Below are 137,366 nucleotides of genomic sequence, written 5' to 3'. Positions count from 1 at the left end.
CTTACTCTTTGTTTCTGACAAAGTCATGGCTTTGGTATTTAGCCGAGTTTTTTTTTGGAGAACTTTCGTAGTCAATGATTTATCTAAACTTTGTATAATTTTCTAATGACTATAAGCAGGTACTGATTTAGTTAGATAAAGAAATTTAATATTAATTATTAAAAAAACAATGATAGTTGTTTATCGTATGCCATATTGCCATATATTATTATAATGTTCCTTTTGTATAAATTAAATATTTAATTAATAAAGGAAAATTGTTGTAAAGAAATTACGACCTATTCAAAATCAAAATGCATATTTAATGTTTTAATAATAGTAATAATTTGAATGGTGCATTGTTAACTCTTGTAGTCCACGCAATCCGGGGTAATAAATTACCAGTCGCGATGGTTGGAGGTAGGCTGTTAGATCCGATATAAATAGTGCACCATAAACTTTGTCAGTTAACTTATTTGTTTCCATTGAACAATGAATACAAATTGCAGATGATGATGGTTAGTTTTTAAAATTCAATTAAACCCTGCCTAACCCAAAGCACCATGGTAAAGGTAGGATGTGGAGACTCAACAAAAATAGTGTACACTTTGTGTCATACTTAATTGAATTAATAGTACAAATTGCAGATGGTGTTGGTTAGTTTTTTAAAATTCATGTTACCCAAGCCAAACCATAATAGATAAAAAATATTCTTCTATCACTTACAAAATCATGATTTAATGGCATACTTTTAGATATTGGTTAATTGAATTGTAAAAACTTACCAACACTATCTGCAATTTGTAGTTTTAGTTCTAAGAAAACAAATTCGTATAACTGACAATGTTTATTGATATCGGATCTTAACAGCCTGCCTCGACTCTTCGCCACTGGTTGTATGGGACATTTACACACACAGCATTCAGACTGTATCATGACAGTTACCTTAGGTGAAAAGGCAAATCTTTTAAGCGAATAGTCATAGTTTTGTTTTGAAAACATCACTTGATTTACAAAGACCCTATATGCTTAATTACTTACTGTAAGAAAAATTGTTGTGATTTTATAAAATAAATGTTTTGTATTGATGGCTTTTTATTGTAGTAGAGAAATCTAATTTGTTGTCAATTGTAGAAAATGAACACAGTTCTTCGTGAGCTCTTTTACCGGAGAGAGATGGGTGGATAGTATCGAGATTTAAAAAATGCAGACAGTAATGTTCCAATTTTATTAGATTCAATAAGAACATTAATTTGATATCGATTTGTATCAAATATATGATAATAATGCTGTCATTATTATCAATATTAGTACAAGTACGAATCGATTCATATGAGCACTTGCCAGAATTTTATATGAATTACCTACCTATTTTCTTCTGTCTTTCCCTTGTATTCCGTTGGATTTTGTTATGTATTTTGTAAGTGTGTTATTTAGTCATGAATTTGATCTCAATATTATACGGCCACATATTTCCGATACAACAGCTAACGATGAACTGTGATATGGCTACTGCATACCTACAAATTTCCGGATACGGAATAATTATGAAGTTCATGAGATATTCTCAATATGTTGAAATTTATAAACTGAAATAGGTATATAATGTTTGAGGCTTTCACGGTTGTTTTTTATTATAGTAGATTTTTGGGTTTCCACCGTGTGTCCTTCTTCCTTCTTTACACAACGTTTCGGGCTCGTTGCAGAGGCCATTATCAAGAGATGATATGTTTTATGATGAATTTTATGATGATGCTGTTGCAGAAGAAATACTACAAGACGCTAGCCGTATTCTCAGGAAATCAAAATCGCCACAAAGTAACATAACGCCTGCAGAACATCGAGCATTACGCGATTTGCGAAAAAAACGACCAACTGGTTCTTTTACCCGCTGATAAGGGAAACGCGACAGTCGTTATGGATGCAACGGACTATGTTACCAAAATGGAAGAGTTACTGAAAACCCCTGTGTATAAACATGTAAAGCGGAACCCCACCGACAAAATTGATAGAAAAACGAGGGAATTAGTTCGATCTTCTGGTATTCCTGGTGAAGAATACTGGAAAGTATTCACTAAAGCACCAAAAACTCCTGGGATATATGGGTTACCCCAAGATTCACAAGTCTGACTGCCCACTTCATCCAATAGTTAGCGCAATTGACTCTCCCACGTATAGACTTTCGAAATATCTGGCGTCACTTTTGCAACCACATACCAACGCCACCGCATCATGGGTTAAGGATTCAACACATTTTGTCAAGTTATTAGCTGATATGACTGTAAAGCCTACTGACCTCTTCGTAAGCTTTGACATACAAGCACTATTCACAAATGTCCCCCTAAAATTAATAGGTAAAGTTTTCTCCGCAGAAATGACTGGACTTTTCAAGCACTGTCTGACGTCAAGCTACTTTAGCTTTCAAGGTAAAGTGTTTGAACAAACCGAAGGTCGCTATGGGCACTCCTCTATCTCCCATGGTTGCGAATTTTTTCATGGAAAATTTTGAACAGACAGCTCTTGACACATGCTGGTTACGGTATGTCAATGATACCTTCTCAATATGGCCTCACGGTATAGAAGCTCTCTAAATGAGTTTTTGCCCCATTTAAACAATCCACATTCAATGATTGAATTCACAATGGAGATTGCACAAAATGGAGCTCTACCATTTCTTGACGTGGAAGTTATCAGAAAATTGGATGGTTCTCTAGGACACAGAGTGTACCGAAAACCAACCGATACCAATCGTTATTTACATGCTTCATCTCACCATCACCCTGCTCAAAAAATGGATTTGATTTCGAAATTGATGACAAGAGCTCGGCGAATCTGCGAATCATCGTATTTAAAATCCGAGATATCTCAAGTGTCAAAGGTTCTTCAAGCAAACGGATATTCTAACAAGATGATCCAAAAAGCCACCAAAAGCAAAATCAACCTTAACCCGGTTAGTCAGGAGGAAGAGATACAGTTCAAAGGCCGGGCCTATTTACCTTATATCAAAAACACCAACGATACCATTTCCAGGATACTTCGGAAACATTAAATCGAAACAATATTCTCAACATCAACAAAGGTCCGAAATATGTTAAGACCAGTAAAGGACTCACAACCTTTGGACTCGGCAGGTGTATACCAGTTAAGCTGTCGCGGATGCCCAAAAAAGTATATAGGCCAAACTTCTAGAACAGTAAAGAAGCGTGTGAGTGAACACAAGAGGGCATACCAACTTAAACATTACACGATGTCAGCAATTACCGAGCACTCGAATGGATACAGGACACAAATTTGACTTTGAAACCAAGATATTGGGTCAGAATAAAGGATATTTCGCACGATTGGTAAAGGAGGCCATTGAAATCCATAGAAACCCTGAAAATATTAATAGGGATGATGGATTATGGTTAAAAACGTCATGGCTTCCGGCACTATCAGCAAAATCCAATATTCGAGCCGGTATCTCTGGTCGTAACGATTGACAGATTACTCTGAGCAACGTTTGCTCTTAGCTAATCGGATTCCTTTTGACATTCTTAGGCAATGTTTACATTCATATACCTACACTACATTTTCATCATAAAACATATCATCTCTTGATAATGGCCTCTGCAACGAGCCCGATACGTCGAGTAAAGAAGGAAGAAGGACACGGTGGAAACCCAAAAATCTACTACGATGAAATAGGTATACCTTTTAAAGTGAATTATAATATTGTTGACTAGAAACTTTTGCTCGAAAGCCATTACATAATATATTACTTAATATAATCGTCCTTTTGATGCTAAGTACCTATATGATTTTTTGATACCTTATTGTTTTATTCGCGGATTTTCGCCATAATTTCAAATGATATGTTTCAGTACCACTAATGTCCACTTCATAGAACCTTATCTTATCTGGTGACCATACACTATAAACAAATTTTAGGTAGATATTTTTAATGGCAATGTCCCATCGAACAGAGGCACATGTGGTTGCCGTTCTTATGTGTGGATTGTGGATTAAAACTAAACTAGCTGGGTCAATAATGCTCTTTCTAATATGTTTTCTGCATCCAGGGTATAGGGCCCATTGGGGGAAACAGCCAATCTTAGTTAAACTAATTATTATGCTTTATCTTGCAGTGGAAATGCTTATTTATATAATCATACTTTATCAAAAACAAGTAAGCAACTCCAAACAGTATTTTTAACTATTGTTATAAATGTTAAATAACGTTAGATTAGCTATTTAAATTTATTGAACTTGTTGTTTGTGATAGAAATTAAATATTATTGTTAGTATTCTACTGCGGCGAAGGGTGGAGATAGACTGTGGAGATCCATCATAAATAATGCATACTAAACTTTGTCAGACATTAAATCATACATAATTTTAGATATTTTATAGATCGAAGAATATTTTTTAATTATTATGGTTTAGTTAGGAAGGGTTGAATTGAATTTTAAAATTTAACCAACACATCTACAATTATTTGTATTCTTAGTTCAATGAAAAGAAATAAGTTTAACTGACAACATTTAGTTGGTACTATTTATGTCAGATGTCCATAGCCTACCTCCATCCTTCACCACTGGTATTCTATGCTAATTTATTAATTCAGTTTAAATTGTAGACCAAATTTGTAACTTTGTGTTCAATAGATATTATATTTTTTTTTCTGTTTTGTGTTCAATCACTGAAAGTCGGAAGCCATATCATTTCAATCTCATGTCCCATCGGTATGTATAACAGTGTGGTTGGTTTCCTGTCCTTGTGGTTGTGGTTCTTCTGTAATTCTTAGGCCATAAAAGGGGCGGAAAAATCTATTACGATGGCTAGACGCAACCACAAGTCGCAGCAAGCAGTAGTCTAGGTGTAAGTACGGTCCAATGGACGGTTCGGACATAAGGATATTACGCATCGGGACGCAAAGGTGTTGCAAGCTCATCAATCCGCAGATAATAAATTCCCCATAGCTGCGCACCGTTCAGTCGCAGTATTTTTGATCACAACGTGGATTGATGAGGTGCGGCATCTCAGCTGGCCAAATGACAATCGGAATACAAGATGCAGTCCGAGAATTTGGTGAAGAAACCTCGATAGTAAAATCAGACCATCCATAAATACATTTAGAAAAAATAAAAAGTCCCCACATCAAAATATCCCCATGTTAGAACCATCCCCGAAATGTACACCTAGACTACTATATTTTTGTTTTTTTATCACCGTAAACAATGTATATTATAGATTTATTTCCAATATATTATAATAATCTTTGCTGGTATCATTTATAAATTTAATGTCACAATTTTCTAGCTAAAACTTAACTGTCACCTGTTTTAGCTTTATGTGTGGCTATTGATTAGCTACATTAAAAATATCAACTTTGCCATTCGATAGACGTGCCATTGGTTTTAGTTTTTAAAATGTTTTTATAAAATACATGCATATGTACTCGATAATTTATGTGCCAAAAAATTATTTGAGTTTTAACATTAATTTGAAACAAATAACATTGCATTTTTATTCTACAAGGAATAAATAATACATAGCTCTCTTAAAATTAAAACCAATATCTATATGATTATAGTAATTATTACGTAAATTTACAAAGTCGTATTTGGTCTGTGAAATGCATTATTATAGATGCGACAGTGTTTTTCAACCTTTGTACAGCGTGTGTCCTTCTGTGCGCCATTTTAGTATGGTTTACACAATATAACGAGTCGCAAGAGTTTCCATCACAATTTTATTTAAGTATAATTATTTATTGAATATATTAAAAAAATATATTCAAGACAGCATGAATTAATTGCTTACTCGATTTAATATTTTGTTTTCATTAATTCTGCAATAAATTCTAATTTAAAAAAGTGTTGTTTTTATTTCATAGATATCTAATAATATCCAAACCAGATACTTACTTTAAATCTAAAACATCTGTTCCTGAGAGTAACGGCTTATATTACGGTGGCGAAAGGTGGAGGTAGGCTGTGGAGATCCAACATAAATAGTACACACTAAACATTGTCAGTCATACTTAAGTATTTTCATTTACCCTCTATTACTCAATTAAACCCTGCGTAAACAAAGCCATAATAGATAATCAAAAAATATTATTACAAAATCTAAAATTATGCCATTAAATCATTCATAATTTTAGATATTTTATAGATTAAAGAATATTTTTTATCTATTACGGTTTGGTTAGGCAGGGGGTAACATGGATTAAAAAAAAAAAACAAACCATCGCCATCTACAGTGTGTACCTACTCTTAATTCAATTAAATCAATTAAGTATGACTGAGAAAGTGTACACTATATTTGTCGAGTCTCTACAGCCTACCTCCACTATGAAAGGGCTTAATTGAATTTTAAAAACTAACCAGCACCAACTACAATTTGTACTCTTAGTTAAATGAAAACAAATAAGTACCTATGACTAAGAAAGTTTAGTGTGCACTATTTATGTTGGACCTCCACAGCCTACCTCACCACTTCGCCACGGTTATATTATGAAAATATGATAATCTAGATACGTAGGATTCAATGGGATGTAGGATGAACAGTTCATCGATGCACGAAAAGGATTACATGTCACTGAAAGGTTATAAGCATATTCCTGACATTGGTTTATATCCCTTGCTGGGCCATAAAATATTGTTAAAAGATGTACTTTTCTGGGGTGTTCAAAACTCAACGAATAAAAAAATAGTTTAAGGGTCCGAGTACTGTGTCAAGGTCAAAAATTAAGAATTTGGGGCATCTTTGCGAGTTTAGCCTGTTTATTGGTCGAATGATACTGATACTTGCCTTCTTGGAATTTGGCTTGCCTTTCTGTCAGGATGTAATCGGTAATAGTAATTAGTACATGCAGAAATACAACAATATTATAGATACTATTAAATATTTGATCATCAAATTCTGACTTATTTTCGGAGCCCCTCTAAAATGTAGGTATCACTACCTTCATAGATACTTATAGTATGATGTTAACTCTTTAATTCACATGTCAAGACCAATAAAAGTTGACAAGGCCTTTATTCAGCAGTGGTTATTTGACAGCTGTATAAGATGATGATATTAATCTGTAAAAGTTTGAGCCTCTTTATATGATTTTCTTTCAAACAGGTATTCTCAATCTTGCCTTGTTACCTTTCTTGAAATGGGATGATTAGACTCTGAGGCAAGGTAACACTAACTAGTATGTATATATAGGCAAGTCTATTACAAAATCGGTGGACAACATCGCAAAATATAATTATTTATTTCTCGTTTGCCGAGTAGCAGAATTGTTAGGCTGGTTGCTTGCTTACATTGCATGTAGGTAAAACTGATGAATAAAGCTGTTATCATTGCCTCTCAAACTGTTTTCGTTGATGACTTCCATTCACATTGCGTAGATTCATATAGCTTACTTGATATACAATATACATATAATTGTCTACAGCGAATATACCTAGTTTAAATCTATAATTTGAAAACTTAAAATGAAATGATATAATCTCAGAATAAGTTGCTTGAAGATTAAATTAGAATACATCTCTCTCAATCTTTTGACAATTGAAACAAAAATATATTGTGATCTCACCAGTTCGAATCAGGAGCCCCCAGGTGAAAGGCCAGCGCCTCAGGCACTGGACTTCGATGGCCGCTACTAGCCTAGTGCTAAACCAACCCTCTTAGGTGATAATTTAATATTCGCGCCCCATCTAAAGGCCTCGCATTTTCTAGGGCCGGTTCTGCTGCTATGGCAATATTACAAGAAAGAACGAATATTACAACTTTTAAGAGCAGTGGCGATTTAGTGGCTTCGTCAGGAAGTGCCGACATCTCAGTTAAAACAATAACGGAAGCATACAAAACCATGAAAACATATCTTATTTTTGTATTGTACTCATAGTCAATGAGGGTTTATGGCATAGGTAAATTTTTCGCAGGAAGCCTCCAAACCTGTCAGCGCCTCTGACCTAAGCGTATCTAAAACATCGCTGTTTGAGAGTATGTTTCGCGAAAATGCTCTAATCATCAGTAGATGATACTTATGTAGGTACCTATGACATTTTTTAAAAAGATTTTTGTTGCACTTGTCTGTTTAAGATAGCCGAAAATAAATAACAAAATAGCTGTGTAGGTAGGTACGAGGTACATAACAAATTTGCATACTAACAATGTAACGGGACGGCATTCTAATTCTGCCAAGGGCAGTTTTCCAAGGGTAGCACTTTATCTAAGCCAAGGAAGGGGTTCTAAAACGATTCGGCGCTGGGACAACTGGGCGCTACGCAATCGAATGCAATTCGAAAATAAGTAGACATTCGTGAATTATAGATACTTTTAAAATATACATTTAATACTTATATATTATTATTTAATACTTGGTGAGAATTTAAATATGTACACGTAATTAATGATTTAACTGTGCATATATATGTTTAAGTTCGGACGAGAAGAGAGTTCTTTTATTTTTATATAAAGCCTCAGGCATACCTAATAATGTAATAATACTCAATCCGCAATAAAAACATTATGTTAAGAGCAAAATGAATAAAAACTATTAAGTAGTAGATAGAAACTGATTAAACTTCCTTGTCTACTTTATATATCAAGTCATAACGAACGTCTATTTATTTCATTCGACAGTGCGGTCCCCACTTGTCCTGGCGTCCAGTTGTCCCAGTTCCATTTAGGGATGTCACTGTTTATTATTTTATTACATTTACAATTACGTTTACAATGTAAAATAAAAAGTGATATTTGTACCTACCCAATATAACACGATTAAAATGTATTTAATTTCCACAAAGCTTTGCGAACCATAGTTGCTTAATCTCAGCGGAATGAATGTAAAGTAATTTGAAATCCTTGATCCACCTACGAAACAGAGGACACCAAATATGGTAGCGCCGCAGCAAACGTGGTCCCACCTGTTTAGTTTTTTTTTCTCTCCGTTCACACTGAGTCAGCAAACAGCCACATAATCTACCTAGACACGTCATGGCCGACTTTTGCGGAGGCTGACATATCGACACCAAGATGGTGTTAAGAACATCCCAAGGAAATGGAGCCCTGCTTGGATTATCACCACCTCACTCATTGATAACCTCGAAGTAATTAAAATTAGTGAAGGGTAATATTATGTAATGCCTGTAAATTTACAAGTTTTTATACCTGCAATTATTGTTTATATAACATTTTACACGTATGATGGAATGGATTCGTAATAAATTTAATATGGGGCCTCGAGACAGTCCAAACCAGTCAATTAATTGTACAAAATCTTTAAAATATGGGTATTTCCAATCATAATATAAGCCGTTAAACAAAAAAATAAACCATTAATATCATTATGACAATTGTGTCACCTTCAATAATAATTATTTTAATTTTAATTAGATTTTGGGAAAAGATGCATTGATATTTTTAGTACTTATGTACCTACGTTGAGACTTGGAATTTGTTGTTTTCATTTCATTTTTTCCGGGGGGTGCATCAAAATTAGTCAGTGTTAATAGTATGTAAGTATGTATATCTATTATTGGCCGATCGGATTAAGCGTCGGCCTATAACGTCGTGGATCCTAGATTCGAATCCTGCGTTTGGCAAACTGGCAAATGCACATATTGTTGTTTTTAATTGTGTTTTAGTATGGGTCTAATGAGTTAAGCAAGTGGCTAACATCAATTTCTCCTAAAAAAAAAAACTAAAATATGTTAATACAAATCTCCACTATATTGAGGCCTATATGATCGTATATGGATCGGACATGGTAAAAATATACGTAATATATATTGGAAAAAATATGAATTACCTACAGTAAGTAGATAGGTAGGTACTGCATTTTCATATATAAATTAATTCTTAAATTGTAAGGATGTGGCATTTTAATTCTGCTTAAGGGAGGCACTGACAGTCTCTTATCGCAATGCCGAAATAATGTTTGAGGGTCGGCTATTAATCATCATCTAAATCCGAAGAGAGTTGATAAAAAAGGGAGAGAATGAAACCTCGCAAACACTCTCAATTTATAAATTTACAAGCCTGAAAAAATATTGATTTAGCTGGGATGTGATCCCAGATCTTTCTACATTTGTTTGCTAGTCCGATGGTACTGTGACCTATGAATAAAATTATCATCATTACTTCTGTTTTATCTATTAAAAAAAACAAAACCGATCATGCAATTACTTTTTTTTAACTACCTATTGATCGGATTACAAAGTGTATAAAAATAATATGTTACGTGGGATTCAAAATTGATTCATTCGCCAAACAAATGCACATTGACTTCGTAAACAACCGACTTCCTGTTACACCCAACAATTAAATATTGAATAGATTTTTTTTATTACTTCAACAATTCTATGCAGGTCTCGTGACCATCTACAAATTTTGTCATCTTTTGATTGACCAATACTTTCCTACTCTTCCGTATCCTCTACTTCTCTCAGGGCAGAATGAAGGCTACCCCCAGTCGTCTTCTTCATTTAGTCATTCATAGCCAGCGCGCTGACGCTCTTCCTCTGCATCGCCTTCTCTGGAGATTATCCAAAATCACCAGTCTCTCCAGGTTATCCGGTCTGCGCCGAATAATAAGTCCAAAAAACTGCAGAATGAGTAGCAAACTTGTTGTCAAGATCCGCTCCTTTATCTGTAGTTTCTGATTGATTTACTGATTCGTCTTGTGCTCTGTCCGATAAATACGAGGCATTCGATGCTAATACCACATTTCGAGGGCATCAATTGCTTTCCGCTCCTTGCCCTCAGGGCCCATGACACACACCATACAAAAAATATGGAGAACACTAATATTTGCACAAGCATAATTTTCGTGACAATTGAAATTCCCCGATCCTTCCATATAGTGGTAAGACGCGCCTTCTTATCTCTGCTTCACATCCGCCTTTTCCACTAATGGTTGATCCCAGATATACAAACTCATCCAATCTTTAGGTTTTGGAGTGTCCTTGCTGCTGGTAAAATGGTAGTCCGATCGATAACTACTAACTTGGTCTTATTCCTATTAATAAGATGGCAGTATTTGCGTCTCTCTTCCTCCGTGTCCGGAAATTTGTACGTATGCAGTTCGCCGTATCACACTTCACCGTGTAATGTTGTTTCGAAAATATAAGGTCGTATATTAAAGACCGTCCAACCTCTTTGGGTCGTATAGTATTGAGATAAAATTCATGTCTAAATAAAACACGGTTCTTGTCGGTTTACAGGAAGCAAGCGATGAGCAAATTCCGAAAATAGCCGCTATACTGGATTATTAATTTGTCAGGTTAGGTTAGGTTTTCATTCATGAATTCATGAATTTTTAATGAAAATAGAGATGACCGAATAGTATACGCCATACGGTCATCTCTTTCCCGATAAGAAAGCTCACGGCGAAATGTAATACGTACAATTTACAATATGACGTAACCCTCTTCCTCTACCCGGTGTAGCAGTTCTGGGAGTTCTCTTTAATCAGCAGCGATTAGCGTGGTACCATCGTATTGAATGACCATTCTTTCCGTGATAGTATTTACTCTCAAATGATATTATGATATTAGAAATCTCTACCCATTCATATTTAATATAACAATTATTTCTTGTCAGCAACCGGTTTTTACGTGATGCAAAACATACAAATAACCAACGCCAATATTGCAAATAAAATTGTCAATAACAATCCGCAACACATATTGCCATTTATAATAATTATTAGGTACAAATATAGATCCACAGGACTAGCATAATTATTCTAGTTTACCAATTGTGTCATTCATGTAGAGAAAAATGGTTCTCAAACAGTGCCGTATGATGATTTTACAATGAAAAACTTTTACAGGAAGCAGACAAGTTACTAGCATTCTATACCGTATACTCGTGGGTTTACTGCCAAAAGTTGGTAAGTTTCGAAATTATGTTTTGAAGTAATTGTGATTTAAAGTTTGACACGTCCTCTGAAATCAAGCATAATGCTAATTTCTTTATACATTATGTGCATGTTCTATATGTGGATACTGCATACCTACTGGATGACCTTTTTTTTATAGCATACATGTTTATAATATACATAGGTATAATCCGTTGTTAATGCTAAATACCTACATTATCGACTTACCAACTTTTGGCAGCAACCCACGATATGTAAATGTAATAAAGAAAACTGCATGTTCGACAAGTAGGTGTAGTGCGTTTGAGACTTTCACGGTTGTTTTTATCGTAATAGATTTTTGGGTTTCCACCGTGTGTACTTCTTCCTTCTTTCCTCTACGGCTCGTTGCAGAGGCATATCATCTCTTGATAATGGTATCTGTGCAACGAGCCCGAAACGTCGAGGAAAGACGGAAGAAGTACACACGGTGGAAACCCAAAAATCTATTACGATAGATATAATGCGACTTTTATATAAAGTATTTTATGTCACCACGATTGTTTCTGGAACTAAAACCACCCCCCGGATTTACTTCCCCGCGCCCATAATTCAGTGTGTGTTCGATATCACGTGGAGTTTTATTGACATTAAAATACCCAAACCTTTGCGGAAGCAGTTGGAGGGCATTATTTTAAATGTAGAAATATTATGCAAGAGAGAAAGCTTTTAATTCCTCTCGATAGTACCAGAGATAGAGTAGCTAAGTACTATGAGCTAAGTCAACACACAAAGAGCACGTGACGTAACATGTATTATAAATTGATTGTCGATTTGGTCAACAAGACGGCACTTAGGTACTAATTCCACTAATACGTAATGAGCAATATAAATTATATAACACAATCTAACAAGGGCTTCAACTTATTTGGTACATTTCATGCATACAAACTATTACACACGCACACAATGTCAAAACCTGAGGCTATAGGTATACAAGCCTAACAATTTTACAATATATATATTGTGCTGGACTCGATGCGAAACGGTCGTCCTTCAACAAAACGTTGAACTACCAATATAGTAACATCTTATAGCCCGAGTTCAAATCGCAGTTCTTTTTTATATCTATTTTTAGTGCATTTTGTCTTATTTTTCATGAAATATCTATTATGTATAAGAAGGTAAAATTTTATATAATACGTTGTGAACAAAATTCTGTAAATATGGCATACTGTCCTGGAACTTTCTTTCAGTTACATGTAAATTGTACGGAAAACATTTCACCGTAGCACAGTTCGCCGTGAGCTTTCTTATCGGAAAGAGATGATCGTATACTATACGGTCTCTAATTTTATTAGATTCAATATGAACAATAATTCAATTTTCATTGCTGATTTTGGAAAAATTCATGAATTCAAGAATGAAAACCTAACAAATAATCCAGCGTATCGGCTATTTTCAAAATTTGTTTGCTGCTGGTTTCCTATAAAGTGTAAACCAACAAAAACCGTGTTTTATTTAGATATGATATACGGCCATATATTTCTTATACAACATTATTTCACGGTGAAGTGTGATACGGCGGACTGCATACGTACAAGTTTCCGGACACGATTTCTTTCAGTTACCTATCTACCACAGCCTATTTACCTTCAACAAGCACCCTTCACCACTGCGCTGTAGATGCTTTCTCTCTCTATGGTGGTAACCATGTCAAGAAAGTTTGTAAAGCACAGATTAGTCGCAAACCGTAAACCCACATCGAATTAAATCAAACACTTCACGAGGGGGCGATGCAAGAATAGGACAAAATCGTAATCGTCGACTGTTCATTGGTCTTTTACTCTACAACATATTAATATGTAGGTATCACTGTTACCTACTAACCTACCTTCTGCTAATACAATACTCACTGAAACTTACGATATTTTTACTTGTGATTGAGGTGTACTACACACTATCAGTTTGCCGTGGGTTTAAATTAACTCTTGTAACTACAGTAATGATAATTATAACCTTGCATTAAATGGGTCAAATTATAGAAACTCTGTTTATTATTACATCGATAAGATTTGTGAGTTGATGTATTATTGTAGTCGCAATTAATTGACAAAATCAGAACAAGTTTGATATTATTTGTTTGAAATTCACTCGCTTTTAGCAAGATACGCTGCACTCCGGTGCATGAGAAGTGACTAGTAGTTCTATAACCAAGCATGACGTATACCTACATTGGATTCAAAATGTAACTTCCGGGTTTATTTTTTTTCTGGAGCAAGATAACGTGTTGTAATCCCGAGCCCCTTTCAATAAGTTATAAATCAATTCCATAACTGTATATAATGTTTCCATGAAAATTCAGTCATAACACGTTTGAGTGCATGGTGAAATTCATGTCTTTTAGCAAGATACGCTGCCCTTCGGTGCATGCGAAGTGACCAGTAGCTCTATAGCCGAGCATGTATACATTTGATTCAAAATGTAACTTCACCAGGTTTAATTTTGTCTGGAGCAAGAGAACGTGTTATAATCTCGAGCCCTTTTCAATAAGTTATAAATCAATTCCATAACTTTATAAATAATGTTTCCATGTAAATTCAGTCAAAGCTCGTTTGAGTACATGGCGACTTCAGTTTTGGGTAACTGCTCCTGGGACATATACAGGCATATGAGATGATGTTTCACCCAAACGTACGGTCCTGTGATACGCCCGATTAAGATTGGGTGTGGTTTGGTGGGGCCGTTCACTTGAATGTCAAGAATTACGGATGGAGCTTACCTAGGATCCATAATATTCCGGATGTTCAGTTTATCGAGAAATCATCCTTGAACTTTCCAGGGAAAAATCGTAAAGAGCTCAAAAAAGCTCTCGACTCATATTCTAAATGTAATTTGGGGGAAATGTCTAGGAATTTTCTGAAAATAAATTGGCATCCCTACTTTCCGACAAGAAGATCTAGGCAATAACCGGAAGTCGCTGGAGTCTAAGTGCTATAAACTAAATAGGAGGGGCTTGTTAGCTGACAGTTTTAACACGTGGACAACTCGTCGATAACCGGAAGTCGTTACAGTCGAAGTGCGGTTAAAAACAGGAGGGGCTTATTAGTTCACAGTTTTAACACGTTGACAAGAATATCTTGTTCGACAGTACATACAACCAAGGCGGGTATGTAGGTACGCACCCCTGAAGGAGAGAGATCGACTCCGTCACAGGAGATTTAAGAATGTTCGGCCAAAGTAACTGGAGAGTGTCGGCGCTTGATCGTCCAGGATGGAAGAAGGGTTGTAGTGCCATACTTGATAATGTGTAGGTATAAGCCGCCATTGCATACTGTAATTGAGGTGTCTGGAAACAAAAACGGCAGTTTTTAAAAATTGATAAAAACAAAAATGGAATTGTTCACCAACTGCCACCAGAATATTGCCGTTTTTGTTTCCAGACACTTCAATTTTATACACATCTGATACGTTATACCTACTCACAGAAAGGATTAATAAATAGAATTCCATACACTACTTTTTGACGCAGGGTTTTGAATGTGTGAGTGTCCTACGAAAATGTACCACGCATTATAGACTTGCAATGGTGTGTGTTGCAATATTAAAATACATCAATATTGATTGAGCGTCAGTGCATAAAACGTGAGCGGTGTCAGAACGCAATAGAAGAGTGTTCTTGACACGTGTTTAAGTTAATCCCATATTCTCTCACACTCGAGATCGGTTACCGGTTTCTCCACACCCGTTAGGTATTTCAGTTCCCATTATTTCTTAGTTCCATGATTATACTTATAATCATGGCCCCCACATCCAGTCGCGGGCCCCCTATCTATCGCTAAAGGTAAAGTCAGCGTGACGCTTTACAGTAGTGTTTTCTAAATGGTGTACTCAGTAAAATTAATGTGTATTTCTAATACATCCAATTGAATTATGGAGTTATCGAATAACACACCCACATATTTTAATATAATAACACTATTGTAATAAAATAGCGCCGTGGGCGACTTTTTTCACTTTTAAAGCAAATTTGTGATTTGTGTTTATCTCACATATATGGTTGACTCGCCACGCCGGGCCCCTTCTGAGCCCGGGCTTCTTCTGAGCCCGGGCCTAAAGTGATATAAACACACATCACAAATTCTCTCTAATAGTAAAAAAAGTCGCATGCAGCGCTATTTTTATTCAATAATGACGTTATTATTTCAAATTATGGGGTTGTACGACAGTGGCGCACCCAGGATATAATATTGGGGGGGGGGCAAGGAGGAGAATGTAAATTAGTCCCATAGGCTCTTTTCTTCTTCACAGCCTAATTTCTCGTTTATCGGTCTTTTGTCTATTGCACTCGGTGTACCTACACCACGGTCCTAACATCCTGAAACGGGCCCTCAGGCTAGGATATTTGGCGGCCCCCCTACCTACCGCTAAGATTAAAGGCAGTGTGAAACAGTAAATTAACGTTTTCCAAATTGTGTTTTAGTTCAAATTAAGGGTACTTATACGGTGAATTATTGGCGATTTTTAATACATCTACTTTAATAATGGAGCTGTCGAGTATCGACACATAATAATCAAAAAAAATATTGCACAATTATATAAGTAATTGAAAATGGTCATGGCCATGAAGAATAATAGCAGGCGACTTTTTTTACTATTAAAGTTAATTTATGATGTGTGTTTATCTCACTTATCTGGTCAACCCGACACGCCGGGCCCCCCATAACCCGGGCCCCCAGGCTAGAGCCCTGTCAGCCCTCCCAAGCTATGACCTACACCACTCCGGAATTCGGGTGGACACGGAGAATTTTTTGACAGTTCCATTAGGGATTGGGTTTCTAAAAAAACCCCGACATTTTCGAAATTTTTGTGTTAGAAATTAAATCTAAGAAATATTTCTATAAATGTGCTGGTGAATTACATTCTGATAATTTTTATTTTGGGGGGTGCCAGGGCCCCCTGGCCCACCCCCTGGGTGCGCCACTGTTGTACGATACAATTTTTAATTGGATGTATTCATATATGTTCATTTTACCGCGTACAGTACACTATTTGGAAAACGCTACTATAGAGCGTCACACTGCCTTTATCTTTAGTAATAGGTAGGGGGGGCGCCAAAGATCCTAGCCTGGGGGCCCGCTTCAGGATGTGGGGGCCAGGCTTATAATACATGGGCATTTATGGAACCTTGGGTAAATCTTTATTCCTGATTTCTATGTTTATGTATCTTTACCACAAAACATTGACTCAGTACATAACAATCTACATAATTTACTAAAGAATAATTATTTTAACTGTCTGGAATGTTTGGTTGTGGGTTGTGGAAATAATCAGTGCATTCTGAATAAGGTCATCGTGAATAACTGTCACATGCCTTGTCAATTATTAATATATTTTTGTCAACATTCATGTTATTACAACAAGCAAATGTAATAATCGTATTAAAGCAGTTTTTTACGTCACGGGACATGACAATAATAATTATTTTATTACATTGATAAAAAATAACATTTTCTGATGTCAGAATTATTTTTGCATACGTAACCAACCACGTGATTGGCGATAAATTCAGTTACCTACATCTTTTTGAGGAAGTAATAATTTTGCGGTCGTAAAAAAATACAACATATTTATAATCCTGGGGCTCCTGATCTGTCAGGCGCTCCGCGAGATTTCGGAAAACCTTACCCAAAAGGCCAGGTAGTGGAAAAGTGGCATGATGAGACTTGCCATAAAAGAAAAACTATTACAATAAAATCATCAGCCGGATATTTTTTTTATATGTCACCAGTAATTAATTAACGTAATATGACGTTTGGTAGGGTGATGCAAGTTTTGAAAATACTACACGTTTTTTTATGTTTCTGGAGCTTGAAAGTATTTTTTAAGACTATTATAATTTCTAGTATAATATGATTAATTGTGGATATTCTGAATATAAATTTAATTTATAATGTGAGTAAATATATTTTGGTTCACAATTTATGAGAAAAATTTAATAATATCTTACAATTATTTTTTAATCGAAAAGATCTTAGTAGGTATTTTTATGAAGGGGACAGTTAGTATTCTTAGTGACGAAAGGGTGTAATTGCTTATCACTTATCACCTTCGGTCAAGATACTAAGTTTAGTTTAGAGAGCTATTTCTGGCTATAAAACCATCTTCGGAATGGCCTATAATTGATGGGTTTTATATAGTCGATCAGCTTAAGATGGCTGTCAAATTAAATAACTCGATTAAAGTAGAAGTAACAAAAATAACTTTGTTTCAAAAACCATTGTGTTTTGTTACTGTGGACTTATGTTTGTCATCCAAATAGTCGCTAGATTTCTAGCTAGCTTTCGCGAGATTTAAAAAACGTCTCAGTGGTTCCACCAAACACAAAAAAAGGTTAAGAATCACTGCCATAGATACGTCATATTTCTACATTAAATATTTTTTATACAATAATTTGAGGTGCTGGAGAGATTAATTAATGAATACATTATTTATAGTACATATAAATAAAAAAGAAAAATGATTGTGTAGTAGTAATCGTTTACCTATAATTTATATATTATTTTGTGTGCAGATTATAAAGTTGTCTAAGCAGTCAATGATACTCAAACATTTTATAATACCTGCCAACAAGTTTAGTATGCGCTGGTTTAATTAAACTGTAAGTCAGTGTAAGTAATTTGGTATTATAAGTTAAACATTCCTTCCAATAATGACACCAGGTGATAAGAATAAGACGTGTCAATTCTCTTACAAGTAAGCGGTAGGTACATCCTGTTTTGGACTTAGCCTATTATGGAAACGGGGTCAGATAGATATGGATCGGTTGATGCATCGAAATGTGACCTTTGTAAAAAAATGCATTTATGCAAGTGCCGAGAAAAAGATTTTATATATCAATATAACATGTAGGTATCTTTACAATATAAGTGTATAATTATTACAGTTTAAAAAAATGCTGTTTTACAGGAGAGCCATTTGAACTTTCAAATCTTCCTGATTTTTTCTATAAATACAGGAAAAGTCTGGATTTTCAATTAGTACTGATTTCTATATAAAAACATGATATCTTTTCAACTACATTTAATATTTTTTTAACATAAGAAAATCGAGATATTTCAATATTTTTGAGTTAAAATAGTTTTATTAGAAAATTTAACATTGTTTTAGTTAAACATACATATTAATTTGGAAACACCTCAAGAAACAGGAAACATACCTTGTAGAAAAATATCCTACCGGACAGGACTCGAACCTGCATCATTCGGATTCCAGCCAATGCAGGCTATCTAATTATGACGAAATTGATTAATAGTTATGCAATTGAAGCGCTTTTCAATTTTTGTTAATATTCATGGTTACCGGCTTATGAGATCTAAATCAAGCTACTGATATCAGGTAGCTACCGCAATTGCTAGCCGACGTCAGGATCTTGCCAAATTTTAGTCGTACATTTGTATGTTCAATAAATGAATGTTGCATTTTTTATTCTTGTGAATTATTCGGTGAATAAAAAAAATAGTTTATTAAATTATTAGCAAGTGCAAGTACATTATATTTGGAGTGATCCTGACACGGTTAGTAATTAATGTAATTGAATACTTTGATTTAAAATACAAAAGCCAATTACCAATAACTAACGCAATTTAGAAAGCGTTTTAGAGAAACATTAGTTCACTTCGTCACAATTATAATTGACACGTATAGTATAATGGTCACTGCACACGGGCTCGAATCCTGCCGGGTGTCGTATTTTTCGTATATTTCGCATAAGTGTTTTCAAATTATGTGTGTTTAATAATATACTATTATTTTTTTTATTCAATACTGAATATACATAATTGAGTAATTATTATGTTTTAAGAATTTTAAATTTATTATGGAAAAAATACAATTTTGAAAACCTCAGGAACATACTCATAGAAAAAAAATCGCGTGAGTCATAGAGGCGGATCGCTTGCTTACAGGTGAAAGCATTCACCCGGAAAGTGAAAGACGTGAGTTTGAGTCCTAATCGATTAAACTTTTTTCAGTATCTGTTTGAGCGTTTACATTATAGGCACCTTTGCTGTTAGTTACAACGATTTTGTTATGGTTTGGGTAATACTCGTATTTAATAAATTGAGTTAGAATTTACTTAGTAGAATTCCATTTCACAAAATGATAATTAATACTTTGGACGCTGAAGACGCACATGCGCGTAATGACCAGGCGGCCGATCGATGTAATTAACGTGCATTTTAAAGGTGCTAATTAAAATCTCATTATCTACTCAGCAGCGAATGCGTTAATATAAGATGATCCGTCTCTTGTAATTACAACGTTTTTCTTATCTCGTATTCTTATTTGTTCGGTGGTTCTTTGTCCGGTACAAATCTTGCAATCGATTTTTAACTAACTTCCCAACTAACTAGACATTTGAAACTTTTAGAATATATCAGAACACGATTCCAATGCATTTTTTAATACTTTTAGCCATCTTTAAGTAGAATTGAATTAATTTTCAGTTAATTCTGTTTTGTATGAAAAGTTATTTCGACACCATTATTGGTTGCTAGGGGTCTGGGGTCCTAGCAACAAAATTATTAATATATGCGTGCGTTACTATGGAAATCAATATGACATGTCAAGTACAAATTTTTTTGATCGTTTAAGCTAGTCAAGTCAAGTTTATATGGTCCAACAGAATTTAAAAACGTTGTATACAAAAAGTTCTTTTTATCTTGTAATTATTTTTATACTTAAGTGCAGACAAGTCGTTTATTTTTATAGTCTTGCACATGATAATGGTATTACAACCGAAATATCTGTCGGCAAACAAAAACAACACGTAAAAATTAATAAGAAACTTTTTAAGATTTTGGTACTTATAATTTTATTATTAGTTTGAACAAGGCCCCTATTAAATCTTTGACGTTTTCGTCAAAGAAAATGGCCCCTGATCTTTCCATCCATCGATTTTCGTGAAAACTCTTTTCAAATAAGTATACTTACATAGGTAGTTCACTAAAAACGATATTATTATGATCCATTCTGTCTGAGAGCGGATATTATGAAAAAAAATATTGCGTTACCAACACGACTAATAAATTAGCCTGTCAAAAGAAGTTAAAAATATCTTTGAAATTGGATATGAAAAATTTCTTAAGTGAAGTATAGTAGGGTTACCAGATGGTATTCAAGAGTAATAGGCCATCCATGGACTGAAACCGTATGCGGTTTCGAACCGTGTGCCATACTAAGCTTATCTTTTCTGTTCATGGAAACATATTTTCACAAAGTATATTATAAACATCTGATCGTATCCGTTTATAACATACACTTACACTTACAAATTTAGTGAAAATATATTTTCATGAACAAAAATCATAAGTATGGCATACGGATCTAAACCGCATACGGTTTCAGTCCATGGATGGCGTCTAATGCCGGGTCCACACCGAAAACAAGTCGCGCGACAACTCGTTAAATTTTACGATAAGCATGATAATTATCGTAAAATTTCTTAAGCAATTATGATAATTATCGTAAAATTTAACGAGTTGTCGCGCGACTTGTTGCCGGTGTGGCCGCACTTTAAGACTTGTTTACCGCTTTTAGAAACGCCCCCCCCCCCCCTATGTCTTCAATCTCTCCAAACACATTCACATTCTTTTACACTATTCATATAAATTTGTTTCCATATGTAAATTCGTCTGTGGCGCAATTTTTACTGAGTTGGTCACTGATATGTTTTGTAATCTTTTTTATTTCATAAGGGTATGGACGCTGAACCAGAAGATGCCACTGAGAGTTGAGGCTCGTCAGATATGATTGGTTGTACGCATACAATAATAATTATTGTTGATGTCCTCAAACGTAGAGTATATGCTTCATAACTTTGCACTCCGTCTCTAGGATGAAAATGATGTAATATATTCTAGAAATATTAATTAACATAATATATTATCTACTTATTTATATATTACGACATTTATACTAATACAAGTGGAAGTGAATATCATTGGATCTAATTTTATACGAGGTAATCAGGCAAAGAGGTGTAGTAGTGTAGTTAGAGTTGGGTTTCGGGAATTTCCCGACGGGAATTCTCGAGATATTTTCGAGATTTTCTATCCCGAATCTCGAGATTTGAAATTTTTAACATTTCGGGAAATCCCGGATCTCGAGAATCTTTTCTCGGGATTCGGGATTTCTTTATTATCAAATATTAATTGAAAAAACGATTTTCTATATGAAAAAAGTGGACAGAAACACAAAACGTTCAAAGACTGATCGGGACATTTGGCGGGTTGGCTTAATTGTGTTAAATGTCCCTAACACAATTAAGCCAACGTCGACTCCAAATGAGCGCAATGTTTGCAACATCACGGGACTTTGTGTCTTAAAAGCGTACGCGATTGTTAGACGCAGCGATTGACATTCTGTGTTTCTTAAAATTCTATTTTAATAAGTAATGTTTTGAATTATTTTTGTTTTCCTACTTCTATTTTGTTTGTCTTCTTACATAAATAAAAAAACATGGTTTTTTGGAATTTGTCTGTTTTTACACTGATTTTAGGATTTTTACAGGTTTTTTTTTTAAATTTCCCGATATCTCGAGAATTCTCGAGAATTCTTTTTTGGAAATCCCGAATCGTGAGATTGAGATTTTCTCGGGAAATACCCAACTCTAGGTGTAGTAAAAAGTGCAAAAAAGTGCAAAGTTATAAAACATATACTCTACAATCAGGGATAGTCAACCTGGCCCCTACCGCCCACTAGTGGGCGTTCCAGCTTTCATGGTGGGCGGTAGGGGTTTTAAAAACATTTTCATTATATTTTCATAAAATTCCCCGTGACAATTTAAATTCCAGAAAATATACTATTTGTATCGCTCTATAAAAGAATGCCTGTCTTATATCCAAATATGTGGAAAATGATATTCAGTTTATTGATACCTTTTTCTACCTCATATCTTGTGGAATCAGGCTTTTATGCTGTTAATCATATTATGACCAAACAAAGAAACCTCCTGAATATTTCCGAAAGAGGAGACCTTCGTTTGTTCTTCACAAAATTGAGCCAGATATCCATTATTTAGTTTCACAGCATCAGCCTCGGGGATCTCATTAATAATTTAATTAATTAAATGTAATTTCACCAGACTTCATGCTTCTATGTATGCAAAGTATACATAAAAATATAGATTTAACTACAGTAAGTTGTTTTATAAAGATTTATTCTGCCAAACTTAACGAAAGTCTGACATACAGTATTTGGTAAGTAATTATTATTATATGCTTTAACTTGCTGTAACCCTACTTTATAAATTTTATAAAGTAAAGTTACTTCCCTACTTTATAAATCACCATTACTGTGGAACCGGTGGGCTGTTAGAAAATTTTACTACAAAAGTGGGCGATAGGTATAAAAAGGTTGACTACGCCCTGCTCTACATGAAAGGATCGAGCAGTTTTCCGTAGTACAAAAACTAGAAAACTACAGTGCCTAGGCTACATTATGAGGGGACAAAGTTACAGCATCCCCCAACCCGTTATAGAGCGACGTCACGATTGTTACAAGTGCCCATCTATCGAACTACTACGAGTGAATTGAAAAGTAAAGATCGCCCTGATGGTAGCGGACTTCCGATAGAATAAGATAATTTATTTTTGATTTTCAATGTGTAAATCTGTTATATTTTTTTATCTGGTAACCCTAAGTGTAGCAAATTGTTAATAGAATAGTCTGTAAGTATGACTTTGTTATGAGAAATCTATGCTTCTAACATCTTCCAAATTAGGAGATGCTCTTGGCGTTACCAAGTCATCATTGTTATTGTGTCTGATGTATTGAAATTTATTGAAAAATACTCCTACGCCCTAGAGTCAGTTATAGCTCTGTTTATCAGTGATTAATAGCATATATTAATCTAATGAAACATTATATTATGTATCTACCTAGTTATAAACAAAACCACGAACTACAACCTTGTGGGTGTTCACCTGAATGCAATGAAGAATCCATGTGCAGTGCTAATGTCAAACAAGAATTTCTTGTCTATGTGTAAAAACTGTGAACTAACAACCCCATTCTGTTTAGTTAATCGCACTTCCGTTTTCAAATTAGGAACGCCCCTAAATTTATCCTTTCATTTTACGTTTTCGTGGTGTACGGATCTATAAATTTACGTATTTTTATGTTTTTTTATAATAAAAATATGTCTAAAACGATCAGGAGTGATATTCAAATAATTATTAGTAAACTTTTGGTGTATTGCGAAGAAGAAAAGGAGTCGCATCTACAAAGAGAGTCGATGCATTATTTAAATACGCGTTGCCGCCATGACAGGTACGTCACTGAAAAGTCTTCTATATGCGACTACAGCGACTTCCGGTTATCGACGAGATCTTGTTGTCAGACAGTACATGCATTGACGCCGACACTATACTTCTGGCTTCCGGAATTCCTGTCGAAGTAGTTTCAAGGGATAGATAATATCAAGACCTCATAAGCTATATCTACATTGTGATCACTTCATCTTCCACTTCACTTCAACGTTTAAATTCTAGTTTTAACACCGAGTAGTTTTGCGCATGCTTTACGTTTAAAGCGTGTTACGCACAATATCAACTGTCTACATTTTGTACATCAAATAGTTAATTATTATAATATATAAAGTTAATTAAATTTTTCACAGGAAGCAGTGCTGCCATATTTTTACCACGTTTTTATTAGCTCGTATTCTTGTTTGTCAGGTACAGATTTTTTGTTGTGTGTCCAGTATACATTTTTTCTTGTTTGTCTAAGATTTGTATTGGACGATTGAAGATTTTTAACTAACTTCCCGACTAGCTAGACATTTGAAACTTTTAGATTATATCAGAACACGACGACAATGCATTCTTTTAATACTTTTAGCCATTTTTAAGCAGAATTGAATTCATTTTCAGTTAATTCTGTTTTGTATGAAAAGTTATTATTATTGATTGCTAAGGGGGTCCTAGCAACTAAATTATTAATATATACGTGCGTTACTATGGAAAACAATATGAAATGTCAAAATGACATTTCATTATTCTATATTTATTCAGTATTTTTATCAAGTACAAAAAAAAGTATTTATTAATACATATAATTGTCAAGTTTATATGATTTGACAGAAAAATCAAAAACGTGGTATATAAAAAGTTATTTTTATCTTGTAATTATTTAATATCAAAGATGCAAAAATTATAGTATTTTGAAAAACAGAAGTTTTCTCGTTTTTAATCCTTCAAAAGTATAGTATATTTTGCTTATTTAGCGTAAAATTGTAGTACAATTATTAATATACTAGGTACTATACATTTCAAGTAAGTATAAATACTTTTCTAGATTTAGATGTGGCGACTTTACCACTGAATCGATGGGCGGGGATTCCCGCCTGATTGTCTTATCTCCAAACCAAACTTGCATTGAACGGCATATTATATCATTTAATACTTTTAACTATCTTTAAGCAGCATTGAATTCAAAGTTATTTCAGAAAAATCCGTAAAAAGTAAAAGACTATTATTGGTTGCTAAGGGGGTGGTACTAGCAACTAAATTATTAGTATATACGTGCGTTACTATGGAAATCAAAATGAAATGTCAAAATGACATTTCGGTATTCTATATTATTTGTTTGTTTATTTGTTTTTTATTTACTTCATATCAAGTACAAGTTTGAGCATATTGAGCACAATAATTCAACAGAAAATTTAGAAACGTTGTATATAAAAAGTTATTTTTATCTTGTAATTATTTATGTTTTGTCTTGTTAATTAATAGTTATTGTTATTATATTTTGTGAAAGTTATAATACTTTTTAAATTTAGTTGTATGCTAATAATAGTATAAACTCTCTCTATTGTCTTTGTGACAAGCTGAATAAAGGCGTCAAAACGGCTATAATTGGCAAGGGATTTAAATCCGCGTACGAGAAGGTATTAAATATTATAATATAATAATATTCGTAATCCAGTACCAATTGAAACAACAGTTACTAACGTATCCTTAATTCGGCAGAGCTTATCCAACTAGTTAGTTAGTTTAGATCCAACGATAACATATTATTAATTTCACTTATTTTTCTCATTCCGAAATAACACGAATATCGCTCCGGTTAATTCTATATAAATACAAGGCCGTTATCTAAATTGCAAGTTAACACCATATACGCATGCAAGTGGCGAAGTGTGGAGGAAGGCTGCTAAGATCCGCCATAAATAGTGCACATTAATCTTTGGTAGTCATACGTATTTGTTTTTATTGAATTAAGACTACAATTTGCAGATAATGTTGGTTAATTTTTAAAAATCAATTAATCCATGCAAAAATCAAACCATAATTCTAAATGGTTGTCTTAGTTCAATGAAAACAAATGCGTATGACTGACAAAGTTTAGTGTGCACTATTTATGGCGGATCTTAGCAGCCGACCTCTACCCTTCGCCACTGACGCATTCACCATGTTACTGACATAAAAAAGAGCAACCTAAGCAACGCAGGACCTGACCACTCTCACAGGACGTTACTAGCACGTAGATTTCACTCCTTTAAATTTTTGATGTTGTGCTTTGCTTTCTCTGATTTTAATTTAGATTTTACATTTTTGAATTCCTTAAAATATTATAGAATTCTAAGTTTATTCTGAGCTTCCATTAGTATAAAAAGCTGAATTTGTGCCGCAGGCTGTAGTCTATCGACCCCTGTTGTAAAGTATTACCCTACATGTGCTCTACTCTGGTCGAATACTAGGTATATATTATTAAATAAAATTCCTACGTATTTAATATATACATACCTAATATTAAGTTGAATATATTTTCTGACTGTCATAGATAGAGCAGTAAAGTCATAAAGCTCTTCCGGTCCTATTATTTTTTATGATGATTTATAATTTTACAAAACACCAAACATGAAGTGATGTTCAACGTTCACATGGATAACAATCTCGTTGGATGTGGAGGTGTTGCGCAAACACACACGCAAATTTAACAATAATTGGCAACAGGCAGGAAACAATAAAACACTCGATAGAAAGGAGACCAGAGGAACGGGATATTTTATTGACATAATAAGTAATAAAAATACACATTAAAGTCTGTACTGACTGTCCCTTAAAGAGACAAGGCACTAGTTTCGAATTTTCTATTTTATTCGAAATAATTAAATTAAATTAAAAAAATAAACTTAAACGACTTTACGACAAAACATTACTTACCTACTTTCCGTTCGTTTCCCCATAATTTGTTATTACCACGCTTTTCTTAGCTTGTATTCTTGTTTGTCCGGTGGTTGTTTATTCAGTACAAATCTTGCAATCGATTTTTAACTAACTTCCCGACTAGATAGACATTTGAAACTTTTAGAATATATCAGAACACGATGCCAATGCATTATTTTAATACTTTTAGCCATCTTTAAGTAGAATTGAATTCATTGTCAGTTAATTCTATTTTGTATGAAAAGTTATTTCGGAAGAAATCTGTAATCCAATCCACTATTATTGGTTGCTAAGGGGGTGGTTCTATCAAGTAAATTATTAATATATACGTGCGTTACTATGGAAATCAAAATGACATTTCAGTGTTCTATAATTGTTCGTTGCAAAATAGCAAAAAAAAAATGATTTGTTGACAATTGCCTTATTTGTCCTAAATTATGAATACATAGAATTGTCAAGTTTATATGATTAAAAAGAAAATTAAAAACGTGGTATATAAAAGGTTCTTTTTATCTTGTAATTATTTTGTGATGAAGTTTTCCGTTCATTTTTTTTATTTTTACACGTTCAACAAAACTTCACTTCTGCCTCGATCACATACCCCATGTTACGCCACTGCAGTGGACGATGTCTCATTGAAGCGGACGAAACCGGTCCTGATTATTATTAAATTAAATGGAATACAATATTACACAACTATTGTTTCATTTTATTACAATTAATAGTGTCTCTCCACTAACAATGAATCGACAGTTAACACCGTTAAAGAAAAAAAAAAGTTTATCTTTTTCTTGAAAAAATATTTATTTTTTCATATAACCTATGGTGCGATTATAATACATTATTTTATGAGTCTTTTTCCGTTATGTCAGTGCAAAAATAGGTTTCTAAACTAAAACTTTGAGCATGTTGCTGAGGGCTGTATTCCGCATGAAAAAAAATTGTCTTCAGAGACTTTCTGTCATCCACCAAGCTGATGAAAACACACTGGCATGCATTGAGGCTCTACCGGTGCCCCTCTAGTGTTTCTTGACAATCTAGTTTTGTGTCGGTAACTGTGTTTTTGTTTCTTTCGTTATTTATATGCTATCGCCTACACTCTAACGCCATACAAGAAAAAATGCTTGATATTTTAATAAAAATACTTGTCACAATGCTTAATATAATTTGTCAAAGAGAATTTACATATTGTATACACACGACTCTCGTACAAGATATTTGAAAGATAATATTATTATTGTTTGCTCGGACGGGTCATTCCTATGAACTTGACCTACATTTTCAATGCATGACCAATACCTATACTAATAAAGTAATAAATGTCAATTTTTTGAATTTATTACACTGTAGCAAGTCTTTTAAACAGGGAACTCAGAAATATTATATATTATAGAAATTTATTTTCTTTTCTGTGCTTTTAAACTATAAAAACAACGTCATTATTATTGATAACGGAAACAATAAAATATCATTATCAGATGGTGTTATCCACCACTGGATGAAAACCTAGCCTAGCTTCTTCTACTCGCCTCGATCTCTAGTTCTTAGGCCCGTTTCAGACGGGACACCGGTGTCGCGCTCAGTATAATATAGGAGGCTTTTGTATTCGAATAAAGGGGGATTTTTATTATGTTTATGAACGCACCAGAGCTAGTGAGTCAACGCGTGTCCGGTACACTTTTCCGTCGGCCGCTACATTCTCAAGCCGCCGATACACTTTTTTTTATTACCGCAGCCAGTTTTATATTTTAATTTATAACGCGAAATTATGCGTTGACTTATTAGCTCTTGGGCGTTCATAAACATAATACAAATGCCCCTTTATTCGAATACAAAGGCCTCCTATATTATAACGAGCGCGACACCAGTGTCCCGTCTGAAACGGGCCTTAGCTGCCACGCACTTTTGCCGAATCTGATGTTTTAAGGGTGGCCGTAGTAGTAATTTATACTAAAACACATTACCATCACGTCGCGTGAACTCATTACTATCATATTATAACCATCAGGGCATTCAATAATAAAATCTTACAACCTAGAAAACATTTTGTTAATTTTAGCTCCCTTCCAAACCATTAAAATAACTTTAGTCATACGTCAGGTTGGTGGTGTGGTGTGCGTGAGGTGACCTTCGTATGATTCTGTTACATTTTGGCAGGTTTCGCTAACTGGCACTATTCGTTTTCGGCTCAAAATGTGCCACGGGATGGAAGCATCTATCTATGACTATGTGATAACGATAACATTTAAATACCAAGTAAATCGATATTGCACACATTTTACCCCGTGGCGTGATCACGTGGTAATGTGTTTCTAGTATCATTAGGGTCGTATGCATGAGATTCCCAAATACTTTATAAGCTAAATACTGTTCATTTGTATGCATGAGTGCAAATGTAATCCATTGTTTAGCGAGTGTAATTTGGGTGCCATTGCAATATTATTTTATCATGTACCTACTAATGCCTCACGAGTAATTGTTTTTCCTATAGGTATTCGATGTATGGCAAAGTTCTCTCGCGAATATCACCTGTGACCGATCTTGGTATTACGTTTGACAGTAAACTGATCTTTAGTAGTTATTTATGAATACAATTTTAACAAGGCGCTATAAGTCTTGGGCTTCGTCTTACATGATTTTGAGTCTTTTCGGATGTTAGGGTATTAAAAGTTTTTTTTTATAATACGCTAATTTGAAGTAAGATTTAGAGTGGATCTGTTGTCTGGGGCTTGCATCAGTTGAACTACGCCCTTGTGGTGGAGAAGATTCAGAATATTTTTGAGACTCACTTATCTATGCTTACATGGTATAGTTTAAAGTTAAGAAAATATCTATATGTAACTATATATTTTCTCCAACTCATACGCGGTGTAAATGGATACTCTGACATACATGGTAGTCAGTGACGTCCCTAGACAAAATGCCGCCCCTGGGCAGCGCCATAATGCCGCCCCATTTTTGTATAAAATATTTTTTATCATCCGTTTTCGTGTCATGTCTGGTCACCAAGGACGTCGAAGGGAAACGGAAGTAAACTAGACATCACGAACCCGACAAAAAAAATACAGCTCTGTTAAACGTTTTATGTTAATTAATGCATTTTGTTTCCAAGCAGTGAGCTGATTTTTTTTAAATGAAAGATATTTTCGTTATTTAGTACTCAGTTTAGGTAGCTATTTCTATATATCGCTCATGAGAAAACAATACCTCGTATGCCACAAAACACGAGATGAAGAAAACTCTTTCTAGTCACTATCAAACCATAGAAATTCTTAATTTTTTGTATATCACTATTAAGATTAATAGTAGAATACGAAAAATACGTGATAAATTTGATGGAATCATAGAGAATATAGATATTTTTTCATCTCATCCACAAAAAGTGTCATGTGGCATACGACGTATTGCTTTCTTATGAGCGATATACCAAAAGATTCTCCTCGATTTGCCGCCCTTCGAGTAACTGCCGCCCCCAAGCGACGCTCAATCTGCCTACCCCCACGGGTCGTCACTGTTGGTAGTATTGACGTGCATGTCCCTGATGACTATATTAGAAATCGGGAGCATCCACTCTTTGATCTCCCGATATCCAGAACTAACCTGCTATTGGTAATGCGAATTGGGAAGGCAATAACTGTGTTCAACCAAATTATTTCGGGTTTGTCGAATTTTTTATATTCTACTTACACGAGAGTGAGTTTAGGTGGACAACCTTTAAAAATCGGATGTACTTAGTTTAGTCAATGTGCTTCACGTCCGTTTACTGTTTTACTGTTAGTTTTAATTAAATATTGTTTTTAATACTTACTCTTGTCTTTGTGTTTTATGTTATGAATGCTTTGAATTTGTAATTTGTCATGTTCATTATATGTTAAATAAATACATTTGAATTTCAATTGCGTGACTGCATTTTGCCAAAGGCTGCCCACTTGTGGAGCGACATTCTGACCCATTGGTTTTTCATCAACTTGGCGACCCTATATACCTACACTCTAAAAGATGGCGGTAATAGGAAAAGTCTGGGAAACTCTACACTAACCAATGTTATGTTTCATAATACATTTTTTCCACTTTCCTTAAAAAATCAGCAGGCGAATCCTTTCCGAGTAAAAACTAGCTACTTTCATTTTGGAATATAATATAGCTTATTCCTTTGATTGTATACTATAGGTATAGGACATGGGTCATTGCAAAATTGGTTTGACTCTCAGGTCATTGCCGCTAAATTGAATAATATATGGTTAAGTTATCACGTAAACGCGTTTCTCAAACTCGTATAGGTACTGTCATGGTAAAAGTTGATATTGATATAAAAGAGAGATAGGTATCTAATAGACATGTATGTAGTATGTAATAGAGCTGAAAAGTGTAATGCTGTAAAGCAGGAGTAGTCAACCTTTTTATACCTACCGCCCACTCTTGTTTCTCTGTTAGTAGTAAAATTTTCTAACCGTCCACCAGTTCCACAGTAATGGTGATTTATACAGTAGGGAAGTAACTTTACTTTATAATATTTATAAAGCAGAGTTACAGCAAGATAAAGCATATAATAATAATAATTACTTTGTGTCAGATTTTCGCTAAGTTTGGCAGAATAAATCTTTATAAAACAAGTTGCTGTAGTTAAATCTATCTTTTTATTTATACTTTGCATACCTACATAGAAGAATAAGGTCTGGTGAAATTACATTTAATTAATTAAATTATTAATGGGATCCCTGAGACTGATGCTGCAAAATTAAATACTGGATTTCTGGCTCAATTTTTGTGAGGGTTTTTAAAATCCCTACCGCCCACAATGAAAGCTGGAATGCCCACTGGTGGGCGGTAAGGACCAGGTTGACTACCCCTGCATAAAGTGTAGAGCGACGATTAAATTGAATTTGTCGTGATAGGAAAAGTAAATTTATATTTCTAATCGACACCAGTGCCGATAATTCAGTGATTCCAAAATCTCACATAAAATCATTCAGTAACTATAAACCTAACACTAGCTTCATTCTGATAACTGCAAACGGCGGAATAATCAACACTTTTGGCACACAACTTTCACATTTGATATTTTAAGGAAAGAACGTCTCGTAACGTCTATATTTTTGAAGCTCGCTTTGAAAATCGTTCGTTTCCGTCTCCTTATTGTCTATGCTCTAAAAATGACATAGATAGTAATAATATGTTAGTTGTAAATTTGGGTAAAACCTCTACATAGGTATTGATACCTGCATTTAAGACTTTATTAGAAATAATAATTAACCTTTTGAGACATGGCGGATGGTTGACGGAAAATCAAATTTGTCAGTATAACTTTTCACCGACCGGTATGTAATTCTTTAATGTAGGTATGTAAAGAAACCCCTACTGGCGGTTTATCGCACATTTTCATAAGGGTGCCTTCAAACCTCTCAGCATCGGAGACCTATTCGTAAGTAAAACCACCACTTATAACAACCTGGAGAGACTGGTGGTTTTGGGTAGCCTCCAGGGAAGACCAAGCACAGAAAGAGCGTCTGCGCGCTGGAGCGACCAAGTGAAAGAGCTGACTGGGGGCACCATCCATTCTGCCCTGAGAGACGCGGAAGATCGAGAAGGGTGGAAAGTCTTGGTTGCTAAAAGAATGACGTAATTCAAAGTGGTCACGATCCTCAGCCATGAGTGTATGACCAAAAAGAAGTTTGGAAGTAGGATTCGCTCGTCAATAGATAGTGTGTATGTTAATTTAAAGAGTTTGTGTATTTGTCAGTTCAAGACGTTGATAATGGTTTAAGATCAGCTTATTAATTGAAGTTGAAATTTAAGATTATTAGATCAATTACTTTCACGTATCCAAATAGAAAAAATAATGATGATTTTTTTAGGAAATTATTTACATTTTTACTACGTTCCGTTTCGACCCTGAATAAAATTTCTACAACCCAGTACTGCATCATCGCGACCCTCCAAATGGGAAATGCTGACTTGTAACATATATACGCCAAATTATATCAATATGTAGGTATGGAACCAATCATTATCACAATTGGAGACAATATAATTCACCTGTCTAAAGTCATTGACCACGTAAGCAAAGTAAACTACCTATGTAGGTACAATGTGATGCTTGGAATACAGAGATAGCTCGCCTATTATAATATATCCCATTACGTGGAACCGTCATATAGTTTCCTTTAACAAGAAACGATTGGGAAAATCAAACTTAGCAGCGTAGGAAAAACCTATATTTACTAACAAAGATTTTTGTAGAAGAAAATGTGGAAAACTGTGTATTTGTTGACTAGTAATACTTCTGACTATCCCTTCATGGTAATTCTTTGTAATTTGTAATATAACTAAACCAATTTTGTTTTAAAACATTTAAAACATTAGGTACATACCCATGGCCCCCACATCCTGAAGCGAGCCCCCTATATATCGCTAAAGATAAAGGCAGTGTGACACAATAGCGTTTTCCAAATGGTGTTCGCGGTAAAATTATTGTGTACATTTAGTGTTTTTTTTTTTGCATATTTTAATACATCCATTTGAATAATGGAGTTGGCGAGTATCGATACACAATTAAAATTTGTTTCGCACAACCACAAAATTTTAAATAATAACATTATTGAAGAAAAATAGCGCCGCATGCGACTTTTTTATAATTAGAGAGAATTTGTGATGTGTGCTTATATCACTTGTCTGGTCGACTCGCCACGCCGGGCCCTTCCTGAGCTCGGGCATCCAGGCTAAAGCCCTGTCAGCCTCCCCTTTGTGGGGGCCATGTACATACCCATTTCAAACGTTAACGTTAGTAATATAAATAGCTACGAATCAATCCGATTTTTCAATATGGCTTATTCCAATGTAAGTAGAATTCATTTATCAACCATACACTGTATGCGATATATCAAGGCCGCGACATGAAATTTTGTGTTCCGATCAAGTTCTGATAGTAGTGTTAGTTATTGCTTAACTTCAAATGCAATTAGGTAACATATTTGCAGTAAATGAAGATTTTCGATTTGAAACTATCATCATTTTTTTCGAACAGTTTACGATATTGCATTCGAAGTACCTATAAGATAAGTAATAACTAGTACTGCGAGATTCACAGTTGTAAACACCTGCACAATTAACTACACGAATTTTCAATCAACATCCTTATTTCAATTTAAGTTTAGTTCATTTTTCAATCATATTCAGCTGTATTGATCTATTTACGAAATTATGAAAAAATCTATGAGGAGACCCAGGTCTCTGTGAACTCGGCCATATTTATGAGAACCCTTTTATTCTTCAGTACCCATTAGTACGTCAATATTAACTTTACTGTCAAAACACGGTACAAGAAAAGGTGGGGGAGTACGGGATCCCACTTAATCCACGTGATTTTAAAATGATTAAGAAAGATTCGCCCGTTTAAACGCACATAAAAAGAGACGCTTACTGCAGTGCACAGTTGAGTAGCAAAGTATTGAAATGTTTGCCTTTAATAATTTTGTAAAGTAAATCGACAGCACATTTTTTTTCAATACATTTCCGTAAGGAAATCGACCAGGGAGAATCGATTGGTGAATATTTCAGATAAAATAACAAAAAAAAGGTAGGTGAGTTTCTTCGTTGAATAAAAAAATAGTTTATTATAGGTATTGTTATGTAACACTTATTTTACCACGTTTTATTAGCTCGTATTCTTGTTTGTCCAGTACAATTTTTTTTCTTGTTTGTCCAATACAAATCTTGCAATCGATTTTTAACTACTAGACATTTGAAACTTTTAGAATATGTCAGAACACGATAACAATGCATTCTTTTAATACTTTTAGCCATCTTTAAGCAGAATTGAATTCATTTTCAGTTAATTCTATTTTGTATGGAAAGTTATTTCGGAGAAAAAAAATCGAAATAAGTAAAACACTATTATTGGTTGCTAAGGGGGTCTTAGCAACTAAATTATTAATATATACATGCGTTACTATGGAAATCAATATGAAGTGTCAAAATGACATTTCAGTATTCTATATTTATTCAGTATTTCTATCAAGTACAAAAAAGTAATTATTAATACTTGCCAAGATTATATGATTCAACAAAAAATTTTAAAACGTGGTATATAAAAAGCTCTTTTTATGTTGCAATTATTTCTTTTGTGAACGCTTCGAATTTGTAAGTTGTCATGTTTTTATTATTTTTTAATTGTCAATAATACCGGTCTTGATTATTAATGAATAAAGTAGGTACCTACTGCTACTATATAATATTTATATTTACTTCATATTACTTAGTGTTTTTTTAAACATATGATTTTTTCAAAGTATTTTCTTTTTATATTCTCGTTTCGTGTGTAGGCCGTTATATTGTGTTTAGTTACCTGATCAATGTTTTGTTTTGATTAAGATACCGGTTCAATGATTGCGACCTGTATAATAATATGTATCTCAAAATGGTATCTCAATAATTCTCGATACTCGAACGGGAACCGTTAGTTTGATAGGCCTCCGGCATAAACACTCAGATTCGATCATTTTTATCCAATTTGCTATCAATCTATGAGTATAAAGTATAATAATATATTTGAGTTCCTATACCAAGACGTTGAACACGTCCTCTGGGATTGCCCGCTTATGGAACTCGAACGAGCGAAGCTGTTTGCCATAGTCCGTCCTCATACGGGCCTAATTGGCCACGGAGTTCTGATAGCAACCGAGGCCAACATGACATTCGAGAAATTTGCACCGTCGTATGGGAAGCGGGATAGTCCCGACTCCTCTGTAAACTCATTCATTTCAAACGGGCAGCAGAGCCAGTCCAAAACATTTTTTCCCCTTCTTTCTTCACTTCCTTCTTTAAGCACTACGGTGCATGGTTGTAGCTTCAGTCCCGTGCGGCTCCGTCTTGGGAAAGAGTGAGCACTTAAATTTACCACTTCTTTCAGACACGTTTATAGCATATGGAAGGCGGTCGTGCATATCCACGGTTGTGCATACATGGCGGGTGGTGGTTTGAACCTAGGTAATAATACGTATTCATATTTAGTAGGATACGGCCTTAGAGGCATAGTAGTAACCGAATATTCTCTCCATTTTCTAGGCATTCGATTTGCTGTCATCATGACTGAGGATCATGATCGCTATATAATAAATACTGCGGAATTCTGGTTCAGATTTCTTCTGCAATTCTTTTTTCGAATGCTATAGAGCAAGGGTGATTTATTTTCACGCAGATAACGCAATCGATTCATCAGAAGCTTTAAAAAGGGCCTCGAAACAGTTAAAACCAGTCATAGAATTATTAAATTATACCAAAATCTTCAGTAAATGTGTATTTCTCACTAATTAAGAAAATCCAATGTCCAAAACCAATATCAAACTGGTCCACAACATAACCACTCAAACAGATAGGCACTGACATACTTTTGCACAATAATGTAAACCACTAATATTATTATGTATCAATGTCTTCCTCAATAATAATTAATTTTTATTAAAGGGTGTGATATCTGGTGTTAATTGCAATTTTTATCATGGAGGGTCACAAAATCAGTCAGTGCGTCGGGCCTCCAAGTCCCTAAGCCCGCCAATGATATTGAGTATAACTTCTCTCCACCTCATCGGCGTTTGCCCATTGCTACTTTTACCTGGCATACTGCCTAAAACAATAATTAACCTTTCAAGGCCTTCTCGGCCACGGGAAACAGTGTGTCCGAAGACTTGTATAATGACAAACAAGCATGCAGAGGATAGTTTCTAACTCTAAGTGATGCTCAGCTCTTGTAGACATGAGGCATTGGTTCTGGGGTCTTCCTAGGATACCTTCAGCGCCCGTTGCCACCACCATCTCGAATAAGTTCAGCATTTTCTTTTTCTTGGTTTGTAATATCCAGGATTCCACATCAGCATGGAAAACACTTAGGTTTGCAATATCAATGTATTTGTATTGCTTTACATATTATTATGATTTCTTCAAGTAGGTTTGATATTGTCTTGTATGGTAAAATAAAAAAGTGTAAACAATAAATACCTAGGCATAGTGTAATCACCAGCCCAATAAAATGGTCGAAATCGACTAGCTATTTAATATTCACTCTTCGTCTTCCTTGCCTCATCTTGAAAGAGGAATCTGACCACTAGGAAGGGTACACTCTAGGGCTCTGAACCAGCTGTTTCAATTTCATTCCGTATCATGCCAGCATTTATGGTGTTTATACCAGCACTCGAAATGGAGAATTTTACGAACCGGAGCGCTCGGTAATTTTATGAAAATATTAACATATTTATCTAATTTTATGTGTTTTATAAAAAATAAGTGTGTGATTTTTTGTTATATTATGGCCATTCTAGCTCAAATGGCAAAATTATTTTTTCATGAGATGGAACGACAATGTTGCCGATTTTACGACCCGGAACGGCGCTCCGGTGCGTTCCGGTCCATTTCGAGCCCTGGTTTATACTCATACTAACAATTATTTATTTCGGATCTCGGACAATTTGACGCCACACAGATGATCACCTACATGAGTCACAAAAGTTCTCAGCTTTCCGAAGCTCGACGTTCGCGCCGTAACGTTCTCAACCTTTTTGACGTTCACTACCACAGAAGTTTTCAATATTTGGGGCCTGACCTCCACTTTCACGACGTTCTTAACTTTTTGGAACCCGCTGCACGGCGTCCAATCGCCACATTCTTTTCTTACACGTCTTTTCATGGAACAAATTCTAGTATTAAATTTCAAAGCTTTCTCATCCTTGCGAGCTTAAATACATGTACGTTATCTCAAGCTGACAGAAGGCATTCTTTCCATAGTGCGAAGCTTTTAAAGTATCGAAACATTGGTTGTGTGGCACACCCAACTCTCTACCCGAATCTTTCGTTTGCCAGTGTCTTATCTACTATCTCAGAGGAAAAAATATTTTCTATAAATGAATACTAGTACCATAATAATAATGTATCATGTAAATGTAAAAGTATTTTACGAGCTAGAATAATAGTCCCATATTTATTACCTCGCTGTCATTAACTGTCATGCTTATTTTTAATATATTGTAAATATTCAACCATTAAAATCCGGTCGTCTCGATTAACCATGACAGTTAATATTATATAAACCGCAATACTGTCATCAGGAACGTAGATACCCGAAATACTCGTTACTCACTATCCGATCCTACCTGTTCCGTACTCATCATTCGAGTATTCGTGACTAGGGATGTATAAAGAACAAATAATGTCAATACTCGGTATCGCTATTGTATGCAAAGAAAGTATTGAAACGTATCGGTATCGAAAGATGTCTATGAGACTTATATTTTATGTTTAAAGCTGCCATTTTAAAATAATAGTATCACTAAAAATCAATAATTAATTATTCAAGACGTTTAGAACATGGCGTGATGACACAAAGTAACAGCATTAAAAATACTTAATAAAAACAGTATAATATTATGAAAACTAGATACAAAAATCTTTTAAAGGTACATAAGAGTGCACCGAATATGTTACGTATACATTATTTTAAGAATTTATAAAACAGCGTCTGCATAAACTTGCTCTCACGAATTTGGTTGAATACAGTTATTGCCCTTCCGTTTGGCAACGTATGTTTTGTTGTTTGTGTTGAATAACGACGATGTCACATCGACGTATTCGATACGCTTTAAGGCGAGTCGAGTTTTGACGTGAGAGCCGGCTATAAGGGATCGCCAACTAGTTCCTTCAGCAACTTCATCCAGCAGTGGATCGACCCCGGCTGAAAAATATATATATATAGGTATAATATGAGGCACCAAGTCCAAACGGCCTTTTATCCTTGTCATCTGTAGTACTCGCGTTTGTATAGCTGTTAACAAAGAGCATAATATGGCTCTTCGTCGTGGTCTGAATCGTGTCATGTTTAGGACAAATTATTATGGCGGTTACAATAGATACATGGTATCTATATCAATACTTTTTGACATCTCTGTTCGAGAGTGAAGAGTTATTCCGTGCGGCCGCGTAAAGTAATGCGCTCTCTCTCGCCTGAGCGAAAATAATAATAATTCATTCGACCGAGAGTTTTCATTGGAAAACGACTCGAAATTTAGAGTCAGACGAACGTCCGAAGAGTGCGGTAGTTTTTTTTGCGCGCAGCGCTCAGATATTTACGATTTTATTTAATTTTCAAAATGTTTTTATTTTCCTTTTTAAACTAACAACCGGTAATTAACCATAATAATAAAGATGCTTTTATTAGCCGAAACGAAATCGTGAATCAATAATAGTGCGATCGAACTTTACGTTTTTTTTTATTATTATATATTAATTAATTATACGAAGCTTCAATTAGTTTTAAGAACTTATTAATTGAAAGATTCGGCGTACTTTTTATATTAAGTTTGTGGCTTATGGCTGATTGGATTATCTGAGTAGGTGTCAACAGTTCATATTAAAAGGTGAGTCTTATTTATAATATTATAATACATACTTTAAAACATGTTTTACAAGATAGTATATAGGTACATAATTATATGACATAATATTTGTATACTTACTTATCTCTTTCGTGTTTACTTGTCACAAAATTCCACGTCAAAATTTAATATCAGCATTTAAAATTCTGTATATATTTAAATTAATGAAACGTCGCGAGCTTTCTTTGAAGTTTATTAAAGTTCAGTCGAGCTTTCGTTATTCCAATGAAAGTTTTGTAAGTCGGTGTGTATTGAATTATTCAACCATTATTTTTTATTGTTTTAATGAAATTTTAACTGACTAAACTCGAATAGCGATATATATAGCACATTTTAATACATACTTAATCATTATTAATAAACCATTTCTTTATTCAACGAATATTTCACAAGATTTTGAGTATGTAACATTCCATATTATATTGAACATACATAACTTGATAACACGTCACATAGGTATAATATACCCAATAGAAACATCATATTTGAAAAAAATACGATGCTCGACAGGATTTGACCCCGTGTAACCAACCACTGGTATTGCGCCAGATAGTCAATACTAACGCAATTTGATAAACATTTCATATAGGACCTACCAGTTTAAATTGTCGCAATTAGATATGAGGCCCGTAGCATAATTGGTTAATGCACAGTGACGCGATACCAGTGGTTATACGGGTTCAAATCCCGTCGAACATCGTATTTTTTTGTGCAACATACTTAGGTAGGTACCTACTTACTTCAATTCGAATTATAAAAATGGAAAATATTATTCTTTCAATTATTTATATTGACACTTTTGACTAAGTATATTAAATTATATTAGTGTACCTGATAGCAGCATTGAATTCCAATAATATATGTTAAATGACTTTAGATGTGGTCTAGTTTTTTTTTCTTAGGTATCTCAATAATATTAATTAATATTACTTTACCTATTAGGATTAGGTACTAACGCCGAATGTTTAAAACAAAGTATAATATACTAAATAGTATTTAATAATATATTCTTTACAACACTATGACAGGCAAAGAAGACCAATGACAGTAATGTATTTAGTAATAGATGTAAAACAATCACAAACACCCAGGCTTTGAGAAAATCGCATAAATATATTGTGACTTCACCGGGAATCGAACCACGAGAGCCGCTATATTACGAGAGCGATAATATATTAGATACCAACCTAATCACATGTTACAGTAATATAATTATTTAAATAACAAGAAACGCATCAATGAAGATGCCGAAATACGAATTCGAGTCTTTAAGGCCCTCCAGTTTTTACCTAATACCATTCTTATTACATTACATCACATCACTATGTTTTTTCGTATTATATGGGCCTCAACAGAGTAGAGGTTGTAGACTGTTGTTTTTACGAGAAATGGATGTTAGCCACTTGCTCAACATAAAACAAAGTGATGAAAAAATACTTGTGGATTCGCCAGACCCGGTATTCGAACCCGGGATGTACGACATGTTACCGCTCGGTCATCGTGACTCAAATTGTCTCTAAACTATCGACCGTATACCTACCACTTGACTTATTAGTGCATGCAGCATTATCAGATTGAAAAGTCAGTCATAGACTACCTTGTTAATAAACATCATTCTGGGACAGTTCATACTGACTTCATTCTTTCTTATACAGATAAATACATAATAAATATTTTAATTATATTTTTTCATTACAATACGGGTACATACATATTCAAAATTTGTATTTAAACTATTTTGTTAACCGTAACGCATGTCCAATGTCATATTAAGATTTGTATGTATAAGTCTTCTGAGCCTTATAATATTTAAATCAATACCTACAAACAAGGCATTAAACTTACTGACGTATAATCCATGATAATACATTTTGTGATTTAATATTTAATATAATATTTTGAATATCTTTTTATTTGACCATGTCTGGGTTTGTATCAACAGATTTTTATTTTTACAAGTTATGGGTGTTAACTACTTGCTTAATCTATTAGGCCCATACTCTGACTCTAAACACACATTAGAAAACAATAGTGTATTTGTCAGACTACGTATTCGAACCAGGGAGTCCTGGGACCCACTACATTATAAACCGACTCGTTAGCAGCTCTGCTATCGTGGGCCACCAGCTAATTAATACCTGCTAATATTTAGTAGCATCTTGCAACCAAATTTCAATAATAATTCAAATGTCTAATGGCAAACCGGTATTTTTTCTACTTTTTATATCACAATGATGAGACAAGGCTTATCCAATACTTCAGGCCGAGCATGCAAATTAGAACGATCAGTAGGTAAGTTTGTTTATCGAATTTTAATTTCCGAGTCCCATTGAACTTTGACCGATAATACAACTATACATAGTTTATTAAATTTACAGATCTATTAAATAACACTATTTAAAATACTCGAGTTTGTTATAAGTAGTAGGTAAGGCCGTCGATAGAAACAGTACGGATATAGTAGGTATCGAAGTAGTGGTCAAAAAGTACCTATATATAATAATTATTCGACAGCCATTTAGGGATTGCAATACGGGTATTCAATTATTTATCGATACCGAAATACCGGTTTCAAAAATCCAAAATACCGGTATTTCCGGTATTAAGAAAGCATACACGTTTCTATTTTCCGCAAATGAATTTAATGGTTTTTTTTCATTACTTACTACTATATTGTATATTAAATTTAGTGTATAAGTTTTATGCTGCCAAAACGCAAATATAACATAACATTATATCGCACCCGGGGAATAATAGTGGCACAACTCGAAAATCTTGTTTTTGCAGGAGAGCAGTTTGAATATTTGATTTTGATGTTTTAAATCGGGTCTTTTTTTAATTTACTTTTAGCGTGAAGTTAGTACACTTGAGTCATCTCATTTTGAATGTTATCCGCAATAACAATGGCACAATGATCATTGTGCCACTATTTCTGCTTGAATTCAAGTAAAATGTTGTAATCTGATAATGAAAAAAATGCCTTTTAAGGCCACCATTATATTTTTAAGAATTATGCCGCTATTTGTGCGGATAGAGATGATATCTTGGAACATTTCTGCATACTTAACTAAAAAATGACAAATTTGGACTTGTGCCACTATTATTCCACGGGTGGGATATTATTAACAAAAGTTAATAATCCTAAAACAAAACCCCTCAAAAAATTCTTATAGAATTAACATATTTAGAAAACGAAAATATTCGAAGCAAACATTTCCACTTATTCTATAATTATTGATCCAACGTTGGCAGTACATCCAACAAACGTTGAATTTGAGAAATATTTTCCTGTACCCGGACTTAATGGGGAAAATTATCAGTTCTAAAGTATTATGATCTATACATATTTATATAGGTCAACATAATAAATATAGGTAGGTACTTAAGGTTGTTATAAAATAGTGTCTTTAATCTTACTTCTATTTTCTATAATATATTTTGACGAATACCAGTATCAATACCGGTATTGATATATTCGTTCGGTATTGCAATCCCTAGTACCATTATTTGTAACTAATACATAAATAATCGTTCTAACTTCAATATCCAATCTCGTATCAACTCTATAATAACAATTGTGTTGGTATACTGAACCAATGAAGCCGGAAAACTTTGTTGTGTATTTAGATCAGAGATTCCTAATGTTATTTGGGCCACGAGAACTTTTCAAAAAATAAAATAATTCTCAACGTCCTCCTGGAAATCTACCTTCAAACATAAATGTGCAAATTTTAATTACAAATTGTCATTCTTTAAGTATCTACAAAATTAATAGATACAAGTAATATGATACGCAGTAAATAAGATGCTCTGATGGTTAAATTAATTTTTTTTTGTTATTTTATCATATTCATAACATAACCAACATAGAAGCATTCGCATTAGGCAATTAAAATTGTAATACCTAATGAAACATATTAAGAATAATATGTTATTTTCAACAATATAATAAACATTATAGTTCGTCACGTAAACGTAATGCCGGGCAATAATGTCGCACGACATGTTGCCAATGTGGACCCGGCATTACGCTTATTCAATATTTTAGGGTAATTGTTACGCTTTGAGTTTCTTGGTTTTATGGCTTAAAATAATAAAGCAAAGCCTATTTCAAAATTGCTAACACTCCCGGTAGGGTAAGCCAGTTCACATTAATTGTGTGTTCCTGATCATATTATGATACTCTTCTTAAGTTTCTATCAGTGTGTTAACTGTCAATTTATGGTGGAAATGCATTGTAATAAAAAACGCAAATTTATTGTATCAAAAGTGGAATCAGTACAATAAAATGTGCGTTTTTTTATTAAAATTAATAATCATATAAGTCTTTAAGTAGGTACTGATAAGTACCTCACACATTCAAAACCCTGCGTCGAAATGTAGTGTATAAGGGTATAGCATATCGTAATTTTATTTATTAATCTGTTCTGTGTGCTCAACCTATTAATTAGGTCCATACTCGACACAAATTGAAAATCAATATGTGTATTTTCCAGACCCAGGATCCAGGGACCCACGATATTATAATCAGACGCGACCCCCATAGTCTACCTACTTCAAAAATTCGCTCTTCGCCACTGGTAGTATGATTCTAGTCCAGGGTTAGCGAACCTTTTTACGTACGCGTGCCAAAATTTCCCAAATATTATTTTTCGACTGTCTTACGTGCCGAGCAGTTTTTCATGGGTAAAAAATAGTTTTTAAGAATTCTATTAAAAATGATAATGTTCTAGATACCACTCAAAGAGCATACATAACACACATATAGCTTTATCACTTTGTTCAATTACGCCATACATTTCGGTCCACCAATTTTGAAACTGTCTGCCAGAATTACAGCTCCACCATGTTATTGTTTCTTATTTGTTACAGCCATTTTTGGGCATAAATGAAATTGTTTATTACTGCATTACTTAGTTTAGTTATTTACGCACAAATTTACATCAGAATTGCTCCGATCAGATAAGGCATTCTTTCGATGCAGTGATCTCAAAAGCATTGTAAATCGATCACAATCATCAGAAGTTCGCGGCTCGGTTTACCCCCACCGCCTGATGAGATTAATGCGATTATAATATTATATGTGACGCATAAAGCATAAGGGCCGATTGAAGCAATTATATATTTACAACAAACTCAATGCTTATTCCTGAAGAGTGTTTGGTACAGTTCTGTTATGAGGAATACAGCGGAAAACACATTTTGAAAATACCCGACATACTGGATTATTTGTTAGTTTGGGTCAGGTCAGGTTGACCTGTGTGTCCCTGATAACTATCTTAGAAGTAGAGACCACCAGTTGTTTATTCTCCCAAGGTGCAGAACCAACCTGCCACTGGTAATGCCAATTGGGAGAGTGATAACTATGTTCAACGAAATTGCTTCGGGTGTTGATATATTCCACCTACGTGAGAATGAGTTTAGGTGGATGTTGTTTTATAAATTCTTAAAATAGGGTCTGCTTAACTCATCCGGTGTACTTCCTTGTACCTATCTAATTAATCTACTGATATATCTCTTTTTTTATGTAATACTGTTATGTTTATATATCTTTGTTTCTAAATGTCATGTTGTGAACGTCTTAAACTTATAATTTGTAATGTCCACAATATGTTAAAAAAATAAATGAATTGAAAAAAATTGAAATAGATTAGGTTAGGTTAGGTTTGGTAAGGTTAACCTAACAAATAATCCAGTATATCGGCTATTGTCAAAATGTGTTTGCCGCTGTATCACAACCGAACTGTACCGAGTATTTGCCTGCTATTTGTTATACAATGCGATCTATCATTTATTATTATTATAGGTATTTTTTTCTTTTCAAACGCGTGCCATTGGTTCGCCACCACTGTCTAGTCTATACGTCTTATTTACCCGCCGGCTACGATTTTATAATGCCCATACAGTATAATAGATACAGAATAAATCATGTAGGCGTAAAATATTGTTCCGATGTTTTTTTTGCTGTCTCAAACTGGTTGTGGGATATTTATCGGACAACATGGTATATTTAATTACTTGATTATGTCTCATTAAATAGAATACTGGATCTTGAAGATTGTAAAATCTAATATAAGTCGTCCAAAGGCATTTTGCGTAACGTTTTTCTGCATCAAAAAAATCCGCCAATATCAATAACTGTAATAAATTTGTCGACGGAATAAAATCAACTTTCCAATACAATCAATGACTAGTTTATTAGTGATAATGATTACTTACGTCCTACATATTATTATTTTAATATAATAAATTAATTTGTTTTATTTTTAGTGGGCACAGTATTAGGGAGGACTAATAATAAATACCTCAGAGCCAGTGTATCGTAAATTATTAGCGTGTTATTTATATTAGCGAATGTGCGAAATTGACTATTACATGAAATGGGCAAAATTTTGCCTAAATCATGAAAAATGCAAGCTTGTTGCCTTATTCATGAATTTTGGCAAAATATCTGCCAAGTGCGTGAATTCGGCAGTAATTTTTCTGCCTAGTTCATGCATTGGGCAAATTAGATAGTAGCGCTACGGTGGTGTTTTTTGCAACTAATCAAACTAACCAAATGTGTAAAATGTCATTGATTATATAAAAATATACCAATCAATAACTACAATGACGTTCATATCCATTTACTATGCCCAAAAAAAATCTAGAACTATAATAATATGATAACGGAAGAATTTTATTAAAAGGTATTTTCGCGATTTGATTCGTGCAATGGTCGATTGTTTGTTTGTGATAGTATGATTTAATAGTTTGTTGACACTTGTTAGCTAACCTCAAAATGGACATTCAGTTGAATTTAGAATTAGAAAACCTAACCTAATGACGCACACTTAATTTTCCGCCCCTGTGGGGGGCGCTCCCATAAGGAGTAGTGCCTCCCAGCCGCTCGGTCTGATCCTGGTAGTCAATGTACCACCGGTTAGATGATTACGACCCTCGACAAAGCAGAACAATATTTAATATATGTAGAAGTCCCGCAGTTTGCTCTGGCAGGTCCCACCACTTCTCAGGGTGAACTGTGGAAGAGATAAGTCAGTCACAGACCATGTACATATAGGTAATAAGATAATAGGATTAAATTTTGACTAAATATAATATGCTTAGGTAAAGGGTTAATTAAGATAGATTAAATATAAAATATGATTTGGTTGTAAGATAATTGGTAATGTATAATTGTAATATAATGGTTAATGAAATGTAATATGCAATGGGTTAGCGAAATAATAAAGTGGGACATATGGACGGGCGTTAATAGTATATGGTAATTAATGTAATTACAGTAATATTAATATTAATCATATTATGTACATCGATATCACTATATGTTTGGTTGATAGACTGACATCCGTCAACTTTATATAAATGTGTAGCATATGGCGGTATCGGTGTGAATGGGTAAGAAATACGACCACCCCTAACGGATAAAAAGGCAAGATTCTAAAATCCGATATCAGTCTGTTTTGTGGATTCCGGGGGTCGCCTCGGCGACGCTTTGTTGCCCCGGGACCCTCACGATCTCGTCTGCATAGCTAATTAGAAATAATTAAGTTAATGTTAAATAATTAGTTAATAATAATCAAGTTAATTTTTAAATAATTAATTAATAATATTCGAATTAATTTTTACTTAATTAGTAATAAATGTGGTTATTTTTGTGGACTTCGAGATATAAATAAATCAGACGTTTTCAAATGTTTTTTTTTGAATTTCGAGATTTAAATAAATGACTTTTCATAATTTATTTACTTGTGAATTTCGGATGCGAACAATTCAGACCTTTTCCTTTTGGATAATTGTGGCTTGTAGACGTTAAATAATTTTGACATTCGACTTATCGTGATTGTTTAACGAGAATCTAGTTACATATAAACATTATTTCACTGACATTTGATTATAAACTTTTGAATAAAGGGTGACCATAAGTTAAATTGTGTAACAACATTGATAATATACCAGTTATGAAGTTTAACCAGTGTTTTCTTGAGTTATCGACTTTCTTTCTCTACCGTAACTTCTTGGTTACTCCACGTCTATGAGATTCCTGCCTGTTCCTCCACATTAATGAACCTCCACTTCCAAGTGCCTGAGCTAGTCAGAAAGTCCTAACCTAATAACCTAACCTAACCTAATAATAATAATATTATATTATGTCCAATTATAACTAATAAAACCATCCGTATTAAATTTACTTTTTCTACTGTCATGTTGACAGTTTAAGAATTCCACGGTACCCTGGCGAATTCACGCACTCGGCAGATAATTTACCTAATTCATGAATAAGGCAACGGGCTTGACTATTATATGAATTAGGCAAAATTTTTCCCATTTCATGTAATAGTCATTTTCGCACATTCGGCGTAACATATCTACTGAAAATATTACTCTTTTTTGCGGTTAAATAATTAATATTTTAACATGAGTACCTATACTTAATGGTATTGTTAAAAGGACAATTTCTACAGTAATATCATATATAAGTATATTAGTCGACCATTGGTGAAAATATATTGTTTCGCTTTGTGAATTTCCTCCTTTTTCTATTTGTGATATTACGTCATTTTTGTTTAGTATTATTTAGGTTATGTGAAAACTAGTTTCTAAATGTTTGAATATTTTTTGTTGATGTGAATTTTGACTAACTCGATATGCATTTAATTTTCATCCAACACAAAAAAAGCTTATCAGATAATATTTATACATATTCTTATAATATTATATTATAGATCTAAATACCAAAATTTTGATAAATTTTATAAGATATATTCGATTAGATGTATTATCAAAAATGTATTATATAAGATGTATTAAGTATTAGTATATAAAAGATAAAAATATAGATAAAAATAATATAAAAAACTTATAATATGTCCAAATTATTACTACGTATTATTAATTGTTTGATGAACAAATCCATTCTTTACATTCATATTGATTTGCTTATACTGTTCATGATAAATTAATGATTTTAGTACGATTAAAATGTTCATATATTCTGTTAAGAGAGTACATCAGTGAAACGGCAAATAATTTTCAACAATAGGTGGGACGAAATTTCGCACACTTGCCAATCGGAGAGAGGCAGTCGAGATGTGAACACGTCAATTTGTTTTGTGAAGGTGTCGGAGGGATATATTCTTATATCGTGTAAAGATGACTAAAAAACTCAATGATATATTATTATTATTATAACTAATATAACGATAAACATAGCATTAAATGCACGAATGTTGAATTTTTATGACAAATTATGTTTTGTTCGACACGCGTTGTTTGCACAATCTGCGCATCGCGTAGTCACGATCTTTTTAGACCATGCCTCAGCTGAAGTATAGCATATATTTTTATATGTCATAAATGTGTATTGTAAATTTACTTGGCCATAATATTATACATATGTCACTGTTAATTCAATAAGTATATTATATATTCATATTACAAAGCATTATAATGCCACCATTGTTTTATTATTTATTTGTTTACTTATTAGCCGATAAAAATGTAAGAATGAAAAATAATATTTAGAATTGAAGCTTACGTCAACTGAAAATGCTAACCAATTGTTCAAATATACATACATTTTATGTTATATTGTTTAACCGTTATCGATATCTTAAGATAATATTTATCATAAAATTATATAATAATATCATACAATATTATTATGCAGGTATATTTTGTTGTAAATTTATTCATTTGACACACATTCTTGGTAAACATCCTCTGGTTATTTCTAAAAGATAATTAAACGTTATCCCATAGTACCTAATATTAATAACAAAATAACATTTGATTATTGATGAATTAATGATTCCTTGATTCAAAACATAGAAACCGATAGTCAATAATAACGCAATTCGATAAGCATTTCATGTAGGACCTACTAGTTTAAATTATCGTAATTAAATAGCAGGCCTGTAGCTTAATTGGTTAAAGCATATCGGTGCGATTCCAGTGGATATACGGGTTGAAATCCCGTCGGGCGTCGTATTTTTTTCAAATGTGATTTTTTCTAGTAGGTATATCTGAGGTGTTTTTACGTTATATATTAAATTTGGTATTGCAATAATTTAAAATGAAGCACTCGCTGCCTGATTTCCAGGTTGTTCACATTTTTAAGAAAAATGACTTTTTAATGCCATTTCCAGAACTCTGTTTAACCCATTAGTCAGAATATACAGATTATGAATGTATTTGTCGATAATCTCGAAAATAAGTTATTCTATTATATGCAGAACACAGTTTTTAATATGTATAGGTTGTGCAATTATTTCAATGTGAACTATCAAATTGCTCTTCTGAACATTTTACTGAAAATGACATAGAACAACCTGGGAATCAGACAGCGATATATATATTGGTGGTACAATTTATTATTTCAATGTGAACTATCAAATTGCTCTTCTGAACATTTCACTGAAAATGACATAGAACAACCTGGAACATTAAATAACCGTTATTCGGCCATGCAGTATATACTTAGTATTTAATGGAGAATACAGTAGTTTTGAGTATGATTTAATGCCCTTATAAACTTAAGGTGACGCATCAGTGAAACGCCAAATAATTTTCAACTGTACGCGCGACGAAATTTTGGACTCGCTGCCATTCAGTGAGAGAATGTTGACCCAGGAACACGTCACTTTGCTGCGTGATGGCGACGGGTCAATTAATTCTAAAATCGTGTAAAGATGACTAAAAACGTTACCCATTTACTTTAAAAAGAAAACATGTCAATGAATATATCATTATTGTTACTAATATAACAATAAACAGAACATAAAATGGACGTATGTTGGATTTATATGACAAATAATATTTCGTTTGACAGGCGTCATTTTCACCCGCCACCCGCAATCCGCGCATCGCCTAGAAACGATCTTTTTAGACCGTGCCTCAACTAATGCATGGCCTTAACGACCAGGGGCCCGATTTCCTAACTATCGTCTCGTGTGGCACCAGACGACATGACGTAATTGTGACGTCAGCCAATACATGCCGCCCGCTCGAGCGTGCTGAGCAGTTCAGTCTCAGTTGACGGTTCAGTTCAGAAACAGCGATGTATATTTACATATTTTTATCAAATAAAATGTTATTTTCTAAATTGATTGGTATAATGATGTGTTTGAAGAAATACGATAACACAAGGCGTCACCGTAACTACAAAATATTATGGTCATGCGCCATGTGTAAAAGCTCTGATTAATGTCGTTAACTCTAAAAACTGATACAAACCCATCGGCCCTCATCTCCGTTTCAGTCGGTCGCATCAGTTTTTTCGTTTAACTGACAGCTTGACTGAAACTGAGACAGAACGGACAACTAAGCTGATCGTTTAATTAAAAGAACCTTAAATCATGCGAAAAACTACTCGATGTTTAAAAAAGTTAGTGAATAAAAAATGTAGACACATAGTTTTATGGACATTGTCACCGCACAAAACGTAACGTTTAATAATAGACATATATTATGCAAAGAAGCAAGTCTTTAGATCTGTTTAACCTTCAGCACCCACTTGAGGTTATATCATTAATGTCCATCTAATATATCGCAAGGAAATTGTGTAGGCACCATCATAAAACACTACAATGGAAGCATTTTATTCTTGGTTAAAATTACCAGCATGAACATCAATCATTCCAGACACCTTCGCCATTAAATAATTGAAGCTTTGTTTTTAAAATCATGCTGTAATTTAGAATTCTTATTAGTTATTAACATCTTGTAATTATTAAATAACCTCATTGTGGTACTCCACTGGCAATTGTTTAATCAATCAACGCGATGTGAGCTCAGTTTTCTGAATTGTTCGTTACTTGATTGGTTTTTTTTTTCTAAAAAAAATATCAATACCAATCGACAATCAACAAATAAATTTACCTTGATTTTTATAATTAAGTTTTGAGTGAGTTCATATCTTAAATTCATGTCAATCAAAGTAATATTATCTAATGCCAGTGGCGAAGGGTGGAGGTAGGCTGTTAAGATTCGCTATAAATAGTGCACACTAAACTTTGTTAGTCATATGTATTTGTTTTTATTGAACTAAGACTACAATTTACAGATGGTATTAGTTAGTTTTTAAAAATCAATTAAACCCTGCCTAAACGAAACCATAATAGATTTGGTCTAATTTGGGCAATACGACAAAATTGTGTACAATTTTCCATTCATAGTTATTTGTTTTCGTTGGATTAAAACTACATATTACACATATTTTTGGTTCATTTTTTTGATTCATTAAGCCCTGCGTAAACCAAACTATAATAAATAAAAAATATTATTCTATCTATAAAATACTCAAAGTTATGTATGATTTAATTGCATAATTTTAGATATTTTATAGATAGACATGTATTTTTTGACTAATATCTATTATGGCTTGGTTTCTCAGGGTTTAATTGAATTTTAAAATCTAACCTACACCATCTGTAAATTGTAGTCTTATTTCAATGAAAACAAATATGTATGTCTGAAAAAGTTTAATGTGCACTATTTATGGCGGATCTTAACAGCCTACCTCCACCCTTCGCCACTGTCTAATGCGATACTTACGGGGCCGAATTAACCTTTTTACTGCCGGTAGGTGTATGTATATCGGTATCTTGATGCCGCGAATTTAACTGCAAAAATTAAAAATTAAATAAATTGAAGTATGTGACGATATTCCCAATATAATGTTATGTCGTTGTCGCTGTGTGTTGAACATGATATTTGTATGTTTAAAATGATTGATTTACGTTAGAAAAATCCTATATAAAGCGGGACGTCCAAAGACGTCATTTTTATATGAGCGGCGTTCCGTTCACGGAAAAGTTCGCGTCTAAAGACGTCATTGGCAGCCATGCGGGTTGGCTACATCTGTGTAGGCAGAGGCGCGCCAAGCGGGACTATTATGGGTGTGAAACATTCTGACAACTGGATACAGGAGATGGCCGAATTCTTAAAAAAACATTTTAATGATATTATTAAAAATATGTTATTTAATTTAGTAGGTACATACAATGTACTTTATAATGAAATAAACTCGCCTGCGGCGCAATTTTCTTTTATGCCGTTCAATATTTTTTTTTATATTGTGCATAATTCTTTATTTCAGAATGTTATGTTATTTAATAGATTTGATTTTTGATAAATATGACATAATTTATGGAAATATCCACAAAAAATGAGGAGGGGGGGGGACAATTTTGGACTGACACCTGAGCGAGAGCCACCGTTGTAACGTCCCTGTTCGTAGTACCTCCTGGGTTATAAGTACCGTGAATGTCACAAAATAATTAAAAACCCATTTTCCTGAGAATAAAATATTCTGTGAGAACATTGTACTAATATCGATTATAGGGGTTAATTACTAATGAGGGAGCTCAAAATCGTGATGTTAAATTGCGTTACAGGGGGTAAAATATTTTGTGATGAAGTGTGAGGGGAGGTGTAGGGTTAAGGAGACCGAAAACGTGTGACGGTCATTAATGAACGACCCCTATATCACAATATCTAACACGACACTGACCGATCTGAAATTTTTGCAAATAATTATTTTACAAAATCAATCCAATGGAAAGGAACGATCGTATCCAAGAAAGCTTAATGTTTTCATATCATATTTCAGAAAAAAACGTTGATTTATGTATACCCATTCATTAACGGGTGACTTATATAACTCAATGTAAATAATTACAAGATAAAAATAACTTTTATATACCACGTTTTTAATTTTCTGTTTAATCATATAAACTTGACAATTCTATGTATTAATAATTTAGGACAAATAAGGCAATTGTCAACAAATATTTTTTTTGCTATTTTGCAACAAACAAAGAATAATATAGAATACTGAAATGTCATTTTGATTTCCATAGTAACGCACGTATATATTAATAATTTAGTTGTTAGGACCACCCCCTTAGCAACCAAAAATAGTGGATTGGATTACGGATTTCTTCCGAAATAACTTTTATTACAAAACAGAATTAACTGAAAATGAATTCAATTCTACTTAAAGATGACTAAAAGTATTAAAAGAATGCTCTGGCATCGTGTTCTGATATATTCTAAAAGTTTCAAATGTCTAGATAGTCGGGAAGTTAGTTAAAAATCGATTGCAATGGATACTGGATACACAACCACCGGATAAACAAGAATACGAGCTAAGAAAAACGTGGTAATAAAATATGATGAACGCCCTTAGCCTCTTAGCCCTTTAAGCCCGTGCCTTAGTTCGCCTCTGGTTACATAAATTATAAAACCTGCAAAATCATTATAATAAATAAGTATTGCATCATTGTATGATCAATCAAATAATATACTTCATTATTTAAAGATACTATTTAAAAATCGTCTCAAAAATATAAAGAACCGTTGTAAAATTATATTACATTACATCATTATGTTCATTCTAAGAGGATGTTATGGGTATTCACAAAAAGGAGGTTGTATTACAGTAAAGAGTAAAATTATGTTAACGCGCGTGTTTGAACATGTACCTAACCGATTTTTTTTTTATTTTTTTTTAAACGGTACATGTTCAAACACGCGCGTCAATATCATTTTACTCCCTACTTCAATTATAGTCTGTCAATTTATGGCTACGGCCGTATGTTGTAGCTTAACCACTGGGGAATGACAAAAGAAATGGCGTATTTCAAAAAAACACTACCTTATTCTTAGGCCAATAATTATTTTAAAGCAATCATTATTCATAAGATGTTTATCACACTTGAATGGCCAAAGACATAGCTTATAATAAGTATCTTTAGAATCATCTTCAAATGTGTTAATCTTGCCGATTTTTTGAATAATAAAATGCCTAATTCTTATCAAATTTGGGATCACAGAGATTATCAATAAAATTTTTATCGTGAATATTTTACAAAAATTATCTCGTATTAAATTGTACTAATGGTTTTATAAATGCGTTTAAAAATTAATAAATGTAAAAAATCTTAACACCACTGCACAGTTATGTACCGAAATATGAATATATTCTAAAACATTAGAGCGAGAGGTTTAAAAGAATACTATTTTATGTAACAAAAATACTTTATGCAGTCATCAAATGTTTAAAATAACTATAAAGGATAATAAGGCTTCAAAATTATATAAATAGATTATCTACAACGTTTAAGGAGTGTCCAGGATCATGGTTTTAAAATACAATAAAAACTCAATTTTGACCTACGACGAGCACGTGGGCCGTTAACAGATTTTTGTTTTTCTTTTACGATGGATGTTTGTCACTTGCTCAACCCACACTCGGGTCTAAACACACATTGAAATCACCTTATCGCTCGGACATAGTGGGTGTAAAATAACCAACACGCTTCTTGATTACTTATTAATATTTTTTAATTATATTTAAATATATATATATATATTGATTATCTATGATTAGATTAAAAGTAATAATTTTTATCATTATTTACTTACTACTGATAATGTGTTAAATATCCCTACATTTATATTAAATCTGATAGTTTGAAGTCCTCTATTATTAAACATAGACTAGACCAGTGTTTCTTAACTTTTTTGCACCTGTGAACCGGTGAAAATTGTCGCGGACCGTCAACGCAAAATAAAAACTATTATTTATGTAGTATTTGATATTTTAATTTTTAAATCTTGTTTTATAACTTTACTAGTAAATATAGCATACGTCATAACAGTCTAAAAAAACATTTGTACCGATAGAGACCGATCGGTAAATAAATCGGTAATACTAGTGCGAAATTTTCTGCTGCCTTTGCTGGAATAGTTGATAACCATAGCCTCAGTGTCGTTTCGGAGAGATGAAGCGCTGCGTTGGCACCCATTAGGTTTATCTCATATTTAGTCTTTATTACTGATATGGCCGAAATTCTTCTCAGATGAATATGTTGTCGATAATTCGGACAACAATTTTAGTGATTTTAATGATACCTACCCAAAACTGAGTCAATGCTTATATTTTTTACCTGAACACCAGAGTGGCATTAGAAGAATAATAACATTTATAATGAATTTTTGGATCAATATGTATTTTAAAATGGGCGACAATACTATTACCGAACCGGCAGTTGGGAAACACTGAACTAGACTACTATTCATGGGGCCGTATGCATAAGATTCCCAAATACTTTATAGGCTAAATACTGTTCATTTGTATGCATGAGTGCAAATGTAATCCGTTGGTTAGCGACGTCACGATGTGGCGTCATAATGTGTCATGGCGTCCATATAATGGCAAACTTATAAAATTTCATTCCCAAATCATTAATTAAAAATTTTAAAATTGTAAATGTGTCTGAAAGTGTGAGAACGGTACCATATAAATTTAGTAATTATGAACTTTAAATAATTTATCAGTTATTTTATAATTCTACTGTACGAAAGGATGGAGTAATCCCAGTAAACATTTCCATTTGGTGGCAATACATACAGTTATATTATGACTAACTTCACTTCAATCACTTCTATTGTGAGATGTCAAAACGGAATAAGAATAAATGAATGAAATGAATAAACAGCACGACTAGGAACTGTTTTTTAAGTTCGCAAATGTTTTACAGAGTCTACAAAATGAACGAGGGCCTCAAGCAAACGTTTGTTGTAATGAATGCATTATTAAAATGACATTTGAAAGTGACAGATGAAGCAGCCATTTTGAATGACGTGTGACGTCAGATTGCTTACGTCACAAACAGTGCTATACGCTATATGGTGGAAAATCGGTTAAATAGCTTATAAAGAATTTCGGAATCTCATACATACGGCCCATAGTCTGTAAACTTTTGTAAATAAAGCCGTTTGAAAGGTTAGTATACTTACGGACAAACAAAATTACCAGTTTGTTTAAATTTAAAATATGTACTTACTATCATCTAAAGAAGATTTCAATTAAGTTTTTCAATTTAATTAAATTAATAATTTTGGGTCGATGCCTCTTTCTATCATATCATTATCATTAAAAATAAAATATTACAATTTAATAATTTGATAATTCTCCATAGACGGTGATGTAATTTAAAAAAATATCATTAAATCAATTTATTCGTAAAAAATAATAAAATAAACAACAAGATCTTGCAAAGAGTAACAATGACGTCTATAAAAAGCCGAAACGATCCGGTTTATTTTAATGTTCTTAAAATTTTGCATATATTTTTTAAACCAATGGCTATAAAGTTAATGTAAGCCAGTCGTATCATTTAAATTGTAAATTTACATGTTCGTGAAAACAGTGAAGTTTTTATTTAAATTGTGTATTTTAATTTATATTCGTGCTATTACAAATTATGTAAAATTTGTTTCGTGTGTAAACTGGTTATTAATTTAATTTGTAAACAGCCATATTCATTAATTGATATTAAATTTTTACATATTATTAATACCTAATAATAACTCATATTTAATAAGTTGAATATGTTGAAAAGAAACCATTTAAGTAAATATAAAATATATAAATGTGTTTGATAGTGCCTACCTAGTCTTTGTTTTAGCGACGTTTATTATCACCACGTTTTTATCAGCTCGTATTCTTGTTTGTCCAGTACAAATTTTTTCTTGTTTGTCCAAATCTTGCAATAGATTTTTAACTAACTTCCTGACTAGATAGACATTTGAAACTTTTAGAATATATCAGAACACGATGACAATGCATTCTTTTAATACTTTTAGCCATCTTTAAGCAGAATTGAATTCATTTTCAGTTTTCTGTTTTGTATGGAAAGTTATTTCGGAAAAAAATTCGTAAAAACCTAAGGGGGTCCTAGCAACTAAATTATTAATATATACGTGCGTTACTATGGAAATCAATATAAAATGTCAAAATGATATTTCAGTATTCTATATTTATTCAGTATTTCTATCAAGTACAAAAAAAGTATTTATTAATACATAGATTGTCAAGTTTATATGATTCAACAGAAAATTTAAAAGCGTGGTATAAAAAAAGTTCTTTTTATCTTGTAATTATTTTTATACTACTCGTATCTTGCTTTTAATCGGTGGCGATTTTCTATGGAGGCGGTCACAGCAGAAATCTAAACTACATACTAAATTCTATTATAGTCATTACTTAGATAACTTAGAATTTAGATTGTAATCTGAGTACTGGCTTGATTCATACTTAATTAAGTTAATTAACATTAAATTTAATTACTTAATTACATTAATAACTTAATAATTATATTATTAATTAAGTGATTTAATAAACGAAATCAAGTTTACTAATCTAAGCAATGATTTGTAAATTTTATCACTACTAACATCTTTAAAAGATGCGTTTTTATCATACTGAGTTTATCAAATCAATACTTGAAAAAGCACTTGGGAAACGTAACCGTTTTTACATCGGATAGGATTTTAAGGGGGTTTCCAAATCCGCCATTGTCATGGCCGTGTACCATTTTAAATTTTGTATTTAACAGCTCTGCCATTTCATCTTTAGTAATGAGTACCTCATCAGAAAAAGATACCAGGTGGAAGTGCCACCTGTCAAAATTCTTGGATGTAGCGATATGCAAATATGTACTGCACTGTAAGCATCTGTCAAACTATTATGAGAGTATCCGATCATTCGTTTTCTTTGATGACCCGAATATAATAAACGATTCCTTTATTTGTGTGTGAGCATATTTTTCAAATTTAGAGTTAGCGTTTATTTGTATGTTTTCTTTCACCTTAGCCATTTTAATACATCTTCTCCATGTCTCGTTCTCTCCTACTCATTTACACATGTTTCCTCTCGTGCGTTACAGACAGATATATTGTAATTATGCAAATCTTGATATTGAAGCCAGAGACACGAGCAGACGTTTCTAAAACGGAAAAAAATCCTGAGAAAGACAGAACTGAGAGCAAATGAAAACATGTGTGTGAAGTATGAACACCAAAACAGTTTACTTTACTAACAGATTGCATGGCAATTGTACGTATTACATTTCGCCGTATCTCAGTTGACTGTGAACTGTCTGTCGGAAATAGATGGCCGTATAGCATTGAACAAGATCATTAATTTGATAGATTCGACTTGATAATTGCGAGCACCTACTTGTTAACACACTTTTGAATCATTCCGAATTTTATATACCTACATATACCTATACCTATACGATATGATTGTATTTTTAATTTACTTACCTACCTATTTTTCCGTCTTTCCCTTGTATTCCGATGATTTCTATTATATAATATAATATACCAATCAATATTATACGGCCATCTATTTCTGATACAGTAGGTCACGATACGTACAACAAATTTCCGGACACGTAGTTTACAATTACAGCATGACCTTTTCCCAATTATCTTGATTGATGTTAAATATTGTACTAGGTAAGCAATATGATTTTAACTTGTTAATTTCATTCAAGTTAATTTGTAACTAATCCATTTTTAATTCGACTGTTGCTATTATAAAAGAAATTGTACGTACATGTTATATAAGTACTAACAATACAACACCTCGACTTTACTTCGAGATTTTCCATGTCGTCAGATACAGGTTTTTTTTATTTATAATTCTATCGTTTTTCTTTAATTGAATTCATATTACAAACATCAACAATAAAATAGGCATCGTATATATGTAAATGTTAAAATATAATAAGTTGTTTCGATGACGACAACCATTATTGAATCAAGACCTATGTATGAAGCTAATCTCTCTTGCACACAAGGGTGGTTACATGTATTTTCAGTATTTTGATCTCCCCTTCCCTATGGTCACACTTTTGTCACACAATATCTTACCCCCCGGTCTAAATTACGTCACATTCTTAACTCATCCCCCGTCAGGGTGAAAGAATTCCGATATGCTATATTCAATACACTACATTTTGACGCAAGATTTTGAATGTGTGATGTCCTACGAAAATGAACCACGCATTATGGACGTGCAATAGTGTGTGTAATACACCAATATTAAATGAGCGTCAATGCATAAACCGAGAGCAGTTGTCAGTATTTTGACGTATGACATATTCTTGACACGTGTTTAAGTTTATCCCGTATTCTTCCGCTCTCGAGATCGGTTACTTACTACTCCTTACCCGTTTGGTATTTCAGTTCCCAATATTTCTGAGTTCCCTGTTGAAAACAAATTATTTTATTAGGTAGGTATTATATTCTCACTGGATATTTTATTCTCAGAAAATAATGAATTTTGTTGGTATGTTTCGTTGGTTTTGTGGTGTCACGTTATATCAGACCTCCCCCTTAGGGTGTCTGTCATATATGGACGACCCCTGACGATCTCAGTCGTTTAGGGCCTGCATTACTTTGTAGAAATCATTGCTGATTTTACTGTTACATTTTTTGATATTTAACAGCAGCAGTTTCAAAACGATTTTAAAATGGTTGAATTTAACTATAAAAAACACGTATCTACTCGCTTGCTTTTGGAATATTATTGCTTGTAAATAAAAAAAAATGTCGGCCTGTTTTGAAGTTTTGCTTTGGTAATAATTACTGACTTAGTTTATGTGATATGATTTGAATTTCATTCGTTATCGATATACTTAAGAAAAAATGTACTAAATATTACATAATGCACAATGTAATATGGTTGTACAGTCATGTTATAATCTTATACGAGTCATAAATGAGAGGTAAACTTCACTCCCACTCCAACAATGTTAAATTAGCTTAAAACCACCCTGGTGTGCAAAATTCTTTTGCAAAGCGGATTATTTTCCACCAACCCTTAGCTATACTACGTAATATTGCTCGGAAAACTCGCATAAGTCGTTTTGAACGCTATATTTCGCGCCAGATGCTATCGGGGCTGTCTGAAAATGCGAGCATGTGTGTAGTTGTTTGTTGTGTGAGTGATTTTTTTTGCATACAGATTTATAAATAGGTATTACCGTCGGAGCGACCATGAACGAAGCGACATCTACATAATATAACATAACATAACACAACATGCAGGTGTAAGCAACAGGTGGTTTACTGTGCATATTCTCAATACTATACCGGCCCATGACAAAATAATAACAACGATATTAAAATATTACTGTATAATATTATGAAAATATCTACATAACTTGAAAACATCTCAGATATTATAATATACCCACTGTTGAAAAAAAATACGAAACTCGACGGGATTTGAACCCGTATAAAAATTGGTGTCGCGCCAATCTATGCATTAACCAATTATGCTACGAGCCTCCTATCTAATTACGACAATTTAAACTAGTATCCCATACATGAATTAATGCTTATCAAATTGCGTTAATGCACATATTGGCGCGACACCAATAGTTATACGGATTCAAATCCCGTCGAGTTTCATATTTTCTTTCAAATATGATTTTTTCTAGTGGGAATATATCTGAAGTGTTTTCAAGTTATGTATGTCCTATATAATATTATGAAATGTTACATTCTCAAAATCTTGTGAATTATTCATTGAATAAAATAAATGGTTTAGTATAATAATATGTCTTATTTTCATTTGATCCATACATACTCATTAATTGTCGTCATCTAAAAATTCCATTAACTAAATAGGTTAAATCTAAATTTTACATATGCAGTTTGCCGTAACACAGTTCACCGTGAGATTTTGTACCGGAATGTGATGGCCGTATAGCATCCAGGTCAAAAAATACGCTTTGTTCGTATAGCATTGCAGACAGTAATCTTAAAATTGTATTTGGCTCAATGAGAACATTAATTTTATATTTGATATCAAATATCTGTTGTCTTCTATTTTTCCCTCGTATTCCGGTGGTTTTTACTCACGGTGAATTGTGATACGGCCAACTGCATACTTGCAATTTTCCGGACACCAAAAATGCACTTAACCAACGCAAAAAGACAAGTGCTAAAATCTTGATTTTCTGTTTTAAATGCAAAAATAACCGTAGGATTCATATAATTTTACAGTAAAATCACCAGAAGTATAAGTCATTAGGAAAACAAAAGAAAAATATCTTCATACTCGAGATATTTGATGTTAAACATGTATTTTAAGTAGATGCAAAACTTTGAATGCGATTTTTTCGAAACTATGAATTTGCAGTTATGGTCATTTTGCATTTGTTAATTATTTGCAGTGCTACGGAGGTTCCAGTAGTGGGACAGTAAAACGTTGCAGATTTTAACTTATCTTTCGTATTATAGAATAGATTAAAACTTATTGAGTACTAACCAACTTAAGTAATAAAATAATTTTAGTATTGTTGACGATTCCCATTTCTACACCTATGTTTTCATGCCTCTAGCGGTAAAAATGTTTCTCAATCTTTTGTTGGATCAGACCAGGGAACACAGAATTAATTGTACAGTGGATCAGACGAATCACCGGTTGACGAGTTTTATTCTGGTACCGTGACAAGTTAAATTACAATTAGAGCCGTCTGTACCGAACTAGAGAAATTGGTGCACAGTACAAATTGAATTGTATAATCGATGACAATGTAGCCATACTTCATTGTAATGAAGCCGCCAAGACAATTTTGTACGCCTATTACAGACTAGTAGTGCCGAATACAGAATTCGGACATTCAAGATTTTATTACCCAAAAAGTATATAAACACCTACATATCGATTATACAGTGGCGAGACGATTAATTAAAAGCGTGCATTAATAAAAATATATTACATTTAATCAGTAGGTAATATACTGGCAACACAGAATTAAAGGGAACTGAAATACCTAATGGGTGTGGTGTGGAGTAATAGGCAACTGATCTCGAGTGTAGGATAAACTTAAACACGTGTCAAGAATACGCTTTTTCCTTCGTTCTGACAACTGCTATCGCTTTATGCACTGACGCTCATTGAATATTGGTGTATTTGAAGATAGCAACAGACACTATTGCACGTCTATAAAATGTGTGCTTCATTTTTGTATGACACTCACACATTCAAAACCCTGCTTCAAAATATAGTGTATTTGGGTATAGCATATCGGAATTCTATTTATTAATCTGTTCTGTGGTAACATACTAACAGTGGCATTGGTACGTAATGTAATGTAATGAATAGTTGTCACAATATAATACAATTCATACAGTGGAAGGCAAATGCGTTCAATGGGTGTAATAATCGGTACGTTAATGTATCATGTTTTTTTATAGACTCGTGACATCTACTGGAAAATAGTCTTTACGATATCAGCCTTCAAGCGAATAATTAAAAATTAGATCATTTCAATTTTTTTTTTTAATTATTCATTATTTGTTTGAACGCTGATATAGAAGAGCCTTTACGATAATTTGTCGGTGGATGTCACGTTATAATATGACACATTTCCGTACGGATTATTACAGCCTTTGAACACGGCGTATTGATAGTGGGAATATTGCGACAACTATTATATTATATTACCTATCGTTAGTCTGTTACTGATATACTTAATGTAATATAAGAATTATTTTTATTAACGTAGGTTTTATATTATTATAATCCCTTGTATATTTTGGTTTATATGTAAATAGTTTCATCGAGGGGTCATTATATAAGTTTACTCACACTCCTAACAAATACTGCATCATTACTATCGCGTCTTGTCGTTGCCAACTTAGCGTTTTTCTTGCCAGATCTTGCTCTTTTGAGGCATTTAGCCAATACAAAATTCGCATCGTATGGTGTTAAATCTAGTGTTTTGCAACCATAAGATAAGCTTGCAAATTAACATCTTGGAATTTTATACAATATATCCTAACAGTAAATTCAATGTTATGTGCATACAGTATTTAACTGATGACTGATGAGGCTTAAGATTTTTAGGTATTTAAATATTTTTTTTGAGCGGCCCCACAACTCAAAAACTCAAAAATATCTATCTGTTTCAGACAATTTTGAAACATTTAAGCGCCCTATTTGTTAGCATAAAATTTGGTAGAAAAACTGCTCGGCACGTCAACAGTCGCCAGCCCTGTCATAGATGGTTCCACAGTACGTGACTTAAGTCAAAATTGAAAAATAAATACAATTCCATACTAAAAGTGCAATAATTGGGGAATTGCAAATTTAAAGGATCCGAGTGCATACGCAGCCAAATTGAGTAAATCAACTTCAAACTTTAAAACCCAATTGTAAATTTTATATAACTGTTTCAACCACAGAACAGATTACATAATAAGATAGAAATGCGAAAGTCAGTCACCATGGACCAAGGCTTTGGATCCATTTGGGTTTGGTCAGGCCAGAAAACGCAATAAATACAAAGTCCATTAAGTGTCATCAAATATTACCAATAGTGAATGTGTTTTATTCACATGACAAACTTTAACGCATATGATACAGACGTAACTATTGAAAATAACATATTCTTAAACATGTTTTTATCCCATATTTCTCCACACTCGAAAACTAAACCTTCTTACAGTCTCATCCAGAAGGTAACCCACTTTTCAACAAGGTCTTACTCTCAAATCATCCATTACTATTACACAGTGACGAAGGGTGGAGGTAGGCTGTTAAAATCTGCCATAAATAGTGCACACTAAACTTTGTCGGTTATACATATTTATTTTAATTGAAATAAGACTAAAATTTACAAACAGTGTTGGTTAGTGTTGTTAGTAGTTAGCACAAAATTTCTATGTTCCTGGACCAATTAAATAGTGTTTTAAATAAAAATACTGGACTTCAAACGCTGCAGAATATTAAAGCTGTTTTGGAAAATCCATCAGATGCCTCAGATGTCTCATTTTTTTCTACTTTAGAAATAGTTTCATTTTCATAAGTACACAATAATAACATCTGTAGAAATGGAAAGAAGTTTTTCCGTGTATAAAAATTCGCTAAGATCAAATCGTCAAAGATTCACTTTCGAAAATTTGACGCATTATTTTATTATTTATTGTAATAAAGCGTTTTCTGTTTGTGAATAAATAATAAATTAAACTATTGAAATATATATGATTTATTGTAATATGTACTTATTAAAATTTTTAGCACCTATTTTTGGTTTATTGCACATATTTATGAAATTTTAATAACATATTTTCCAATTATATCTACATATTTTAGGTACCTATTATTCATTTTTAGCACCTAAAAATAGTAAGCTTACTGATGACTGTACGAAGATTAGTATCTTCGTACATACCTACATTGATTTTTAGTTGTCAGTTGTGAAACAATAATTAATTCTTATTCCAAAATGCACTAGCATCCATGGACTGGGGCGAAAATTATTTCTGACTATTTTAACTTCATGTTGGTGTCTATGGTTTTGTTTCATTGTGTATTTTTTTAAGATGTTTCCCACGCCCTACCGCCATACGAGTTAATACATACATATTTAATGAACTCAATTTAAACATATAATTTCAAGCTCACATAAATATCTCTCAATTATATTTATAAAATTCTATAAACACACTATTATCTTAAATATTTTGACAAAAAAACTTGTTTCAAATGCCACCATTTTTTATCAGAGCAATAACATGACAATAAAAGAGAATTAATTAATGCCAATGAAATCTTATCAATAGTAAAATTACTATCGCGTTTGAATAGAAAGGCATTTAATCTTTTAAACATCTTGCATTCTCGTTCCTGATTAGTGATTAGTGATTACATATTAGGTTATATTACATAATATTATCATTTGGGTATGTACATCTGTTTTTACGATTAAGCCATGTTCTTTAATATACAAGTAGTACATACATACAAGTATATAAGTGCAACGACCTTCACTTTAGTTGCCTAATCCAATTAAGCGGATCAAAAATGTTTCCTTCAAAGATTATAATTTACTCGTTCGCTGTGATAAAAATCAATAATAATATGTCGATTACGACGCCATCTATAAATTAACATAATAATTATAGATTATAAATTAAATTGTTACTTTTATAACCTAAAAATCCATTACATTTGGTAAACACTAAACCTGACACCATCGGTAATCTTGTCTAAGGAAATAAAAAAATAGGAATGGTGAATGCTTTCTCTTCAAAATCACCATTAAATCAAATTTATGTTACAAATTACAACTGAATGTACACGCTTTTTACTAGGGCGCGAAATGGACCAGAGCGCACCGGAGTGCCATTCTGGTAGATAAAATCCCCAAAATTATCGCGCCGTCTCGTGGAAAAATAATATTTGACACTCTGAGCTCGATTGGCCATGTAACACAAAATCGAACACACTTATTTTTTACAAAATACATACAAAATTGGATAACCATATTAATATTTTCGGAAATTTATCGAGCGCTCCGGTTCGTAAAATTGTCCATGTCAAGCGCTGCCTCTTAAAGTGCGGCCACACCGGCGACAAGTCGCGCGACAACTCGTTAAATTTTACGATAATTATCATAATTGCTTAAGAAATTTTACGATAATTATCATGCTTATCGTAAAATTTAACGAGTTGTCGCGCGACTTGTTTTCGGTGTGGACCCGGCATTACATTTTCACTAATCAATTCAGACATTACAGACAATAGTGGTGAAGGGTGTAGTAGTTCCGACATAAATAGTGCACACTAAACTTTGTTAGTCATACTCATTTGCTTGCATTGAACCACAAATTGTAGATTGTATTGGTTATTTTTTTAAATTCAATTAAACCCTGTCTAGACCAAGCTGTGGAGATTCGACAAAAATAATGCACACTAAACTTTGTCAGTCATACTTATTTGTTTTCATTGAACTAATAATACAATTAATTGCAAATGACTTTTTAAATTCTATTGAACCCTGTCCCAACCAATTAACTGCATAATTTTAAATATTTATAGATGGAAGAATATTTTTTATTTAATAACTATTATGGTCTACTTTAGGCAGGGTTAAATTGAATTTTATAAACTAACCAATAAATTTTGTCAGTCATCATAATGTCTTATTTTTTTTCATTGAACTACATGGTATTGGTTAGCTTTTAAAATTAGTAGAGGCAGGCTGTGGGGATCCGACAAAAATAATGCACACTCATTATCTTCGTCTTCTTCTTTCTTTCTTTCTTCCTTCTGCCCCAACTATAATAGATAAAAATATTCTTCATTCTAAAAAAAAATCTAAAATTATGTATCATTAAATGCCACCATTTATGTTTTACTTTAGGCAGGGTTTAATTAAATTTGATAATCTAACCAATACCATACGCAATTTGTTTTCTTAGTTCAATGAAAATAATAATAAGTATGACCGGCAAAATTTTGTTTGCAGTATTTATGTTGGTTCTCCACAGTCTACCACCTCCACCTTTCGCCAGTCAAGTAGTGTTTTTGTGTGGGCTTAAATCTGCATAAGTATGTATATGTATCGCATACAGTAATACTTATCCATGTATCAATATCAATAAATATTGTCTCTGAAAACAGTTTTTTTTTTTATTGTTTTTATGGCCGTCAAAGAGAAGATCCCACGTAATATCTATTTCGGACACAGCGATAGCCTTTGTACAGCAATAAACTATCTTATAGATTTATCACTAGAGCAATATTGATAAGTCAATAAAACGAATTCGATTTATTTGCACGACATAATAAATATTGACTTCGTATACTGATACGTATTTTGTAATGTGTTACATAGGCGGTGAATCAAAGTGCAGTGAATATAAAATTAAATTAACCTGTGTAAAAATAATTCAGCAAACCCATTTGATTCATAAAAAAAATGTTCGTTTCGCAGTCTGTGTTTGGGAAATACATCACTCGTGAATCACGCGCACGCCTACCTACATGTATTTTTCATAGTTTAAACATAGTTTTAAAACATTGAAAATACGTGACGAACATAATGTCAAACATAATATAAGCGGGAACAAATGAATACTACATACTATCAACTGCGGTTACTTGATGGAAATTGAATGTGAATTGCAATTCGAGAGAGGTTAATTCTACTGTACCTATACAGTATTTAAATTGGTTTTGTAGCGATCTGTCAGTGTCTTATATGGTTGCATAGAAAATGTACAGGTAATTCCTTTATATGTAGGTATATAATATACATAACAAGTTCAGCCTTCCAAATGGGCACTACATTGCTTAAAAATATAGGTAATGTTAAACCTCAGTTTTAGCATTTTACCAAATCTCACTCAGCTTTTCTTAATTCTCACGGAGCTCCAGGGTGCGGCGGAACCCGGTTGGGAATTATTGGCGTAGGTGTTCACAGACAAATATTTTCAATCAAGATATTACGGAACTAGTATTATTTACATCTCGGGTAAATTAGAAGTTAGTTCTTCAGTATATTGGTCACGTTTAGAATTTTATTCCATTCAGTGTACCATTTTTTTCCGAAACCATTGGCATATTGAAATCAAAACTACTTTTTTTTACTTAACTTTAAGAATATCAAGTAACACTTGCTGCAGGATTACAATGCCGATTGAATTCATTGATACTGGTATTTCGCTATTTAATTAATGTTGAACACCTACCGGTATTCATGAAAAACAAAAAAAATCACCTTGCCTTATTTTTCCCGCTCCTTTTTAAGTTATCTTTTCCGCACAAAATAATTTAAAAAAAAAACACTCGTCTAGAAACCGATCTAGAGAGAGGGCTTTTTAGAATTTCCCAAAATCCGTCCAAAACGAAAATAAAAAGACTTTGTTTCGGCTCTTCTTGCAAAACAAAGGTTCACTTTTTTTTTAACTATACCTACAGTAATTTAAAATAGGTAGGTACCTATCTATATAGTTTTTTTTCAATGTATTTAATCTGTTTTCGGATATAAATCATATATCGGAGTTTTAGATTTTTAAAACCGGTTTTTCGATTTCTAGAATACCGGCATTGCAATCCCTATACTTCAGTATGTTTACTTACTAAATAAACTTAACTTAAGCCGTCCATCATGCCACTTTATAAAATAACTATATAAACGTATCGTGGTTTAAAATATATCTGGATACTTTAAAACATCAATCAGCCACTTATTGGGTACTTAGTAGCAATTTTTAAATACAACATATTAATTCTTAAAAAATGTTGATACATTCTGTAAAAAACAGCTGGTATCTTGGCATTGGTACACTGAATGCCAGACATTGATTGATAATATGCATTCGCGTTTTTTGTTTAATTAATGAGATATTTACAAACTGACGTAATTCTCTGTTTTAAATATGGCTTCACTACAACAATTTTGTATAATCTTAATCATCATTACTAATCCCTTTACCCGCAGGTAGGTGCGTAATGAAAATGTCTATATATTGCAGAATGGTATCCTTTGATGGCAGTAGTTTCAAACCTTTTGAGAATAATTGAGTCGTATAGTATCAAAAGTAGATCTGTGCGTTATTCATCATTTCGAGAAATATACGAAAAACGTTTTGTTGGGTTTTATAGTGTTATAATAGCATGAAATATGTTTCTATATTCAGAAGTTAGAAATTCAATTCAAATTCAACAGTTCTACTTTTGTTTCCAAAGTATTGAACAGTTATAATTCTGATACCAAGCCCTATTTTCCATCACAATTTTATACCACACAGATATGATTTTGATTCGAATATTATATTGCTAGTCGTACATTATGGTCATTGGCATACTTAGTTAAATTTCGATATATTTGCGACAGTTTGGTACTATACGACTCAATGACAATTGCAAATAATTTATTTATTTACACGTACATGAATATTTTTAAATTTCAAGTTTAAATTGTTAACAACGTGACATACCTAATACTTACAGAAAAATACACAAAACAAAGAAAACAGATATCAAGTATAATTTTATATTGTAGGTATTTTATTATCTATGTATTATGGCGCATTGGCAAATAACTGTAGTGCAATAATACTACATAATATATATATATATATAAGCCCACGATTGCCGAGCGGTAATGTTTTTAGTGGGTTCCTGAGTCGAATTCCGGGTCTGGCAAATTCTCATGTTATTTTTCAATGTGTGCTTGGACCCAGAGTATGGACCTAATTGGTTGAGCAAGTTGTTGTAAAAACAAAAATCTGTCTCCTCTTGGATCGAATATGGTGATGTATTGTAATGTACTGAATATTATAAGGAGGTAGGTACGCCGACTGAGCTAAGGGGTCATCCATATATGACGTCATGTCCTAAAGGGGGGGGGGGGTTCTCATATAATGTGAAGATTTATGACAAATATATTAAATATACTTAGTATAAACATTTTTCTTAATTATTATTTTCATTCAATATTGAATAATATAATATACAATCATGTTACATTCTTATTAAAATTACATTACACATTTCGTATTTTACATTGATCGATATACAGTTATATTACTTAACAAAAAAATATAATTACACTCTTCAATATTAAAATACATGTATCTCGGCATACAACGTGTCAAAGTGAAAATAATTCTGACAGCAGTAAAAGTCAAACAGAAGGATACAAAATTAGAAATTAAAGTCGAATCCAAAATATGCAAACTTTGCAACTCTGCATCTGTGATAACAGAAATACATTGTATTTTATATAATATTATATATAAGTATACATAGATAGATATCATAATACCTAACACTCTTACGATTTTTTAAAGTGTTTATCTCAAACCAGTTTCCGTCTGTGTTGATAAACGATGCCCATATTAATTAAAATAATTGAACCAGTTTTTAGTATAACAGAGTTGCGGACAGTATTACGTTATTTTATTATATAAAAAAAAACCTCACAAGTGAGCTGCAAAGTCAGCTATTTACAGTTTTTTTTTATATTTGCTAAAAATGTTGTTTAGTTATCCAAGTTTGTGTCTACCATGCGGTAGTCGATTAAAACTATCATAGCAATAGCGTGTCCGGAAATTTGTAAATTTGTTTGCAGTTAGCAGTATCACAGTTTACCATGAGATGTTGTATCGGAAATATATGGCCGTATAGTATTGAGATTAAATTAATGTTTAAATGCAACAAAATTGACCTTTGAGGTAAATTGTATCAGTGGATGAAACAAAATTCAACTTTTTCACTAGTCACTCTTTCCGGTTACTTATTTATAGCCTACCTCCATCCAACATACATTATTTTCCACTGTCAAGTACTGCTACTAATATATATAATATAATAATTAAGATCGTGGCCCCTACAAGGGGAGGCTGACAGGGCTCTAGCCTGGGGGCCCGGACTCAGGAGGGGCCCGGCGTGGCGATTCGACCAGATAAGTGAGATAAACACACATCACAATTTTGCTCTCACAGTAAAAAAAGTCGCCTGCGGCGCTATTTTCCTTCAATATATTATACTATGTGCTTGTATTATACAATTTTTAATTGTGTGTCGATACTCGACAACTCCACAATTCAAATGGATGTATTAAAAGATACAAAAAACACTAAATATACACATTAGTTTTACCGCGTACACCATTTGGAAAACGCTACTATAGAGCATCACAGTGCGTTTATCCTTAGCGATAGGTAGGGGGGCCGCCAAAAATCCTAGCCTGGGGGCCCGCTTCAGGATGTGGAGGCCATGATTAAGATATTACATAAGGCTATAACTGATAACTATCATTAATCGGGCCCATTATCAATATACCCGGATTTATCTAATAAGAAATCTATCTCATATATCTATGACAGTAATTAGATTTTGGTCATTTCATATTATGCATTCATACATACTTGAAATTCCATTGCGACTATCCACAAATAAACCTGTTCTTGTTACCTATTTGAATGATAGGTAAACATCTTTGAGCTTTGACAAAACTGTTAATATTGCCCGTATGAAGACATCCATAATAGGTACTTAAATTCCTACGCAAAATAAGTACCGGTATATTATTCAATCAAACATATTATAACATTACGTATTTTACTTAGGTTTTAGATTAATGACATTATTATAGTACCCATTACCAGTCATCGGTTAATTATACCACGCAATCAAATAGACAAAATGGCATACTGGTTAGGGATTGCAATACCGGTATTTCAAAACCGGTATTCAGGTATTTATCAATACCGAAATACCGGTTTTAAAAATCCAAAATACCGGAATTTTCGGTATTAAGAAAGCACACTCGTTAACGTTTTTGAAAATTAAGTATAAGTTATGTGCTGCTAAAATGTAAATATATTGAGCGAATCCAACAGAGGTGACAAAATAATAAAACAAATTTCATTAAATAAATTTATAAAGTAATTGACGCGATGAATTATCATAATATTATTTCGAAATAGAAAGCATCCGTGACAAAAATGTTCAATTACCTATTCTATAATTATTGATGACTATACAAGCGTTGAATTTAAGAAGCTTTTCCTGCAGCCGGGACTTATTTGCACTTGATGAACTTTTGAGGGCTTTAGTTAAAATTATCAATATATTCAAATTATTTGTAATAAAATAACTACTTCTACAATTATGATAACATAATAAATGTAGGTATGTAGGTTTTTGCTATAAAATATTTTAAAAGATTTTAATAGCCATATTTATTGATAAGCACCTACTTCTGTTTTTTTAATGTTTAAGAAATACCGGTATTAATACCGGTAATCAAGAAGAAATACCGAAAAAACGGTATTGACATTTTCATTCGGTATTGCAATCCCTAATACTGGTATATTATATCGGGTCTAAGATGATTCGACGTCGCCCACTGAATGCTGCTGACACGACGGATATCTGAGTGCCGCACAGTTTAATATAATACGCATAGAAATACACGTACGATAAATCTAGAAAATAGAGCCACTGGGACAACTGGATGCCAGGAGAAGTGGGCGCCTCACTGTCGAATGAAGTAACGTTCATTAAGGAGGAGGGTTGTACCTACAGAGGCACCTAGCGGAAAAATACGAAGCTTGCAATTTGAAACATTTTTTTTTTAAAATTTACAATTTCAACTGCATTAATTAATAAATATGTATCTAAAAACAATAAAAAGCTTTTTTTTGAGTCATAGATTTACTTACAATAATTGTAAAAAAATGTAAATTTGTTACATATTATTTAATTGCTCAGTTACGTTATTATTACATTATATTTTATAAGTCATATTTATTATTAAAATTGTGTTTTAAGTTTTCAATTTTTCATCGTGTAGATTTTTGACTTATTCATCGTTTTAATATTTTTTATATTTATTTTTAAAAAACATCGATTTTTATAAAAAAATATAAATGTGTATGACTTAAAAAATCCTTTTTATTTATATCAAATCAAGGTTCAATATTGGGACTATACTTAAAATAAAAATTAATTAATTAATACAGTTGAAATTGTAAATTATCAAAAAAATGTCTCAAATTGCAAGCTTCGTATTGTTCCGCTAGGTGCCTCTGTAGGTACAACCTTCCCCCTTAATTATTTTCACCAGATACCTCTGACTTTTTGCCGTGTATTTTAAAAGTTACGTAATTTGAAATTATTAATTAATAAAAAGTGCAAAAGAATACCAATTATAAATTTTATTACCTATCAATTCGTTTTAACCGTCCATAAAAATACGTGTTTTCGATAAGTCATGAAATAAACGGGCGCAATCACCTTAGTTAAATCGGTAATTATATGAATCCTATTAAATAATTAATATACATGCTTAATTAAATTCATATTACTTAGGTCAGTTTTTCATTCAATACGTCATTCATATGTTTTATTAACCGCATTATACAATTATTAAGTTACTAAAACATTTGAATAATATTCAGGGTCACTACGCGTTAAAATTTTTTTTTTATCTTTATAGAATTGGGTTATGTCTGGGATTGCGAACCTTTTTACATAGGCGTGCCAAAATTTCCCTAATAATATTTTCAACCGTCCGACGTGCCGAGCAGTTATGGAGAAAAATAGTTTTTAAAAATTATATTTAAAAAATGATGATGTAAGACATTTATAACTTTATCACATTATCAATTACGCCATACATTTCGGTCCACCAATTTTGAAACTGTCTGCCAGAATTACAAAATTACAACTACTAGCCCTGCCAAGCTTTTGTTTCTTATTTGGTACAGCCATTTTTCCGGGTAGAAATGAAATTGTATTAATTATGTTGGTTCTTTACGCATAAATTACTGAGATCAGATGAGGCATTCTCTCGCTACAGTGGTCTCAGGCATCGTAAATCGATCAAAATTAGAGGTTCGCGGCACAGCATTCCCCGCCGCCTGATGAGGTTAGTGCGATGATATTATATGTCACGCATAAAGCTTAAAGACCAACCTATGCAATCATATATTTACATTAAACGTAATGCTTATTCTTGAAGAGTATTTACCTGCTTTTTTATACTGTGCGATCTGTCATTTATTATTATTATAGATATTGTTTTTTCTCTTCAAACGCCTGCCACACTGGTGAACGCGTGCCATAGGTTTGTCACTACTGGGTTATGTGTTCATTTTATATGTAAATTTCTTCTAAATTTTGAAGTTTATATTACAATATCATTGTGTCAGTTATAGGTAATTGAATTAATTTATAACATTATCCCGTTTTGATTTTACTATTTACAATATTGCGTAGGCAAATGGCGACCTATGATGTTTATAAACCATTTAGTACATTTTGCCTTTAGTGTTTGTTTAAATGTATTGCTTGATAATATTTATTACGCAATGCTGCCAAGTAACTGCAAGATGGTTCTGTCCGAAAACAACTTTAACTTTACATAATATTATTCTCTCTTCATACATTGTCACGTTAATCATCTAAATCTTAGAACCAGGGATTACCAAAGTGGGCGCTATCTAGTACTGCCAAATTGAAAACCGATTCAATGCGGAGCATTTAATTACCACGTTTAAATAACATGCTAATTATATCTAATGGCCCCTTAATCAGGACACAACAGCTGTGACGTTCGCGCTGTAAGGATTAATGATTGTCGCTTCCATTTTTATCAACGGTAAAAAAATCATTCCGAAAACGAAATGGACCCCTTGTTTATAATATGTATTCACTAAAAATTGTCCCCTAAGATTTAATGCCATATGCCTGATGCAATTTTTGCAAGCCAGATGCCTCCTGAAATACTAGATTTGACGAGATATGTTATTATTATACAATTATACGTGTTCGCAAAAGTTGTTTATTGTAAATTGTGCACTCGTGAAAGGAGTTATGGTTGATTTTTCTTATCCATCGCCGCTATCTTTGGTTAAAAAGACGTCAAACAGACTATCTGTAGTGACGTCCCGTGGAGGTAGGCAGATTGAGCGTCATTTGGGGGCGGCAGTTACCCAAAGGGCGGCAAATCGAGGAGAATCATTCGGTAACATAACAGATATATCTTTCCATTAAAAAAATCAGCTCACTGGTTGGAAACAAAATGTATTAATTAAGTGCTACAAAAGTTTTAACTTTTAGATGTCTAGTTTACTTCCGATTTTCTTGGACGTCACATTCTTGATGAACAGCAAGGACACGTGGAGATTTGCGAATTATATTTGAATTATAGGTAGGTACATACTTACTTAATTTAAAATTTATCCAAATGTGTTTGCAAGTCACTCGCGAGTTTTGGAAGTTGTCAAGTGTATTTTTAAATGTATCTATCTGAAACCATAGACTCGCAATGTTGTCTATTGAAGCAGAGATGGCATTTAAATTAGATCTAATGGTATAGGTATATCTTGTTAATAATGTATCCATACAACACATTTCTTAGATATTGGAGTCATGAAAGGATGATAGAAATTACCTACTGTATGGCACTTCCTAGGGGCGGCATTTTGTCTACGGACGTCACTGACTATCTGCCACGATTTCAAGCTAAACTATTGGGCGTATTGTCAGAGTACAATATAAGGAATGTATTTGAGAGCCATTCAAGCTCTTCAATTAAAATACCATGGGGTAATTAGCTTAAGCCCCGTGACTAAATCGAAACTCAGATTTGTTTACCTGTATCTAGAGTTGGGTTTCGGAAATTTCCCGGTGGGAATTCTCGATAAATTTTTGAGATTTTCCATCCCGAATCTCGAGAATTGAAATTTTTAACATTTCGGGAAATCCCGGATCTCGAGAATCTTTTCTCGGGATTCGGGATTTCTTTATTATCAAATATTAATTGAAAAACGATTTTCTATATGGAAAAGTGGACAGAAAACACAAAACGTTCAAAGACTGATCGGGGCATTTAACACAATTAAGCCAACGTCGACTCAAAATGAGCGCAATTTTTGCAACATCAGGGAATTTTGTGTCTCAAAAGCGTACGTGATTGTCAGACGCAGCGATTGACAGTCTGTGTTTTTTGAAATTCTATTTTAATAAGTAATGTTTTGAATTATTTTTGTTTTCCTACTACTATTTTGTTTGTCTTCTTACATAAATAAAAAAAATCATATTTTTTTGGAATTTGTCTGTTTTTAGGATTTTTACAGTTTTTTTTTTTAATTTCCAGATATCTCGAGAATTTTCGAGAATTCTTTTCTGGAAATCCCGAATCTCGAGATTGAGATATTCTCGGGAAATACTCAACTCTACCTGTATCCACTCTGTGGAGGCCCAAACGATCCTATTAGGATCGGACATGGCCAAAAGATAAAAAACCATCCATAAATGACACAATAAATACATAGTCTATTCAAATTATGCTCGAAAAATGATAGACCTACCTATTTAATACGAAGTGTTTCTGTTGGTTGGATTATTGCTAAAAAACTTATATCTAATATGACTTATCTCTTACTTTCTAGATATGTACTTAAAACAACTTGTAGGAAACTTGTTTATATTGTATCAATAAATAATTCTTAATAAATTATTCATAACGACCTAAGTACAGCATTCTCAATTGCGCAATTCATCTTTATGTTTGTTTAATGACAACATTAAATATTAATTTATTCACCTGGCCAGGTAAATAAAATCAGTGAACCATGTTGTGAACAAAAGCGCCGTAATGCCCATACTGCCACATTCATTATTATGTATGGCCTATCTCTGCTGTAAATAGATATTATTATATATACACTGCATAGTGTACGTACAAAAGTGTCGTTCTTTTTTTAAATTCTAGGTCAAAATTTGGTTAATAAAGAATTTTACATAACTGATGTTTGTACATCTTTATCTGTGTATGGGCGTTTTAAAATATGTAGGTATCTAATTTTAATGCCATCAAACCATTTTTCTATGTGCACGCCTGTTATATACGTATATTTTTTTTTTCCGACCATGTCCGATCCTAATAGGATCATATGGGCCTCCACAGAGTAGAGGTTTGTATTAACAGATTTTTTTACGAGAAATGGATGTCAGCCACTTGCTCAACCTATTAGGTCCATACCCTGACTCACACACATATTGAAAAACAATATGTGTACTTGTCAGACCCAGGATTCGAACCTGGGACCCACAGCATGATAGTCCAACGCTTATGCCGCGCGGTTCAATGTTATATAAATTCTACTTCCAATATAGTTCGAACTAGGCAGGCTGCTGTAATTACAATTTGCATACAAAACATACATATGTATTGTAAACAAATCGCTGATAACCTCAAAATTAGTGTCGTATTTTTTAGTGAAGACGTACTGTTTATTATTAAACATATGTGCTTACCGAACATATCAAACAGTGTATGTAAAAAGAAATGTTAGAAACTTTATGATAATAAAATAACAATCTAGAAAGGTAATTTTACCTTTATGAAATTTGATCTTTTAACTGCGATCCAATGTTGTATGTAGTTAATTGAATATAATATGTTGTGGTTCAGAGGACAGCCAAGTGGAGAGATTATGTCACTAAAATACTGAACATGTAACAAAAATCAAATTCAAGTCCCCTAAATATTTCTGACCTAACACTTTTTTTGGTTACCCATAGTGACATGACCCGGCTCACGGCTAGCTCAATAATGCTACCGGGCCGTCACTGAGGAGACTAGTGATGAACTAGGAGAGGTGGATCTCCTTTGTAGTATCACAACTTTTGAATTCCCGAATAAAACTCTCAGCTGGTGTGGTGCCGAATTTATTCAGGTACTAGAGTTCACGGTCACACAATAAGGTTAACTGTCATTGTTCCCGTAATTAAATCTCATTAAAGTATCAGTAAACTATTTATTTGTTCACTATAGAGTCTCTGTGAAATCTTTCACAAATTCCCAAAAAGTCACACCTAACTCGGAGAATGTATACGCAGATATTCTTTGGATATTTTTAATTCATGAAATATTTTCCCATAAGAAAGAAAATATAAATTATTCTTTGGTCACACAGTATTAGGTTTATAAAAGAATAGAATTATTTTATTGTTGTTTATAAAGTTTATTTGTGTTCACAGTGTATTTACAAATATTTATTTGTGTTTACAGACTTGTTTACAAAAGGTTTGCTTAATGTTTACAAATTTATTTACTAAAATTTGTTTTATGTTTATGAATTTGTTTACTAAAATTTATTTTATGATTATGTTTACTTAATAAAGTTTCAAAAATTTATTTTATAATCCCGAAAAGATTTGTAAAATTTATTATTACAGACTGAGTTTATTAATTTGTTTTTATAAAACAAATCCGATCGCGTAATTTATCCCGATTACGTCACCTCGTAGGATGAGTAATGAAAAATAAAATTACTCCGCGTGTACGTCACTACCGGCAGATACGTGCTATTCGCGCTGCGTTTTAGCGGCCGACGTCACTACCGACAGATACGTGTTATTCGCGTTACGTTTTGCCCGTCGAAGAGGGACTTACTGGTACGTAGGAATCGCGAATGTACTGAGAACCATGTCTCACAACTTTGCAGTGAGGACTGCTGCTTGCTGAAGATCGCTGGTGAAGAGTGTAGAAACTAATGATTTTACGGGAAAAGTGGTCGCCTTTTATACCCTTCGGATAGAGGTTTAACAGGAAACAGTCCGTAAGGGATAGCAGATGTATATCTTTCTCTCACGGGATGAATTTACGTATATCTCCCGTTCCTGGCAACTTTCTAATAGAGATATCTTCTAATTTAGTCGGGTTAAATTTACTCTACTTTATTTTCGCAAAATTAAGACTTAATAGGGGTGTTTTAAGCACCCTCTAGAACATGTCCCTTAAATGCGCAGTTGGGATGACGTAAGCAAAATAGTTGATTTTATATGATTTTTCGTGTTTAAACGAAGGGGAAAGTTTCTAGCTTTCCAACGAGGTATCGGAATAAGTATTCGGGTACTAAATAAGGGAATGGCAGTCTTTAAATTTAAAATGTCAAAATGAAAGGTTGACACCCACGTACTAGTCCTTTCCACCACTCTTGGCCTTTTTAGGCCAATAGAATTTTACTAAGTTTTAATAAAACTGTTTGGAGCCGCAGAAACTTTCTCATTCGATATTTACTTTTCGGACGAATATTATTACGAGAAAATACTATAATATTATACTTAACATTTCAACTTAAATATATAAATGCTTAATCCTAACAAGATGTTATACACGAGTAGTTACTAACTTATTTAATCTTGCATAGTGACTTTTATATAGTAATATGGATGTAACCTTGAATCTATTTTTACCTCGCGAGCCAGTACAGCTGGATCGTAAATTCTAGTCGGACAGAATTCAGTTAAAGTTCAAGGTCACACGCCAATTTGTATTTTTAGTCGCAGTATTTGATTCTTTTATTACTTAGGATGCGATTAAGATTTATTATTGTTTATGGGTAGAAACCCATCTATACCAGAATCTTAAGCTTTTCCAATTGTTATTTTTACGATATTCATTATAGTCAGCAAGTTATAGCATTAACAAAATTTATAATTATAATTACGCGTCTATAAATATAAGTACGCGTTTACAGTATTTTTATAACAGTAGTTAGCTTCTATCTTGTATTGATAAAATTAGTATAAAAATTCTTTATTCACAATTATACAGTATATAAATTTATAAATATTCAATTTTCTTTTCCAATTTTCATACACTTCCATTATTGCTATAAAAGCTATTGAAGCATGTACTTGCTAAATTTTACGTAAACAATCTCTTCCATAACTTATTTTCTAAGTTTAATGGAGATTTCCCGGAAATTTATATTAAAAAATACATCGCGCTGAGCTTACGCGGTGTGACATCTCGAGGTCTGTGGTCACAGCGTTCCAATTACACTGGAGCACTCTTGATTTTCGGAGGCGGAAATTTTTTACGTAAAATTTTATTACATTTACAAAGAAAAGGTTAACAACATACATTTTACTTCCTAATACTAAACGATTACGCTAGTGGTTACCTGTTCATGGTCTTTTTGACCATTTCATTCTTGATTCTTCCATAGTTTAGAACCATGGGACTTATATATCCTGTCTGAACCGTGTCGTGAGGTTGTCGCAAGACTATTGAGAAGTAGAATTGACTACAAGGCTAGATTTGTATAGTTATGTCGTTAAACCATACTCTGCCACAAACACTAACTGAAGGTCGGCGTTTTTGTTCGTGTCAATAGCCTAGTTTTTCTTCATAGACTTCTTCGCCACGGAAGTACTTGATATTATATTTAACTGTCTTTAAATCAACTTCATTAGTTTATGCTTTATTGCTAAAGCACTACACGTATTGACGTGACATGTGTTAGGTACTATTTCTATGAATCCGTTCTCATTCTGGTAGAAAAAGATCGTGAAAGCTGTTTTGCCTAACAAGGATTTGCATTGAATGTATATTTACGAATGAAACGTTACATGACCAGAATACAATCATGTTGACCGGAAAAAATATAAAACGACACTTAACACGTAGGTGCTATACCTTAGAATATTATCCTTTGCAATTTTACCTAAGTAACCATTTAATAATTACTTACTATAGTATGTTTTTTTATTTATAAAAATAGAAAAATTTCCGGTTTTAGTATTTATTCAGAGTTCACAGAGATTGAATCAATAATAACAGAGAATACTTCAAACGGTTCACGAAAATAGATTAACAAGATAAGATGACTCACTCGACCAAATAACCAGATGAACTTACCAAAGAATTAGTTAAGTTCTGATAGGTATCAAATTTAACAACTAGAGACCACACCAGTGTTGCCATATTTTAAAAATGGAATTATAGTACAGAGCCTCCAAAATTATAGTATTTGGGGATAAAATATAGTACGCGTTGTCATGTCTGTTGAAAATGTATAAGTTTTTTGTTTATCAGGAAAAAAATAATAGAGAATATATTTTTTTAGGAAAAATAATTTGCCGCGGGCCGCAGGTTCCCCAATTTTCATAGTCAGCTCGTTTTTTTTTAGGAGAAATATTTTGCCGCGCGCCGCAGGTTCCACAATTTTCATAATCGGCTCGTTTTTTTTAGGAAAAATATTATTTCGCCGCGGGCCGCAGATTCCCTATTTTTCATGGTCAGCTCAATTTTTTAGGAGATAATTTTACGTGAAAAGAAGACGCGGGCCGCAGATTTCCAAATTTCCGAAGACGAATCGATTGCAAAATGGCAAATGCAAAATTATAGTACTTTTATATTAAATTATAGTACGATATTCAAAATTATAGTATTTTGGGCGTACTATACCTATTTTATATCGTACATAGTACGCGGACCAAAATTATAGTACAAATACTATAATTATAGTACGGTTGGCAACACTGGACCACACTTATCACTCGATAGTGTAAGGTGCTTAGTTTCAAAATAGAGGACCTGTATTGTATGACCAAAAGGGTCAGACCTAATCAAATTAAGGTGACTGGCTGAAATACCGTGAGAGATAAAAAATATGGAGTTAACATAGAGTTAAATCCTAATCCGTCTACATAGTGCTTGCGGCGTCCAGTCAATGGGCAGCGCCATCTATGGGTCTCTTTTCGAAGTCACGCCACTACATAACATAATATTATATACCCATGTACATCCCTACAAAGAGTACTTATGTATTTTTCAGATTTAGCAAGAAGTCATAGGTGACTACATACAAATTGCTACTTAATTAAGTACCTATTATTATAAATGCCATTTTTTATATTATAATTTATTATTGCCTTCTGGAACTTATCGTCCATATTGGATGATGTATTTTGCAATTGAATAAATATTGTTTTAATAAGGAAATAATTTCCAGCTAACGCAAGGCGATATATAAATAAAGCCATAAAATACTTACATATCGCGATAATTTTATTGAAAATATCGTTCAATGACGGAATTTGCACATTTTTAAATTTTATTAAATAAAACATGTTCCCAGTACCTACTCGTTTCACTTATTTAGAATATTAGTCAGGATCGGTTTCATCCGCTTCAAAAGGACGTTTTCAATTGCATATTATGCAATTATTATGGATATCTAACATTATAAATAATTATTTTCCAAAATCATCAATAAAGTGATGAATATGTAATGTCGTATTCTAAGACTTAATTATTCCGGGATACGAACTGTCAAGCTTAAAGATTTTTAACGCGTGTCCAGACAGCCACGCTACAGACTTAGAGCGAGATAGAGGTGAAAATTATTACATCTTGAGATGCAGCGATTTGGAAAATTAATACAAATATTATGGCACCTGGCATATGGTCACCTCGCCGTACACCAAGTCAAAGTAAAGTTGTCATATTACACACCCCAGTAGCGAAGGGTGGATGTACGCTGTTAAGATCCGACCTAAATAGTGCACACTACAATTTGTCAGTCCCATTAAAACCAATAAGTATGACTAACAAAGTTTAGTATGAATTATTTATGTCGAATCACAGCCTACTTCCACCCCTCACCACTGAGTCACACCTGCTAGCCGTGACATGCAATTGATTATGCGAAATATTTTCAACAAACCACAATAGCAACGCACCTTTGTAAAATATAGAGTATACAACACACAATAATATATTGTAAACACCTTATATAATAAAACAATAAAACTAACCTAGATATAGCGCATATTTATTAGTTATTAGGTACATTACATACCTATCAATTATTTTAATATCCAAGTCTATTTATATACTTCATTTTAGTTAAAATTTACAATGTTGGTAAGTAAACGTTATAGAATATATATATGGCGAAGAAAACAATTGAAAATAAAGTTTTAAAATAAATGATGATAAGGCATCACAAATATAGTAGATATCAAAACACGCAAGCCATGCAGTACAAAAATATTATTTACTTATATGTATTCCAGTAACGTCAATCAATAATATCGATTACTGAAAATGCACTCTACTAAAACAAACAAAAGCATTTCCCACAAAATATACAACATTCCATCAAGTCCCCTGTCTATAATTAACCTTGCATCATACCAGGCCGTCATTATACGCAAAATCTTATAATAGAAGCCTATTTCCGACCAATGTCTACGCGGTATGTCGTGCTGGGTGGAAATAACGCGGTAGCCGCGTAGCAAAGCCAGGCACCGCTGAGTACTACCTCTACGCCAAATCGTAGACCTTATCGATCGTCTACGGAACATTCCGTAGCACACCAGTTAAGTATAAAATATTTAACATTGTTCACAAACTGTACGCATGTGATAATGAATGTTTCATAGATCCCACTATCTTGTTGATATTTTGGTAATTATTTTAACATGCTATCTTTATTTTTAAGCGTGCTTTTTAGTAATTCCATATATCGAATAATATAAGTGATAAAAGTTTTGTATACCTAAACTTGCATAAAATGTTAAATTATGAAAAGTAAGCATGAACAGCAAACTTTTTTACCTTGAAATACAAAAGCTTATTTTAATATCATGTTTTGTCGTCTCTCTCAGTAACTTTATAAATAGAATTCGTAAAAGCAGCAGAAAATTTATCGAACCAACAATGTTTTTTTGATACTAGTAACAGTTTAAATTTTATAACCAATGGGTAATTGTCTAGTCAAATCCAAGGTCGATTATAGACACACCGAGGCACTGATTTGCGAGTACAATAGTAATGGTAATTTTTGATTATTTTTTAATGCAATAAGGTAACCCATCCTGCGCATCTATTCTTTACACAAGACTGCTTTCGGCTGCTACGGCAGCTATCTAGGGTAGGTTAGTATCGAAGTATTATTATTGTAACTAAACCGTCTAAATAGTGAAAACTGTCTATCTCGATCTAAAATTTCCAAAGCCAAAAGAGGCTCTGGTAAAACCTAGCACGTATTGTAATAATTACAACTAACATATTGTAATTGTTACAATAAGTGCTAAAGGCCCCAGGGCAGGAAGTTTTGCGGCCCCCCTACCTATCGCTAAGGTTATATCGCAATATCGCAATGTAAAAATAAGGGTTTTCCATGATTTTTTATATATTTTTAAATAAATCTACTTGAATTATTGAGTTGTCGACACTTGATGGATAAAAAAACCTGTGGTACTTTTGATTTGATTCGACCAGCTGGAAGGAGCCCTTCAGTGCACTCCCTGGCTATCAATCTGATCAAATACAGTGAGATTCTTCACCCTACGTCCCCCCTGTGAGTTATGTAACCAAAACCCTAGATAACCCAAAACAGGCAAACCGAGGAAACTGTCTGACAGGCAAACCGAGACCTGTCTCAAATAGTTCGCTACATCCACAATATTCTTCACATCCGCCTCCCGTACCACACTTGAAATGCATCATCGTTTATTGACATATATATTATACAAAAGTAAAATACAATATTGTATCAGTAAAATACTGAAGATGAAACAAAATTTAAGTCCCAGGATTTTTTTCAGTTACTTACCACAGCTTATCTACCTTCAACATGCACCCTTCGGTCGGTTCAATTAATGGGACATGGCCTACTCTATCGATTGAACTGTCCAACAAGAAGATTTAGGCACAACCGGAAGTCGCTGTCGTCGACTAAATAGGAGGAGTCTTAGTAGTACACAGTTTAACACATGGACAACTCGTCGCTAACCGGAAGGCGCTTCAATCGAATTGCGGTTAAAAACGGGAGGAGCTTGTTAGTTCACAGTTTTAACAAGTAGCCAAGAAGATCTTGTTGGACAGTAGTATTACAACTCTAGTGTGGAGAAATATGAGATAAACTTAAACATGTGTTAAATAATATGTTATTTTTAAAAGTTACGTCTAATATCATAACATGCATTAAAGTTTGTCACATAAACGAAACAGGCATTCAATATTTGAGAATAGTCTTGTATTATTTGGGTTGGGTCGTAAAATAATAAAAATTGTCCGGCTTCAAAAACTTAGTCCATATCTATCTTACTCTATCTTATAAATCCTTTCTGTGATTATACTAATTTATGTCTTGTTTATATAATATATAATTTACATTGAAAGGGTTATCGCAAGACAATGATATGCCACATAATTATGAATTTGTTGATTTTTAATAAAACAAATTCCCAGGGCACACATCACGTTTTACTAAAGGCACTTTTAAAAAAATTTACGCAACATAAAATAATTATTTGTGCGATATAATATCGAACATTTTAAATGAGGATAGTGATTTTTCCTGTTACAATAGTGATTTTGATCAAGAATATGTTAACAACGAACAAGAACATTAAATTGCTCATATCTTCAAACTATGTTTCTGTGGCATATCATTGTCTTGCAGTAACCCCTTCAATTATTGTTACAGTGATTTTTAAGCTTTGGTTGATAGTAGAATTGGGTTTCGGGAATTTCCCGACGGGAATTCTCGAGATTTTCCATCCCTAATCTCGAGAATTGAATTTTTTAACATTTCGGGAAATCCCGGATCTCAAGAATCTTTTCTCGGGATTCGAGATTTCTTTGTTATCACATATTAATTTTAAAACATTTCTATTTGAAAAAAGACAGAAAACACAAAACGTTCAAAGATTGATCGGGACATTTAACACAATTGACAATGTTGACTCAAAATGAGCGCAATTTTTGCAACATCAGGGAATTTTGTGTCTTAAAAGCGTACGCGATTGTCAAACGCAGCGATCGACAGTCTGTGTTTTTTGAAATTCTCTTTTAATAAGTAATGTTTTGAATTATTTTTGTTTTCCTACTTCTATTTTGTTTGTATAAAAAAAAATCATATTTTTTTGGAATTTGTCTGTTTTTACACTGATTTTAGTATTTTTACAGGTTTTTTTAAATCTCCCGATTTCTCGAGAATTCTTTTCTGGAAATCCCGAATCTCGAGATTGAGATTTTCTCAGGAAATACCTAACTCTAGTTGATAGTATAGTAGTGTACTATAATGCATAATATTTCGTACTGACATACCATTCATCATGTAGCAAAAAAAAATGTTTGCTTAAAACAAAACAAATTAACTTTACTACATTACTCGTCACAAAAATTCATTCATCTTATTTAATAATGCGAATGTTGACCACCACAATAGTTCAGCAATAAAAAAAACATAATAAAACTTTCATTTTCATATATTATTTTGATACACAATAATAAACATATTATTCATTAATCAATGGCACTCCCAAAGTCCTTGGCATGTCAGTGATTTTATTGTTGTTAAAATGTAGATCTAAAATCGAATGTGATAGTTCTAACTTCATCTAATAAATGATCATCGGTCAATTATAGAATAGCCTCAGGCCCACACTACTTAGAAAGACACTGTAATTATCTACCAATTTATTTAATGGCTAAAAATAGTTTCGCTTCAGTCATGTAATATATTTGAGAAATGTTTAAAGTACTGCTAAATAATTGTATACGAAAAAAAGTAATCTGGAAACGGACCAACAGTTTTGGTCATTGTGCCAGGGAAAAGGCAGAGTTGTTCACCATTAACGTGACCGGTCAGATGATGGAAAGAATAGAATTTACTGAATATCAGTCTGTCTTCAGTATCGATGACTAATACAAAAACTGTGTGTGCAAGAAAAATGGGGTTTTTACAGCAAAATAACAAACCCAATTGACGACCTTTGCATTAGTGACATTAGTCAATAATATTACCAAAATAACTATAATGCATCTAGTAATATCTGTTGTCTTCCCAATTTGTATAATTATATTTCTCTAAGACTTGAACGATAAAAGCAAGAGAAATGCAGAGGTTAGAAATTGGGTTGAAATGTGGTGCCATAGGCGGATGCTGAGAATCTTGTAGATGGCCAAACGTGCCAACGAATCCATAATCAGCGAATTCCATATTTGAGATGGATTCTCATCGGTTTGCCTTCGCTGGACTTTTGGTCATATACCTAACCCGCAGAGAAGATGGAAGATGATACAAGATGACAAAAACACTCATGATGTTGAGTCAGGTTAAATGTCGGAGAAGGTGAGAAAAGGCTCCTTCTAAGTGGACATATAAAATCAAAAGTGGTAAAGGTTTTGCGTGCCAGTGAATGTCGAGAAGAGTGGAACAAAGCAGTAACTATCAGATAGCCAAAGAATGAAGAATTAGTAAATTTCACAGAGAAAGATAGAAGTTTACACACACAGTTGTCCAAAACTAATCTGATTTTGTCTCTAGCTAGAACCATGTCTGCCCCCCCCCCCCTCCTCTCCCATGGCAAAGACCATGATTGCATCGGTTTGAAACCACACACTCATTGTGGCTGTGGTAAATGTGCATGCTATCCAAAAATATCATCGATGGATTTATGCACATAGTTTCGTATTTTCTGAGATTGATACAAATTAAAAATCTTATACTAAGTAGACATAATAATATTAAGTATTATTATGTAGTTGGCTAAGACTTCTTAAATACCCTATAGCAGCATAAAGGTATGAAGAAACTAAGCGTTTTGAGATAACACAATTTCCGTAAAAAAAATATCAAACTTGATTAGTTATAAGTTATTCTCAGAGATTCTCAAATTAATAGTGTATAGTTTATCCAAACTGGGAGCTTTAGAAAGCTCTGACAATATCCAAGACAAAATGACGTACCACCTTGCGCCAGGCGCTTTCGTTCAGTAAGTAGGTAGGTACATTGACAAAAGCTTTTAACCTGAAGGAATCGAGCTTAATATATTTCAACTAATGAGCTTTCGGATTAAACTTTACAGGAAATCTATTAGCACATCGTGTTTGGTGTGTTAAAGGCAAAACATCGTTTCGATGTCTAATAAATTACATTATGAAGGCAGGTTTTGTTTTATTTTGCAACCTTTCAAAACATTATGATTTACAATGAAAGGAAATTTAGTTTTATGGTTTCCGTGATTAGTTTTATTATCGTTATTGTATAATCGAACGTTAAGCATTGCATGGCTGTTTCAAAACATATTAGGTAAAACTTGTTAAAGCTTTTAACCTGACGTAAATTAGGCTAAGTATATAAGTCTATTTCAGACGTTTTCCTTGTTATGCAGTTAATAATGAAATATATTCCCAATTTAATATACTTAATAGCTAAAGCATAAAAAGTTTTTTTTTAATTATCTATACATAATTGAATTTTATGATGTTAATCAGTAGTATGCGCAGTGGCCGTTTTAGGAACGTGGAAGCACTGACTGATCTTGAATTCCCCCACCATAAAAAAATAACATTAAAACCATAAAGTATAACTACCGATGTACATAGTAAAAATAGCCACACATCTCTTCCCAATCCAATTATTATTCACATTGACTGCTGACTAGATAATTACTTTTTAATTACCACATTTAAATAGCATGCTAATTATATCGAATGGCCACCTTAATCGTTACACGCTGGGGCCTTATGTTATAACTTGTGACATGAAGTCACCCGACGACATGACGTAATTGTGACGTAACCTCAATACACGCATCGAGGCGAGCCGCCCAAGCACACGGCTCACCATAGATATTATTATGCTGAAACACCTATTTGTGTATGGGGACAATGAATAACGCCAGTATTTGAGTAGCGTTAATTTCTCGAATGCTATTATCACTCCGGTAGTACGTCACAATGATATTGTCATATGACGTCATGTCGGCCGGGCGACTTCAACTCGCAAGTTACAACATAAGGTAATAATATTAGTGGTTAACTTACGTATCTTGAACATACATACTTTGAAAATATCTCATGCATATACACAGTAGAAAAAATCTTTTTTTTAGAAAAAAATATACGACAACCGAAGGGTCTTGAACTTAAGACTGCTGGATTCGGGCCAGTGTGCTTTTCCAATTAAGCTACGGAAGTTATGAAATGGTTATGATAATTATTGCGTTATAACGTTGGCTATCGGTTTTTGTATATTAAATCAAATGGATTACTCTAAATATTTAATTTATATACTCGTAACGTACTTACGCTTGCTGATAATTTTAATAAACTATTTCTTTTGTTCAACGAATAATTGACAAGATTTGAGAAGATTTAAAAAAAGATTATTTTCTAGTGAGTAGGTATATGCATGAGATGTTTTCAAATTATGTATGTTCAATATATATAACGTTACATTCTCAAATCTTGTGAATTATTCGTTGAATAAAAGAAATAGTTTATAGGTACGTACCTATCTGTTTGAGCGGTTATATTATTGGCCCAATTGATGTTAGATTGGTTAGTCAGGGGAGGGCTACATGCGGCCCGCGGGCCGCATGTAGCCCGCCGGGTATTTTTTTGCGGCCCGCCATCATTAATTGTACTTCTGATTACGAATAACTTTTTTGTATATTTTTTTAAAAAACATTGACAATAGATTTGAATTTGAAGAATTTGCTGTTTCGTAAATGTATTAGCTCAGTATGTCTTCCTTGCGTTTCGTCTCACACTATGTAATGACAATTTTCTACGATGAACATCGATTTCAATAGATATTGATAGTCTACCGACAGAGCTACAACTTGAGATTATTGATCTGCAGTGTGACACTGATTTAAGAGAATTGCATCGTCGTGAAGAAATCTCCAAATTTTACAATGCCCTTAAATCAGACAAATTCGACCGACTTAAACATTATTGCAAGAAAAATGTTCGTTATTTTTGATCAACCTATATATGTGAACAAACATTTTCGATCATGAACCTCAATAAAAATTATTTACGATCAAATATCTTCGATGCCCATTTACAAGCAGTTTTGAGAATATCAACTACAAAATTACCACCTGAATTTAAAAAAAATGTTGAAAAATGCACAATAGTTTCATTCTTCCCATTTTTTTTTTGTAATGTGTATTTTTCGTGATAATAAATAGTGTATATCTAAAAATGGTATTTTACTTGCGGCCCGCCGCTCATTTTGAATTCTTGAATTTGGCCCTCCATCCAAAAAGTTTGCCCCCCCCCTGGGTTAGATGAAGGTATTTTGTTATAAGTAGGTACTTTGTGAAAATGTTTTATATTGAATTTGTGAGAAATACATGTATGTATCATTAAGACTGTATGGTATGATTTAATGATGGTACATATTACTAGTTTGAACTATTTCAAGGCCTCCTTTTGTTTATTTTTTACAAATCGATTATGTACATCATAATATACGCCAAAGAAAATTGCCTCCGGGTGCGCAATATTTTTCGATCGAGGCTTTATCAAGATATTTACTAGGAAAAGCTTTATTAAGAGAAAATATTTAAATAGTCATAGTTTTATATTTATGATGCTTTTGAAATCACCTCCACTAAGCACCGTGTTGACTTTTAAATATCTTTCACCTGTATTAATTACATTAATTTGAAATGTAAAAAAAGTTAAGTGCATCACTATCCAAAGACTTACTAATCCGCAAAAAATGCATAAGTACGCACATACAATATTATGTGGGCATTATATTGTGATGAAACGTTCTCAAACATTCCTGCAGGTGTGATGTCATTCGAGTTCTGTCTGTGAGAAAATAAAATAATATCATTGCATACGAGTTTGAAATAGATTCGCGATAAAATTTATTATGCATACCATTATATGTTTGCGATGTACACAAAAATTCGCGAAAACACACATTCGTGCAAGCGTATTTTCATCGTATTCATTCATTCATAATCATAATGTATGTAGGTAGGTACTATTTCTGTTCATTCAATATGTTGAGTTTTTAATTTTTCAATTCAATTACTTGTATACCAAGGTTCTATGTGAAAGTCGAAAACGAGGGATTTGAAGGGTATTTTTACAACGTTTTTATTAGCTCGCATTCTTGTTTGTCCGGTGGTTGTTTGTCGAGTACAAATATTGCAATCGATTTTTAACTAACTTCCCGACTAGCTAGACATTTTAAACTTTCAGAATATATCAGAACACGATGCCAATACAATATTCTTCTAATACTTTTAGCCATCTTTAAGCAGAATTCAGTTAATTCTGTTTTGTATGGAAAGTTCTTTCAGAAAAATCCGCAAAAAGTAAAAGACTATTATTGGTTGCTAAGGGGGTGGTCCTAGGAACTAAATTATTAATGTATACGTGCGTTACTATGGAAATCAAAATGAAATGTCAAAATGACATTTCAGTATTCTATATTTGTTTGTTTGTTTGTTTTTTATTTACTTCATATCAAGTACAAGTTTGAGCTCATTGAGCATAATAATTCAACAGAAAATTTAAAAACGTTGTATATAAAAAGTTCTTTTGATCTTGTAATTTCTTGTTGTGAACTTATCCTAACTAAATACTCTGTTGACTTTGCCTGAAAAAAATATATCTCATTATGATATGCTGTCTTTTCTTAGCATATAAATTACTATTTTATTACCAAATAAAATATACCAATACTATTATTGTAAACGCCATTGTGTTATTAAAATTGAGAATAAAGCCATAATTAAATACTTATGGCAAATTTTTGTAAATCAGATGATCGTGGTTATTGCATTTTTACATGTGTTTTGTATTTTAAATTTCATCTAATTAAACATTAAGTACCTATGTATTATACATTTTATTGTTTGTCGACTTGGTCAACCAGACGGCAAGTATCAATTCCATTAATACGTAACCAGCTATAACACAAACACAATCAAACAAATGCTTCAATTTAATTTAGTACATTTGACGCATACATCACATACAAGCACACAATCTCACGACCCTAGGCCTAACAAATGCCTAACATGTTTACAATATGTAATCATTATTTTATTTTGCGCTGGAATTGATCGGCAAAATTGAATTTTTAGCCCTAGTTCGAACGTAGTGAAGCATTACTTTTTATATCTATTTTAGTGTCTGTTTTCGTGAAATATCTATTATAAAAAAAATCCTTCAAGTCCTGTAAATATGGCTGTCTTAGGGCTTTCTTTCAGTTACCTACCACAGCTTACCTATCTTCAACAGACACCCTTCGCCACTGGTATTCCGAGAGGAACTTTTTTTGTGTCATTACAATATGTACATTTTGGTTATTCCATGTACATAATATCGTCACCGTTTTAGCAAAACCATCTATGTGCACTTTCTCAAATTGTGCAGGAGAAGGATAAAACTGAATAAAAAAATAATGTTACATTTAAACATTAAAATTATGAAGAATGCTTTATTATAATCAGAAAATGGTCTAAGATTATTATTTTGTTTACAAAAATCTTTTATTTTTAATACAAAAATAATAAAAATACAGTTTGTGATGTCACATAAGTTGTTTTGACCGTTTTGTAAATACATATAGTTTAATTTATTCATCAAAATGTGAATAATAATAAATTCATGAAAAACTGTTACATAAATAATAGTTGAAATATACATAGTGCATTAGTGATAAATTGCAATATCATTTTATTAATTATTAATGCAATAGTGAGATGATATTATATTTATAAGTTCGTTTACTTTCTATTAGCAGGTTTAAATGTTAGGTTATCGTAGAAATAGCGGTGATCTTTCTCTATTACACTTTTTAATTCCTGAAGATGTATGTATTTCGACTGTGATATTGGCAATGATTCATTATATATATTATAAAGGCAGTCAAACGGTTGCACTGATAAAGTTGAGTTTGTAAAAGATTGTTCCATCTGGTAGATACTGTAACATTTTAATATCATATACAACAGGATCTCCGATTCGTTTTCCTGGTCTGATTGAACTTAATCCAGATTTAATCTTATCCATAATTCTTAAAAATTAAAAATCAATGACATTAATTTTATAAGGTTGTTTTGGTCTTGCTAGCCGCATACGTGCTATATAATCAGATGGTGAATATATTGGAGGCTTAAAATACTTTTTTTAGGTAGCATGTGCACTATCGGCCTCTATCATGGTGTGGCCTTTTTCCAGAAAAAGCTGTTGAATCTCGATGTTTTTTCTCTCTAAAGATATAACTTAGAGCAGTAGCGAATAATTTATTTCGGTTTTGATATCCACACCCATCCGATATTAGAATTATTTCATTGTATTGTCCTGCTTTCGATGAGATGAGACAAATTCATTAGAAGATACATTATGAAGAATGTATATGGTGAAATTGTGTAGTTGCAGCTTTTGTTTATAATACTTTTGTGCCTGTGTTTTGGACATAGCAGCACACTTTGGAGATCCATTGTGATTACTAACCGTCCAGTAATACTTCTGGTACTCTCCTTCATTTCATTTTTGGTCTTCTAGCATCTTTTTTTTTTTTTAATAATGTGGCTATTGTATTCCATTTCTGAAACATTCTCATTTTATAACTACAGCAGATGGCAGTGATGGCACACTGATCTTTACGTGGTTGGTGGATACTGATTTTTTGGTGGTAAATATACTGGAGTATATTCTGCTGCTTTATGACCATTTTCCAGAGACCATTTTTTATATTCATCATGCATTTGTATTTTGGATCGGAAACACAATTCCACACACACCCTGGAGGTATTTTCTCTGCAATAATGGCTGGGAACTTTGGAATTAGATCCAACCATAATGTAACATTTTTCCACAAATCTCTCCGTTTTGATTTTTGGTTGCACTACCAATTATTTATCTTCAGTCAGATTCTTATTACTTGTCATTGTTGCTTTCAATTGGCCACTGTCATCGAGACGTTTGTAGTTGTTTATCCAACTTTTAAATTAATTCTCGCCTATACCCTATTGACCATGTAGGCATCTTCCAGAAATTATTGAATATTTCCTGTCTCTCTTTTTGAGAAAGCATCTTTCAAGCCGTCGTGCAAGACCATAATGCATAGCATATAACATATAAACAAACAATGTGTAGCCAAACTGTAAAAAAACATTACACTCTCGATATCAAAATACCATCTATATGTTACTATAATATACACATAGTTGTTTTTGTGAACCGTGGTTTTTGAACCTTACACATAGCTGTTTTTTATTTTTTGAAATAACTTCGGAGCGAGTTTACCCAACACATATATCATTTTACTGGCCTATAGAGAAAAAAATAAGGAATGACTTGGTATTTAAAAGTCATTTTTGATAAAAGTGACACATAGATGGTTTTGCTAAAACGGTGACGATATGCAGATTTTATTCACTATGTTTGCTATTAAAGTTTTTACAAAGTCAATTATTCCAAAGACCACAAACGTTGATGCTGTGCATTGTGATGCAAATAGTTTTGTAATCTTATTTTTAAAAGCATGTAAAGTGTGTCCAATTAATTGTTTCCGGTCTGACGTAACTTTTTCTAATAGTTCATTTAATCATTTTATATCGCTTTTTCGCGACGATACTTAATTTATGCATTTTAAAATAATATGTAGATAATTTGAGCATACAAATTGTATTTTTAAACCAGTTGCAAACACTTATTTTTAATGATGTTTTGTGCTATAATTGCTGTTTGTGGTTTGCTTGAATTGTGAAGTGTGACAAAATATTCTTTCAATAATTATTTTCAATGTACGTACATGTTATCCATTAAAAGGTATTAGATCAATTTAATTTTGTGAAACGATACTTGAATAGAAGTTGAGCGAATAGTCCTGAGACATCGGACATTCGACAACCTTTGGCAATTACCGGGTGTTTGAGAGGAAAGTATAAGTTGAATAAGAAACGAAGCATACATTAATATAAAAAAACACATACAATAAGTAGTTATATAAATATATTCACTTTTTCAAATGTTATTTATCGAATGGTACGATTCTATCTAGTTAGCTGTCACTGTCACAATATGTAGTAAGCGCGTTGTTCAACTTAATTATACAATTAAATTTGTCACCTCTAGCAGATCATTTATGACTTTCTTGGTGTCTATAATCAGGGTAGGCGAACCTTTTTACGTACGCGTGCCAAAATTTCTCAAATATTATTTTTCGACTGCCTGACGTGCCGAGCAGTTTTTCATGGAGAAAAAAAAATGGTTTTTAAGAATTATATTAAAAAACTAAGATGTTCTCTAGATATTGCTCATAGAAAATAGCACACATATAGTTTTATCACTTTTTTCAATTACTTAATTAAAAAAAATAATTTTGAAACTGTCTGCCAGAATTACTATTACAAGCTCTACCAACTTTTTTTTTCTTATTAGGTACAGCCATTTTGTGGGTAGAAACGATTTTCTTAGTTTGATTCTTTACGCACAAATTGCTCAGATCAGGCATTCTCTCGCTACGGTGGTCTCAAGAATTGTAAAATCAGAGGTTCGTGCCACGGCTTCCCCCGCCGCCTGATGAGGTTAATGCGATAATATTATATATGATGCATAAAGCCTAAGGACCGACCTATCCAACTATATACTTACATTAAACGTATTGCTTATTCTTCAAGAGTATTTTATTTACCTACTATTTTTTATACAATGAAATCTGTCATTTATTGTTATTATATGTATTTTTTTCTCATTCAAAATAAAACATTCGCGTGCCATAGGTTCGCCACCACTGGTCTATTTAATCAGTTTCACCTGTTATTGCGTGACTATAATACTTTTGACCATGGCCCCCACATCCTGAAGTGGGCCCTAAGGCTAGGATCTTTGTCGGACCCCCTACCTATCGCAAAGGTCAAAGGCAATGTGACGCTCTATAGTAGCGTTTTCCAAATGTCGTTCACGGTAAAATTAAGGGTGTTTAGTATATTTTAAATAGTTACATCCACTTGAATTATAGAGTTATCAAGTAATTACACAGTTAAAAATTACATCACACAATCACATATTCTAAAATATAACCATTACGAAAGGAAAATAGCGCCGTTCGCCACGCCGGGCCCCTCATGAGCCCGGGCACCCAGGCTAGAGCCCTGTCAGCCCCCCCTTGTCATGGAGCCATGCTTTTGACCACTCTTCAGCTGTAACCATTGTTGTCCTTTCTTCCACTAATTCAGAGTAAAATTAACATTTTTGAGCAATATACTCTTTTTTGTATGCCCATATTTCCTATATGGGGAGCTAAACTGTGTAATCTATGAATCATGAATTTGAATTGCCTAATATTTTTAACATTCGAATTTATTATTATTCTAATGTCCGTTTTAGGTTGATTAGGCCTTTGAGTTTCTCTACTAATGTTGTGTTTTTCTTTTGTTCGCAGCCACACTTTACACATCTTCTTCTTCTCTCGAAACTACCGCAGCAAAGAAAACGAAATTAAAAAGAGGGAAATAATAGAAAAAAATAACAATACGAAATGGTAGGCGTAAAGCAAGTGCCATGGACTCCGACCAAACGACGAGGGCCGATCGCGGCCGAAAGCAGCAGCCCTGGACCAGCTGCTGTTTGTCTTCCATCACTGATAGGTAAGGAAATCATAGCGAAAGATGAATCTTGTATTTCTAGTTCACCTTTCTGTATTACTGGATATACACTTCTCCCATTTTTTAACACTTATCCTTTGACCACCACGCAAGGAGCACTCTTCGCAGTTCTTGAATTAATCATTGTGACAGTCACTCTCTTTCTGTATCGATGTCGATATGGTTGTGTTTTAAAATAAAATTTTAAATAATTAAATAATAACGCATGTATATATATTATATACCTACCTATTATTTTATATTTCTTATCAATGATATTAAGTACACAATTACATGTACGTAGGTATCTAATAATAGTAGGCGAAGTGTGGAGGTAGACTTTTAAGAGCCGACATAAATAGTGCATACAAAGATTTATTATACCTATTTGTTTTCATTGAACTAAGAATACAAATTGCAGATAATATTGGTTGGTGTTTAAAATTCAATTAAACCCTGCGTAAACTACATTAGATAATAGTCAAAACATATTTGTCTATCTATAAAATATCTAAAATTATGCTATTAAACAATACATACATAGTTTGGTTAAGTTTGGTAACATGAATTAAAAAAAAACTACCTAATCAACACCATTTGCAATGTGTACCTTAATTAATTGAAACAATTAAGTGAAACTGACAAAGTGTACCTACTCTATTTTTATCGGATCACCAAAGCGTACCTCCACTATGATGCCTTAGTTTGGGCAAGGTTTAATTGAATTTTAAAAACTAACTCCCATCTGCAATTTGTATTCTTAATTCAATAAAAACAAATAACTATAAGCGGCTCTCGTGGTGCAGTGCGTAATTCGCTGCCTATAAAGCTATGTTAAATATAGTGACATTTTGAACTTTAAACCTTGAAAATATTTAACCTGGGCAAATTACCATTTCAATCATCTTTAAGGTTATGTAATATTTTCCTTTTAAACTATTTTGTTTACGTGTTAAGACAGGCGGAGCCGGGTCAATTAGAAAATCGTTTTAGCCTCCTAAAATATGAAGTCATAAAACAAGCGAAGCTACCGTTCTCTATCTCAAATAAACAAACACCTTTGCGACGATATTTGAAATATGCACTGCATTATGTCATCGAAAATGATTACTCGCATGTTATATTAATTTATGCATCACACTTCTGACTAAAAAAAATATTTATAACAATGCTCGTTATAAAATGGTGTAAGTATATAATTTTATCAATTATTATTTATTTATTTTGCGCAAGGAATGATAAATGTTTAACTCACGGCCGTAAATACAGATATTACGTCATGTGAAATTATTTTATTTTTGTTGGTAAACATTCACTGACCTATCGTTATATTATATCAGTTATATTGGACATACTGACTTTATTTTTTAGTAACGCATCATTAAAATATTTTAATGATTCATTAAGTACATATTGACAGCCCCTTGTTCGTTTAATTAATTGTTTCCGAAATTCCAGAATTTTAGAGATGATTTTGTAAATAAATAAAATTGGTAATATAACAAAAATATAAAATTGTATTGATAAGTACAATAATAATTATTGTTAATTCTCACTGTCATACGATTACCTATTGGTAAATATTTGACGAGCATTTTTGTTTATTTTACACGGCAAATTACCTACTATCGTATGTCATTATTTATTTTTGTGTGTAGTAGATAAAATCAGTGGACTGTATCTATTTGAGATGTCGGCAATAAGATACCACGGGTAGTAACCTGGTGTTGTATATAACAGGTACCTGGCTTTATAGCTTGAGCGCCAGATTCACACACATTATTTATTTTAGAGCATTGTTTCTCAACCGTTAATCCACGAATTTTTGGAAAACTTAATAATTAAACCACTAAAAAATTTTCAAAACCAGTGCACCTGCGCGTGTTTATGCATTGTATTTTGGTTCTTCAAAATAGATTAATGTTTCTACGTGACGAAATAAATCGCGATCAGACGTTATTATACGTGCACATATAAATAATATTTTTTTTATTTCTACGTTAGTGAACTTAGATTATTATTATTTAGAAATTAGAACGTTAGTTTCTCCTATTTTCAGTGGTTCGCCGGTGTAAAAAAGTTGAGAAACACTGGTTTAGAGGACTTTTTGTTGTTTACGACATCAGTTTTTGTATCAAACTTTAGATATTAATATTTTGTAATAATCGGCGTAACGCACTCGATAGATGCTAACGGCATTAAGGTTGTCACTAAATTATTATGTGCCCATGAAAGATATGTATAATGGAACTCATAAGCAGGAATAAATGCAAATCGTGTGTTTATCATTCGACCCATATGGATAACAAATAGTAAGTATCCCTTACTATCTAACGTTAATATGTACTATGCAAAGAACCGCGAAATTAGGCGATTAAATTGCAGACGATGAATTCGAATGACATTTTAATATCACGATATTATGTATGCGGATGGGTTAAAAGTGTGAACATTCATATCGTTCAAATTATGAAACATTGACATGCTAAGTCCTTTCACGTTAATCGTTGCTCTTTTTCAACCGTAATAATCTTTATTTCAATTTCAATTTATTTTTTAACATATTGTGGACATTATTAATTATAAGTTTAAGACGTTCACAACAATACATGAAACATTATTGACATGATTTATATTATTATAAAGAAAAAAGTAATAAAAATGAAAATATAAAAAGAGAACATAATATAAACATACAAAAGCAGTGAAAATACAATTAAGTATCCATCTATAGAAGTTCAAAGAAGTACACCGAGTTTGCTGAGGATACCCTATTTTAAGAATTTATAAAATAGCGTCCACCTAAACTCACCATCACGCAAGTGGAATATATCAACACCCAACGCAAATTGGTTGAACATAGTTATCGCCCTCCCAATTTGCATTATCAGTGGCAGGCTGGTTCTGCACCTTGGTAGAATAAACACATGATGCTCTCTATTTCTAATATAGTTATCGGGGGGACATAGGTCAACATGCCCAGAATGGCAGAGTTCTCATTTATACCTCGAATAAGTAGAAAGTAAAAATACATGTAGGTATATCGTCATTGTAGCAACTATAATAAGTCACAATATAAATAACTGAATGATTAATTATTACAGGTAAAACACCTAACGAATCGAAGAAGTCTCGAGCCCCTGCCTTCTCATTCGGCGGGAAGTATTCGAACCACAACAGGGGGGTGGGACCAGGACCGGCTTCGTACAACACAGAGGGCATGACATCCAAAGGTAAACATATAATATATAATATATTAAATGATAAATTAATTAATAACACTCTGTAATATACATACCTGACATAATAAATCTCATAATATATATTTAAAATATTGTTTAATGTGGCAGAATATTAATTTAAAATGTAGGTTACTACGGTGACATGTAAGTTGTACGTATGCAGTTCATCGTGGGACACTTATTCGTGCACCGCAGTATAACATTAAATTTTATCAAATGACGAGTTCTTCGTTGAACATTTCACCGTGGAATACATTTGTACGTATCTTACAAAATGCGGCGATAGTTTGCAAATAGTACTGTTCCAATTAGATTAACCCTAACCTAACCTAGTAAAGACATCTCATAAGTTCGCCACATGTTGTAGCATACGTACAAATATACTCCACGGTGAAATGTTCAACGAAGAACTCGACATTTCATTAAATGTTACACGAACACATGTTTCACGTACTGCGGCGCACGAATAAGTGTCCTGCGGTGAACTGTTTACGTACAAATTTCCGGATACGGGTTACTACAGGACTAATAAACTTATTAATCTAATATTTACTAGCATGTAGCTGCCTACCGTATTTCAATATTTTTAATTAAAATAATTTAATATTATCGCTATAACAACCAACTACTTATCATAATGTTAATTGCAGTTTTATTGGTATTTTATAAATTTAAAAGGAAAGTTAGATAACTGTATGTAACATTATTATTTAATTAATTCTGCGATAAAGTAGACAGTGCCTGTCTCTGAATACTTTGGCGCGGGTTCGAATGCCGCGTCTGGCAAAAATGATTGTTATTTTTTTCAAAGCAGGACTAATAGGATAGGTTACCAGTTTGCTAAATGCGTCCATTATTTCGGCATGTAAATTTCAAATGTCGGCACTTTTCAACGAATCGAATGCATATTCATAATATTCGTTGCTTCGTTTGCCGCCCTTTATAATGTGCCGCCCCTAAGCAATGACCTGTCTAGCCCCACGGAATGTCACCGATTATGCCAGACAGTTTCCGTGAACCCACTGACCTAATTATACGCGAAAGTTTTAACAATTTAATTTGCTTCAACGTTATGGCGATGTCATAAAAAATATACTTGGATGTATTATTTCCCTTACATTGACACAACCAAACTTTCAACTGTTTATCGTTTTAAGTTTCCGTTTCCAACTTTCTCTAAAGGCATACTTACATTTTTTTTAATATTAATATCGATGAGTCAGTTTTTGTCTCTGCCATAAACAAAAAAATACAATACGTTTACGAAAGTCTCGAATCGCCTCCTTTTCCGTGATTTTTTAGACATGTTCATGAACTCCTGGTGGGAGGTGGTTTCTTGCCTTTCGCGGATTATGAACACCACAAATCTGTCACAGCGTCCCACGCCACCTGACTCCTTCCACGTCACCGCGACTTATGGCGAACGGCAAAACCTGACCCCATATGGGAATAATTTTACAGAATTTCCCCGCGAAAATATCTCATATCGTTCACTTTTATCCTAGTCAATTTTCTGACTGCCTGACACTTTTAAAGTGAGTTTTTATTTTATAACGATTTTATTAGCTCGTATTCTTGTTTGTCTGGTGGTTGTTTGTCCAGTACAAATCTTGCAATCGATTTTTAACTAACTTCCCGACTAGCTAGACATTTTAAACTTTTAGAATATATCAGAACACGATGCCAATGCATTCTTTTAATACTTTTAGCCATCCTTGAGTAGAATTGAATTCATTTTCAGTTAATTCTGTTTTCTATGAAAAGTTATTTCGGAAGAAATCCGTAATCCAATCCACTATTATTGGTTGCTAAGGGGGTGGTCCTAGCAACTAAATTATTGATATATAGGTACGTGCGTTACTATGGAAATCGAAATGACATTTCAGTATTCTATATTTGTTTATTTGTTTTTTATTTACTTCATATCAAGTACAAGTTTGAGCATATTGAGCATAATAATTCAACAGAAAATTTAAAAACGTTGTATATAAAAAGTTATTTTTAACTTGTAATTATATATACATAAGTATATTAATTAGATTAATTAGAATATAATGGATTTAAAAATTATTAAGAAATCAATTTAGAAATCGTGAATTAAGATTTATCGATAACACAATAATTATTATTATCATTTTTATTACTACCTAGCAGTAGCGAAGGGTGGATGTAGGCTGTTAAGATCTTCCATAAATAATGCACATTAAACTTTAGTCATACTTACGTAATTGTTTATACTTTACTAAGCTACAATTTACAAATGGTGTTGGTTAGTTTTTAAAAATCAACCATAATAGTTTTGTTACGAGTATACATACTTTGGGCGATACAACAAAATTGTTCACTTGTTTTCGATGGATTAAAAATACATATTACACGTCGTTATTGTTGGTTCATTTTTTTTAAATTCATTAAGCCTTTAGACAAAAAAATATTATTCTATAATATCTTATTAATTTTAGATATTTTATAGAGTATTTTTGATTACTATTTTATTATGGCATGGTTTCACAGGGTTTAATTGAATTTTAAAAACTAACTAACACCGTCTGTAAATTGTAGTATTATTTCAATGAAAACAAATACGTATGACTGACAAACTTTAATGTACAATATTTATGGCCTACCTATAGCCTACCTCCGCCCTTCGCCACTGTTACCTAGTTAATTTGTGTAGGTACTTACATTATTTTTCTCACATCTCAACAATCTGTTAATTTTGTAGAAACAATTAGTGTACGTATGTATATTACGCCATTACGACGTCGTATCATGTGCTTTTATAACATCATATTATTTTATAGCGACAAATGAACTTTTAATAGCTGAGTATATTTTCTGACTTATGAACATGTGCGCCTGATATTTCTATACAGAACTGGGCACTGTTTAAACCTGTCATACCTATACAGGTATTAAAAATACAGTGTTAAAACAGATTTCTAGCCATGTTTATGTGGAATATTAAATTACCTAACAAAATATCACATTAGCACTTTATCTTTGAAGATTTATGACTGAAAGATTGCGATGACATCGCAATATCACGATATGAAGAAACAAAGTTGCTTTTATGACAGTAGTTTTCGTGGAATCCGAAAGCTGTTGAGCAAGTTATGTTTAATGTGCAAGCAACTTTATGTTTGCTTTTAAAAAGTTAGACATTTAAATCGTGTTTATATCCGAAAATATTGGATTTTATTACGTAGGTTCTCAGAAATTATGATATTAATAAAAATAGTTTACGTATAGTACCTACCTACACACATATTAATATTATAATGCATTTAACATTAAAACCAGGGAACACATAATTAATGGGAACTGAAATACCTAACGGGTGTGGAGTAACAGGCACCGATCTCGAATTTGGAAGAATATGGGATAAACTTAAAACAAGTGTTAAAATACGTAATTCTAAACTTTTCCTTCGTTTTGACAACTGCTCTCCGCTTATGCACTGACGCTCATGCAATATTGGTGTATTTGAAGGTTGCAACAAACACTATTGTACGTCTATAATGTGTATTTCATTTTCGTATGATACTCCAACATTTAAAATCCTGCTCTGTGATGAAAACCTATTACTAAACCAAGACTGTGGACATAGCTACATAAGTGACGAAGAGTGCCTGTTAGTAGAGGTAAAATATAGACAAACGAAAATAATAATAATTGTGTGCAGAGTAACTGATGGCCTTGATAACAATTTCATTCGGATAACCGATTAACTATCGGTAATCGGTTCTTCTCCCAATGATTTTATAAATATTCTTAGTAATGCACATTGGATTGCTGGATGGATAATTTTATTTCATTCATTCCACTTGCATATTATCGTCGTTGAGTTGTTGAATCCTTATACATGGCAATTTCGACAACATATTTATTTTTATATATTACTAGCTGAAGTACCCGGCTTCGCACAGGGTCGCTTCGTGGTTATATTTATCTTAGATATTTGAAAAATAATAAGAGGTAATTATTTTTTTAATATTAAAATATCTGTGTAATACAATATGGCAATATGAAAATAATTATAATAGGAGTAAAGGTCAAACATAAGAACACTAAATTAAAATCGAATCCAAAATATGAAAACGTTATTAATGTTATAAATATGTAGTAAAAAAAATCAAAATTGTATGGAACAAACAAACAACAAACTTTGTATGTTATATAATAATAATTTAGAAACCGCACACAACTGACAAAAGTTTCATAGCAATCGGATGAATGGTATAGGAACGCATACGAATAGTAGAAGAAGATGATTTTCTAATCCAGAAACCTTCGTGGGCATGCGCATGACAACTCACCAAAGTTTCATTGCAATCGGATTAATGGTATAGGAACGCATACGAATAGAAGAAGAAGAAGATGGTTGTACTAATTCAGAAACCTTCGCGGGTGTAGGCACAATTACTAACGAAAATTTTATTGCAATCGGATGAATGGAACAGGAACGCATACGAATAGAAGAATATAGAATAGAAGAAGAAGATGGTTGTACTAATTCAAAAACCATTGCGGGTGTTACCACAACAACTGACGAAGGTTTCATCGCAATCGGATGAATGGTATAGGGACCATACGAATAAAAGAAGATAGAATAGAAGAAGAAGAAGAAGAAGAAGAAGAAGATGGTTGTACTAATTCAAAAACCATTGTGGGTGTTACCACAACAACTGATGAAGGTTTCATTGCAATCGGATGAATGGTATAGGGACCATACGAATAAAAGAAAATAGAATGAAGAAGAAGAAGAAGATGATGATTTTTCTAATTTAAAAACCTTTATGGGTGTGCATACAACCACTTGCCAAAATTTCATTGCAATCGGATGAATGTTATAGGAACCATACGAATAAAAGAAGATAGAATGAAGAAGAAGAAGAAAATGATGATTTTTCTAATTCAGAAACCTTTATGGGTGTGCATACAACCACTTACCAAAATTTCATTGCAATCGGATGAATGTTATAGGAACCATACGAATAAAAGAAAATATAATGAAGAAGAATTTTTCTAATTTAAAAACCTTTATGGGTGTGATTACAACCACTTGCCAAAATTTCATTGCAATCGGATGAATGGTATAGGAACCATACGAATAAAAGAAGATAGAATGAAGAAGAAGAAGAAAATGATGATTTTTCTAATTCAGAAACCTTTATGGGTGTGCATACAACCACTTACCAAAATTTCATTGCAATCGGATGAATGGTATAGGAAGGCATACGGGACAGACACACAGACAGACAGACATACAGACAGACAGACATTCATTTTTATATATTAGTATAGCCTATACTCTTCCCGCAAGTGCAAGCAATAAGTTTACAAAGTTTTATCGCAATCGGATGAACGGTATGGCTGCGCATTAAATACGAACAAACAAACACACAAACACACAAATATTAATTTTTATATATTAGAAGATGTTCTGTTCATTTATAATTATACAGTATAATTAATTACAGAAAACTCTGATTTAACAATATGTAGGTATTATTTTAATATGACCACAAATCCTCCAATTTACGAACCCCCCTCACTACCAGTTATTTAGATAAATCATGGAATTTCTAGTATACCTTCATTGTATCCTTAAAAATAAGGTTTTGTTTCTTCAATTTTATATTTTTTTTATTTATAAATTAGCCACTTGCTCAAGTTTTTATAACCCCATGCTCTGGATTGAAGAAAAAAACATGTGAATTTGACAGACGCAAGATTCGAACCCGCAACTCGTCATTAGTACATAACTGGGCACATTACCACTCGTCAATCATGCGCTACCGCTACATAGTTACATAATGAACGGCAGGATAATTCATATTTTAATAATATTGTTTGCTTCCAATGAAACTTAAATAATCATAATATGATAAACTTTAACAAAATAATATAACTAAACTATATAATATTATTGAATATACACAAGCTTGTTAAATTCTTCTTGTTAAAATTACATTACGTTTTTCAAAACATGTAATTTGCTTATTCTACTGATCGATATACATTTATCTTACTTAACGAAACGATAATAATAATCCTTCAAAATTAAAATATCGGTATGAATTTAGGCATACATGTTAAAATGAAAATAATTTTGACAGCTAAGTCAAACAAAAGAACGTCAAATTAAAATCGAATCTGAAATATGAAATATGAAAAGTTTATCTGTCCTAAAAATTTAAAATTGGAATTGGCTGGAAAGGCTTTTATTTTACAACGTTTTTATTAGCTCGTATTTTTGTTTGTCCAGTACAAAATTTTTCTTGTTTGTCCAAGATTTGTATTGGACGATTGAAGATTTTTAACTAACTTCCCGACTATCGAGAGTCTAGACATTTGAAACTTTTAGAATATATCAGAACACGACGACAATGCATTCTTTTAATACTTTTAGCCATCTTTAAGCAGAATTGAATTCATTTTCTGTTAATTCTCTTTCGTATGGAAAGTTATTATTGTTGGTTGCTAAGGGGGTCCTAGCAACTAAATTATTAATATATACGTGCGTTACTATGGAAATCAATATGAAATGTCAAAATGACATTTCAGTATTCTATATTTATTCAGTATTTTCATCGAGTACAAAAAAAAGTATTTATTAATACATAGAATTGTCAAGTTTATGATTCAACAGAAAATTTAAAAACGTGGTAGGTATATAAAAAGTTCTTTTTATCTTGTAATTATTTTATATATTTCGGGTCAGGTAGGAAAATTAAATCAAGCAAACATATTTTAAATTGTATATACTTAATGTATATAGATTACCTCAATTTAATTACAAAGTTGGACGTCCTTACTTGAAGAATACTGTAATAATACATCGGAGTTTGAACTATTTTTCTAGGATTATCTGGGCAATTTTAAAATGTGATTTATTTTCCTGTAGAGTTATGTTAAGGGACATGATTTTTACCACTGAATTTTCTCGGTTAGATTTCGGTAATAGAGTAGTACTGATATAATCAATAATTAGTAGTCCGTAATCTGCATGTGGCATGTCGGATTAGGCGCATTTAATTATGTCGGCTTAGAATGTGCCTATTGTCAAAGGGAAAGCCACAGCTGCGGCCGTGTCGTTGCATGCGAGGCCTCGGGAAGCCAGGACAATCACCACACCAGCACCGGGAGACTACGCAGCACACACCGCAGAGAGACTGGTCCTTGGGGCAGCGCCAAAGTACACGTTCGGAGTCAAAGTGCCCAGGACCGTGGCTTCACATTCGCCTGGTATAAACGAAAAGGCTTTTCGATTCTGCTTGCAATTGTATAGATAGAGGTTCTTTGTGCATTTCCTTTCTTGAATTTTCTTTGATTTTTACTTTATCAGCATGTGGCTTTATTTGCACGTTGCAATTTTTACTTAGACAAAAATATGTTCTATAATCTGCGAGATGCTGCAATGTTTTCATATTCCAGAATATACATAAGGTTTGTAAATATTTGTATTAGGTATTAGTAGGTCCAATTTTGTTTCCAGGATTTTTCCAACAGGTATATATGTGAGGATTTTCAAAGGTTTGTTCTCAAAAAATATCAGTAAATTTAATAACAGATAGTTTTACATTATTTTGCACCCGTAGCGTGTGGTCCAGAGCTGATGCGATAATAATATTCGATGAATTATTGTGTAGGTAAAATATTATTGTATTTATTGCACAATTGCATGGTAAACTATTTTCCTTCTAAATGTTCTGTTTGTGTCACTAGGCGATTACCTAAAGCCCACATTCTTAAAAAAATATATTCTAATCACATAAAGACATTTCAAAAGAAAAAAAAAACAACTGAATTGAATTTAGAATTCACCTACCTATAGGTAAATATACCGTATTCGAGTCTATAGAATCTTCTACTAACACACGCAAAGGATAAAAAGTTTAAGATGTAGTTTGACACGATTTGTATTTGAGATTTTTATTTTGTCTGGCTCACTGTATGAAACGAGTCATACATCTAATTCTATCGGCTGCACCTTTATGTATATTATTATCCATTAGCGCCTGTATACGTGTATGGATTTACTGGCAGAAATAGTGTGTATTTTAAACTATCGTGACAATAACTATTTACACATAAAAGTGGTGACTGTCTCTCTAATAAATCTCATTCTTCAAGAGCAGGCGAGACGCGATATTGTCATTTAATTGTAATATTTGACAGGTCGTAAAATCGGTAAACTTCAAAATGAGTCTCTCCGCGTGTAGTTCGTTTTTTGCTGGCATGTTCGCCGCTATCGTTCTACTGCGCAGGCGCAGATCGAACGGATCCCAACTGTGGCATACAAATTCAGAAACTTTTTTGATTCGTGCATGCAATCTTGCAACTGCAGGATAATACATGTTTACACATAGATTATCTTCTTATTGCCGCGATAATGCGTACTGTCAGCAGTAAATCCATCCTACCGGCAAAAAAACCGACAGCAAATCGTCCTACGAAACGACTACAAAACATGCACGTGTACATGCACTAAGGCGACTAATGCTTATTAAATTTGCTGAGTGATACCTACAAATCAATGTATTTTCGATTTTACACAAATTTTCATTTGAAAATGACCTCATATGCAAAAAGGTATCTAATCATCAATTTGAGATACTTGCTCCTACTCTTTCCGTAGCTAATTTCATACCATACAATTATGAACTCAGAAAACACGATTGTTTTGACGGATATGTAACGCGATCTCGGAAAGGTCTACCTACATTCTCTTCAGACAAATCTGGTCGGCCATTGCGCGAAATCCCACATTGTTTACAACACGTCGTTGGACGGGTTTCTGTTGCTAGATTTCAGTGGGTAATTTATTAATATTAGCATTGTAGTGGGTGAACTGGTGCCATTTTTAATTTCTGTAAGATACAGCTTTTACCAACAATCAAAAATGTTATGTTCACTAATGAACAGAATATTACTTATTCTCATAACTGAGGATCGTAACCTAGATGATTTGGCTGTCGAACAGCCCTCTCAACGAGTTAACGCCCTAGATATTCTCTCTGCATTCTACAGCACACAATGCCTGCGTCAGTGGTTGCCATACTGCACTCATAAAATGGTGCAATCATCTAACATGTTTGCTTTAATATTCCGATGCGGCATGTGTAAAAAACAAGACAGCGCGGACGATACAAACGAACAAACGTGTATTCGTAGTTATAACTGTATGCCAGGTGTTTATAGCTTGACTCAAAGTTCGGAGTGTCTGGGTATGGGGAATGTAACTTGAAAAGTGTGAAGTCTTTATTTTAATCAACGAGAATCTGTAATTAGTAGGCGGGGTAAATGCGGAAGTCATTGGAACCTGCTAGGTTTTGTTAACCCTAAAACTAAAAAATAGCTTATTATTGATATTTTTTTCGTTGTGCACCCCCCCCCCCCATACCGTTTTTTTCATGAGCGCGCCCGAACTCGTATGTTGTTGCAATTAAGATTTGGTTCTGGATTTAAAGGACAACCGAACCATCGATCTTCGGTTCAAAGATATTCAGTTATCTGGTCAGGTGCCGCAAAAGAGTTTAGAAGCACTGCTTTAAGGAAAATAAAACAGGTTATATTATTATTCGAATACATAAGAAATATTATATTATATTAAATTTACACCCGCAATGGAGTAGTGGATAGAATGACAGTTTAGTGGGTGGATCAATTTCACATGTTGGATGTGTTTAGACACGATAATTGAGTGAATTACTATCCAGCATTTATCAACACTGCACCATATAATTATATAGTGACAAAAGATATTCATTTGGTATATCCCACGATATAGTCAAGCGGTGACGTATCGGCTTACAATGTCGTGTATCCTGGGTTCGAATCCTGGATCTGGCAAATTCACATGCTGTTTACACCTATTGGATTGATCAAGTGGCTAACATCAATTTCTCTTTTTAAAAAATCTGTTAATACAACCTTTTCTCTGTGGATATATTCCCTCTAAGGATTAAATAATAATATGCTGATTTATGGACTTACAGTCTTCGTAAAAAATATGCGTAAAAAAACCTCCAAACGAGACGGGATACACGACGGATTGTAGAACCAAGACAAAAACTTCCACACTTTCTATCCTGCAGTAGATAATTTATTTAATTTATCATTTTCATTTCATTTCAATGATTTGTACCTAGATATAATATAGTATTTTTTTAGATTGACCCAGTAGGAGTTGGTAGGTATATCATGGTCAACCCATCTGCCTAGTATACTATGTATATCTAGCGTTCGTAGAGGTCAGAGTTGATTTTTAACATAGATAGATAGTTTGTAGCAAAACCAAAATATTCCGTTGTTTTTTTTTGCGATTCGTTTATGGTACCTAGAGTAGAAGGTCACATCAATATAGAGATTTTTAATCCGATATCTAAACAAGGACCTTGCCATTGGACTCGAATCCTTCAAAATATCACGATTTAGTCTATTATAGTGTTTACAATTTTGTGATCATTGCGGCGATACATCCTCGGGGCAAGTTTAAAAATCACGTCATCGGAGTATGAAGTGAATTTATTAATCCAAAAATCCTTGCAACAAAAGAGACGATGATGTAATATTTCTGCACGGAAATGTAGTACCTATTGCTTTGGCCATTAATATTTTACTGTGTTTTATAACAGGCATGTTCAACTTCAATAGTAGGCTGTGATCTATGTTAGTGATAGCGAACCTATGGCACGGTGGCACGCGAATATTTTTTTTTAAGTTTTATTTAGGTGAACCAACAGGATCAATCACAGAGGATGAATATGAATACAATACAGAAAAAAAATAATATGTAATGATCCCTATAAATAGGCGGACACAAAAAGCATAATAAATCAATTTAAATTAGATCAAAATATCATGTATAGCCGTAATGAATACGTTATTATTTATTTATTGAAAATCGTTATTGAATAGTTATTGAAAATCGTTAAAGAAAAATAGAGCGAAAAAAACAGAAAAACATAAAAAAGAATATACATAGCAGGCAATGCAAGAAAAGAAAAATTAAATAAAAAAAAATACAATAAAAATAAAAATAAGCAGTATAATAATAATTAGTCGTGGATTTTGGAAAAACTTAATTTAAAAGAGGCAAGAGAAAAAAGATACAAAATAATAATTTAAAAAGAAAATTACAAACAGGTTTTACAAATAAATATATATTTTACAATAATTATTATGACATAACCATGCGTATTTTCTTCGGTTTTTAATATTATCGATGCGCAAACGGAAACAACGAAATTCATGCAATAAATGACAGATCACATTGTATAAAAAATACCAGGAAAATACTCTTCAAGAATAAGCATTACGTTCAATGTAAATAATATATAATTGCATATGTCGGTCCTTTAGCTATATGGTTCACTCATAATATTATCGCTCTGACCTTATCAGGCGGCGGAAGAAGCCGCGCCGCAAACCTCTGATTTTATCGATTTGCAACGCTTGAGACCAGCGAGAGAATTATTCGAAGGATAAAAGATAGGCCTTCTGCTAGAAACACGGTGAAAGGTCAAATCTCAAGAACTCAATTGTAATTTCTAATCCTTTTCAATAGAATTCTTAAAACTTTTTTTTTTCATTTTTTTTTCAACTGCTCGCCACGTCCAGACGACAGCCGAAAAATTATATTTAAGAATTTTTGACACGCATACGTAAAAAGGTTCGCCAACCCTGATCTATGTACTATCCAGTATCAAAACCACAATCTCCCATTGTCACTCTTTAACTTTAACGAACGTATACTATCTGGCTGAGGACACTGATGTATTACAAATTAAACAACAACACTCGTCTTTCACCATCACAAAGAAAAACTCAATCCGTCGTGAAAATTATATGTTTTGATTATCTGTTGGGCACTCATTAGAGTACATGATCCCCAAAAGGGGGGGGGGGGGGCTGACAGGCCTCTAGCCTAGAGGCCCGGCGAGGCGAGTCGACCAGATAAGTGAGATAAACACACATCACAAATTTGCTTTAATAGTAAAAAAATCGCCTGCGGCGCTATTTCCCAACGATAGTGTTACTATTTTAAATTAAGTGGTTGTACGATACAATTTTTAATTGTGTATCGATACTTGACAACTCCATTATTCAAATGGATGTATTGAAATGTATAAAAAAAAACACTAAATATACATATAAATTTTACCGTGCACACAATATGGAAAACGCAACTGTAGAGCATCACACTGAATTTATCCTTAGCGATAGGTAGGGGGGCCCGCCAAATATCCTAACCTCGGGGCCCGGTTCAGGATGTAGGGGCCATGCATTGGACTCATCGTCAAATCATTCTCATACTGTATCTCCTACAAAGAGCCTGCTGGGCGACGTTATAGGGAACTACGCCTCAGCTTAAAGCATGGTTTCACGTCTTCTCTTTCTTTCATTCATACTGCAGGCTTAGTAATACAATACGTGGGCTTCTTTATGGTTAATTTTAAAATGACTTTCAAGTAAGCTGGTTATGAAATTTTACGGCGAGCGAGAGGGTCTTTTCTCAACGAGAAATGACCGTAATACATTATATCGAAGTAGGAATTACGCACACTCTATTGCACGCTAACCAAGGTCTTGGGAAGTAAGCACAGCTTACTTGGAAGGGCGCCTACCGTTCGTTACGGTGTGGAGACATGGCGTATGGTGGGGGAAAAGAAAGTAAGCTGGTTAAAAAAAATTAATGGTACATATTCACGACTCTATTCCTATTGACCTATCTTACCGCATATATATTGGTGGTATGATTCCTGCAACTATAATATATATAATATATGGGTATATTTAGATCCCAACCATATTATATTATTTTTCAGATATCCACAAAATTCGTTGAATGAACGATGAAATTCCACGTGTAAAGGTTTGATAAAACCGTCGTATAAAGATAGTCAAAATTCATACCGAAATTTAAATCTGTATAATCATATACAGTAAAGTACTTAACAATATAGATATTTTAATTTAACCAAGCAGGCATGTGATTTTAATGTCATCATATCATGAATAATTCAAATTATTATATCGGAACATGTTCCGAGTTAGTTTGATAATTTAATATGAAATCAAGGTCACAGCCTAATATGTACTAAAATACCTTGTGTATTATTCTGGGTCATTTTCAAAATCAGATTCCATACTTTATGGTAAATAAATATATTATTTATGTTTGATTTTTAGATATTTTTTTAAGATAAGCAAGTTTTTAGATGTTTATAAAACAGGTAAGAATTTGTAGATGTCATTTTTATTGTGGTTTTCTTATTTCAGTAGTTATTTGCAAATATTTATTGCTTTTTTAATAAATTGTAAATAATATCGCATGCTGCCACTAATATTTTATTGAAATTCACACAATGCATAGGTACTAACAAACTGCCTTCTGGTTCCGGATAAATACGGCGAGGGGGGGGATCTTGTGAGAGAAGGGGTGAAATGTGTTGTGGTGAAGGAGGGTTGAGTCAGGATGGACACTGATTCCATTACAAAACTAATTTATCGTGACAGTGTAAATTACAAACTGTAACAGTAGTTACTATATTGGTATACGCGAGGAATTACTCCACTATGTAGGTATTTAATTTGTATTGATATCTACTGTGCATATGCATGCATTTTTTTTTTAATTTTTTTTATTGTGTTAACTGTCAATTCATTGTGGAAATGAATTGTATTTTTTTAATGAAATTAATAATGATATTTTTATTTTATTTAGTGTATAGTGTGTACTTATACCTTCGCATCTTCTACCTTATGCCCGAAAACTGGGAATCGAACCCCGGAGCAATAAAAAAAGCATAATTATTTTGGGCCCGGAACTAGAAAAAAAACTATAGGGTTTCAATGGTTACTCAATATCTTGAATCCTATAAACGTATCATGTTATTTTTTACAAACAATCAGGCATAAACTCAGCATATATAATTTAATACGTATGTAATGTTATTATCATCATCAGCTGGGAGCGATCCACTGCTGGATTGGCACTGCTCATTCTACTGTGGTCGGTCCCTAGTTCTTCGTCGATCCAGCTGGTTTTAGGGTGTCCCTTTGGTCGTTTAGTGGCCCCTGAATACCACTGTATGACTGAATTTGTTCAGTGATTGTCGACTCGTCCAGTGACATGTCTGATCCATTGCCATTTTATCAGCTTTGCGATCTCTATCACATCGCGTACTCTTGTCTGCCTCCTTATCCATTGGTTTCGTTTTTCATTTTTGCGTTATGCCCAACATGCACCTTTCCATGCCCTGACAGTGAATAATAAAATACGATCATAAACGTAGCATCTGAAAATATTTTATGGTTGTGTTTATTATATGGTTATTATAAATTTTAATATAATTAGAAGTATATGTATTTCTGCAGGCATGGGTACTTAGCTCTGATATTCAAACAGGTTTAAAACTAGAGAGAGAGAAAAACCCTAAAGAATGCCACAATCTTCTTCATCGCTATTTCAAAACCATAATTAAGTATATTGGTGGAAGGTGTTAAGTAAGAACACTCAACAGTATTTTAATGTGTTATCATTATTCCTCAGCACCGAACGTGTACCACGTGAGCGCGAATAACGGTGGAGGAGGCGCCCCCGCGTACAGTATGGCCGGGAGAGCGAGGACCCAGCCAGCAGCCGGATCCACGCTCCCGGGACCTGGCACCTATGAAGAAGCTAGAGCTGACTCCTTCAAACGGAGACCCCCCGCTTATACGATGGCTGCGAGACCGAGAAGAGTGGACGAAACACCCGCACCAGGACCGGGGAATTATTCTCCCGAGAAGGTCAGATGATTTCCTAGTCTATTAACCTAAAAATGAAGTAGGTAATAAATAATTGATTTGATTTGGGAATATTACTGAATCCGATGGATACAATATTTTTGTCTTCACGTAATGCAATCAGCAGATAACTTATACATATACCTAGATATTATAAAGCTTTGAAAAAAGCTCCGAAACCCTTCATTCATTAAATTACAGCACTGATATTTTGAGATGTCTAATCAACATGAATATACTGGAAAACTAATTCAATTCTATTCGAATGCAGTATGGTAAACTGTTTGTAAAAAGTAATGATTGTTTAATATTGAAAAAAAAATCGGTGCGTGTACTTATGTACGCGGGTTAGAAGTTATACTTCTTTGGCGTAACAAAACGAAAACAAAACTTGTGATAACCTAGATTCTTCGACTAGCTCTTAATTATCTTGTTTAATTACATACTCAAGAAAAAGAGTCGCTTATTGAAGCGCCGTTGGTTTATTTCTATACACATTAACTTATATTACTAAATTATATAATTATTTATCGTTGTTTTCATTTTTAAAGTAACAACTGTCACTCTGGCGTTTAATCGTTTGTTTACTTAAGGAATTGCAAATGGCCGACAATAATAAATTCGTGGCTTAGGCAACGGAATAATTCTACTATCAAACTTGCGTTTGTATACAGCTGATTGATTCGCAGCTAACTTCATACTGTCCCGCACTTGCGTAATGGTTAGGTACCTATACGGCAATTAATATGAACGAAATATTCAACCAAAAATTTTCATTTATTGCATACAGGTTACCATTTGCATTCTAAGTTAAGCAATAACTTGCACTACCATCGAAGCTAGCCATTTAGTGCCGTGACCTAACTATAGACGACATTATATAATATGTACACTGTACTAAGTTTAAACCTTTGTCAGAATCGAAGTTGTAATTGACTTCGTTTCGTTAATAATTATCTACTTAATTATAACTGAGTTTTACCATCTTTTATAGATTTTAATACTGCAGACTTATTTATACAAGGGGGATTGAGTATTTTTTTTTCCTTTGTGGTGCTGAAAGACATGTGTTTAATTTGTACCTAACGCTTAATTGTCTTCTTTAGTATATACCTTTTATAGTATACGGTAGATCTTAAGAGTCTTGACTGATTATCGAAAATAGATATTGCAATTTTCCATTGTGATTCTTTGTAATAAATATTGATTCCATTTCAATTTAATTACCTACTGTGCCTTACCAAATTCGCTACTTCTTCATTGTTTGTTGTTGGCATTGAATAAAGTTATCTCCAACAGGCTATTTGCACAATTATTAGTAGGTACTAAGCTTTCATTTTCATCTCATCTTCATCCATTAAAGGTATTGGTTTGTTGTTATTAATGTTATGGAGAAACATTTTCATATATATCACTTCTAAACCCGGTGCCACATCAGTCAATTTTGTGTCGTAGATGTTAATGATTATGACATATTAATTTTTATTCAATTTAAAAAAAACATTATAGTCAAACTTTTTAAAAATAAACAAAGAATTCTCATCTGTGAGAAATTAAATTATTGATAAAGGGATGTACCTACATAATATTATATTATGGAAGTATTTCACTTTCCAACCGTAAAAACAGCCGTATCAACCGCAATTTAAAGTGACAACGACCACTATTTGCGGTCGTTCAGACCATAATTTGAAGTCGTAATTATTATTAATCAATCTGTCCAGCTGTCAATTTAAAACCAGAGGTTAATTTTATCGCTTTTTGAAAGATTGTTAGATAGTTTTGAATTATTATTTTAATATAAGTATTAGGTATTCACATACTTCTATTATATTGTTTGCCTCCCTAATTTAAAGTCAGTAAACTCAGTCAAAGCACACTTGAATGCGTGGTGACCTTAGTCTTGGGTAGCTACTCCTGATGAATTCCCAGGCATAAACATATTATAAAAGTGCCTCGCGATACGCATTTTTAAAACTGAGTGTGGCACGTATTTTGGTTATTGAGAACATTGGGCAGTCATAGTTCGTAACTATTTTTCCCATGAGCTGCATTTTGCAGCCGTGCCGGCAAAAGACTGTGGTTATTTAATGACTTATTTCAGAATGTTTCTCCAGCAAATAATCGCTTTAATACTTATATCAGATTATAATATACTAACAATAATATTATGCTAATTCTGTCCTTTCCTCTGCTTGTCTAACTGTGGGGTAGGTGTGCGTGACGCAGCGAGCATCCCCCGCGCACACCTTCGGGATTAAACACTCGCCATTCATCGGCACACAGAAGTCCGCTCTCTGCCCTGAAGCTGACCTTTGTTAGACGCCAACACAGGTTGGTCATCGTCCACTTTCTAATGTTTGTATCTTCGCACCGTAGTTTTAGAAACTCTTATCATCATAACATAACAATATAAATTGTTTTATTCCCCTGCCCATCGTGGAGCAGACGGTTGCGCTTCCGATGGGTGTATCACGGGTTCGAATCCTGATGACTGGATAAAATTCACATATTGTTTTTGTACAAATACGTGTTTGTATCTATTTGGGTCAAGCAGGGCTATTCTAACACTCCAAAACCAATAAAAAAAGTGATAAAATATATTATATGTCGTATCAGACAGTTCATTATTCTGGGAAGCTATAAATGTGATGTTTTTTAACACGACCGATCATGATCGCGTTAACAGCGAGCTGTAAAATGTCATTGATTAGCATAGTTAACACGACTTACGTGATTCAAGTAAGACGTGTTGTCTGCGCTAACGACTATTGTAGATAACTGCCTCCGACTGTTATTTTTGAGCAATAAAAATAACGGAAACGTGTTAATATGTTAACTATTTAGAATATCCCTGCTGGATGCGTCTTGCCAAACCATACTTAACAGAAATCAAGACATATGCAATTTTCGTGCCTACGTCAATGTAGTTTTTGGTGACAGTGTGCTTTTCCATGAGGTAGTTGATATATCAATGTTTTGGTTGTATTTATTTATTTTTTAAATACACCAACACATTGACATACCTAATAATGTAATTATAATACATATGTATAAATGCTTATACATATACGACATGCCTAGTTACAACATTACTTTGTAAAAAATTAAATAAATTCCACTATCCAAGGTTTATTGAGGTTGTCCAATAATAATTGATCATACGAAATAATAAAAAAACGTTGGATTTGGACTGTATTTAGTCATATACTTTGTCATTTTCTAAAATTAGTTTAAAAAATAAAATAATATTGCGTGTGTGTAGGATTTGGCATTATATTCTATAGAAACGGTATGAGCGCGTGGTAAAGTTCGGACCAACTCCTTACTGCGATGTATTAATTTCCAATAAGTACGGTTAGGAGTTAAATACATAGCTAGATTGCACGTGGGAAAGGGCATTAATGTACTTACAAGACCCAGCCCTAGAAATATAATTAACCAAAAAATCGAGTTTTTGGTTAGAAGAAAAGATAGGGAGAAAATAGTTTGTATAAGCGGTGATGAAATGCGGTCGCCAAAGGCTACATCGATGTAGGTACGAAAATTGTCTCTGCCTTGCTTTCTGATAAGACAAGTATTTTTTGTCAAGACGGGTCCAGGAAATGTCTCCTAATGGTGGCTTTTTATATCGGGAGTTCCGGGTTCGAATCCCGGTGGGGTCAATATGTATAAGTATGTGATTTCATCAAGATTGAATGTTTCCTTACCTACACTACTGTAATGTTCTTGTCGCTGCTGGTCCCAAAGTGTGATTTATTAGTAACTTGAAATTAGTTGAATTTAAAGATTTAATCCAATTATAGATGAATTTGAGTAATGAATATTGAAAAGAGTACATTTTCCTTTATATAATTTATACTACACTAATATACAAATATTTTCGCGCAAATTTGCATATAAATAGTCAACTGTCCAAAACTATATTTAATTTGATAACAATATTTGTATGTGTAAACGTGCATTAGACGTCAAACAAATGATTGTGCATGTGCATTTATGTAACGGCAGAAGTGTACAAACCTTTATATAATTATTATGATTTATATAAGTACAGTATAAACGTTATTAGTATTTGCTATAACCTATTATTTATAATATAATATCATCAAATCATTTTTCGATGCCTATTTCAGCACACATTCCCAGGAGGTTGGAAAAGTTGTGTGAACATCATCAGCCTGTATCGTTTGTCTTCCATCTTCCATGCAACATCCTAACAACTGCTTCTGTCTGCTTTTTTCTTCTGTAACCCCGACCTGACTTTGCTCAACACAAAATAAGTGCAAATAATCATCAACCAAAGACTAAAAACCATGTGATAATCCACTGAATACCACTTATAAAGACTATTTGGCATCAGTGTTTGTGATATAATTAATTAAAACTATGTTTGAATTATTTATAATAGGTAGGTAATACTGATGGTAATTTATTTGTTTTTTGTTATAAATTTGGGCTGTAAGAAGTGAAGTGAATCAAGTGGTATTTAAAAAAAATACAAATAATTTGGACTCTAGATAGAAGTCTTATACACATTTCGTATTACATATTTATTTTGAAGGAAGTTCGATTTTCGAATCGAACGATTATACCTACGTGTGGTTGTATTGGTAACAATTTCATTATTCTTATTCTTCTATTGGCATATCCTTAAATAAAATGGCTATCAAATTTCAAGTATTATTCACCATACAAATAATGGTCAATATTGTAATGCTTTTGGCTGCCTACATAAAATTTTCAAGGAAGTATATTTCCATATGTATATGTATTATACCTAAATTGTCATATCCATATGTCAGTTTTTGATACGGCAATATGTGATATGCGTAAAATATCAAATTGAAATCGTAAATAAGTATTCTAATCCTATGAATTTAAGTATTCAAGACTTATTTTGTCAATATCTACAAAAATAATCATTTAAATAATAATTGGGTCTTCAAACGAAATTGTAATGCTGTCACTAGTAGGTAACTTAATCAGTAAAACATAGTTCCATGTCTTCGCTTAAATTTCATTAATTTAGATTAAGTAACATCTCTATAGAAGAAAGTTTATTTTTCAACATCTTTGGTTTAGTTCTATTGATTATACGTGTCAAGCTATCATATTAGCGGAAAGTAAACATACCTACTTTGAGCTATCATTTTGCGTTTATGAGTGGTAAACACAGTTAACACGTTGTTTCTATAGTTACAGCCATGTATATTTATTAATATTATTCATTAATATTCAAATTACCCGTTATATTATTTATGATTATAATATTAAGTGAACCAAGAAACTACATTTTACAATCAATATCGTCCATTAACACATTTTTCTGTAACAAACATCAATAATATTATATTATTTAGAAAAATAATACAGCTTCATGAAAAATAGAAGTGCACAAGCTAATTAAACTACAATTTCATATATAAAAATGTTACCATGTTGTCACTTGGTTCATTTCACTTCTCATAGGCTCAATTTATTTGTTGTAGAAACTGTTATAAGTTTTTTTTTATTAAATTTAGTTAGCATTAATTTAATAAAATAAATAGTCAATTGTGTACACTATTACAAATAATATAATATGTAACATAAAATTTTACAAAATAAAATTTTAATTACTTAAATTGGGATTTACTGATTAACATCCTAAATACCTCAAACAAATCTATTTTTTTCTAACGGTGTAATTTTATACTAATTATGAATTATTTTTTCATACAAAAAATAGTATGAAAGTTGACTCTCGATTTACCAGAATAGATATCAATTTCCCGGTTAATCCGTAATACCAATAATTTTTTTTCTCAGTTATGATAATTTCCCCAGCCATTTTCATTGCACGTGTTGAAAAAGTATTACATTTTCCCCAGTACAGTTATAATACTTATAATAGTGAATCACTTAGCACTTCTCGTATTTTGATTACATGTAGGTATAAAAATACTTTTTCTAATGTGCGATCGTCATTTTTATCATTAAATGTGAAAAAAAAACTTTTTTATCACTGGTAACATAATATATCTAGAATCAATTGTACCTATATAACAATAAAAATTAGCTTACGTTTTTATTGATAAAAAATAAGTGTAGGTAATATGTATCAGATAAAATTCTTCCATCCGGGAGCTCTGGGTTCGATCCCGGTGAAGACGCAATATATTTGCTTATGTGATTTTCTCAAAGCCTGGGTGTTTGTAATTGTTCAAAATTGCTAAAAACCTCTTGTAACAAAAAAGCAAAGACGTGGTTAATAATAAAAACAAAAAAAAAATCCTGACATAATATTATATACACAACTTGAAAGTCAAATATCATTTTACTAACTACTATTTTTAACATTTTTTTCATAAAATGTATCTAGATATATTAACTTAAGTTAAAAATAATAGCTATTGGTATAAATAAAATAAATACACAATATGTATTTATTATAATATTTAGTTGTAAAAACAATTACTTAACATTTTTTTTGTTCTCCCAAAAGGCTGACAAGGTACTTCTTGACCATGGGCCGAAATATTCATTTTCCGGAAAGTATGCAGTCGAGAGAACGATTGAAACACCAGCTCCAAATGCCTACTGCACTGTTAGGTCGGACAAAACCATTTTGGAAAGCTCTCCTGCATATTCCTTCCGAGTAAAAAGCAATCTGGAACGACACATGGAAACTCCAGGACCGAATGCGTATAACCCAGAGAACGCTGATGTCCTTGACTTTGCTCCAATGTATTCTTTTGGATCAAGAGTTTCATCTATGAAATACTACGACACTCCTGGTCCTGGTTCATATTGTCCTGAGAAGGCTGAACGAGCGTTATTAGAAGCATCGCCAGCTTATTCATTCCGTAATAAAGTTTATTCAGAAAAAATTAATGACACACCTGGCCCAAATGTATACAATACATCTTCGACACATAATGAATCCGTACGGTATTCATTTGGCACAAAGTCACAGTCGTATACGGTTTCGGAGACACCTGGACCAAATGCATACTCCGTTGAAAAGGCAAATAAGGCCATATTGGACCATTCTCCATCATATTCTTTCAGATCTAAAGTTCGATCACAGCAAATAAGTGACACTCCTGGTCCAAACATGTATAATTACTCAGTTCAAGATGATCATAATGTGAAATATTCATTTGGTAGAAAAGTCCAAACTACTAAAATCACAGAGACTCCTGGACCAAATGCGTATTGTCCTGAAAAGGCTAAACGAGCTCTGCTAGAAAGTTCTCCGGCTTATTCATTCAGACATAAAAGTCACGTACAAAGAATAAGTGACACTCCTGGACCAAACATGTATAATCCAGCTTTCCTCGATGACCATAATGTTAAATATTCTTTCGGTAGAAAAGTGCAAACACGGAAAATCTCGGAGACCCCTGGGCCAAATGCATATTGTCCTGACAAGGCTAAAAGAGCATTGTTAGAAAACTCCCCATCATATTCATTCAGACATAAGAGTCACGCACAAAGAATTATGAGTGACACTCCTGGACCAAATATGTATAACCCAGCTTTTCTCGATGACCATAACGTCAAATATTCATTTGGCAGAAAGGTCCAAACGACTAAAATTTCAGAGACCCCTGGACCAAACACATATTGGCCAGAGAAAGCTAAAAGGGCATTGTTGGAAAGTTCTCCGGCATATTCATTCAGACATAAGAGTCATGTGCAAAGGATAAGTGACACTCCTGGACCAAACATGTATAACCCAGCTTTTCTTGACGACCATAACGTCAAATATTCATTTGGCAGAAAAGTCCAAACGACTAAAATCACAGAAACCCCTGGACCAAATGCTTATTGCCCAGAGAAAGCTAAAAGAGCATTGTTGGAAAGTTCCCCGGCATATTCATTTAGACATAAGAGTCACGTGCAAAGAATAAGTGATACTCCTGGACCAAACATGTATAATCCAGCTTTTCTTGATGATTATAATGTCAAATACTCATTTGGCAGAAAGGTGCAAACGACTAAAATTACAGAGACTCCTGGACCAAATGCGTATTGCCCAGAGAAAGCTAAAAGGGTATTGTTAGAAAGTTCCCCAGCATATTCATTCAGACATAAGAGTCATGTGCAAAGGATAAGTGATACTCCTGGACCAAACATGTATAACCCAGCTTTTCTTGATGACCATAACGTCAAATACTCATTTGGCAGAAAAGTAAAAACGACTAAAATCACAGAAACCCCTGGACCAAATGCATATTGCCCGGAGAAAGCTAAAAGAGCATTGTTGGAAAGTTCCCCGGCATATTCATTCAGACATAAGAGTCACGTGCAAAGAATAAGTGACACTCCCGGACCAAACATGTATAATCCAGCTTTTCTTGATGATTATAATGTCAAATACTCATTTGGCAGAAAGGTGCCAACGACTAAAATCACAGAGACTCCTGGACCAAATGCGTATTGCCCAGAGAAAGCTAAAAGAGCATTATTGGAAAGTTCCCCGGCATATTCATTCAGACATAAAAGTCATATTGAAAGAGTGAGTGAAACCCCTGGACCAAATATGTATAATCCAGCTTTTCGAGATGATTATAACGTTAAATATTCATTTGGTAGAAAAGTTCAAACAACAAAAATCACAGAAACACCTGGACCGACCACTTATTGTCCCGAAAAGGCAAAAAGAGCTTTATTAGAAAGTTCCCCAGCTTATTCATTCAGATATAAAAGTGATGTTGAAAAAGTAAGTGAAACTCCAGGCCCGAATGTTTATAACCCAGCTTTTCGTGACGACCATAATGTCAAATATTCATTTGGTATAAAAGTGCAAACAACGAAAATATCCGAGACCCCTGGACCAAACGCATATAGTCTAGAGAAAGCGAAAAAAATCCTTTTGGAAAACTCGCCAGCGTACTCATTCAGGCCAAAGGGTCAACCAGAGAAGCCAAGTGATACACCTGGCCCTAATATTTATAATCCTACTGTTAATGGCCATACTCCTAAATATTCTTTTGGCATAAAAGGACCCGATGGAAGGCCACTAGATACGCCAGGACCAAATGCCTATTGTCCAGAAAAGGCTGATAAAGTACTTCATGGAAGTTCACCGGCATATTCATTAAGACCCAAAGGTCAACCAGAAAGACCAAATGATACACCTGGACCGAATGTATATAATCCGCCCGTTCACGATGATACTCCAAAATATTCTTTTGGGAAAAAAGGTCCAGATGGGAAACCGCTAGATACGCCCGGTCCAAATGCATACTCCCCTGAGAAAGCTGATAAAGTATTACACGAAAGTTCACCAGCATATTCCTTAAGACCTAAAGGTCAACCGGAAAAGCCAAACGACACCCCCGGACCGAATGTATACAAACCCAGTGTTCATGACGATACCCCGAAATATTCATTCGGTGTCAAAGGTCCTGACGGTAAACCTTTGGATACTCCTGGACCGAATACATATAATCCTCCAATTCATGGTGATACTCCAAAATACTCTTTTGGCAAGAAAGGTCCAGATGGAAAACCATTGGATACCCCTGGCCCCAATGCTTATTCTCCTGAGAAGGCCGATAAAGTCCTCCATGAGAGCTCACCTGCGTATACCTTGAGACCCAAAGGTCAACCAGAAAGACCAAATGATACACCTGGACCGAATGTATATAATCCGCCCGTTCACGATGATACTCCAAAATATTCTTTTGGGAAAAAAGGTCCAGATGGGAAACCACTAGATACGCCCGGTCCAAATGCATACTCCCCTGAGAAAGCAGATAAAGTATTACACGAAAGTTCACCAGCATATTCCTTAAGACCTAAAGGTCAACCGGAAAAGCCAAACGACACCCCCGGACCGAATGTATACAAACCCAGTGTTCATGACGATACTCCGAAATATTCATTCGGTGTCAAAGGTCCTGACGGTAAACCTTTGGATACTCCTGGACCGAATACATATAATCCTCCAATTCATGGTGATACTCCAAAATACTCTTTTGGCAAGAAAGGTCCAGATGGAAAACCATTGGATACCCCTGGCCCCAATGCTTATTCTCTTGAGAAGGCCGATAAAGTCCTCCATGAGAGCTCACCTGCATATACCTTAAGACCTAAAGGCCAACCTGAACGCCCCAGTGATACCCCTGGACCAAACGTGTACAATCCCAATGTCCACGATGATACTCCGAAATATTCATTCGGTATTAAAGGACCTGATGGAAAACCTTTAGACACTCCTGGACCGAATATATATAACCCTGCAATTCATGATGATACTCCGAAGTATTCTTTTGGCAAGAAGGGTCCAGATGGAAAACCATTAGATACCCCTGGCCCTAACGCGTATTCACCGGAGAAGGCTGATAAAGTCCTTCACGAGAGTTCACCTGCGTATACCTTAAGACCTAAAGGCCAACCTGAACGCCCCAGTGATACCCCTGGACCAAACGTGTACAATCCCAATGTACACGATGACACCCCGAAATATTCATTCGGTATTAAAGGACCAGATGGAAAACCTTTGGATACCCCTGGACCGAATGCATATAATCCAGCAGTCCATGATGATACTCCAAGATATTCTTTCGGTATAAAAGGACCTGGCGGAAAACCATTAGATACCCCTGGCCCCAACGCGTATTCGCCGGAGAAGGCTGACAAAGTTCTCCATGAGACCTCACCAGCATACACATTGAGACCCAAGGGCCAACCTGAACGCCCCAGTGATACTCCTGGACCAAATGTGTACAATCCCAATGTCCACGATGACACCCCGAAATATTCATTCGGTATTAAAGGACCCGATGGGAAACCTTTGGACACCCCTGGACCAAACGTATATAACCCTGCAATTCATGATGATACTCCGAAGTACTCTTTTGGCAAGAAGGGTCCAGATGGAAAACCTTTAGACACCCCTGGACCGAATGCATACAATCCAGCAATCCATGATGATACTCCAAGATATTCTTTCGGTATAAAAGGACCTGATGGGAAACCATTAGATACCCCTGGCCCCAACGCGTATTCACCGGAGAAGGCTGACAAAGTTCTCCATGAGAGCTCACCGGCATACACTTTGAGACCTAAAGGCCAACCTGAACGCCCCAGTGATACTCCTGGACCAAACGTGTACAATCCCAATGTACACGATGACACCCCGAAATATTCATTCGGTATTAAAGGACCAGATGGAAAACCTTTGGATACCCCTGGACCGAATGCATATAATCCAGCAGTCCATGATGATACTCCAAGATATTCTTTCGGTATAAAAGGACCTGACGGAAAACCATTAGATACCCCTGGCCCCAACGCGTATTCGCCGGAGAAGGCTGACAAAGTTCTCCATGAGACCTCACCAGCATACACATTGAGACCCAAGGGCCAACCTGAACGCCCCAGTGATACTCCTGGACCAAATGTGTACAATCCCAATGTCCACGATGACACCCCGAAATATTCATTCGGTATTAAAGGACCCGATGGGAAACCTTTGGACACCCCTGGACCAAACGTATATAACCCTGCAATTCATGATGATACTCCGAAGTACTCTTTTGGCAAGAAGGGTCCAGATGGAAAACCTTTAGACACCCCTGGACCGAATGCATACAATCCAGCAATCCATGATGATACTCCAAGATATTCTTTCGGTATAAAAGGACCTGATGGGAAACCATTAGATACCCCTGGCCCCAACGCGTATTCACCGGAGAAGGCTGACAAAGTTCTCCATGAGAGCTCACCGGCATACACTTTGAGACCTAAAGGCCAACCTGAACGCCCCAGTGATACTCCTGGACCAAACGTGTACAATCCCAATGTACACGATGACACCCCGAAATATTCATTCGGTATTAAAGGACCAGATGGAAAACCTTTGGATACCCCTGGACCGAATGCATATAATCCAGCAGTCCATGATGATACTCCAAGATATTCTTTCGGTATAAAAGGACCTGACGGAAAACCATTAGATACCCCTGGCCCCAACGCGTATTCGCCGGAGAAGGCTGACAAAGTTCTCCATGAGACCTCACCAGCATACACATTGAGACCTAAGGGCCAACCTGAACGCCCCAGTGATACTCCTGGACCAAATGTGTACAATCCCAATGTCCACGATGACACCCCGAAATATTCATTCGGTATTAAAGGACCCGATGGGAAACCTTTGGACACCCCTGGACCAAACGTATATAACCCTGCAATTCATGATGATACTCCGAAGTACTCTTTTGGCAAGAAGGGTCCAGATGGAAAACCTTTAGACACCCCTGGACCGAATGCATACAATCCAGCAATCCATGATGATACTCCAAGATATTCTTTCGGTATAAAAGGACCTGATGGGAAACCATTAGATACCCCTGGCCCCAACGCGTATTCACCGGAGAAGGCTGACAAAGTTCTCCATGAGAGCTCACCGGCATACACTTTGAGACCTAAAGGCCAACCTGAACGCCCCAGTGATACTCCTGGACCAAACGTGTACAATCCCAATGTACATGATGACACCCCGAAATATTCATTCGGTATTAAAGGACCAGATGGAAAACCTTTGGATACCCCTGGACCGAATGCATATAATCCAGCAGTCCATGATGATACTCCAAGATATTCTTTCGGTATAAAAGGACCTGATGGGAAACCATTAGATACCCCTGGTCCCAACGCGTATTCACCAGAGAAGGCTGACAAGGTCCTTCACGAAAGCTCACCAGCATACACATTGAGACCTAAAGGCCAACCTGAACGCCCCAGTGATACTCCTGGACCAAACGTGTACAATCCCAATGTACATGATGACACCCCGAAATATTCATTTGGTATTAAAGGACCAGATGGAAAACCTTTGGATACCCCTGGACCGAATGCATATAATCCAGCACTCCATGATGATACTCCACGATATTCTTTCGGTATAAAAGGACCTGATGGGAAACCATTAGATACACCTGGCCCCAACGCGTATTCACCGGAGAAGGCTGACAAAGTTCTCCATGAGAGCTCACCGGCATACACATTGAGACCTAAAGGCCAACCTGAACGCCCCAGTGATACTCCTGGACCAAACGTGTACAATCCTAATGTCCATGATGACACCCCGAAATATTCATTCGGTATTAAAGGTCCAGATGGAAAACCTTTGGATACTCCTGGACCGAATGCATATAATCCAGCAGTCCATGATGATACTCCAAGATATTCTTTCGGAATAAAAGGACCTGATGGAAAACCATTAGATACCCCTGGCCCCAATGCGTATTCACCGGAGAAGGCTGACAAAGTTCTCCATGAGAGCTCACCATCATACACATTGAGACCTAAAGGCCAACCTGAACGCCCCAGTGATACTCCTGGACCAAACGTGTACAATCCCAATGTACATGATGACACTCCGAAATATTCATTCGGTATTAAAGGACCAGATGGAAAACCTTTGGATACTCCTGGACCTAATGCATATAATCCAGCGATACATGGGGATGCTCCAAGATACTCTTTTGGTATCAAAGGACCTGATGGGAAACCTTTGGATACTCCTGGACCCAATTTGTACTGTCCTGAAAAAGCCGACCATGTGCTGCATGAAAGTTCTCCTGCATATTCTATGCGACCTAAAGGTCAACCTGAATTACCTAACAATAACCCAGGACCAAATGTTTACAATCCTGCTTTCTATGACGATACTCCAAAATATTCATTCGGTATAAAAGGACCTGATGGAAAGCCTTTGGACACACCGGGACCGAATGCATATTGTCCTGAGAAAGCGGACAAAGTATTACTCGAAAGTTCACCAGCATATTCATTCAGACCAAAAGGTCACGAAGACAAACCATTGGACACACCAGGACCAAATGCTTACCATCCAGAGTTGTATGATAAAGCATTAGACCATTACCCAATGTATTCCTTTGGAATAAAAACACCCTTGGAAAAACCATTTAATACTCCTAGCCCATCTGCGTATAATCCTGCACTCTTAGATAATACTCCAAAGTACACGATCGGTCTAAAGGGTCCAGATGGCAAACCCATAGATACACCTGGACCGAATGCCTATCATCCTGAGAATTCCGATAGAGTATTAGATAACCATCCGATGTATTCTTTTGGAATAAAGACACCACTGGAAAAACCATTTAATACTCCTGGGCCAAATGAGTATAATCCAACACTATTTGATAACACTCCAAAATACACGATTGGTCAGAAAGGTCCCGATGGTAAGCCCATAGATACACCCGGGCCGAATGCCTATCACCCAGAGCTATATGATAAAGCACTAGATCACTATCCAATGTACTCATTTGGAATAAAGACACCATTGGAAAAACCGTCTAATACTCCTGGGCCAAATGAGTATAATCCAACACTATTTGATAACACTCCAAAATACACAATTGGACAGAAAGGTCCCGACGGTAAACCCATAGATACACCCGGGCCGAATGCCTATCACCCAGAGTTATACGATAAAGCATTAGATCACTATCCAATGTACTCGTTTGGAATAAAGACACCATTGGAAAAACCGTTTAATACTCCAGGGCCAAATGAGTATAATCCAATACTATTAGATAACACTCCAAAATACACCATTGGTCAGAAAGGTCCCGACGGTAAGCCAATAGATACGCCTGGGCCGAATGCCTATCACCCAGAGTTATATGATAAAGCATTAGATCACTATCCAATGTACTCATTTGGAATAAAGACACCATTGGAAAAACCGTTTAATACTCCTGGGCCTAATGAGTATAATCCAACACTCTTAGATAACACTCCAAAATACACCATTGGTCAGAAAGGTCCCGACGGTAAGCCAATAGATACGCCTGGGCCGAATGCCTATCACCCAGAGTTATATGATAAAGCATTAGATCACTATCCAATGTACTCATTTGGAATAAAGACACCATTGGAAAAACCGTTTAATACTCCTGGGCCTAATGAGTATAATCCAACACTCTTAGATAACACTCCAAAATACACTATTGGTCAGAAAGGTCCCGATGGTAAGCCAATAGATACGCCTGGGCCGAATGCCTACCACCCAGAGTTGTATGATAAAGCATTAGATCACTATCCAATGTACTCATTTGGAATAAAGACACCATTGGAAAAACCGTTTAATACTCCTGGGCCTAATGAGTATAATCCAACACTCTTAGATAACACTCCAAAATACACTATTGGTCAGAAAGGTCCTGATGGTAAGCCCATAGATACACCCGGGCCAAATGCATATCACCCAGAGTTATATGATAGAGTACTGGATCACTATCCTATGTATTCATTTGGAATAAAGACACCATTAGAAAAACCGTTCAATACTCCTGGCCCAAGTGCGTATAATCCAACATTGTTTGATAACACTCCAAAATACACAATAGGTCAAAAAGGTCCCGATGGTAAGCCTATGGATACTCCTGGACCGAACGCCTATCACCCAGAATTGTACGATAGAGCATTAGATCATTATCCAATGTACTCATTTGGAATAAAGACGCCATTAGAAAGACCGTTCAATACTCCTGGCCCAAGTGCGTATAATCCAACATTGTTTGATAATACTCCAAAATACACGATTGGCCAGAAAGGTCCCGACGGTAAACCTTTGGATACTCCAGGACCGAACGCTTACAATCCTGAGCGATCCGACATTGTATTCGACTCTCATCCAATGTACTCTTTTGGAATAAAAGCACCTTTGGAGCGGCCGTTGGATACTCCTGGACCGAATGCGTACAATCCTGAAAATGGCGACCACTTATTTGATAGTTCACCAGCGTATACCTTTAGGATTAGAGGTTCCCCCGAAAAACCGCTCGACACGCCGGCACCGAACTTCTACTCTCCAGAGAAAGCCGATCCATCAACTATGGATGCTACTCCGAAATATACCTTTGGAATCAAGAGCCTTCCAGAAAAAGCGTTTCAAACTCCAGGTAAACTATATTTTACTTCTATATCTCTTCTTTTAACATCAACATTACTAAACGATTAGAATCTCAAGTCATAATTTCATCAGTAAGTACAGACTTATTCTACAATTATTATATAACACCCATGACCGGTTTTAACCTAACTGGTAACATCAAAGAATTTGAAGAATTTAACTATAAATAGAAAGAGCCTGATACGTTATTTATGTTATGACATTTGAAATTATGTAGCAAACAGGTGAAACAAGGTTAATTTGGTAAACTCAATAAATATGAACAGCGTCAGTCGTCAGGGTCGTCAACAGTTGTCATTTATGCTCATTTATGTTCATTCTGATTACTTACTCGAGTGCAGATATAAACGGCTTTACACAAATTTTATACGATTTTTGATGATGCCGAATCCTAGTGTCATTATCTGCATCTACACATCATTGTGAGGATTGTCTTTTTATAAGCCCTATAAATTGGAAAATAAATATCAAGGCAGTAGTGTGAAGTTAGTTCTCTGCAAATTAACTTGCAATGCGAAGTCACTTGTAGCTAAATTCATATTTAAACCATTGGTCCTTTTTTGCTTCAATTTAATACATTTAGGCTCCATCTCTATATAATAAGGTTTTCAACATTATGCAACACAATATATTAAATTTATATAATTTCTGTTGACAGATCTTACAATTTCATAAATTCTAAACAATACACAAATATTAGTTAACCAAGATGAACTAATCAGATCTAAAGTCTCGTAAAAAGCGGGCATTAATTATAGGATAAAAATATAACTACAGATTCTGAAGTGTTTGTTATTTTTAATACGTTGTTCATGATAAAAAATATCAAATTAGTTTCAATAGTTTGACTTATATGATAAGTTACATTTTTAATACTATTGGTATTTCATGTTTGCCTAGGCCAGGGGTAGTCAACCTTTTCATATCTACCGCCCACCTTCGTATCTCTGTTAGTAGTAAAATTTTCTAACCACCCACCGGTTCCACAGTAATGGTGATTTATAAAGTAGGGAAGTAACTTTACTTTATAAAATCTATAAAACAAAGTTACAGCAAGTTAAAGCATATAATAATAATAATTACTTACCAAACACTTTATGTCAGACTTTTAGAAGAAGAAGTTTGGCAGAATAAATCTTTATAAAACAACTTATTCTAATTAAATCTATCTTTTCATTTATACTTTGCATACATAGAAGCATGAAGTCTGATGAAATTACATAGATTACATGAAGTTAAATGTAACTATTTAATTAATGAATAACATAATGAAAATATTTTTAAAACCAGTACCGCCCACCATGACAGTAGGGACCAAGTTGACTACCCCTGGCCTAGGCCCTAGGGCCTAGATAACCGGTACTCAATATAATTTTGCTGTGTCAGAAATGAGTGAAATATATTAAATTAACACAATTTCTGTTTACAATAGGTATGTATTTGACAACTGTCACACGGTGTTATGTGTCTGAAAATCGGCCACATATGTGTTCATATGAATTAGCATAGGGCATGAAACATGAATGCTGTACCATGCAACTATGTATATATTTAGTGAAATTACAAATATGTAAATTTCAAATAAACTCTCAATTACTAGTGTAATTTTTATATCTGTCAGTGTAATAATTAATTAGAAAGATGTGAGGGAAAACAGAAAATAAATACCATTTGATTTTTAATATTGTAATGGTGTGATGATTTCCTTTTTATTTTTTTCAGCGCCTAATCTTTACAACATGCCTTCAGTTCTGAATACTCCAATTTATACAATATCTGGACGGCACAAGATACCGATCGATGAAAGGATCAAAGTACCCGGCCCTGGAAACTATTCCCCAGAAAAATTCGTTCTGACTTATTCTCCAAAATATTCATTTGGCATTAAGGTTCATACTGCAAAGTTCACCGATACACCTGGTAAGTCCTTTTATTACTCCTAAACCATATTTTCATCCGGAGCACTGAAGTAAATTAAGTTACATTAATCAACCATACATCGACGATAAATTGTATATTATATCCTATCAACCAACGATGTCAAATACTCAATACAATTTGCTGCCAATACCAGGCAATGCTGTGCAACCAATTATTTACTCTGTTGCACAATCGGTGAATAGTGCCACGATAAATTAACGTAGATACGTGTTACGTAAAGTAACCGAGGTGATTATTAGTTCTGAATCACGGTGTTGATATATTATTACACTCGCGGTGGGTACATGGTCGAACTGGCAATAAGCCACGGACACTCTAGAGTCTAGACATATCAAATGATTGATAAATAATTAAATGAAGAGTGATAAAATGTTTTTCTTTTGTTTTCTCCAGGTCCAAATGTGTACACAATGCCATCTGTGTTAGACACACCAATGTACACCATATCAGGTCGACATAAGGTGCCAGTCGATGATCGTACCCGGAATCCTGCTCCCGGAGCGTATTCACCAGAAAAGGTATTTTTTTTATTATTATTCCGACATATTTACAAATTTTTTTAATTTTTTATAGGTATGAAGATTTTTCATTGAATAAAACCTACATTAATTTAGTTACTAACGTTTGCAATAACCATTGCAATCCAGGCGCTATGTTTTACCGATTAAGCTATCTATCCAATCACTAATCATGCTTAAATTTCCTGATATACAACTGACGTGTTATTTCAAATTCCATTAGTATTAGCTACTTACTATTTTATATAATTTTCAATTAAGTTTTTACAATTCAGGGGGTCCTCATTATCCGAGTATTCGTTATCCGAGTCTCCGCAGTTACGAATTTGCAGGAAAATGCAAAAAAAAATATAAAAAACACAAGCACAATTAATAGCTTACAGTTGTCATCTGTCACTTTCAATCCCACACTCCTACATTAATTCTGTCTTGCTGACGTGGTCCATTTTTTAAGCGGATTCGATTTAAGAAGTATTTTTTCAGTCCCAATATCCCTTGGATAACGAGGAACCCTTCTTTTGATCATGTCTGATCCTAATCGGATCATGTGGGCCTCCACAGATTGGAGGTTTGTATTAATAGATTTTTGTTTTTACGAGAAATGGATGTTAGCCAATTGCTCAACCTATTAGGTACGTACTCTGACTCCAAACACAAATTGAAAAACAATATGTGTATATGCCAGACCTAGAATTCGAACCTGGGACCTATGACACTATAAGGCAACGCGTAAGCCGCTTGGCCATCGTGGGGCCGTATGTATAGATAATAATAATTCCATTAAATTTCATAAAAATCTTCATAGTATGTCTAAATTACCAAACTCTTCAAGAAACTTATAGCATATTTCAATTGTCTTTTAATAATTTGTACATATTATGACCTGAATTAAAATTATTATGCAATTATCCATTAAACTTTTAATAATAGATGACTGAATAATAATATTTCTTAAAATGTTATTGTTCATATTTTTCAGATTGTGGATACACGTCCAGCTCAAAGCTTTGGCATTCGTCATTCGCCTTACGTCAGTCAATTGAGACCCGATCAGACATTTGTCCCTGAGACGAACCCGGTGCCTGTGACCACATCACCCCATCCTCGCAACTTGTCTCCTCAGCGGCAGGCAACCCAGATTATCACCACCAACCTGATGGACAACACCCAGATACAGCAGATTCAAAATCAAGTCACACAGAGAGATATCACGCAAACGGATCAACGGCACGTTACGAATTCTCAAAGAGAAACTCACACCACGCAAGTTCATCCGTCAGAAAGTGAAATTATCCGCACTTACACTACATATGAAGTGCAACCCCCACAGCAACAGGTCGTGCGTACTGAAAAATACACCACTGATCCAACGCAAACTGTAGAAACACGAACATACACTACTGAAACGCACCCATCGCAAACTCAAGTCGTTCGAACTCAGAACTATGTCGTTGAATCACATGACACGACTGAATCGCATCCGTTTCAGACTAGAGTGACAGAAATTTATACAGATCCATCTGAAAAACAAGTCGTACAAACAGAAACTAGACGATATGTCACTGAATCGCGTCCAAGTCGTGCAGTCACAAAAAAATACACGACTGAATCAGATCCGTCTCCGAACCAAGTTGTTCAAACAGAGACTAGACGCTACATCACTGAATCGGATCCTTCCCAAAGTATTGTAACAAGGACGCAGAATTATACAACCGAAACGCATCCGTCACAAAATCAAGTAGTTCAAACAGAAACCAGGCGTTATGTTACTGAATCCCATCCATCACAATCCACTGTAACGAAGACTCAAAATTATACAACTGAGTCACATCCATCACAGAATCAAGTTGTACAGACCGAGACGCGTCGTTATGTCACTGAGTCGCATCCTTCTGAGAGTCGTGTAGTAACGCAAAATTATACAACTGAATCTCATCCGTCACAGAACCAAGTCGTACAAAAAGAGACAAGGTATTATACTACGGAATCAAAACCATCACATGGGCGTGTGACTGAAACAAAAAATTATACAATCGAGTCACACCCATCCCAAAATCAAGTCGTCCAAACGGACACTCGACATTATACTACCGAGTCTAGCCCGACACAAAATCGCGTAGTCAGGACAGAAAAATATATAACTGATCCGTCCCAAAAACCACTCGTCCAAACGGCAACTCGTCGTTACATTACTGAGTCACAACCATCAGAAGGCACCATAACCAGGACTCAAAATTATACAACTGAGTCTCATCCGTCCCAAGGTCAAATTGTCCAAACAGAGACTCGACATTATACTACTGAATCGCATCCGTCTCAAAGCCGTGTGACTCGAACAGAAAATTACACAAATGAGACACACCCGTCTCAAAATCAAGTTGTACGTACCGAGACACAACACTATACCACCGAGTCGCATCCTTCACGAACTGACGTTCAACAAAACACCAATGAGTCTCATAATTCACAGAACCGAGTCGTCGGATCTTCGACCCGACATTATGCAAATGGAACACATAGTTCACAAAACCGTTCATTAAAAACGGAAACATCCGAATCCCAACCGTCCCAGCAAGTCGTACGGACGGAATCTCGAACATCTTCCAGTGTGTACCCGACGCATAGTCAAGCACCACGATTTAAGCATCAGAACTTTATCTCCGAAGATTCAAATTCATCTGGACAAGTAGTGCAGACGCAGAATTATACATCGAGTGACACCCGCCCGACTCAAAAAGGCACTAAGCACACGCATACTACGACGCAAGTGATCCCAGGGCAGAACAAGACTGTGCACACAACTTACACAACGCGTACGCAGCCCGTTGAGACAAAAGTGACGCGTACGCAAAGTTCTACGCAAAAGACGCAGCAAACCGGGAAAGCCCAACGCACGCAGCAAACAAAAGTGCAGTCTCAAACGAAAACTCAGAGCAAGCCGGGAAAAGCCTACTAAGATACATCTTCACAATGGAAAATTATACCGCCTTTATGTTGTGAGATTATCCGCTTATAACCCATAACTACGCTACTAATATAAATTATAATTAAAAAGACTCTTTTACTATTTCGTAAACTGACTTTTTCGTATTTGAGCTCTCTATAAAGATTGAATAATAAATATGCTTGCCCAAAATATATCAAAAAACATTTTGCCAAGTAATTTTTTATATTGTTAAAAACATTCCTAGTGTATAATTTTTTATTTTGTAATATTACGATGTGACAATATTTTTAAAAGTGTTGTTTTTAATTTATTTAGTATTTTATCTTCAGTTGAGGTGCCGGGCTAACGAAAAGCACGTCTACTTAAACGTGTTTTTGAAAAAACACTTATTTTGACATTCAGAATACTCCAATTTTATTTATGCCCGGTTCCGCAATTGTAATTTTATTATAAAAGAAAATTGCCTCTCGTAAAGTCAGCCAAAATTTTAATACTACGCCATAATGACAAGTAAAACTAATAATAATTAATATCAACATGATTAATGTATATTAAATTTTCTACTAAAAACTACAATACGATAAGAAATAAATATCTGAGATATTTATCCTAAAAATTATTATTATATTATTATTATAGACAGAATGAAATTCCTATCTGATGATTATTAGACTATTATTGAAGATGTGATTTGCCATTCCATGGTCGACATTGATTGTTACCTAATGTTTAAAAAAAAGTCTATGCAAATTGTGACGATTTATTTGTTACTAATAAAAAGCTTTAAAATAAAAAAAACTTTTTACTTTATGTTTACTTATAATTATAGAGACATCTTGCCATGTAAGCATCAATTACCAACTGATTAGAAAAATAAATGTCAGTCAATCAATAGTGAACACATGACTCCAATCAAATCTCTTCATCGACCATATGTAACACCTGTTGCGAGGGGTGGAAGTAGACTACACTAAACATAAATAATAGTGGACACTAAATTTTTTCAGTAATACTTATTTGTTTTCATTGAACTAAGAATACAAATTGTAGATAGTGCCAGGTAGTTTTTAAAAATCAGTTAAACCCTGCCCAACCAAACCATTAGGTATTCTATGGCGATCCGACAAAAATAGTGTACAGTTTTTCAGTCATAGTTGAATTAAGAATACATAATATTACAGATGTTGTTGGTTAGTTTTTTAAAAATAGATAAAAAATATTCTTCTATCTATAAAATGTACTAATAAATCATTTAATGGCATAATTTTAGATATTTTATAGATAGATGAATATTTTTTGACTAATACCTATTATGATTTCGTTTACACAGGGTTTAATTGAATTTTAAAATCTAACCTACATTATCTGCAATTTATAGTTCAATGAAAACAAATAAATATGACTAGTAAATGACTTCCATACACTTTAGATACCTATTTAAAATATTAAAATTTGTTTTTATACGTGATCCTTCACTTAGGTTTACTTTACCTTCTTTCAATGTGCCAACGTATAGAATATTAATTTTACTATAGCTATCAATTCATACTATATTAAAAATAATGTGGAATCGGCATTGAGTATTCATTATAATAGGTAGATATAAAAAGCATATATTTTGATTCCCTCTGTTTTATATTACAAACACTTTGAATATAATAATACAAGAGAAGAGGAAGATATATTAGATTTCCACAAAATTTTAAATATTTAGAAACACATTCGTAGAACTACCTGCAAACCATATTATTATTAATATCTCTGCAATGTCATAAAAACATTTTAATTTAATTTATATTTCGAATGCTGCCATCTACGTATTTCAAATGACAGCTTATATATTTTGGTTTTAATTGTGAAACACAGATGGCAATAAAGACTCGCAAATTAAAATAAATATTATAAAATATTACTCTTCAGTACGAAGATAATAAAATAAGGGTTAAGCCTGGATTTACCATAGTACTAAAGATGTTATATATAAACCATAACCCCCTAATTGGCAGGGGGAGTGTAAAGTAAGCCAATTGATAATTATGAGGAAAGTATTTTTTCAAATTGCCACAAATAAAAATTATTTACGCAGCAACGCTCCGTGCAATTTGGATCTATGAGCAATCTCGTCAATGACATTTGTTGTCTGA

The 137,366-nt window shown here is 33.8% G+C and overlaps 1 protein-coding gene across 2 annotated transcripts; it reads left to right on the top strand.

Annotated features, from left to right (window-relative positions):
• The first annotated feature begins 39,111 nt into the window (after window positions 1–39,111).
• Window positions 39,112–136,001, top strand: LOC147064253 (uncharacterized). 2 transcript variants are annotated; one of them, XM_085958517.1, is made up of 9 exons: window positions 39,112–39,461; window positions 95,628–95,832; window positions 98,934–99,062; window positions 106,146–106,322; window positions 113,635–113,873; window positions 120,358–129,805; window positions 131,539–131,736; window positions 132,151–132,275; window positions 133,255–136,001. In XM_085958517.1, the coding sequence occupies exons 2-9, from the start codon at window positions 95,724–95,726 to the stop codon at window positions 135,229–135,231; spliced, it is 12,402 nt and encodes a 4,133-aa protein (XP_085814643.1). In that variant the 5' UTR covers window positions 39,112–39,461; window positions 95,628–95,723; the 3' UTR covers window positions 135,232–136,001. The 2 variants fall into 2 exon arrangements, with proteins under 2 accessions (XP_085814643.1, XP_085814645.1); XM_085958519.1 differs by lacking the exon at window positions 106,146–106,322.
• Window positions 136,002–137,366: the final 1,365 nt, after the last annotated feature.

This window comes from Rhyacophila brunnea, unplaced genomic scaffold (genome assembly GCF_057557595.1).
Source record: "Rhyacophila brunnea isolate RB1 unplaced genomic scaffold, BYU_Rbru_1.0 scaffold_8, whole genome shotgun sequence".
Classification (NCBI taxonomy): Eukaryota; Metazoa; Arthropoda; class Insecta; order Trichoptera; family Rhyacophilidae; genus Rhyacophila; species Rhyacophila brunnea.
The sequence above is the reverse complement of the archived record's forward strand: the minus strand, read 5'-3'. Positions and strand labels throughout refer to the sequence as shown.

Coding starts and splice junctions, on each gene's coding strand:
- LOC147064253 (XM_085958517.1), top strand. CDS start 95,724: ATGGTAGGCGTAAAGCAAGTGCCATGGACTCCGACCAAACGACGAGGG. Junction 99,063..106,145: donor AGAGGGCATGACATCCAAAG/GTAAACATATAA, acceptor CTATTGTCAAAG/GGAAAGCCACAGCTGCGGCC. Junction 106,323..113,634: donor CGTGGCTTCACATTCGCCTG/GTATAAACGAAA, acceptor ATTATTCCTCAG/CACCGAACGTGTACCACGTG.